The following is a 144179-nucleotide window of genomic DNA, read 5'->3' on the forward strand; positions in this document are numbered from 1 at the left end:
TCAAATCAGCCTGTAACTTCTTTGACAGAGATCTGTGTAGCCAAACTAATGCTACAACAGTTCTAGGCCTAGTTCCTGAGAAAAGGCTAAAAGCTTTCTCTTATGTCTTTGGGAGTCTCAAGAAGTCGTGTAAAACTCTAGCTGTTGGAGATCTACCTTATAGAGGGCCCTGAGACTACCTGGAAAGGTATGGGGAAGAGCTGAGCTCAGCATTTAGGCTGTTCACTGAGACATCAGTTATGTGAGTGATGTCTCTTGACCCTCCAGACCAGACCAGCTGCAACCTGACTACCACTGAATCACCACAGTCATTGCCATGTGAAATAGGAAAATTGCCCAAAAGAGCCCTGCCTAAATCCTTGACCCCTGAAATTGTGTACTACAATAACAAAAGGAGTTGTTGTTTTAAACCATTAAGGTTTGGGGTTTATTAAATAATTATAGATGACTAGAACAGGGAATAAGCTTCATCTTCCACAAGGTTGTGCCCAAGACCCTTCTTTGCCCCACATCTTGCTGGAGCTTTTCTGTGTATGCTTTTTGTGTAGATTCCTCTGAGAAGATAAAGGCTTTATTTCCTGGAGAGTGCTATAGGTATGTCACCAGGAAGCACGAGAACAGTTTCATGAGTGGTAGAGAACTCACCCTGTTCATACAGGATGTTATTATCTTGATTTCTCATTGAGTGGCCCCTCAGTACCTGTATCAGAGGACTTGCCTTAGCTAGAGAAGGTGATTCTATCAGATGGCACTGAACAGCTGAATCTGAAAACCACAAAACTTTCAGATTATTTTCTGTGCTTATGCCACTTTCTGTTCTGTTGAAAATAGCTAACATTTTTGTAGGTCATTTTCTTAGTTGTAAAACAAGAATAATAACATCTACCTTTCAAATACCTCAGGATTATTGTGGAAGTCAAGGGAGATGAGGTGGGTGGAAGCCCTTTGTAAACTATAAAATGTTATGCACTTGTAATTTGTTATCACTATTATCATTACTATTAAGAAATTAGCAAATTCTTAATAGTAGATAGTGTTGGAACACGTGGGCTTAGCATTATGTAATCTTAGGCAATTCAGTTAACATCTCAGTAATTTTCTCATCCCTAAAATAAAAGTGTTTACTAAATAAATATTTATATGGTTCCATCCAGCTCTCAAATAATATGGCTGTGATTTTTGAGAATCTATTTTAGGATAGCAAGGTATTGCATGCAGGGTGTTCAAAGATAAATGTGTCTTCATCCCTGATGACTTGGCATTTATAATGTAGTTGTTAATATAACTCACACATTAAAAACCAGATAATTATAATCAATCTTTTAAACACAGATTCCCTGGGAGGAAATTTTCCAGATATAGAAGCATAATATGCTGGATGTCTTCTGTTTGCCCCTGCAGACCCACTCTGTAGCCACTCTCAGCCCTGGCAGGCTGACACATGTGAACTGCATTACTGTGCTCTCTGGCCTCATAGCATCTGACTGGGTTCTGCCAGCTGAAAGACACAGCAAGAGATTAAGGGAGAGAGAAGAAGGTCAGGGTATTTATTCTCCTTTCTCCTTCTCTAAGAGGTCATCTGGGAATAGCTGTTCCCTTGACCCAAGGATGACTCTCAAGACTGTCCTCTTCACATGACTTTAATCATCCAGGCTCTGGAAACTTCTCACACCCCTTCTGCCTTTTGATCTATGGATGAAAAAAACTCAGCAGCAACTAATCCTAGAATACCTCACCACCCCTTTGGGGGTAGGCAGCCTCTGTAATGGACTGAATGTTTGTGTCCTCTCAAATTTTATATGTTGAAATCCTAACCATCAATATGATAGCATTAGGAGGTAAAGCTTTAAAAGGTGATTAGGTCAAGACAGTGGAGTGCATAAAGGAATTGGTGGCCTTATACAAGAAAACCCCTTCTCCTTTTCTACCATGTGAGGACACAGAGAGAAGATGGTCATCTATGAACCAAAAAGTGAGGACTTGCCACATCCCAAATCTTCTGGAGGCTTGATTTTGGACTTCTCAGCCTCCAGAACTGTAAGAAATAAGTGTCTGTTGCTGTGTAAGCCCCCAGTCTATGAGAGTTTTGTTATAGCAGCCTGGACAACTAAGACAGCCTCCAAGATGGTCCCAAGGCTCCTGCTTCCCAGTAGTCACACTCGTGTGATTCTCTCCTCTTGAATGTGAGTGGAATTTATTAACTCAGCTTCTAACAAATGAATAAAGAACATGAGCTAGGATGTCACTTCTGAGATAAAGTTATAAAAAGACTTGGACTTCTGCCCTGGCCACTCTCTCTTGGATCACTTGCCTTGGAGGAAGCCAACTGCTGTGACCCAGGCCAGCCCTGTTGGAGAAACCGTCGCAGCATGGGATCAAGACTTATTCACACCAAAGTGCATGAGCTTGGAAGCAGCGTCTTCATCCCTACTCAGGTGTTTCAGTGAGACTGCAGCCCTGGCTGATAGCTTGACTTCAATCTTGCATAAGACTTTGAGCCAGAGACAACTAGCTAAGCTGTGGCAGAATACCTGCCTGAAACAAACCATGAGGTAATACATGTTTGTTGTTTTAAGCTGCTAAGTTTTAGGGTAATTTGTTATACAGCAATAAATAATATACTCTGTGATTTTTTGACATACTTGATATACTTTGTAAATCATCCTTTTATAAAGTATTCTTCAAATTATAGTTGTTTGACTAGCCCAGCTATCTCCTGCTGGGATTATGCATAAAACAATATTTCTGGGCATATAAGAGAAATGAAATACTCTTCTCAGGTTCCTTTCCTTCAAATACATAAAAAGAACAGATACATTTCCTTCAAATACATAAAAAGAATATATAAATTTCCCTGAGTCTTTGAAGACCCTAAGTTTCTTGAAATAATTTAGATTTATTTTCTAAGGATGGTAGGTGGGAAGGATTTAAAAGATCTTTTTAAGGAATTAAAAATCATTTTAAGGATTTAAAAGAAATAGCTCCTTAGCCACAAGATAAAAACTGAAGGTTGCAGAGTTCTTTTCAAGAACATCCTGAAGCACTTGAGTATAGCACATCTAGGGTGACGGGCTTTAAACTACAGTGACCATGGAGTAAATGATTGATGGGATTCTTCAAGGACTGGGCACTTAGAGTGCCAGGTTTGAGAATCTCTTTCACGTAACTTCACCCTCCTTTATGGGATCCCATGAGCCTTGGTAGTTGACATATCACTAGGGCTGAAGTAGCTGAGGGACAGTGAAAAGTCGAAGGGGACCTATGATTTATATTGTGGTGACAGCAGCAGCAGACAATGACCCCTACTTCTTGTTTCCGTAAGTTAGACTATCAACCCTCTATCCTGATCCCCCAACCCTTCCACATATACTTTAACCTTCAAAAGGGTTTTGTTTGTTTTTGTGACAATCCAGGGAATGTAGAGGTGGGGATCATGGCAATTCTTACTTATATCTGAGAAACTGTTTTTAAAAGGTGATATTCAACATAAGTGACTTCATTCACCCAAACTCAACAAAGTCAGCGGGGATCACTGATAAGGCCCCTCTTGGTCCAAATCCTCCCAGGTTTGGTTGATGATTCAGGCTGTATTTGAGCCACACGCATTTCTAGCTTGATGGGATTGGTATTAAAGCTCCACTGTGAGGTAGAAATTTCATTTGTTATTCTCTAGAGATTTTGCTAATTGCACAATTGTGATTTTCACTTTTCTGTGAGGATCAGATTTTGTTTGGAATGACTTGTCAGAGTTTTCACAACCTTTTCTCTCATTAAAAATTTTGGTTATAGAGAAAAAGGTTGTCTCTGAAAAGAGGATATGAATCTTAGTGACTTAAACACCATATATATGTATAAAGCTGGTATGTGGCCTCATGCTCCTCTCTGGTGTTTGTGACCTACCATGGTGGATATTTCCTCTCCAAGGACAAGATTGGATAGAATATTATGAATGTTTTGGTTTTTCTACAATAGCCATCAGTGCTTAGTACTTATATGACTAAAGATGATGTACATTATTGACTTATTCATAATACTTCACAAAACAATATGAGATGAGCTTTTGGTGAAAAAAAAAAAAAAAAAAAAAAACTAGTTTGTTAGCCTTTTTGCTCATGTTAGCACAACTAAGAGATAGTACAACTCAATTCTCGGATAGTAAAACAAATCTGGGATGGTTTAATATGGCTTTTCCTCTCTTTTGGTCACTTAGCTCACACCTTTATATTGGGAACAAAAAATATCACACCAAATATACATGGTCCATAACTCATAGAACAGTGTATCCCACAACATTATATGACAAAGTACTGGTTGGCATGCCACTGAATGGGTACCATGACAATTTATTAGCTGTAAATGAAACATCTTGGCAGTGCCCCACCAATCTAGGGGCATAGCTACCCCCATGATGGTTAGGATGGTGTCTTTGGGACTATTCCTGGATACCAAGCTAAGTTCATACCCTTTCAAAACCTGCAAATCTTCCTCATTTACAATCTTGTTGGAATTTGTCTGTATTCCATTGGTTTGATCATTTAGCTTCCATCTTTCTGCTGCAACTGATTATTGAGTATTTCATTTAGTATGTAGAGGCCCTAATTAAGTATATAAAAAAGGCCCTAAGTAATAGTCTGATGGGTATCTTGTTATTAAACAATGAAGAAAGGCTCTAATACAGAACAGTGTAGCTTTAGACATACTCACTGCAGCCCAAGAGGGAACACGCACAATGATTAAAAACTGTGTGTTGTGTCTGTATCCCAGATGAATCAGATATATCACTAAATTAATGGCTGATATAAAACCCAAATAACTAAACTTTCAGATACAACCCTCACTCCAAATGATTGGGTAAGCAGCTGGTTTTGATACTGTGAAAATTAGTGGCAAAAGCTCTTACTTATTCTAGGAATTATAATCATCTGTTGTGTTTTGTCCTATTTTTGTCTTCACTGCTGCTATAGCGTTTGTGCACAATGAAGTCAATATGCAACTAAACAAACTGAAATAATGATTACTCAAATAAATTGCATTAATTAAGGATGCAGCCTGGCAGCCTGATTCAGGTCACAAAGTCCTCATGTTGCTTTAAATTTTTCCTATACCCTATCAGCTTTATAGGTGTGTGACAAATTCCTCATGCCATAAGACATGACACTCGGAATGAGCCTCAATGTAGGACTAAGTTCCTGAACATAAAAGGAGCCGGTAGAAGAGAAAATAAATTTTTCCTTTTTTCTGTCTGAAGGTTCATTGAAAAAATCAACTCATAAAAGGCAGATTAATTAGAGAAAAGGCATACAAATTTATTATTAATGTTCACATCGGGAAGAATTACAGAGTTATTACCCAATCTCCATGGAATACAGGAACTTCTATATCATGATTGAGGTTAGAGAAGGGGCTCAGAGCATGGCCTAAAATGGGTTATGGTGGTAAATCAGGTTATAGTGGCAAGATAGGTTATGGAGGTGAGAGAAGAGGAAGCTTGGCTAGCAAAGGTGGTCTTGGGATATAAATGAAATCTCACAGGTAACAGATCTCAGGAAGAATAGATGGCAGATGTTTCTTTCAGCACTTTATGTGTGTCAGGCTTTCAGTTCATCTTTCCTAGATCAGACAAGGGAAGGCCTTCAGAGAAAGCTTGACTGCGTCAATGCAGATTTTGTCTACAAATGAAAATCTCCCCCACAAAAGACAGAATTAGAGAACTGCTTCTGTCTGCAGGCCCTCTGGACAGCCATCTCAAAATATGTCAAAGGAATATATTTTGGGGTAAAATATTTTTTTATTTCCTTCAAGCCAAAACCGTTTGAGTGCCTCCACGATGCTTTCTTTGAAAGATCGCAATGAAAAGAGGGAAATGTGAAATTAGGTAATTCAAACTTAAAGTAAATTAAATCTAAAGCTGCTAGAACATTAAATATTCTGAGCCTTGTGGCACGCAACTGCAAACTTCTACACTTTTTTCTCCTTTTCCTAGAAATAATTAATACCCAAGATGCCAGAGATAAGACCCTCTCAGATCACTGCCTCTCCTCATGAAATAATAAAGTAATATTCTTTGGAATATATCAATCTATGGTCATTCAGGTTGCTGTGGTGTGTATAGCTGGTTTAGTATAGAAATGTTCAATACTGCTGGAACTTCTCTGTTTCTGCCTATGTGATTGAAACTTTAACCTCTTCACTTTGGACACACTGACCCTATTCATTTAGAGTCAGTGCTTTACTAGGTGGTTTTTCCTGAAGCTTCATGCTTGAATAAGCTCTATACTTAATTATATCCTTAATCTTATTAAAATTGATATCTGATATCTTGAATTGTGTAGAATAGCTGATACTTGTTATAATTAAAATAAGTGTGATTGATGTAAAAAGTTAAGTAGAATAAGGAAACTCCCAGGTACCTTGTACCCAGTTAGGTGTATCACTTTGGCTAAATAAATGACTATTAGTTGATTGACCTGTTATTCTATTTTGACCTTGTATTTTAAACCTTTAATATTTGGTCAACATTCCAAAATCAAAATTTCAAATTCTTATTTTGTTTGTGCATTTTACTCAAAAGGTAAACAAAACTCTTTTACTGTCTCTTGTTAATACAACACAAAAATGTAGTTCAAAAGAGAAAACTGAATTTTACCTTTACATGAGTATATTGTTAATACTAAAGCGAATTTAAATAAAACTTTATAAACAAATCTATCCCATCCCAATCAGTTTTGACCAGAAGGTAAGATTTCCATAAACCTTTTATGATGTTTTACAATTCTCCCCATTCTCTTTCTTTACCAACTTTCTATATCCATTTAGTTCTAGCTAGTATCTTAAAACATTTTTCATTTAAATCATGAAATTTGCATCTATAGAAAATCTGCATTAATGCAGCCAGGCCTTCCTTTGTCTGGATCTACGAAAGATGAACTGAGAGTATGACACCTTTAAAGATCTTCAGAGAAACATTTACCATATATTCTCTCTGAGGTTTCATCTACCTAAGAAGACAACTTTTGCTAGCCAGGTCTCCTCTTCTGTCTCTCCTGTCTTGTTACTAAAACCTGATTTACCACCACAACCTGTGTTTGGCTATAATCGGATCCCACATTCTTTCTGTAACCTCAGGATGGTAAATAAACCTCTGCAACCCTTTAGAGGAGTGGGTCTTCATCCTGAAGGCTTCAGTGCCACATAAAGCTATGATCAAATAAATGCGTACACCTTTTCTCTCATTAATCTGCCTTTTGTGACTTAATTTTTCAGTGAAACTTCAGAGGGCCAAGAGTAACTTCCCCCTTGGTGCGGTCTGGCATGGTGAGTAGGATAATCAAAGCCCCACTCTTCTGGAAGCCACGTTGAAGGAAAACCAGCACCTGGTCAGCCACGGTAAGGGCAACAACTTCTTATCAGCCAGGCTCCCACCTTCTCTCTGTGTGCAATCTGGTTGGGTAGATAGTAAAATTCATTGTTTCCTCTACAAAATTTTTATTATGAAGAAAATGATTTGTGTGCTACTGGTGTGCTAGTAGTCTTGATGTATCAACTCTGGTGTACTTTTTGGTAATTTGTAGTAAGAATATTCACGTTGTTTGAATCCAATGTGAATATTCTTACTACAAATTCTGTTTGTTAGCCCCCTGATTGCTATATCAAAATAAGTCAAAAAAATATATTTGAAGATAAAATATCTTGATTTCTTAAATATCACAGCAGCAGGAATTCTTAACATTATTTGAAATATTCTCTTTGGCAGATATTTGATATATGTCAAAATTAACAAGCATCCAGTGGTATGGGAGAGTATGGACTAGAATAAGGCTGTTTGGATGAGTAAACTGTTGAATGTTCTCAGCTGAGATAGCCCAACATTTTTTTTAGTGGTGGCAGCCTTGGCAATGAATTCCAAATACAGCAAAACCTCCCTCTTACTGGACATGCTTCACTGTGTATGTCTCACGTGTAGTTCCTGCTTCTCCCTCTTTTTCTTCACTTGCATGGTTGGGTTCTCTCCTTTCTGATTGATAATTTTTTTGCTTAGAAATATTCAAGCTTATAACTTATTTTTCACAATTTAGACGTTCTCAAAGCTCTAAAAACTCAAAGTAGTGCAAACTAAAAATAAAATTCTGCCACTTGGCTGATGAACCCCTCCGCTCAGCAAGGGCATTCTAAATAAACCTTAAAAAAATAATTCTGGCCATGATGAGAGGTGAATGTCAAACATGTCTCATTTTACTTTCCTCCTTGTATTAGTCTGTTCTCATGCTGCTAATAAAGACATACCTGAGACTGGATAACTTATAAAGGAAAGAGGCTTAATTGACTCACAGTTCAGCATGGCTGGGGAGGTTGCAGGGAACTTACAATCATCGTGGAAGGGCAAGCAAATACTTCCTTCTTCACATGGTTGCAGGAAGGAAAAGTGCTGAGCAAAAGGGGGAAATCTCTTTATAAAACTATCAGATCTCATGAGAACTCACTAACTATCACTCTTATCACTCTTAACAGTAGCATGGGGGTAACCACCCCAATGATTCAATTACCTCTCACCAGGTCCCTCCTACAACACTTGGGGATTATGGAAACTACAATTCAAGATGAGATGTGGGTAGGGACACAGCCAAATCATATCACTCCCTTTGGAATTCAGGCACAGCTGACCACCATTAACATTAAAACAGGTATCTTAAAAGTGACAAAACATGCTCTTTTGGCAGTAAGACACCAACATAACAGATAGCAGGCCCTGAAAGAAATCAAACAATTGTATACCAAAATACATTTCTTTGACATATTTTCAAATGGCCCTGCAAAGCTGTCTCTCCTTAGGAAAATCTCCACTTTGTAGCAAATTCTTCTCCCTTTCAAAGTCTTTTCCCTGATCCAGGAGAGTATTAATTAAGAGTCTGTCACCTTTTTAAGTCTGATAAGAAACATTTACAATCTATTCTGTTAATATCTGAAGCCTGCTACATAGAGGCTTCAGCTGCATAAGAACCTTGGTTTCCACAATCCCATATCTTAACCCAGATAGTCCCTTCTACTGATTCTAAGTCAATAGATAATAACTCTTTTAACCAATTGCCAACCAGAAAATCCTTGAATCTACCTATGACCTGAAAATTCCCACTTCAAGTTGTCCAACCTTTCTGTACCAAACCAATGTATTTCATACATGTTTTGATTGATGTCTTATGTCTCCCTAAAAATGTATAAAACTGAGCCGTAGCCTAACTACCTTGGATGCACGTTCTTAGGACCTCTTGAGACTCTGCCTTGGGCCATGGTCACTGATATTTGGCTCAGGATAAATCTCTTCAAAGATTACACAGAGTTTGACTCTTTTAGTCAACAGTTTTAGTAAATTGAGAGCAACTCTGACATGAAAGAATGTGAAGCTATACCACTTATTTATCCTGCTTAGTGAGGGATTTACACTTTCATTGCACAAACATTGATGATTTTCATAAAATTATGCTGAGGGTGTTACATAACATATGGCATATTCGTTGCGTTAAAAATAAAAAGCAACTATCTAAATTCCAAAGCAAATCTGGCCACAGGGGCTTCAGATTTGTTAAAAATCAGTCTTTCTTGAGCTTGGAAACTATCCTATCTTTATAAAATGTCTTTGCACTTCTCTGCCTGGATTCTTTATGTGTCAGTGTTAAGAGTTAATTTCCAGAGAATCATTTTGCTTCCCTTATTTGCAAATTAGAGGGCACTCCTCTTTGTAACCCTGTAAATGGTAAATTACAGGCACATTGTAGATTTGTGTAAAAGAGGAAGTGGGATATTAGTAAGGAGGAGAACAAAGAAAAGAAAGAAAGTCTTCATGCGGTAGTTGTTATTTCAAGGATGAAAAAAGTTCTTCCTTGAACTAGGTAACACTAGGGTTCTGGACAGAGATAATTCCAAACAGACGTAAAACAATCTGGTATCTGCCAGGCTCATTGTGTTCATTTCTCTCGGTTCTTGAGTCATCTGCGTTTGTTTGAGCAAATTTTGGGGTTTGGAAGTCATGGCAAAAACTTAATTTGGTCTAGGATAAAATTAGATGTAATGATTGTTTGGATAAGATCCAGTTAGAGGGCTCAGATGTCTGACTGGGTCAGACAGAAATTCGTAGTAAATGGCACTTTCTGCAGTAATGAGAATTTCCAAAATTCTCAGGGATTGTGTGTTTTATCCCCTTTGTTTCTTTTTCTTGTGTACTCTGGTAGGGAAATGTGACATGGTAAAAGCCCCATAAAACTGCATGCTTTAACTATACCTCGGCTTTCTGTTGAAACTGCTCTCTGTAACCCCTAATGTGACAGGCAGGCAGTTTAAACTCACGCCATCTTGGCCCCTGTGACTTGTAATAAGTAATTAAGGTCTGTGATTTCTACCTTACCCAGACAATGTGTAAACAAATGCTTATCTTGACTTTTGTGAACCACTTAAGTAACAATCAGAATGTCAAAAGTCCCCTGGCCCTGGAAATATCCAGAGCCCCTCGCCCTCATCTTCATCCAGTAATCCACTGGAATGTCCGGAGCCCCTCACCCTCATCTCCACCCAGGAGGTGATTTACAGAATCCACTAGCCCTTGGAATTTCTGAAGCCCCTCGCCCCCATCCCCGCCCCTCACCCTCATCCCCGAGGTGGTTTGACAGGTATAAAATGTCTTAACACCCTCCTTTCAGGGCCACGGATTAGAGTGACGAAAGTCCTCCGTGGCCGCCAGCAATAAAAACCCCGCAATTTGGCATACTTTTGTCTTGGTGTTAAGTTACTATCCTTGCTCCAGTACAACAGGAATATTATTGGTTACATTGATTAAACGTATCTAAGAACAAAAGCCAAGACTCAATTACAAATTGGATCCTTAATTCCTGAAGATCTTGGTGCTCTTTCTCTGGCCACATCTACCTTTGCATGTGAAAGTAGGAAAGACCACAAACAAACCTCTGGAACACCGAACTGGGAAGGAAGTGGTGATTTATTCAGTTGGGAGCTACCGGCCGAGCTCCCCAACTGGAAAATCCTCTCCCCTTTTAAAGGCTCACAGTCTTAGAAATAACGTGTGAAAAGGTCTTTATCCATGAAGTAGGTGTGGGGTACATGACTTAGGTGGGGGTCTGATTGTGTTTAAGCAAAAAACGATGCCTTCTGGAAAGATTCCTCCATACCATGCCTGCTATCTATGGGATGTGATTAAGGGTGGTGCCCGGTCTGCTAGGTTTTACCTTTCCTATTGAAATGCAATGCAGAAGGCTAGGGGAAGTCACTTTAGAAGCTTCAGAGGATTAAGGGTGATTAAGGGTTTCCTTCCTCACTCCCCACTTTGAGAATCTCACCTATAACATTAGTGAGAGTTCTCACTCTCGTTATTATTTTCCCCTCTTTTAGCTATTATTTTAGTAGGGCTGTTCCGTTGTCCTGGATTACACAGCTTATACTGAGTACCATTATATAAATAGGTTCCCTTCTATGTCCCTGCACATTCATAATAACTGTAGAACAAAAGAATGGCAGTAACTTTTTGTCATACCTCAGTAACCTGGTGCACACACTGAGAGCATTTTTCAAAATTAGTTAATGTCTCTACTATATAAGTCCAAATTCTAAGAATAAGCCCCACGATGACTTTCCTCATACTTTAAGCATGTGTGGACCAGCCAGCTTCCAGGATTTGGCTGGAGCAAGGTTTTTTGTCCTTCTTAAGGTAATTCTGCAGTTGTTGTCTGGGTCTGGTCTAGCTTCCCAAGTTGCTGCAGGTTTTGCACAGCTGTGGTGGATCCAGGCTGAGATTCCCTCCACCTTTACGGCTGTGGGAGTGGTCAGGATCACAGTCTGGGGTCCTTTCCACTGTGGCTTCAGAAGGATTACATTCCAGTTCTTTATCCACACACCATCACCTGGTGAGAAAGTGTGAACTGGGGAGAATAAGCTTACAGGGCCTCTTTCGTTTACACAGGTTGAAATATCCTGAGTGATTTTTCCTAGAGCTTGTAGCTGTCATCCTAGCTCAATTTCTCCCCACTCCCAAGCAGTTTCTGGGAGTGCCTGCAGTATGGGAGGGGGCCTATGATATAAGACTTCATGGGGGAATATCGAGAATACATCTAATTTTGAATAACACCAAGGGAAGTGCCTGCAACCACTTTAATCCTGTTTCCTGACACATTTTCCCAAACTATTCTTAATAGTCCAGTTTGTCCACTCCACCTTTCTAGAACTCTGTGGTCAGTAGTGCTACTCTTCCATCTGGTAGCCGGATCCATTCCTCTTTAATTATTTGCCCCAATTCTGCTTGGAGAAAGTCCTTTGGTTTTCATTAGAGTGACTACTGCGTGGGGTGCTTTGGTATTTAAGTTTTGCTCCAGAGTTAGCATATTATCCTCTTGTATTAGCAGAACAGTTGCTGCCAGGGCCCTTAAACATGGAGGCCATCTCTTGGAAACTCCATCCAGCTGCTTGGAGAGAGAAACTGCAAGCCTGGGACAAGGTCCCACTGTTTCCGTTAGAACTCCCATTGCCATTTTCCCCCCTCTCTTTCTGACTCATGCAACATGAAGTCCTTTGTTAAATCAGATAACCCCAGAGCTGACATAAGTTTCTCTTTCATTTCCTGAAAGGCTTGCCGCTACTGAGATCCCCATTCAAAGGGTTCTTTGTCTCCCCTCTTAGTGACTTCATAAAGGGGTTTGGCGAGTACTGCAAAGTTTGGAATCCACTGTCTACAGAAACCCATGGCTCCCAGGAACTCTCTCACCTGCCTTCCAGTCTCAGGTTCTGGCAGGTTGCAAATGGCTTGTTTCCTCTCTGCTCCTAGGCTGTGCTATCCCTACCGGATGGTGAATCCCAACTATCTCACTTGCTGTCAGCAATTCTGAGCTTTCTTTTTAGACACTTTATACCCACAGTCCTCCAGGTGCTGAAGTAAGGCATCTGTTCCTTTAGCAGAACTGACTGCTGTGGGGTGTCCCAATAAAAGGCTGTAAGCGTATTGGAACAACACTCAGCCTAAGTCATACCAAGTAAATGACTTTGTAACTACTTTATTCTCTTCATTTACATGAGGGCGTACACCAAGTAACCAATTGAAAACCTCTAGAGGGTGTTGAAACCCCAGCAAATTCTGTAACTGAGGCCCTTGAGCTCCTTGCTCAGCCCACTCCCATCCCGTGGAGTGTGCTTTCATTTTCAATAAATCTCTGCTTTGTTGCTTCATTCTTTCCTTGCTTTATTTGTGCATTTTGTACAATTCTTTGTTCAAAATGCCAAAAACCTGGACATCCTCAACTGGTGATGCCACCCAAAAGTTTAAAAAAAAAATAGCTGGAAAAAGTGTTTATAAGTGTATGCCCTCAGGTAAAGTAAGCTGGCTTCTTTTTCAGAGCATATATGCTTGTCGAGGCATAGAGAATGCTTTCTTTGCTCCGTTTATTAGCTCCACACTGAACTTAGTAATTTTAGCCAAGAAACAGAAGCTAAGTTAAAAAGACCACCTATTGAACTAATGCACCTCAAAATATACCTTTTTGGTATTTAGCTGGCTATTTTGAAACACTTCTGTAAGTGTTTATACTTCTATCTATATAGGAGGCAAGGTATAAAGAGCGAAATCTCTATTTGTAAGGGTGTCTGCCTCTCTGCATCTCTCTGTACTCTCTGGAACAGAGAAAGGATTATGTCACTAGAAACTTTTACAATGAAGAAAGCCTTCGTTTAAATCCACATAGCCAGTCTTACCTCTGTTTATGGTGATTTCCTGGCCATCTTTTTATTTTTTTTTGAGGCGGAGTTTCGCTCTTGTTACCCAGGCTGGAGTGCAATGGCGCCATCTCGGCTCACCGCAACCTCCGCCCCCTGGGTTCAGGCAATTCTCCTACCTCAGCCTCCTGAGTAGCTGGGATTACAGGCACGCACCACCATGCCCAGCTAATTTTTTGTATTTTTAGTAGAGACGGGGTTTCACCATGTTGACCAGAATAGTCTCAATCTCTTGACCTCGTGACCCACCTGCCTCGGCCTCCCAAAGTGCAGGGATTACAGGCGTGAGCCACCGCACCCGGCTTCTGGCCATCTTAATAGCATTTAAATGTACCCTCCTTCTTAAGTTTAGACAAATGATGGTATATAGACCTGAAGTCTCAGCTCTGTGCTTTTGAAATGTACATTTTCTACCTTGTTTTAACTAAGCCATTCTTTTGGAAATGAAAATTTAGGGTAAAAATTTTAGATGGTTCTTAAAATAAGTAAAGCAAACAGTGATGAGGTTAAAACGAGCCTGAATCTACCAGTGTTTGGATGAATCAAAGTGATCTGTGCTGGTCCCCCAATACTGCAGAGCCCCCATTCAGTCTGCATTATTTACCCCAGTTTGAAGACATTTGATAATTCAAAAAGTATGGGATTACAAAGAGCAACATAGCTAACAGTCATGTAGGTCAATAACTAGATGAGTCAATCAAGAAAAGAGTGAACCCCTTGACTCCACCCCCTACTGTCATGGGTAAAATGGAGAGGTGGTATAAGAAACTTACGAGTAAATGTCTTTTGGGAAAGATGAATGGGCTGTCATAAGAATGAGTGATGGTTTGTGACAAGATCTGTCTGGGTGTGATGAAGTCTCTTCTCCTGTAATAAGAGTAAAATTTTCCTGATTGCTGAAACTTACTCAGGAGCAGACTGATGACAACTGAGTTCCTTTGAAAAACCTGTCTTGGAACAGATAAGAGGAATTTAAAAACCACTGCTCCTGCCGGGCGCGGTGGCTCAAGCCTGTAATCCCAGTACTTTGGGAGGCCGAGGCGGGTGGATCACGAGGTCGAGAGATCCAGACCATCCTGGTCAACATAGTGAAACCCGTCTCTACTAAAAATACAAAAAACTAGCTGGGCGTGGTGGTGCGTGCCTGTAATCCCAGCTACTCAGGAGGCTGAGGCAGGAGAATTGCTTGAACCCAGGAGGCGGAGGTTGCGGTGAGCCGAGATCACGCCATTGCACTCCAGCCTGGGTAACAAGAGCGAAACTCCGTCTAAAAAAAAAAAAAAAAAAAAAAAACCACTGCTCCTCTTACCTATTGGTAGCAATAATCTACCAAAGCAACCTAATTTGGAGTGATATTTCCTAAACTCCTTCAATGGCTAACTTTGTTTAATTAATGTATTAGTCCGTTTTAATGTTGCTGATAAAGACATATCTGAGACTGGGCAATTTACAAAAGAAAGTTTAAAGAACTCACACTTCCACGTGGCTTGGGAGGCCTCACAATCATGGTGGAAGGTGAAAGGCATGTCACAAGGCAGCAGACAAGAGCAGAATGAGAGCCAAGTGAAAGGGGTTTCTCCTTATAAAAACATCAGATCTCATGAGACTTATTCACTACCATGAGAACAGTATGGGGGAAACCACCCCTGTGATTCAATTATCTCCTGTCCCTCCCCCAACACATGGGAATTATGGGAGCTACAACTTAAAATGAGACTTGAGTGGAAACACAGCTGAACCATATCACTCTGCTTCTGGTCCCTCCCAAATCTCATGTCTCTTTCACATTTCAAACAGGATCACGCCTTCCCAAAAGTCTCCAAAAGTTGTAACTCATTTCAGCATTAACTCAAAAGTTCACAGTCCAAATCTCATCTGAGACAAGGAAAGTCCCTTCTGCCTATAATCCTGTAAAATCAAAAGCAAGTTAATTACTTCCTAAATTCAATGACGATACAGGCATTGGTTAAATACAGCTGTTCCAAATGGGACCTTTAGCCCCTTAAACAAAGGGGCGACACGTCTCATGCAAATCCCAAATCAGTAGGGCAGTCAAATCTTAAAGATACAAAATGATTTCCTTTGACTCCATGTCGTATATCCAGGTCTCACTGATGCAGGTGGTGGGTTCCCACCATTGGGTGGCTTCGCTCCTGTGGATTTTCAGATGATAGCCTCCATCCTGGCTGCTTTCATGAGTGGGCATTGAGTGTCTGTAGCTTTTACAGGTATACTGTACAAGCTGTTGGTGGATCTACCATTCTGGGATCTGGAGGATGGTGGCCCTCTTTCACAGCTCCACTAGTCAGTGCCCCAGGGGGGACTCTGTGTGGGGGCTTCAATCCCACATTTCCCTTCTGCATTGCCCTAGCAGAGGTTTCCCATGAGGGCCCTGCCCCTGCAGCAAACTTCTTCCTGGACATCCAGGCATTTCCGTACATCCTCTGAAATTTGGGCAGAGGTTCTCAAACCTCAATTCTTGATTTCTGTGCAACTGCATGCTCAACACCCTGTGGAAGCTGCCGAGGCTGGGGGCTTGCACCCTCTTAAGCCACGGCCTTAGGTGTACCTCAGCCCCTTTTAACTACAGCTAGAGCGACTGGGACTCAGAGCACCAAGTTACTAGGCTGTACACAGCAGAGGGGCCCTGGACCCGGCCCACAAAACCGTCTTTTACTTCTAGGCCTCTGGGCTTGTGATGGGAGGGGCTGCTGCAGAGGTCTAAGCCAAAATGTAACAAGAGTCACCTTTGCTTCTGTTCCCAAAAGTTCCTCATCTTCATCTGAGACCACCTCAGCCTGGATTTCATTTGTCCATATTATTATCAGCATTTTGGTCAAAGCTATTCCAAACCTTCCCAAATTTTTTTATCTTCTTCTGAGCCTTCCAAACTGTTCCAGCATCTGCTTGTTACCCAGTTCCAAAGTTGCTTTCACACTTTCAGGTACCTTTTCAGCAGTACTCCACTTCCAGTACCAATTTACTGTATAAGTCTGTTTCACACTGCTAGTAAAGACACACCGGAGACTGGACAATTTACAAAAGAAAGATTTAATGGACTCACAGTTCTACCTGGCTGGGAAGGCCTCACAGTCATGGTGAAAGGTGAAAGACACATCTCACACGGTGGCATACAAGAGCAGAATGAGAGCCAGGCAAAAGGGGGTTCCCCTTATAAAACCATCAGATTTCTTAAGACCTATTCATTACCACAAGAACAGTGTGGGGGAAACCACTCCCATGATTCAATTGTCTCCCACTGGGTCCCTCCCACAATGTGGGTAGTATAGGAGTTACAATTCAAGATGAGATTATGGTGGGGACACAGCCAAACCATATCAATGAACAATTCAAATATCATTGTTAATAATGAGTAAATTAGGTGAACGTAAATGACATAAAAATGTATAAATGGATTTGCTATCATTTAAAAAATCTTTTTCATAAATTTGAAAATCTTAAAATCATGTTAATTTAATAGATACTCATTAAATGTCTGAGTCCTTTTTACCTTAAAATACGGAGACATTAATTTTTTTTTTTTTTTTTTTGAGACCGAGTTTCATTGCGCAGGCTGGAGCAAGATCTCGGCTCACCTCCACCCCCCAATTTCAAGTAATTCTCCTGCATCAGTTTCCTGACTGTCTGGGATTACAGGCATATGCCATCATGCCCGGCTAACTTGTATTTTAAGTAGAGACAGGGTTTCTCCATGTTGGTCAGGCTGGTCTTGAACTCCCAATGTCAGGTGATATGCCCACCTCAGCCTCCCATAGTACTGGGATTACAGATGTGAACCACCACTCCCAGGAGAGATATTAATTATTAATCATGTTCAACTTTATATGCTTTGACTTCTTTTTAGATAATATAGACAAGCTAAATAAATATATCTGGGTCTACTAAAAACTATAAAAATTGTGTTAAGAGAAAATATGTCTCTAAAAATCATAAAATACTTTTTATCTACAAAATGGTGATATAAAACAGTTCAAAATTGCTTACATCTTAGGTTTTCACTAGGAATTAATGTTGCTTGAGTTTTAAAAAATTAATATGTTAATTAAAACTTCTTCTGCAAAGAAAGTAAGATGTGTTTTTGGTAAATGACACTTACATAAAAGATGTGTTTTTGTTATGGAAAAAGAATAACAGGTAATCCTTGTCTTAAAGTAGAATGATTGGTTGTTCCAAAACAAGAAACAGAGAAGGCTGTAGAGGTTTGAAGATCAGTCCTGAAAAAGGAATTTTATTTGTGATGAAGCCGGCTAAAATTAGAGGAGATTATTTGTAAGTTTTTCTAAAAATTGAGCATTAGTATCAAAAGTACACTGAGGTAAGGCTAGAGTTTGGGCATCTGTGTTGGAAAAGTGAGGTTTTCTGAGAGCATTGATCTGTTCTTAGTAGAAAATTATGAGAAACTTTTCTTTATGTTTTAGGTAACTGGCCTAAGAAGCCAATTCCATGTTTCATCAAGACAATTTCTTGTGCTTTGTGCCTTTAACATTTTTTGTCACTTGGTTTCATTTCACAATGACCTGTCGTTCTACTTTGATCAAGTGTTTTCACCTTTGACATATTTGACTGACTTTCCAAAATAGAACTTCAATATCAAAATCAAGTCTTTTTATCTCGAACTAACTTGGGATGTTACTAAGGACCCTTGAAGCATCCAAAAGAGAGATAATAAACAGCCTTCACTGATACACTAAATTATATGGGAAGCATTGTCAAATAATACACAATGTTTAACCGTATTTTGAGTTATATTTACATGAATGTTACTAATATGTATTTCAAAATTGTATAAAATTCCTTAAATTCTTATATATCTTGTATGTATCAGTCATAATTATGGCTATTATGTTAAATTGTTGTAGGCCACAGAAATAAGCATTTTTTGGTCAATTGTATCTTTATCTATGACCATTTTAAATCTTGCTGTCCACAGTTGTTTAATTCTGGTGATTTTTCTGAAAGCTCCTTAGAAAAAAATATAATCCTAAAGTGTTGTGTCTTCAAGAAGGTTTATGGAAAAGGTAGAAAGGACACTGTTAGGCCCTCCTGAATACAGTTTTCTGATAACTTCGGGATTATATTATTTGGACTGGGTAATAATTCCCAGAACTCTACTGAAGGACTGACTGGTTTATAAAATTGCTAACCCAAGCGGGACAAGATCTAATTAAATACTAAGAAAATACTTTGGCAGATTTTCATGCTAAGTCAGCCAGTACTGAAGTTGTTAAGATACGCATCTTGAATAAACTTCATGATCCAAGTTAAATGACCTATAAAAACTCATTTAATAAATAGTTCCATGCACCTGAATTGGAGAAACAAAATTTGTATTTAAGAACAAATACATCCAATATTAAGCATGGATTCATGGAGAGTCTGGATGGCTACGTGGTCCTTTCTGAGTCCTTAAAGCTTTCATTATCAAAAGCTCTGCACTCCATGACTCATGATGGAAGAGACAAAATGACACAAATATATATATATATATATATATATATATATATATATATATATATATTTTTTAAATTAGTGTAGTGACTATTCTAAATTGCTATTATGGTATATGATCAATGTTTGGTTTGTCAAACCCATAATCTGGGGAAGACAATAAAAACTTTAGGTATATTGCTGCTACCTAATGGGCCATTTGAACATTTCTAGAGGGATTTCTTTTAATTGCCATTTTAAGTGAATGTTTTACGGTTATATAGCATTCCCCTGCAGGAGGGCCAATGTCATAACAGTAACTAAAATATTTACAGAAAATGTGTTTCCTTCATGGGGCATTCCTGAAGGAATAACTTGCAATAGAGCTATTTGTTTCACTGGAAAAGTTTCAAAAAAAAGTTAAATAAAGCATTATAAATATAATGGTATTAGGCAAAGCTAACCGAATCAACTAGATTGTCTTGGTCAAAGGTATTATAGATTGATGACAATTATGCTTCCAGTGGAAAACGTAAGTTGTTCCCTTATGAAATGGTCACTGTCAAGACCATATCCCTACATGACTAAATGCTGAAGTGCTTTAATGAATTATGCCAAAGTGTATTTTCACGAGGTAAAGGAAGGCTTTCATGATCTACCCACTGAGGACATTCAAACCCCTCATAATCTAGAACTCAGAGATTCGGTGTTCTGGGAATTATATCAGAGATAGACTACCCTTGCCTCACATATTGCAACAGCACTTCAGAACTTCTAACTTGGGGTCCATAATCTCACAAATCAGAGGGTTTCTTCAAACTCTTGGAACTGTATACCCATTGGAGAACTTAGGTAAAGCTCATCAGGGAAGTTTCTCTCCAGAAGTACACAGCATCCTAGACACAGACAGCTTTCCTAAGATCATGTATCAAGACTTTTCTGCCATTATAAAACTATTACCTCCTTATTTTTTTCTTGTTTATGCGTCTATGAACAATATAACTGGTAAAGAATGGGTTTTGGGTTCACCCACATGATCTACTTTTATTAGTAGAGGATTTCACAACTAACCTAATACATGGTAAACCTTATGCTTGATGGATGGAAGATGAAGGGTCAACATAGGCTAGGCATTTTAATGAGACATTTGTTGCTCCAAAATCAGTCATAAGCAAAACATTGGTCCACTCCTCTTTACTTATGTCAAAGGTTAAAGAGACTATTGGCAGGAGGCCTTCAACTTTCCAGGTGGGCATTGTTTGTTAGGTCCTTTTAATCATGGCTTAGAGTAAATATAAATGAGGCAATGATTAAAAATGTGTTTTTCATAGTAGTCTCCACAGAAAATTGTACTGCAAAGGCTATGGTTGCACAAAAGATTTCTTTACATTCTCTTGATAAACTTTAACTAGATAATAGAATTCTTTTAGATTACATGGGAGCTGAATGGGAAGAAATCTATGCAGTTGCTGACACTTCTTGTTATACATGGATGACTACATTGGGTATTATAGAGGCTCAGTTTCAGAGTATTCATCAATAGGCTACTTGGTTAAAATGGGTAGACTCCTATGTGGCTTATTCTTTGATTTGTTCAATTTTGAATTATTTTATTCATGGGGACCCTAGCTAAGAAGCATACAACAAATGCTTGGCCTTGATAGTCATAATAGTAGTCTCCTTGGTATGCTGTATTCTCTCAAAGGTTTTAAATGTTTGCATGCAGCCATCTGTAGAATGTCAACTGGTCTCTCTTCAGCTGGAATGACAAAAGCCCAAAGAGATGTATAATTACGAGAACAGAGTAATCTGTGAATGATGAGTTGAGACCAGAACCCTAGAATGATGGTAACTGAGAGTAGTGCTTAACTGAGAGTAGTGCTAAAGCCCTAAATTTTTGTCACACTCTTACCTAGGCAAAGACATGGCCAAAAGGGGAGAATATTAAACAAAATTATTGGAGGCCATTGTTTGACTGAGCTCCTTCACTATGTTCCAGTAGACCAGACCAAACTGAAATGGAGCTACCTGTGCTCAGTGCCACGTACTCAAATTGAAACTTTAAGGACATAGATAGACCCCAAAATAGATGGGAGTTGAGACAAACATGACTTGTGAATTCCATAACGAGACTAAGTCCGTTTCTGATAGTGACAGAGAATGATATCAATGCCTAAAGTTTTGGCCAATCCTTCAAAATTGGAAAGTTGACCAAAAGGGAGAAATAGTTCAATGTAGTCTGGCCTGAAGCTGCTTCCATATGTATTTTAAGTTTGGCCTAAAGGTTTACCAAACATGATGTGTAAACAGACTGCAACCTACTCTTGTAAAAAATAGTCAAGTTTCAGCCAACTAAAGGCAGGTGATCAAAGCAGGTTCAAATAAGACAAGTGCCTTGATAGCTGATTGTTTAATTTTAAATCACAACCATCTAATCTTACCAGGGTGAAGACCCTAGCCAACTACAATGGTTGTTAGCCATATGGGCAGTGCATGGAATCTGGGGTTGGCTGACCTCAATTCCTTATAACCTTGATCAAAACTAAACCTTAGTTTATTTCCCTGAAGAATCTATAGCGTGCCAGAATTTGTGCAGGATGCATACAGCAAGTAAAAGAGGTTATGTAGGTAAAATTTGCTGCCACTTACAAAATGGGAAAATAAATGTTAGTTACTTCTGAATAAGGATTATTTGGCTCAGAGAGGTTAAGTGTCTTTTCAAAGTTACATTGCAGTGACAGATCTAGGACTCTGATGCAGGATCTCTGCTCTGTCCCCAAGTATCTCTGGAAAGAAATGACCATGTGGACTTAGGCTGACATTATATAACATGGGACAGAGATAATATGAAGTTCCTCATCCACATCATTGCATTTTTTCCCTCACATCACGACTATTAATAGAAGATCAGCCCTTTGCCTTGTATTATTTATGGTCAAATTAAATCATAAGCATACAATCTACCACCAGCCTTTAAAGAAAAAGGAGGTTAGAAAGAAAGATGCATCAAAATTAGAAGTATACTTGACAGGATTTGCCAGGTGCAGTGGCTCACGCCTGTAATCCCAGCACTTTGGGAGGCAGAGGTGGGTGGATCACAAGGTCAAGAGATTGAGACCATCCTGGTCAACATGCTGAAACCCCATCTCTACTAAAAATACAAAAAAATAGCTGGGCATGGTGGTGCGTACCTGTAATCCCAGCTACTCAGGAGGCTGAGGCAGGAGAATTGCCTGAACCCAGGAGGCGGAGGTTGCAGTGAGCCAAGATTGCACCATTGCACTCCAGCCTGGGTAACAATAGTGAAACTCCATCTCAAAAAAATAAAAAAGAAGAAGAAGTATACTTGACAGGATAAACAGATATAATTCTCTTGAGAGTGCTGTGTCTCATTTGCCTTAGGTAGTTAATTTGCTACAGACACTGAGAGCCAGTTATTTGATTCAATAAGTGATTCCCATTCCAACTTATGGATAGCTATATATAAGATTTGTTTATTTTTAGGTTTTCCCCAAAAATCTTTCTTTATATGTTTCTAATTGGTACCAGCTGTTGCATCTTCCCTGTCAAACTCATAGCTCTGAGCTATCAAGAGCATTTCAGTCACTGCCAGTTTTCAAATATGGCTGATACTGAGTCACTGCAAATGACTTCACATTGAAATTAACTCACTAGGTGTGATAGGTTAACTGTATATTTAACAAGCTGGTGTTCAATTTTTCATAACCATGGGAATCTTTTTTAAAGGATTGTTTCGAACACTTTGCATTTCCCTCTTTGTATACTCTGGGCCCTACCTCTCATTGCAGCTACTTCTACAGGGACAGGTTCAGTACAGGCTTCTACAAGTTTCTTGCAGGTACAGCCTAGTATTTTCTTGTTTGTGGCCCCCGTCACTTTCTATCCTTGGGCACCTCTGGAACAACTGGTACTCACAAGTGAAATTTGGGGAAGAAGACACCCTGTGTAGCAATCCTGACCAGTGACGGCTGGCAGCGGACAGACAAATGCTTCCCTTTTTATTACCCAGTCTGATGAGTCTCCGATGCATTTCATGTTTCCCAAAAGTTCTGGATGTGATGTGACCAGTCACTCATTAGGTGATCAACTCATGGTGCAGGCGTGTGTTGGATTTCCCTCCTTACATTTCATTCCCCCGATCCTTGCCTCTCCTCTCTGCAGTCACATTCTCAAATAAGCTCTTCATAAACCTTTATCTCAGATTCTGCTTTGAAGGACACTAGGCTAAAACAGGTACTACTTAACGTATTTTTTATTCATTTATTTATTTAATGGGTAAAATATAGCAAAAATAAGAACTTCATATAAGGTTATAGGTCTCATTGCCTGTCAAGGGTCATCATTGCAGTTTATAGCTTTTAAAAATATAGTAACTTCCTCCGGTAACAGGTTTGCAGGCTGGAAAACATTTATTGCAAGCCAGCAATGGTCTGGTGATCAGACTCGGTGAAAGTGATTTATGTCAATATGTCTGGAAAACAAATTGAAGTCATTCTCCAAGCCAGATCCCAGTTTCAAGAAAAATTATGTGGTATCATATACAAGTCCTTGGGGACATTATGACTTTTAAAGGGCATGTATTTTATTAAATGTATAACATAGCTATGCAAAATATTAATGGAGGTGATACTGACTCATACAATATGTAAAAATAAAGATGAGGGAGATGATGAATGACCGTAGAGTGATATATTGTGATTCCACTGTCAAGTGACAGCTTCTTTTGCTGAATCAAGTTCAAAATCAGGATTCTTCTCTGCCTACCAAGCAAACTTTGCCATTTCTAAGAGGCTATTAATAATCTGGGGAGTGAGGAAGGAAGAGAGAGGTCAAAATGTCATCATGAGACATCTTGGTTATCAATTGCTTAAGATTCTCTAGGGCAGAGTTGATATTCAGCACAACTGAAATTCTCAGCTGGATAATTCTTGGTTGTGAGGAGCTATCTTGTACATTGCAGGATGTTTGATGGTATCCCTGATGTAGGCCTATTAATTGTTGATAGTATCACCCCCACCCAAATCATGACAAACAAAAATGTTTTTGGAATTGCTAAATATCTCCTGTGGGGCAAAATTACGCACCCCCACCCCCTCAACCTCCCACCTCCCATTGAGAATCACTGCCCTAGGTCAATGCAGATATGAGTGATTGGTGTGACGGGATGCCATACACACAGAACAGGGAGGAGAGGACATGGGACCTGACCTTGGGCAATTCACTTAAACGCTATTGGTTTCAGTTTCAAGTAGAATGTAGTAGATACACAGAAAAATGAGCAATAAAGGGGAAAAGTTGCCAGGAAAGAAATAGATAAAGAGGCCACTAGGACAACAAGAGCTCAAGAACGTTTTGTGTTGTTGGTGATGCTGTGTGGAGTTTCCCAGTAGTTCTGGACTTCATATCTTACTTATCTCTAATCTGGTATTTGGCACATAGTGGGTACATAGTTCCAGATATTTCAGTCATGGTGTCTGTACTCAAGAGAGCTTTCTAACTAAAAGAGTTCACCCATGGCCCCTGCTGAATGCACAGCCCCTCTGAATGTGACGGTGTCTCCCCATCTGCCACGGCTGACTGGACTAAAGGTGGTGCCTGTGGTGAGGGCAGCCACTCTACTGATTGGCAGCAACTGTGAGAATAGGTGAGTGGGGCCGATCAGGATATCTCCTTCAGGGGATGAACTTAAAAAACACAACCCAGCCAGAGCCAGCAGTAGTAGGAGCTGGACCTAAGCACACATAAGAACACTGAGAGCATCCAGACAACATGTAAGAAAAAGATATGAGGAAGCAGAAACGATGAGTACTCGGAAACTTCCACATGTGTTTATTCACATATGGAAATGGAGATACAGAGTTGTCGATGCACTTGCCATATCCTTACATGGGAAGTTCTTTCTTGCTTTTCATATCCTGGCTCAAATGTGGTCCCAGGGAGGCAGTTTGGTTGGGCTATCTGACCAAAGGTAGCCCAGCTCCCACTAATCATGCTCCGTCACGGTGTTTGTTTTATTTTCTTAAGGAGACGCCACCACCATAACTATCTTAGTTAGGCATTTGTGTGTTTGCTTGTTTTTTTGTTTTTTAATTCCCTCTCCTAACCTACTAAATGCAAAGGTGTTAAATGAGATCCTGGCTCAACAAAAACAGGATCTCATCCGCTTTGTTCACTACCTCTGTAGTTCCAGACCTAGAATCATCTCTGTTACTGCAACATTCAAAATATGTTTTTGGAATGAATTAATAATAACTCAGTGAAATGAAGAGGAAGATGGCATGAATCACAAAAATTGTTCGGAAATTGTGTCAGCATTAAATTGTATTATTTTTATATGTGTTATATATCAGTCATATATACCTCTTATTATACATTCATTTGTGTTGTTTCTCCCATGTTTCATTAAGCGTTGGGGACTGCGAGAATGAAAATATTATCAGAAGGCAGGATGAAAAAAAAGAAAAATACAAATTGAAATTGTGTTACCATTACAAATTGGCTAAATCAGGCCAGCTTCAGGTTTCACTTCCCTGTGCCCATCCATGTGGCACTGTGGAGACTGAGTCCAGGAACAGGCAAGGAATGAGTTCCCATATCATGTACCCATGTATAGACCAGTGAGGTGGTGTATGGGTTTACAGGTGTTCCTATCTATACTAATCTCATTTCTGTTAATAGAATCCCTATATATGACCATATGGATGGGCAAGTAATCCCACCTGTCCCAATCATACTATCCAATTTCCTGTTGCCCCATTAATTGGAGCATAGAGTGGGCTCGTGTAATCATTAGTTTTATGTAGCAACTGTGCTAGACAATAATACCAGGTTATTTAATCAACCAATCATGTAGATGTTGCTGTGAAGCTATGTTATAGATGTGATCAACATCTAAAATCAGTTGACATTAAGTGAGGAGATTATCCTCAATCATGTGTGTGGACCTCATCAACCAGTTGAAGACCTTAAGAGCAAAATTGAGATTTTCCAGAGAAGAAATCCTATCACAAAACTGCAGCATTAACTTCTGCCTGAGTTTTCAGTCTGCTGGCCTGCCCTACAAGTTTCAGACTTGCCAGTCCCCATAATTGCATAAGCCAATTCCTCAAAATAAATCTCTTTACACACAAAGATGCATGCACACACACACACAGACACACACATGTATCCTTCTGATTCTATTTTTTTCTGAAGCACTCTAATACAGTATGTGACCAAGCTAAGTGAATCAGAGTTCTTCCCCAGGATTTTTGAAAGCCTCCTTCATCTCTGATTGTGAATCTATAAGGCTGTGGCCTGAAGAAAGTGCTCCATGCAGGATAAGCCAGTTTGAGAGCAATGAGACCAACACACAGTCATGCAGAAGCCAGATATGGAGGCCAGGAGTTTTGGCAACAGAGGGCACCCCAGTCCCGATTCTTCCATTCCTGAGGCCAGCTGTAACCTCATTCTTCCTGCTTTATGTGGGCATCATCAAATCCTCTCTTGGCTTATGCTTGTTTAAAATGCACTTCCTCCACTTTCAAGCAAGTTACTGGGATTGCTAGGAGGTCAGTCCTGAATCCTAGTTTGTTTGTTTTTCTTGTAGGAAATTGATTACTTGTAGGAAAACCTTAAGTCTTTGAAGTTCATCAAGAATGGTAACTGATGGCATATGTTCTCATTTCCCATGCTAAACATAAAAAAGAAAAGAAAAACTATATAGGCCCAAGCAAACATTGTTTTCAAGCCTATGGATAACGAATGCTAAGGATAAATTTCAGCCACTCCCTGCTGTAAGGCACTTTGCCATCTGTAGCCCCTCTCCCTAAATAGGTCATGTTTGTATTATACGATCTCCCTTTTGTCAGAGCTGATTAGAGCAAGGCAGTATTTTACCCAAAGAGAGGCATGTGGAGGCTGGCCTGTGACCAATGACTTGTGAGATCTGGCTCAGAAAGATGGGCTGTGATACTCGGGTTTTATTCTTGGGATTTTGCATATAGGTAATTAGAACCCTAGGTTAGAAGTAGGAGTAGATGGTAAAGGAAACTCATGATAGTGAGGCAAAAACATGAATATTTAAAATGTATGTGTATAATATGAAGGAAAAAGAGCAGGAGGAGATGATGCCAGTTGGTAGAGAGAGGAGCATTTAGCAGATGTGCCGTGAGAAGCAGGTGCCATGAGAGGAGGCTGTGAAGTTGAGTGAGTTCCAGTCCCTGTTCCCATGAGGTGCAGTGGTGCAGGGCTCCTGCCAAGGTAAATATAACTTCCTTCACCTGAGGAATTCTAACTTAGCCTCTCTCCCTTACAACCAAACAAGGCCTCCTGGAACATGTTCAATGTGACTGGAAAGTGCCTAACTCAAAAAGACCCTCAGAAAGCAACAAGTTAACTGATAACAGAACAAGACATATCTTTCAAATGGCAAAGCTACTTAGTTAGAAATATCAACTGGCAGAATGTAAATTTCAAATCATCTGTTAATGTTTACAAAGAGAAAACACTCTCAGAGACCCTTATTCCTTAATTAAATGATGTTTTCCTTCTGTGAAGACAGAACCTGTACAGTATTTTAAGTAAGCGTAACATTGATGTATATTAGATAGTTCATAAATCTCATTTTTGTTCTTGCAGATTTTTTTTTAAACGCAAAAACCCACAAAACATTCCATTTTAAAATGACATTAAAATTTAGGGCACAAGATAATTGATACCTAACTCTAAACAAATTTTTGAGGAAGAAAGGGGGGGGGAAAATCCAATTTGATCAAGTAAAAGCAAAAGAGAAAGAAATTTCCCCAGTCTTAGATAAAAGCGAGAAGGTCGTAGAAACAAACTTGGAAAGTTAAAAAGATATATGCAAATCCTTCAACAAGATATGTCATTATTCTCCTAAACAAGGAATGCAAATTATAATGTAAATCTAGAGACATAATCTGAAAGTAATCAGAGATCACCACGAACATGCACAGGTTGGGAATGACTTTCTCCACAGGCACTTAGTGTCTGACGTCCATTTTTGCAAGATGAATGCATTTAGGTGCCATAATAAGGCCATGCCATCTGGTTACAATAATGGCCCATGATGACCAAAGTGATTCATAAATTATAATTGAACTACAATTGAGTGCAGTCAGCATGTGACAAGACTCATTCCATTCACCTCATTCTAAATTCAACCCCAGAATTCTGAATGCAGAAGCCAAAAGGGTCAGGTGAGAGTTCTACCAGGAACCTTGTTTCTACCTTCAGCTTTTTTTGTAATTTTTAATCACAGGTGTCCAGGACCAGCTCTTTATAAAATTGCCACCGGACAGTACTATCCCCAGTGGACAGATTTTCCTAGCATTTTAACAGTAAGGATCAAGTGGTGGTAGCCAACAAAAATTATCTATTCATTCATTTAATAAGCATTACCTCATTGGTTGACTGCATATTGGGAATTGTTACGGAGGGGCTCACAGTCTCACAAAGGAGAGAGTTGCTTGTAGATTATCTAAGACAATGCACTCCCATAGAATTAAGCTCCCAGGGTTCTGTGGAAATTCCTGGGGGTATGTCTAAAACAACCCAGAAGGGTCAGGGAAGGCTTCTTAATTTTGGTGAGTGATAGGTCAGCCAGGTTTTAAATGATGAAAAGATGATATATAATAGTGGCTTCAGGCATGCCCAGAGCTTGCTCCTGCATGATGGCTCTCATGCCAGACTTCATGGGCTTAGGGGTTGGGAACACTAGTAGGATTTCTGTCCTGGCTGGGACTGGTTTTTTGGATACATGGACCTATTCCTCCATGACTTTGTGTGTTCCTTTTGTCAGGAATGGTTATGCTACCTTTTTTTCTTTTTCAAGAGTCAACCCAACATTCTCGCTCTCTGAAAAGAGCCTTACCGACACTTACAGATGGAACTTCACACATATATTTATGTTAGAGCTCATGTGTTAGCCTCCTAATGGCAGAGCAAGCATCTTCAGAACAAGCATAAGAGTTAGCACTTGATAATGCTGGGTGAATGAATGAATCAATGAAGGAATCAGTGAATGTTTATCATCACATCAAAGTGCATCTGTGGCCTATAATACTCAACTGCCTTCTAAGACTTCGAGATGGCTCCTGATGGACATTATAAACTGAATTCCCTTCTACAAATAGCTGACAGAAGTAGGTCATATACAATAGGACATGGCTCCTTGCAGAGGGGCAGGGAGTAGAGCTGTGAGACCAAAGCAATGTGAAGAAATTCATAACTGTTGGGTAGATTTCAATCACTACCCAATTAAAAACAAATTATTTTTGAGTTGGTTATCATTCTCCCAACTACATGCTTCATTTAGTAAATTCATGAGAGGATCACGATATATCTGTAGCTTACTAAGGGCTGTTCTTAGGAATTTTTTTTACTCAAAATGTATGATAATGTAGGTGGAAACTTGACAGCCACTTCCCTTTAAATTCTCTCAGTGCAAAAGCCTTGCTCAGCAAATGGTTGACATAAATGAAGTTTCAGGGAAATGAGAAAGGCTTGGAGCGAAGAAGGCTTTTGAAGTGAATTGACTCTGGCTGGGCCTAAAATCTGAGGACCAAGAAGTGCCCAGTGACCCAGACCACAGCAAGCTGGTTCTCCACAGAGGCACCATTGTGGTAGTTTCTACTTGCCTGCTATTCCATTTGGGATTTTGGCTCCTGATCCAACAGTGCCTGTGAAGCCGCGGTGCAGACAATTACCCTAACACAGGGAAAGCCACTCTGAACTCCTTGGCAAGGTCCTTAACCTCCTTATGCCTCAGTTTCCCCCCCCTTTTAAAAGGCAGATAATAATAAATCACTTTCTGAAAAACTCTTTGGGGTTCGTTATTTACTTAAACGAGCTCACTGCGCTCAGCTGGGTTCCCTTTCCCATTCTTGGGTGAGTGACGGACCAGGGGCCTGGAAGAACACATGCTATCGGGGAGTAACCTGAGCCCATTGTCCACAATTCGATCACAGGATAGAGTAAAGGATACAGAGAGGAAGGGAGCAAGGGAATGAAGAGTAAGGGATAGAGGAAAGGAGGGAAGGAGAGAATGGAGAGGGCTGCAGAGAAACAGCTGGTTCCCTAAGGTCTGTATCCTAGAAACAACAATCCCAGGCTCTGAGCTCACCTGACCTGTCACTCTTGCACTGCCCTGATATCACAGGGACCAAATATACTAAGTCAAAGGAGAAAGCCACAGAGACTGGATGAGATGATGCAACTGGAGATTCATTGCGCCCTCAGGATGCAGAGTCCTAATTGACAGCAGCAAGCACTGCATGAAGGAGAACAAAATGGAGCATCTTGCAGCAGAGCTCTCAGTCCCGGTACAACTCATGCAGCTCCTGTAGGGGCTTCCTCTTCAGCTGTGCAGAGGCAGCTTCAGGAATTCCTAGAACAGCCTCAAAACAGACAACAAAGATCAACAGCTAATCTGGAAAATATTTATTATCCATATGTAGTAGGTAGGAATGCCAGCTCACAAATTAAGGTGTGCAAAAAAAAAAAAAAATTAGATCTCTTTATTTTATAGAGTTCAGCCCACTTTTTATTCTGGCATCTCCCTCATCCTGAGCCTCTTGTGAAACTGGACCTCAGTAATCCACAGGGTTAAGCCATGATTCCTGGAGTCAGGTGGATTGGTCGGGTGGCAGGTAGAGACATCTGGTATCTGGTCCTGGGCACATCTGTGAAGATGCATTGTCCTTGTTTGTCTGGAGACTTGGGTAACTGGCCTAGGACACCTGTGGTCCTACCTGCAGAGACAATCCATCTGGCATATGGCATTCTTCTCTGAAGTTGTGGCTCCTCACTGGGATACAGCTAGGAAGCCAGGCTGATCTCCAGGTTCTAGGAGGCCTCTATTGCCTGCCTCTCTCCTGCTGCAGCCCTGGTTTTGTGGACTGAGCAGGAAGACACAAATAAGTCCCATGATCTTTTCTGCCTTTTCTGGTCGCTCTGCCTCTGCCACTATTCATATCTTTACTTCTTAAAAAATTCCTCAAACTCTCTATGAAGGCTTATAAAGAAAATGCCAGCTATTCTTGTCTGTGACTTCTGATTTCTGTCCTGTCACTTACCTTATCTGTGCCACTAAAGCCCAGAACTAACAGCCTACATGCATGAGGAAAAGAGAACAAGGAAAATCAGAGGCAGTGAAGCTAAACAAATAAATTAATGCCTCAAAATGTTGTCTAGCCATTCGAGGTCCCCAAGGCATGAGATCCACAGATTCTTACACCCCACAGAGAAGAAGGGTGGGAAGGATGGTGATCTCCCAAGACCTCACGTATAATCTTCATCAATTCAGTCCAGAAATGTGGGTTCCAGTGGCTGGCCCCTCTGTATGTGAAAGCCATGTGCGGCTTGCTATCTCTCAGCTGGTGTTAACATTCCAGAGCTTGACCAAATGAAAGGGCAAAAGAGAGTACAAACAGCCAAATTAGCTCAGTACCTCACATGCCTTTTTCTTGCAGGCAGCTGCCATTTAGGGACCCCTTGCTGGGAAAATCCATCCCTTCCTACCAGCTGCATCCCTGTATTTATGAGTGAGTCAACCTTTTACCAGCATCACTTGGAAGATGTACACAGTGTTCTCAATTTTAAAAATATAGTTATTTGGCATATACTCTTTACCCAGAGCTGATTGAGAGATGTGTTTTCTTATCACATCAACGTGTTCTACTGCTCTTGGTGTGAAGATGACAGATGCTGATGCTGTTGCCGTCTGAGTTAGTGAGCCCGTCTGCAAAGCCTGAGAATGTTTGCTGGAAAGGGGCAAGTGTATGTGTGTGCACGCAAACAGATGCACACACCCAAACACATGCGTGCAGACACACATGAGCATGTGCAGCTCTATGGATGGTCCTGGTCCCATGTACTCCTGAATATGGAGTAGGTCTAGGCCAGGATAGACCTTACAAAATCTTGTTCAAATATCTAAAAGTGCATTTTTTTTCCTGGCTTATTTCTCCATAAAACAGTCCCTACATTCAAGGATTGTTTCCTCTTTTGCCTTATGTTACTGGCTTTCAGAAGGAAGCATCCCAAATAAAAAGTAATGCTACATTATCATCATAATTGATTCTACCTATATGTTTGTCAGCTTTGTTAAAAAAAACTTATGTATCTTTTAATCCCAGTGTCTACACCAGAGCCTGGCCCTAGTCAGTAACTAAAACCAGAGGGTATCCCTACAAACATCAATTTTTTTTTTTTTTTGCATTAGAACTTTCTGTCTTGCAGATTTCTCGTATTGTTCTATTATTACTACTTATCTCATATATTAAACCTCTGTTTGTTGCATGCCTGTGCTGAGATATTTCTCTATGTATCTTTCATTCCTCAACATGAAATGGCAAAATTGAAGTTGTTTTTCTCAGGGAGATTAAATAACTCGCTCAGTTTATGCAGCTTATGAGTAGCAGAGTCAGGATTCAAATATAGATCTTCTTAATTCCAGAGACAGCAGTGCACCACGATCACCTTAATAAACTAAATGGTTGGATTGATATTCATGAATCCAAGCATTTAGTTTATTAAGGTGATGGTGGTGAAAGCTTGAAGGGGCCTAGAAAAGATTCAACTTCTTTTACTTTCAGATAAGAGTGCTGAGGGCAAAAAATGTTAAGTGATCTACTCCATGAGGTCCCACAGATACTTTTGGGGCAAGCCTGGGTCCCACTCCTGTACTTAACAAATTGTTACTGATTCCTTTGCAAGGAGCTCTGCCAGGTACTGTGGCACACATGATTGTCTAAGTTGGAGCCCCTGCTCTCAGGCATTCGTTTCCTGCAGAAAAATAACGCCAATGAAATGCTATCCCCAGTCAGAATGCCTCAGGAATGGGAGAAAGGAGGAAGAAGTTATGAAAAGTCTTCCTGTGACATGTTTATTTTCAGCTAAGTCTGACCCACAGGAGAAAGCAGATTATCTAGGACTTTGCGTGAGCTATGATTCAGAAATCATTGCTGCCTCCTGTAAAAGGGAGAAGGGAGTTAGGAGGACTGCATGATAAGCGGATACTTTGGAAGTTCTCTCTTGAAAGGAGGTGGTTTCATCTGATCAAATTTAATTCTGGAAGTAGCTCAAGTAAGAGCGTTATGCAAAAAAAAAAAAAAAAATTCTTTGGATTAAGTCAAATTTTTGTAAATAGGAATATGCCTGATATCTTGATTTAAGCTACAGATAAATTTCTGGTACAGATTGTGATTGAATGACTGTCCAGATAATGAACAGGTTGCTTACTTGTATGGGGGATCATATTCCAGATAGGATGTGGTGTGTTACCATTTTACTTAAATTTTCAGACAGTTCCCATTGTCCCTAGAATAATGTTCAACCCCTTTGTGAAGACGGATGAGTCTGTGAACAAATTTTCCCGACTCCTCAGGCCCCTACCCAGGATCTGTCCTACTGGTTTTTGACGAATGTCAAATAATATATAAAACGATAAGTCAGGAGGGGAGCATTGGAGACAGTTTTTAAAATATTGCTTTGCTACTTTCAATATATAATTTACACTGTATGATTGATGAGCTTTTTCATTTTTTTAAGAAGATGTTTATAACTTTAGAGCAAGTCAGTGTTGCTGGAGAAAACACAAATCTGAAAGATTTTTGAATATTCATTTGTATAAACACACGAAAAATCCTGAGCGTTCTGTTCTAGTTGCTAGCCAGTGTGTGCTACCCAATGATCCTGTTCTGTGCAGACACTGGGCAACCATCCCTGAACCAAAGACTACCTAGATGCTCACCAACCCTACTTCCTCTATCTGGGCATGTGAAAGACTGTATTTCCCATCAGTCCACAGTTAAGTTGTATCTATGTAAATGGATCTCATTAGTGGAAAGTAGGAGGAAGCCAGGAACACAACCTGCAAACAGCACCCTAAAGCCTTTATTGCAATCCTCTCTTCTCCCTCTCTGCCTTTTACTACAATTTTGGAAAACTGAAGGAGACTGAACTCCTAAGTTACCACAAGTAGCTACTAAATCCTCCAAAAGGAGTGACAGGCACAAAAGGAAATCTTTATGGTGTCTGGGGAGTATTGTTACGGGAGTATAGCACACCCTAATGAATGTATCATCCTCCCTTGCCCCGCCTGACATGACAGAGCAATGCTGGACTGTGGCTTCTGTGGTGCATGCAATAGTGCCATGCCCAGCTCTCCTCCTGCAGGACATAGCTCATTCCCCCAGAACTCAGGAGTGTTGCCTGCCAAGGGCTTATTGTTGGGTTCCTCCCCTGGGATTGCCCTCAGCCAAAGGAAACTTCCTGTTCCAAGGTTATGACCCCTCTCCAAGAGCAGCTTCATTTTATCATTGACCTTTTAGGGCCTGCAAAAGCCTGGATTCCTTGCCTCCATTTGAGGTTCTTTTGCAGGGCTTTCCCTGTTCCAGAGCTGCCATGGGGTCTGCTGAGGCCTCTTTGGCAACTGCCTTGCAGTTTCACTTTTAATTCTGTCTGATTGTGCTTCCGTGTTGTGGTCTCTCACGGGTAATTCCTGTATTGACTATACCCCAACAAGCTTCCTGCATGAAAATCTGTGTCGGCATCTACTTCCCAGGGAACGTGAACAGTGACACCTTTTATTCCCACAAGATATTAGGCTCTCTCTTATTTGAGAATAACCTATGTAAGACTTTCTGCTTTGGACAATTTTGCACTACCATGCCTGCAGATCCCACCTGCATTGATCCTTGACATTATACATAGACCAAATATTATCTCTTCCATCTCTGCTGCTCTTTGACAGGCTTTCTGGTCCAGGAGGTTCTTTACCCTCCCCATACCTCCTCCATTGTAGCATTTCTCCATGCTATTGCAGTCGTGGGCATGCTTGCTGCCTGGTTGACAGTGAGCTCAAGAAGCAGGACTGAGTCCTCTGTGTCCACAGGGGTTATCCTAGTGCCTTCCTTCCAGGCCTGCTCCTCAGAGCTGGAGGAAACCGTCATTCTCGGGTTCACCGTGAGTGGAGGGCTTTGGGGACAGCCACCATGGCACCAAAACTTCTTTACCTATCAGTTTGGATTTGTTCTTTCTGTCTTGAGAGATTTGGAAAAGATGAAAAGGGTCTTGTCTTGTTTTCTATAGTATTTTTACTTTCACCAGCCTCTAGCCAATTTAGCAGGACTCTACACCTGAGTTTCTGGAGGGCAGCGTTTCTTCCCAGTCTTTAAGAAAACCTAAACTCACGGAGGCTATACCATGAAGAAGGAGGAGAGAGAGGTGAGTGCCTTGGGGAGAGTCCCAGTACATAGAAGAGAATGGAAGCCAGGGGTTTCCCCAAATGCAGGGCCTGTGTTCCCTCCCTGGCAGCCTGATGAGGAGGGGGCTGGCTGTGATCCCTACAGAGCACTAAAGCCCAGACGGTGTACTCTTGAGAGTGGGGAGAATGTGTAGCAATACAGGTTGATGTTTTATGTCCTGTTAGCCCAGCATCTTAGAAGCTCAAAGTCAGATTGTATTTATTTTGAAGAGAATCTTATGACATTTCTTGTACAAGAGGGTTTGCAGTTAGAATTCACCCTGAATACACAGATAGTCAAACTGGTCTAGGGCGAATTTCTCTGAGAGTAAGAATGTTATTTTAACACCTGACTTCCTCTCTCTCTCTCTTTGTATCCTAGCTAGAGGCCTCTGAGATGAGTAACACTTTTTCAGAGGCTTAACAATCCTCCTCCACTCCCTTTGTTCTCCTAACAAAACATTTTTCTAATATAAAATACCCTTCCCACATCCGGCATATGATACTGACCTCAGGAGCATACATCTGAATGCATTTCTCTAAGTTTATTTACAGCCTGACTTGTAAATAAAGCTGGGTGGCTCTTTCTCCCCTAGAGGCATGGAAAAAATGTAGGGAATTTAAGAGTGTTGATGTGTAAATGCTGTTTTTAAATAAAGGAGACAAATAGATTTGCAAAGTCTTAACAAGAGCCACCTGTCTTGGGAAGCATGCATGGTGTCTGGTACTAATACCACCAATGTAGTGATGCTGTGAGTATGCAGGTCACCAATACTGAAGAAAATAATAATGGCCATGACTGTTTATGGGATAGGGATGCCGGATGAAAGAGATTAAATTAGCTAGAGATTGGAGCTAATTCTGTATTATAACAAGCCTGTTTAATTGGGAAGCAGTTTGCCCCTTGGATCTCTATTGAGGTGTCCATAAATTCACTGTGACAATGCCATGATAACTGAAGGTATCATGAGGTGAATGAATTAGACTTCCCAAGATTCCATCAGAAAAACTAGTTTAGGCTTTCCCCTTTCCAGATTGGGGTGGGTTTGCTCTGTTCTTCCCTCCAGAGTCATTCTTCAGCCTTCTCTGCCCTGCCTGCTCTGTGCTCCAAGAGGCTGAGCTATAAGGACCACATTCTGGGTCTCCCTGTCCTCTAGACTTCTGTACAGTAGGAGACACCAAAAGGAAATAGGGAGGCAAGAAGGACTGAGGGATTTATTTCCTTGGCTCTCTCATGGGTCACAGGTTGACAGTGGTATAGAGCTCTCCAGAAGGCTGCAGCTCCTGTCTGGGGATTGTCCTCCTTCCTCACCTACAGCCACAGGTCTTTCTAACCACTCCACCCTCTTGCTGGGACAGCTCTCGGGGTAGCAAAGGCTCCCCAGTGTTAACAGCTCCAGGGCCTCGCCATGCGTTATTGGTATTCTCTAACCCTACCCATACGTTTATGCATAGCTTCATCCTCAAACCATCCTCTATTACCCCTGTCTTGCTGTGCAAGTATCATGATATAACATATTACCCTTAGCTCCCCATGCCTACAAGGTAGGGGGCAGCAATATGGTAGGTGTAGCAATCTTCCTTAGAAAACCTTGGCTTTATATCACAGCATCACGTCACACCATATATTACATTACAATATTTTATTTATATTTCTTATATTAACCAACCTCAATCTTCTAACCACATTTGTCTGCCTTTATTTTTCAAGGACTTGCATCTGCTCGCAAACTCAGTTTTGACTATCACATACAAGTGTTTCTTTGAAAATTAATGGGTCCAAGAATACTGCCTTGTTATGACAATATTCCAGACCGATATTCCTCACCCAGTATTAGCTGATGCTGATGCTCCCCATGCTTGTGTGGCTGCCATGTAATTCTCCTACTCAAGTGTTTTTTCTGCTCATCTCTACATCTTCTTGGTTTACTCTTTCTTGCACAGTTAATATCTCTTCTATTTATTCATCTGTCTAGCGTATTTTGAGTGCCTGCTAAACTTTAAGTGTCTGCTATGATAAGCCCCCAATAAAAGAGGCATACAAAAGACTTTCCTACGATTTCATTCTTCTCTTCTATGTTCCCAAATCCCCATGCTTGTCCTGCAATGACCACATTCTACTTTGCTCTCTGAGAGCTGTGTCCATTCCTGTCTTTGCCACCAGATTGTGTGATTTCTGAGGATGGAAAATACAGCTTCATCTTTACCATCCCCTCTTAAGAACCACATACATTTAAGCACATCGAATGCACTCAGTTCATGAACCTCCTCCCAGCCAGCAAATGCCCTGAGCATCTGATATGATGTGGAAGACTGCTTTGACAGGCTGAGATCTTTTGTCAGCTATTTCAGCGTTGACAACACATGGGTTGACCAAATTGAGCAATTTAGGCATAAAACAATATTATGGACTCCAGAAAGGAGATTTCAGAGGGCGCTGGAACAGAGAAGTTGCCCAATGAGAGCTGTCCCGGTGACAAAATAAGTTCAGCTGCCCGACCTTTTCAGCCCTGCTTCTACCCAAAGCCTCAAATAACTAGCCAGGATAGCTTTCGTCAGTCTGAAAAATTTACATAACTTCTGATAAAGTCTAGCCCAAACACTCCTCTCACACTCTGCTGACTCATAGGCCCAAAATATGTCTGACCAGTGAGGCAGAAATAAATGATTCTTATTGGCTTTTAACTGTCATTCTCTCCAGCCCTGTTTTCCTTACTCCTAGGGGCAGATTCTAATTTGGTACAGGCAAAAAAAAAAAAAAAAAGTATGCCTGCCAATTCCCATCGTGGAATGACTGAAGAAAAGAAAATGCATGTGATTATTTTAAAAGTACATGTATTTATTTTAAAGTGCCCTTCACAACCTCCACCTCCGCCTCACACCCACCATCACCCTCATCGCCACAGAATTTTTTCAACCTAATTGCATCTTGGAGTTATGCCAGTGCCCCCATGTAAATAAAAGCAATGAGATTAAACGCCCTGCAAGAATGAGATTAAGAATAACACCCTTTTTTCAGAGACTTTCAGGAGAAAGTTCTTTGTGCTTTTCTATCAGGAATAGGTGTGAATTGACAAAACAACTGATTTGATTTAACTTATGTTAGAAATATTGCAAAAGGTGTAATTTATCCAGTTTTCATTTCTAAACTGTATTTGAGAAAGGTTACAGCCAATGTTTACACCATATTTGCAAGAGCATAGGTGTCTGAGAGACGCAGGAATTTTGTTTAACCCTCATTTCTGGCTCCATTTCATGTTCATGCAGCTCCTGGCCTTCTCTTTTTCTTCTGCTTTTACCTTATCTTGGCATATTTCCTGTATCTTTGAAGACTTCCTAAATACTTTACAGAAAAAGGAAGGGCATAGCAAAATTTTAATAATTTCTCCTTTTGAACCCTTATGTGTCTACCTCACAACAGATAAGTTGAATCATTCAAAGTTAACAGTAATTACCCTCAAAGTGAGGGCCAAGATACAGGAGTGCATATTCTGCATTCTCATATGCAGAGACCAGATGGAGAAGGGGAGAATCCATCTGCAAACATTCGTCACACTGCCTCACCGCCCACTTCAACCCTCCGAAATGATATTGCCTCTATTTTCTCCAAAGCCTGACTGGTGGCCAGAGAGAATTGATGTTCTTGACCTAATCTTTATAGGAATTAAGGGTGAAAACACAGGTGCACACATTAATCTGTATATTAAGGGATATCTGGAAGGCTCTTAGATACTGACATTGATTCGTGCTTTTGCAGTAATTCATAATTAAAAAATGGAATACATTGATTCTTTCTTGACACCTTACCATTTAAACTGTGCTGTACTTCTTCTTTGTATCCTGTGAGAATATTTGGAAAATGTAACATAGAATGCTGAAGATGGAAATTGCCTTTATAGTCATCTACTCTAAGTACAAACATGTGTATGTGCATGTGTTTCTTAAATTTGGTTGCAAAATTAGCTTATACTTGGTATAAGAATATCAAATTGCCCTGGGGTGTAAGAAGTAGAATGTGAGTCCTCTCACTCTCAGTCATATTTCCCCGAATAAGCACTATTAATAGGAGCTTGTATTCATTCATTCATTCATGCTTTATTCAAAAAAATGTCTATTGAGTGCAAATTATATGTTAGGCTCTGAATTAAGACAGGAAGAAAAAAAATAAATACATTGATATAAGAGATAATATTAGTTGATGAGAGAGTGACGAGCTAAGTCATTTTAGACAGTGTGTGACTGCACGGGAAAGCGAGGAGCAAATGAAGAGCCCATCAGGCAGGAGTGCGCTGGGTATGTTCTAGCAATGTGGAAGAGGCCGCTGTATCTATGACACTGTGAGGAAAAGGGGGAGTGCACAACACGAGATTACAAATGTCAACAGTAAGCAGATTTTATAGGTCATTGAAGTATTGTAAGGAGCTTTGCTTTCTAAGCGCAAGGAGAACAAATGGGTGGTTTTAAATGGGAATGTGGCAACTTTAATAGCAAAAGGCTTTTATGTGGAAAGACATGATCTAGGAAGATGCCTGAAGATTATAAGGAGGCAGCATTCAAAGGGCAGAATTACTGTGTATAAACATAGATGATCGTTTTGTAGTATTTATGCTTATAGCTGTTTTCTGTTGCATTAAATCCTATAATAGTCTTAATAGCAACAAGAAATAACAAAGCTGGACTAGCAGACTCAGCAAGATCTATCTGACATTTTGCCAAAACCTGAGTTCACAGGCAGAGCCTCCAAATGAGGCAAAGGGATGCACCTGCTTGTACCACTAGAACAGCCTATGCCTCTTCTTTATGCAATTACTAGTATCTCTGTATGTTTTTTATAACATTTTTATTTTGAAATAGTTTAGGATTCACTAGAAGTTTCAAAAATAGTACAGAATTTCCATGTATCCTTCAACCAGCTTCCCTCAATGACAATATCTTACATAACCATAGTACATGTCAAAACCAGGACATTAGCATTAATATAATGCTATTAACTTAGGTACAGACATTATTTGTATTTCATCAGGTTTTACATGTTTTCTTTTTACATTATTTGTCTGCCGGGCGTGGTGGCTCATGCCTGTAATCCCAGCACTTTGGAAGGCCAAGGCATGTGGATCACCTGAGGTCAGGAGTTTGAGACCAGCCTGGCCAACATGGTGAAACCCGCTCTCTACAAAAACACAAAAATTAACCAGGTGTGGTGGTGTTTGTCTGTAATTCCAGCTACTCTGGAGGCTGAGGCAGGAGAATCGCTTGAACCTGGGAGGCAGAGGTTGCAGTGAGCAGAGATCTTGCCACTGCACTCCAGGCTGGGCAACAGAGTGAGACTCAGTCTCAAAAAATAAAAAATAAAAAATAAATTGAAATTATTTGTTTATTTATGTTTGGAGAGTGTATAATAATATGACATTTCCTCCTACATATAGATGCAAGTAACCGCCACCATAACTAGGATAAAAAACTGTCTCATCACCACAAAGAGACTCCCTCAAAATATCTCTTAACTGTACTTTGTTGGGTCATAAGTAAGCTTTTATTTTATGAATACACCAAGACTGGACATGAAACATACTTTTATTTGTGCTTCTTTATTTAACATTTGGTTTATTGAAATCTGTAAATCTACTTAACACAATGTTTCTAAACATTCAAACATCACAAATATTTATTTTTACATTTCATTAATTATCTTAAATATTTAAAAATTGATTTAAATGTAATTAACCAAATTATCTAAACCATCTCAATACAATCAAGAGTCTAATTTACCACTTCTTTTAATTATTCAATCACCTTGGAAATAGAGTATCAGCATTTAAAAAAAATTGTTTCTATACTTTTTACTTTAATTTATAAGTAATAAACTGTGCTTTTGATTCATTTCTTCACCTTTTTTATGGCTATTTTATACTTCTGCAGAATTACAATGATCTTGCCAGACTCAGAAAATATTAACTCATACAATCTGCTAAAATGATGGGTTTTAACTTAATTAACTGATCCCAGGTCATGGTATGAGACTTGGTTGTATCGTCTGGGGTCTCTCAAATCTAGATGGATCCTCAAAGTACCCTTTTTTTTCCAATAAAACGCCTCTTATAAATGGAGTTGTTTTTTTTTTTTTTTTTTTTTTTTTTGAGACGGAGTTTCGCTCTTGTTGCCCAGGCTGGAGTGCAATGGCGCGATCTCGGCTCACCGCAACCTCCGCCTCCTGGGTTCAGGCAATTCTCCTGCCTCAGCCTCCTGTAAATGGAGTTTTTAAACTCATGGTCTTCAAAGAAAACAAAGACAACATTTTAGATTTTTTTTTCCTCCCTGGCCTGCCTTGCAAAACTCATTTTCCTCTCAAATGTATTCATAATTTTGATATAGTTTGTTAGCATTTTAAGAAACATGGGTATGCTTTAATCACATATTATTAGAAGGCTTATCCAAGGTTTTTAAATTCAGGAGATGAGAATCTAGTCTGAGGAGTCTGCTTCCTCCTTGGGTCCTTCTGCTTGTCTGTCATGTTGATACACTCTCTGGAACTACCTGGTTATTCCCCTGTCCTTCTGATTCTTTATAAAATCTCTTCTTTCCCCAGAAATATCTTGTTTGCTCAAAATTCCTTAATCTACTCATTCTTGCCTACATAGATAAAGAAAAATTCAATATATACGTCATAGGAACAACACATACTATATCAGCTATCCCATAGGCATTGTAATTAACAAAAACAATCACATATCATTATATTTTTATTTTTGTTTTATAGCCATCTTCCAATGCATTTTATTAAATGTCATTTGTTTCTAGGATTTTGATGAAATTGCTAAAACTTGATGCATGCCTGCTCCTAAAGAAATACTCAGGGATTTTCTCATAGAATCCTCATGTTCTGGCAAAAGCAAGATGCTCTACCCCCAGGATGACTTTCTCAAGCCCCCAGATACTGAGTCAGCCATTCCCCAAGGATTTCTATTTCCTCTTAATGAAAAATAACATTTAGCACCAAATATAAGCCTCTGGAGGTCCCTCATGTGTGCTGGGGACAAGATGAAACATGTTTCCCGGCTACTTTAGCAGCAGAACTAAAAAAGGTCTTTCTTTCCAGATACATGATTTCTCATTGACAGGGTTGCACAGCCCTCATTATTGTTTGTGTAAATGACACTCTTGGACCTGAACAATACATATCAAGACAATTGTGTGCAACAGTTCTGCAACGGATATTTCTAATTAAAAAAGAAAAATTATTGCATTTTGTGTTTAATAAAAAAATTTTAACTTATTTCTCATTAACAGATATGTAGATTTTAAACTCTCATTCAGACAGATACTGTAACGTGTTTGCTTATTATTTGCTTTTGTGGGTCAATTAAAACCTTCCAATTTGCTGTTAGCATTTGTTGTACCTATTTCCAGACTTCTTATATACATATACAAATTTGGACACATGCAGAGAGTGTTATGGTTTTGATACTTGTTTTGTGTGTGTGTGTGTGTGTGTGTGTGTGTGTGTGTGTGTGTGTGGAGACAGTCTCGCTCTGTCACCCAGACTGGAGTGCAGTGGCATGATCTTGGCTCACTGCCACCTCCGCCTCCTGGGTTCAAGCAATTCTTGTACGTCAGCCTCCCAGGTAGCTAGGATTATAGGAACCCACCACCATGCCTGGCTAATTTTTTGTATTTTAGTAGAGATGGGGTTTCACCGTGTTGCCCAAGCTGGTCTTGAACTCCTGAACTCAGGCAGTCCACCTGCTTTGGCCTCCCAAAGTTCTAGGATTACAGGTGTGAGCCACCGTGCCCAGCAATACTTGTTTCATTTAAAAAAAAAAAAAAAAGAAGAATTCTACTGTACAAATTGTTCTGCAAATTATTATATCTGACCATTATAATTTTCTGCATTGATGAAAATGTTCTGTGCCTGTGACTATGGAGCCCTTAAACACATGGCTAATATGAACAAGGAACTGAACTTTTCATTTTATTTTATTTTATTTCAATTAACCTAACTTTAAGTCATTAGTAGAAGTTACATGTGGCTAGTTGCTATTGTATTGGAGAGCACAGTTCTGAAGGATAATGTAGATTACCTTCATGACCTGAGACAGGAAAAGAATTCATAAGCAAGATACAGAAAGCATAATGCAAATGAGAAGATACTTGTATTTTATTAAAGCTAAGACGAGACAAGATGGCTCACATCTTTACTTTCAGCACTTTTGGAGACCAAGGCAGGAGGACTGTTTGAGCCCAGGAGTTCAAGACCAACCTGGGCAACATAGCAAGACCCTATCTCTTCAAAAAATTTAAAAAATTAGCCAAGCATGGTGGCACATGCCTTTAGTCCCACCTACTAGGGAAGCTGAGGCAGGAGGATCACTTGAGCCTAGGAGATTGAGGCTGAAGTAAGCCAAGATCACACCACGGCACTACAGCCAGAGTGACAGAGTGAGAGCCTCAAAGAAAAAGAAATACATTTTATGTAGAGATACCATTAGAAGCATTAAAAGAGTAGAAAAGGAACCACAGAATGGGAGAAGATATTTGCAACACCGTTAAGACAAAGGGCTTGTGTACAGAATATATGATGAGCTCCTAAACTCAGTAAGAAAAACACAGACAATCCAAAATGGGCAAGGTATCATAAGCCCTCACTTAATATCTTTGATAGGTTCATGGAAGCTGTGACTTTAAGCAAAAAATAAAAAATAACAAAACCAATTTTACCATAGATGAATTGATATAAATAAGAGTTAAGTTCCTGGCATATTACTGGTCACAAAAAATCACCAAACTTCTTTTAAAAAGACCAAAATACATCTAATAGTAAACATTTAAATAAATGTGAGCTATACATACATTTAAGAAAGATTAATAAAAACAAGGATAACTTTATCCACTTATTCCAGTTCGGAGTTTCGGGTGCTGTAGCCTCTCCAGGGCCTCAGGGCGCAAGATGTGAATGCATCCTGGACAGGACACCATCCTGTCGCAGGGCACACTCACACCCACAGCCACACTCACTTGGACTGGGACACTAGATTGCCAGTTCAACAAATGTGCACATCTTTGAGATGTGGGTGGAAACGGGAGCACCTGGAGAATGTGCACGCAGACATGGGGAGGATGTGTCAACTCCACAGAGACGGTGGCCCCAGCTAAAAATCATTTTTTTTCTCTTAAGATTATTATAAAACAACATTATTTGAAGATTTGCTGTATTTGTACAGGCCCTTGGCTATAAAACCGATTCAGATGGCTAATACACATTTGAAAAGGTGCTGAATTTCATGAGTCATAAGGAAAATGAAAACCGAAGCTCTACACATTCCAAAATGGCTAAAGTTAAGAAAAGCAGTATTATCGACTGTTGATAATACTGTGAAGCACCTTGAATGTTTATGCATTGCTGGTAGGAATCTAAATCAGTACAACAACTTCGGGAAACAGTCTGGCATTATCTAATAAAGTTGAACATAGTCATTCCCTATGAGTAAGCACTTCCAGTCCTAGGTATAAACGGGACAGAATTGCTTTCCACATAGACACAAAGACATACAAGAATGTCCACAGCATCCTTACACATAATGGCCAAAAACTAAAAACACCTCAAATGTTAGGACTAGAAGGTAAATTGCGTGTATTCATAGAGTGATATTTTATTCAACAATAAACACATTAGAATTGCAATTACATGTGATAGCAAAAGTCAGTCTCACAAACATAATATTGAGCAAAACAAGGCAGATATAAAAGAATAAGTCTACTCATATGAAACTCAAAGACGGATAAAACTAAACTATGGTATTAGAAATTAGAATACTGGTTACCTTGGGAAGTGCTAGAAGATAGGCTTTTATGATGCTGGCTGTTTTATTTCCTGGCTTTCTGGTAGTTACACAAATGCTTGCTTGATGATACTTTATGAAGAAGGACATTTCAGTTTTAAATACTATTCATTATGTGCATTATCCTTCAATAAAAAGTATTTTTAGAAAGATATATTAAAATTTGAACCCCAGAGAAGAATTCCTGAGTGACAATTTCCTAAAGTGAATGCTCTTACTCTTCAAAATGGTTAACATTGGCATAAACGAATAAAGAGTACAATCTCATTATAGTTTGTATTTTAAGTTATTAAGAATTTTACTAGATATTTGTGTGTTGCATCTCTGCAATGCTTATTCATAGCCTTTTCTCATTTTCCTATGAAATATTCATTTGCACAATGATTTATGAGAATAAAATTGTGTATTTTGTTCAACTGTAAAATGGTTGTAGAGTAAGAATTTTGCCCATTTATCTGTCAAACAGATTGCAAATATCTTCCCCAGTCTGGCATTTAATTTTGTTTGTAGTGTGATTTCGCCATGCAAAATTTTTGTTTTTATTTTTTCTTTAGTCAATTTCATTATATAATTTAGTTTATGGTTTCTTCAGTTTTAATTCCTTATAATAGCATCTGAAGGTTATAGGAAATATTTGCCTGTTTTCCTCTAGTATTTAAATAGTGTGATTTTTAAAAATAGAAACATTTGATTCATCAGAAGTTTATTTTTATTATGGGATAATAACTCTACATTTTTCCTTTTGTCCATCTGCATGTCAATTGTCCAAGCAACATTTGTTGTATCCATGACTCATTTGTCTCCAGCAATTTGATTCTCATTTAGATATATGTGTATATTTACATATGTAAATACATACATATATATGCATAGATATATATTAGATTCCCTTTGGTACTTGAGTTTGCATCAGGATTCTCTGTTATGTTACCTAATTTATTTACCTAATCTTATACCTATGTCATGATGATTTAATTACTGTGGCCAATCAGGCTATAGCTCAGGCACTGGAATGTAAATAGCAGGTTTTACTTAATGTTTTGGCCTCATTATCACATGTCTGGCGTATAAGTGCTATTCCATGTGCTTCCGTCTCCCTGTGGCTTCTTACCCTGTAGGGTCTCTACCTGTGGACTCTCTCTTCAGAGTAGTCAGATGTCTTAATGTCTTATGTATGGCTTCTAAGCACAGACAAGTGTGTGGTGTTAGGTCTTTTTAAGGCAAAACCTTGAGATTGCCACCACAGTACTTCTGCTAACAAATCTTCTGCTTTGTTAAAGAAGTCACAGGTTAGTCAAATTCAATATGGAAATGACTACACATGGGCATTATACCAGGAGGCGTGTCCATCTGTCCATCCAGTGCTATCTTTGCACACTGGCTACCACAGTGCATATCTTTGTCTATAGCAGAAATGTCTTAAGTCCTTCATTATTATTTGTTACTGATTTCTAGATTTTATCAAGATAAAAAGGGATCTACAATGCACAGAGGTTTGTTTTCTTTTATTGGAATGGTTGCTAAATAGTATCAAATACAGTCTGAAGCTTATAAAGACAAACATTTTGTTTTCCCCTTCAAAATATTTATGCAATGAACTCTATTAACAGAATTCCTAAACTTGAATCCTTCTCTGCTTGAAATAAACTCCCCACAGTCAAGATGCATTATTCCTTAATACACCTTTAGATCCTATTTGTTAGTTTTTACTGAAGAATTTTCACTTCATAATTGTACATGAGACTGACTATAATTTACTTTTGTGGCACATTTCCTAAGTCCTTCACTCTGTAAATAAGGCATATGAGATCAGAGAGATGGAATGAGTGTCTCAGGTTAGCAACAGAACTTATACAGACAGCCCCTGACTTAAGATGGTTCTACTTATGATGTTTTTGACTATATCATGGTGCAAAAGTAATATACATTCAGTAGAAAATGCACTTCAAATTTTGAATTTTGATCTTTTCCTGGGCTAGCAATGCAGCTGTCTTGAGCCATAGCTCCCAGTCAGCCACACAATCATAAGGGCAAATGACAGATATTCTACAATGTATAGAATGAGTTTTTGACTTACCGTATTTTCAACTTATGATACCTTTATTAGGGCATAACCCCATTGTAATTCAAGAAGCATCTGTACTAAAAATAATGCCTTCTGTAGATTGAAGTTAGTAATAATTTATTATATATTTCAAAATAGCAAAAAAAGAAGATATGAAATGGTACCAACACTAAAAATGATAAATGTTTGAGTTTATGGGTATCCTGCATACCCTGACTTGACTGTTAGAAATTGTATGCATGTATCAAAATATCACATGTACTCCATAAATATGTACAATTATTATGAATGAAAAATACATAAATAACACCCTCTGAGTTCAGTTCAATGAGTTTCATACAACATGATGTTGCTAGTTTCTCAAAATTTTTAAGGTTACCTATTTGTTTGTTTTGATATTAGGATAATTTCCAAATCTTTTAGAATTACAGAACTCAAGAAAATGCTCAGTGTAGTTCAATTAGTATTTACTAACTGTAAGTTATTCAAATGGTGTTTAAGTCTAGCCCATCTTCTGCCAGATCTGTGTATCAACACATATTATTAGTAGCAATAGCTTCTTTTCCCTGGTTATTAATCCACAGGGATTCTCAAGACTTTGAGCCCTGTAGACCACATGCAGTCTCACCTGAGTTTTCTTGGGGTGCACTCTGCTATCATACAGCATATATAATAATTTTCCCCCATCTGCCCACATGCACATGTGCAAGGCCACCTAGAGATGTAACTTCATATATGCCTCACAGCAATGCTTACTTACATCTGTGCCTGGAATCACTCCAAAGCAAGTTCAAGTTCCAAAGCCATTCTGTCACTTTGGCAGTATTGCTGGGGACCCCGTATCACATGACATAAACGTTTTGAAAACTTTTATCCTTACTCTTCAAAGGTGGAGAAAGACAGCAGGCTATCTGTCTGTACCATCCCTCAGGGTATGTTACCAACTCCTCCCCATTCACATATCACCAGTGGTCCTTGTGTCAGGCAACTCCTAAGGACCCACCCCATTAGCTTATCAGGTATTTGGAGGCCATACATGATTCCTACTTTTGGCTCAGAATGGGGTCTCTACTATGTATGTTGTTTTGTGTGTGTGTGTATATTTTCTTCAATGTTTTAGGAGCAAGGAGAGAAAAACAATCTGTGTGACTAAATCTATACAAACTCGACACAGAGCATAAAATCAAGGGCTTAACCATCTTTAAATACTCATAAGAATAACTCCATATGTAAAGTAGATAAGTAGGCAATTATCTGGTGATTTTGCTCAATAGATCAAATTACAGTTTGTAAGATTTAGAATAAACCTCATGCTTTAAAAAACAACTCAGATATTTTGAAATCAGTTAAGATACCATGAAGTAATGTGCATTTAGGCTTGTGTGAAGAAACTAACCTAAACTAAAAACACTAGCAATAACAGCAACAAAACATTTTCAAGCAATCAATAGGATTTGGCTTTAAGCCTTTTGCTTAGGATTTTCATTTAAGGCCAAAGGCCTCTGCAATGAATGCAATAAAACCAATGATTACTTGGGCTAATTTAAATGCAATTTTGTTTCCAAGGGTTTCAAAATATCAAAAATATTTTTGCTATCTTAAAATATCAAAAGAGAACTAGGTTCCTTTAAGACACTATTAGAATTAGTACAGTTTAGAGAAGAATTGCTTGGCAAAAAAGCTGTGAAGGGAGATTAGCTTATTCAGTACTTGAAAAGATTAAAAAGCAGCACTGCTTTGAGAAGTGTGGTTCTGGCCCGCAAATAAAATTATAAATCCCTGGAATTGTATGGAGAGACTTTATGTAGACCAAACAACACAATTAACTTAATATATGATAAACGAAGCTTTACAACATAGTCTATACTTGAAAAGAGAGGATTATTTAATGAGTAATTTTAGAACAATTCAATGACAGTTTTGAGAAAAAAAAAAACGCTTACACCTTTTCCAACAGTCATAAATAAAGCCTGCGCATTAGCACAAGCTGCTCCATCCACTAAGGGGGCCTCCTCTTGCCTGTCTACCTCCCACACATCGTCCACCAACTCACAACACTTTCTATGTGGTTCCTTCCTAATTTCCTTTCAAAAACATAAATGCATCTTATTCTCTACCCCCACCTCATGTAGCTAACTGTCCTATTGCAAATAAAGTATTGCATTGGAAACCTTTGCAGCCTCCTAAATACAGGTCTTATTTCAGTTTTTTTAACTTTTGCAAATCAAGTACCTAAATCAGCATTGGCCACAAAATAGGCATTGGAAGAGTCTTTGATGAATAAATGGCACCACAATATACAGGATAATATGCACCAATTAAAATTCTGAGCATGATTTAACAAAAGGTTTATAAGGAATAAATTCATAAAAGTAGATTGCAAAAGCACATGTATAATCAGATTACATCTATAAAAGAAGTCTAGTTTCATAGACTCAAAATTAAAACCATGAAAGTATATGTTTGTATTAGGGCAATTAAAATATTCTTCATTGTTTCACTTATTATCTTTTCAAATATGTTTTTCTAACCACAAATGTTAGCCATGGCCTCAACAAAACTATAACAGGATGTTGAAAAGAGACTCTTTCTATGACTGGTTTCAATGGAAGTACCAGTACAACATGTATCAGATGGCAAAAATGAGGGAGATAAACCTGTTCACCACTTCTCAAAGCAGAATTGATAGAGTTAATGAAAATCCCTCAATTTTTGGAGACTTCAGTAAGATCAAAGGTACAAAAAAAAAATCAGAGGAAGCTTTGAGGAAGAGTTTTAGTAAAAGACATATACATATGTGTATATATAATTTTATTTTGAGAAACCTGTTATCTTGCTGTTTTACTATCTTCCTCTTTGAGAGAATATCTAGGGCTGTCAGACGGTAAAAGTGGGCCACCTGCCCGAAGCCTTCCAAGGCAGTGGGTAGCTTCCAAAGTGTCCACTTGGAAAGAGTGGACATGCTGTTCTGTGGCATTGGGAGACACGGGAGACTGGGGCCTGACTCACAAGAAAGAAAAGGAAAACCAACCATGGGCTGTAGTCTCAGCCTGCTCCAGAAACGTTAAGAAAAAGATTAGGCTTAAAAAATTATGTGTTGAGATTAGGCTGGTCTCCTAGAGTTTGCATGGGGCAACAGAGGAGCTTTCCCATGGTGAGGAGGTTGTGGCAGGAAGCTGTGGTGGGGCTGTGCAGAGTTTTGCGCAATCTGGCCAGGTGAAGGAGTAAGAAGACCCCCATCGGGAAAAGATGTTAGGAAGTGCACAACATCAGGTGACCAAGGGCTGAGACAGGAGTTTCCTTGGGCACTCAGATTAAATGTTTCCCCTTGAGTCAAAGAAACTGTAAGAGGGAAGGTTCCAGCAGGAAGTCTTCAAGAGGTCCTCCTAAGGACTTTATGGAAGAAGCAGTCCACTTTACCAACTGCGGGGGCCCACAACGCACAAAACTCCCTTAGTCTTATTTTTCTCCCATCTGCCTTCCCCACTGGGACCTTGCTTGGAGTAATCAACCAGTGATAGAGAAGGTCAACAGGACCCTTCTCCCTATTCTAAGAAGTGGATCCTAATTGGCAGAGGGAAAAAGGTGTTATCCTAAAGTTAATTGTGTCATTTTGATGATTACAAGGTGTTGGACTTCATAAACTCTGAATTGAGAGCATTTGCTTCTTAAGGAAATGTTGCACAATTTTCTAAGAGTGAGGGGGAAATCATGAATTTGCAGAAAGAAAGATTCCCTTAGGCATAAGATGACCATCTCTGAATAAAGATAAAAATAAAACTGTGTTTTGATTTCAGTCCACACATTGATGTTGTTCAGTATGTCAGCTGCATAAGGAAAACTTCTCATCTTCCTTAGTGCCCAATAAGTCATAAAAGGAAGCTATCCAGATATGAAAGTCTGTTAAACTTTAAGTTTTGTTTTAAATGTATTTAAGCCTTCAGGTACCACCCAACATTCTGCGATATTTTATTTGCCTTTGGATGAGAAAGCTCAAATCACTGAATGTAAGGTAGAGAAGCAAATTCATAGGTCATGTGTCTCCCCCTCATTTTACAAATAAGGAAATTCATGACAAAGACAGTTGAAAAGACACGTCCCCAACACCTTTGCTGGTTAATAGCAAAATGACTTCTGACACTGTCTTCACACTTCCTTTTCTGATCAGCTCCAGCATTTCCACAGCCTGCTGGAGCTACACCCCCAGTCTGAAAGAATCCTGAAAATAGAAAAGAAGTGGGCAGTTTTCCTAACAATGCTAATCAGAAGTTTCAGTTTTCTATAAATGAGTGTCAGAGAGGTTCTCACAAAGCAAGCTTCTAGGGAGTGTAGGAAGTTAATTACCTTCCTCTATAATTCATTAGTCATCGTCCTTGTAACCTGAGGCTGTTTGAAATACAACTTGTATTTAGTAGCACAGATTCAGAAGACTTGAGGCGTTAATATGCCCAAGAGAGTCTCTTTCATCTAGTTTATTATCTTTTCCTTTGACAGGCTTAAAGAACTTCTAAAATCTATCCTGTGTTTAGTTAAAAAACAACAACAACAAAACAGCTAGATTGTGGAGAAAAAATGTTTTGATTAGAATGAATAATTACCTAATATGTCTCCTTCAACTGAACATGAAAATGGAGTTTTCATATTAAGTAGGATAAAATTGAGTAGGCTTTCAAAAACAGGTTGAAAAAAGGATTGTCTGTCTCAAAATAACTCCCTCAGTGACTGTGGCAACACCATTAAATGAAATGCTTTGGGGTAAAGCATCAAGACCCCCAAAGCATTCCGGGAAAATACAAATCTATTACCTAGAAGAGTGACATCACCATTTCCCAGTATCTTTCAAGCAGAGCAAAGGCACCCAAGAGAGAGACTTTTGACTAGTGTTGGGTGGGTGGGGAAGAAAAAATTTCTGGGTACAGCAAATTGCCTCAGAAGGACAGACCCAGAGAAGCAGAAGGGAAAAGGGAAGGCCGAAAGTTGAGGGCGAGAAAGAGAATGTCAACCATTTGACATTTCCTCAGGCCCATGAAAAGCAAATGTTTTTGGTCTTTCCTTCTCTAAGCTTCCTCTAAGCCCTCACTGAATTCTAAGGAAAAATTCATATTCAAAAGATACATACATGACCGTACATGTAGTTTTTACTGAGCCAGTCATTTGGTCAACAAATATTTACTGTTTACTACACACCAGGCAGTACTGACTGTTGAGACATAATAGAAATAAGGTTCCTGTCCTTAAGAAACTTACAGCCTTTAGGGGAGAGACAGTGGTGGGTAGGGAGGTTGGGGAGGGATAACGTGGGGAGAAATGCCAGATATAGGTTTCATATATATTTATGAAACTTGTAGCCTAAGGAAGGCATGAAAAAGTAAGCAGGCATTGACACTACCCAGGACTCTCCTTGACCCCAACAGTGTGAGATTTTGCAGGATGTACTATAATCAATGTCTGTCTGCCTGCCTACCTGCCTGACAGCTTAAGAATATGAAATAAGGGGTCATTTTCTTTTTTTTAATTCCAAATGATATAAAATTGGTCTTATGTACATTAGTCTGCAATGTGGTTCAATCTTCCATTTTGAAATAGATTACAGACTAAACAGAAACTAAATAAAGTATTAACCTCACAGAACTCTGAGTCTCACTTTTAATATGAGATTATAGAAATAACAACAATAAATCATTTCTGAGGTTATAGAAAAAAAAACAAAAAACAGACAAAATAAACAAATGAAAAACTCTGAGCCATATATTAGAGAAAAACGTGTTGACAAGTGGGGATCTACATTCACAAGGGCAATGTAACAATATGGTAGCAGAAGTCTCTGTGGGGGCGTTACCTGCACAGCCACTGTGGAAGCACTGGCTGAGATGTGGGCCATGTGGGGGCCTCTCTGAAAATGGCCCCACCTGCTTCCTGCAGAAAATAGTGAAGAGACACATTAAAGTGGTGAGCAGTCCTGGGAAAAGCTACTGCTGCCACCAACTCTGCCACCTCAGAGGTCTGGTCAAGCCACTGTGGAAACCCAGATATGAAACACTAATTGTCCAGCGAGCCAAGGAAATGACGCAGAAAGGGGTATCCCTGAGAAGGATCATGTTTGTATTTTAAGATGGCTTTCCAGAAGCAATGCCCAAAGACTATTGTCCCACTGAGGAATTGCTTTAAAGGTTAACACCGGGTATGGGAAAGAGTCGTCTACTTAGTATCTAGTGAGACCCTAATCATTTACACTTGAGGGCAGTAGAAAAACCAAGTGGTAGAGAAGGCTGTTTTCTGGGAATTAAATGCAATGAGAGAAGGCAGGAGGAGAAATTTGGGTACCCACAAGGGGCAGGATATACTATAATCAGAAGAACTAGCCCTCATATTATTGCAGAACTGGGCAGAGGGCAGGAACCAGACCATGCATTATGGATCAAGGAGTCAAAAGGCATCAGTCGTGTGATCAGGCAGTGAACTGCCTCCAACAGGGTGTTTACTGTGGTTCAGGTCTTTTTAAAACTGGAGCTTCTGTCCTTGATCCTTTTGACCTTACACTTAATGCTGAAACTTAGTCTTCTCACCAAAAGGAGGGAGTGCAAAATGCAAGTAATCACTGTAGGAGGGCAGAAGCCAGTGATTACAGACTGAGAACATGAAAGACAGTAAGCCACAGAGTATTTCTGGGCTGCTGTACTCAGTCAACAAATAGGAATCTCTGCCTCTTGAATACCAGGCTGATAGTGCCATAAACCATACTCACAAGGTGCCTCCCTCAAGGAGCTTACACTCAGTGAAGGCGTTTATTAGCTATCTTAGTCTTCTTGGGCTGCCATAACAAAATACCATAGAATGGGTGACTCAAACAACACACATTTGTTTCTCAAAATTCTAGAAGCTGGAAGTCTGAGATCAGGATACCAAGTGGGTTCTGGTGAGGGCCCCTTCCTTTCTTGTAGACACCTGCCCCACTCTGCATGCTCCTATGGCCTTTTCTCAGTGCATCTGGGAGGGGCCATGGTGGAATGATATGGGTTGGCTGGGTCCCCACCAAAATCTATGTTAAATTGTAATCCCCACTGTTTTGGGGAGAAACCTGGAGGGAGGTAACTGAATCACTGGAGTAGATTTCCCCTTTGCTGTTCTCATGATAGTGAATGAATTCTCTTGAGATCTGGTTAAACGTATCTACTCCTCCTCCACTGTCTCTCCTGACACCATGTAAAGATACGCTTGCTTCCCTTTAGCCTTCCACCATGATGATAAATTTCCCAAGGCCTCCTTAGCCTCCTGTTCAGCCTACAAAACTGTGAGTCAATTTAATATCTTTTCTTTATAAATTACCTAGTCTCAGATAGTTCTTTAGAGCAGGGTAAGAACAGACTAATACAGAACTCTTTTAAATGACCAGCTTCCAATAAAGAATTATGAGACACTCAATGAAACAGGAAATTACACAGCAAAAAAGCAGTCAATAAAAACTGCCCCTGAAAAAAATCCAGGCTTTCAACTTACTAGGTAAAGATTTTAAATTAGCTATGTCCCAGGAACCAAAGTAAATCATTTCTAAAGAACAATAACAACAACAACAACAAAAATGAGAAGGTGTCACCAAATAAAGATTCTCAATAAAGAGAAAAAAATTATTTAAAAATAGAAATAGACAGGTTTTTTAAAAATCCCAATCATGGTAGTGGTTACTTGCATCTTCATGTAGGAGGCAATTTCATATTATTATATACTCCTCAAATAGAAATTTCAGAAATGAAAATTACAATCACAGAAATGAAAAATGTACTAGAAGGGATCAACAGTAGATTTGAGCTGGCAGAAGATACAGTAAACTTCAAGATAGTTCAATGAGTATGTCCAATCTTGAAAACAACAACAAAAGAATGATCCTCACAGACCTGTGAGGCATCATGAAGTATAGCAACAAACGTATAATGAGAGTCTCAGAAGGAGAGGAGAAAAAGGAGCAAAAAAAAATTCCGAAGAAATAATAGCCTTACACTTCCCAACTTACATAAAAAGCAATAATATACATATCCAAGAAATATAAACAAAGCACAAAAAATCCAGGAAAGATAAACTAAAGGAAATCCACACCTAGGTGCATCATTATCATCTACCAAAAGACGGAGAGAATTCTGAAAGCAGCAAGAGAGAAGTGACTCATCATGTAGAAGAGATTCTGAATAACACTAACCAGGGATTTCTCATCAGAAGCCCTGAAAGACAGAGAGAGTAAGATAACATATTAAGTTCAATGTAATATATCATATTGAAGTCTAAAGGACAAAAAACCCGTAATCATCTCACTAGAAGCAGAAAAAGCATTTGACAAAATCCAACATCCTTTTATGATTAAAATACCCAAAACATTTGAAATAGAATAGACTTTCTCTGTTTAAGGGCATCTACTAAAAACCCAAATATAGCAACATGCTAATGGTAAATAAAAACTTTCCTCTTAAATTCTAGTCATAAACATACTAGAATGTCTGCTCTCACCACTTATATTCAAGATTATACTGGGCCAGGCACAGTGGCCTGAGCCCATAATCTTAACACTTTGGGAGGTGAAACAGGAGAATTATGTGAGTTTAGGAGTTTGAGACCAGCTTATGCAACATGGCAAGCCCTTGTCTTTACAAAAGATTAAAAAAAAAAAAAATAGCCAGGCATGATGACACACACCTGTGGTCTCAGCTACTCAGGAGAATCGAGTAAGAGGTTCACTTAGCCCAGGAGATCAAGGCTGTAGTCAGTGGTGTTTACGTCAACTGCTCTCCAGGCTGAGTGACAACAAGAACCTGTCTTAAAAAATACTGGAAGTTCTAGCTAGAAAATTCAGGTATTAAAAAACAAAACCATATAGTCATCTAGATTGGAAAAAAGCAAGTAAAACTACTTCTTGTCACAGATGACATTGATCTTGGATCTAGAAAATCCCAAGGAATTCACACAGACATACACAAACACAAACTACCAGAGTTAATAAACATGGTCAGCAAGGGAGAAGGACACAAGATTACAAGATCAGCACATGAAAATCAATTGTATTTGTACTCACTAGCCGTGAAGAAGCTAACCATTAAATTAAGAAAATTCTATTTACAATTATATAGAAAATAATTCAGAACTTAGGAAAAAATTTCACTAAAGAAGGACACCAAATGCTATGAAACATTGTTTAAAAAAATAAAGTAAGGCCTTAATAAATGGAAAGACAGTGAATCTTCATGGTTTGAAACAGTTGATATTGTTAAGATGGCAAGACTCCCCAAATTTAGTTGCAGATTTAATGTAAACTTTACTAAGATCACAGCTGCTTTTTTTTTCCTTCTGTTGTAAGCCTTGAAGTCCTCAGTTTTTCTTTGTTGGGAGGTTTTTAATTCAATGTCTCTTATTACAGATCTGTCGAGATTTTCTATTTCTTCCTGAGTCACTTTAGACAGTTTGTTGTTTCTAGGATTTTGTCCATTTCATTCGTTCTAAATAGTTGGCATGCAATTGATAAGCTAACTAAAATGCAAGTGATACAAAATAGTCAAGATAATTTTGAAAAAGAAGAAATTTGGAAGATTTACTAAAAAGCTGCAGCAAAAAAAGATACTGTGGTAGTGGCATAAGGATAGACATACACATTATGGATTAGAAAAAAGAGCTCAGAAATAAATCTTTACATTCCCTGTCAATTGATTTTCAGGAATTTTCAGCAAGGATTACAAAACAATGCCACGAGGAAAGAAAAGACTTTCCAACTCATGCTGCTGGAATAACTTGATAGTCACATGCAAAAAAGTAAAGTCAACCCCTCACTTCATTGCCTGTATAAATATTAATTCAAAATGGTCAAAGACCTAAAGTTAAGAATAAAAATATAAAACTCTTAGAAGAAAAGCAGGTATAAATCTTTGTGACCTTGGATTAAGCAGTGGTTTTTTTAGGTATGACACAAGCACAAGCAACACATGTAAAAATATATAAATAGGACTTCATCAGAATAAAATCATCTGTGTTTCAAAGGACACCATCAGGAAAGTGAAAAAATAACCCCCAAAATGGTATAAAATAATTGCAAATTATGGCTGATGAGTCTAGTACTCAGAACATATAAAGAACTTGTACAACTAAAAAATTAAAAGACAAATACTTTAAAAATGTGCAAAAAACTTGAATATACCGATGGCCAATAAGAACATTAAAATGTGCCAACATCATTAGTCATTAAGGAAATGCAAATCAAAATCATAATGAGATATCACCTTACACTCACTGGAATATTTATAACTAAAAAAATTGGACAATAACAGGTGTTGGTGAGGATGTGGATAGAATAGAACCCTCCCACACTACTGGTGGGAATGTAAACTCATGCAGTTGCATCAGAAAATATTTCAGAAGTTCTACAAGAAGTTAAACGTGGATTAGGGCCAGCAATTCTATTCCTAGTTACATACCCAAGATAGTTTAAAGCTTGTATCTACACAAAAATGTGTATGTAAACATTCATATTAGTACTATTTATAAGCCAAAAAGTGGAAACAACCTGAATGTTCAATTGATGAATAGATAAAAATAGTATATCTATACAGTGGGATTCATCTATAAAAAAGGATGAAGTACTAATACATGCTACAACATGAATGAATCCTGATAAGTAAAAGAAACCAGTCACAACAGGCCACATATTATAAGATTTTATTTATATGAAATGCCCAGAATAAAAAAAAAATCATAAAACAGAAAGTAAGGTTAGTAGTTTCCAGGGGCTAGGGGAGAGAGGAATGGAGTGATGGGCAAAGGGTTTCTTAGGGGATGAAGAAAATATTTTGAGGTTACATGGCGGTAATGTTTGCACAACTTTGTGAATATGCTAAAAGTAAATGAATTATAAACTGTTTTATAGCATGTGAATTATATCTTTAAAAAAAATACAGTGAGATGATGTAGGGCAGAGAGGGGATGACTCCAGAGGCAACTTTCATGTGTAGCTGAGAGAAAATGAATCCCCAAAGCAGGAGATTTCTTTAGAGTTCATCATTCTAACAGGAAACAGGTAATGTAGAGTTTCAAAAGCAGGGGATGTAGAAGTCCCCTGAACTCTATTTTGAATTACTCTATTTTGTCATCAGAATAAAGTTAAAGTTATCCTCTAAGAGTGAAGCAGAAGAAATGTGGGGACGTTTGAGAAGAGAAAGTGTGCCTACATAGTATGTTTGGGAAGGGGAGAGCATGATTTGACAGGAGCCTACCTGAGCTTTGTGATTATAAATTTAAAGTAAGATGAGGCATATTGATTTTTTTCTTTCTCTCTAGTCACTGAAGCAAGCACCACGTAGGTAGAGATATAACCGGGGCTGGCAGTTTCCTAGTGAGTGTAATGCACCCTTGAGAGTGGATATGAGCCATATATGACGAATCATGGCATCCTAGTGGGATAACTATGAGGGCAGGGATGAGAGCAGGTTAATGGACAGAGAAAATGTATTAAAGTTAATGGACTGAGTGTTACTGGGGGTTTTAAAAATTATTTGAGTAAGAGTAAGAGTAATAGAGGGAGTTTGCTAGAAATGTGGGAAGTAGAGATGGTCAGAAATTGTGACAATGGAAATTGAGATTCTGCAATTATCATTACAATGTCTAATGTTTCTTTCTGCATATGAGTGGCTGATATAGGGTGGAGAACAAGATCATTAAACCAGGAAAGAGTAAATATTGCTGAGCCATTAACTGCTTAAACTTAGACGATGTGTGCTTGGAGTGGCAAGGCATGTATGTTTTCAAGTCTTTCTCTAATAATGGAGAAAGATGTCTATTGAAGGGTACATATGTGGAGATTAGCACGCAGGTGGCTGAAGACTGGAGAACAAGGGATTTTAGGATAGTAGTAAAGACAATGATTATGGGGTCTAGACCAGACCAGGCTTCAGCTACAGGAAGAAGTGCTTATGGACCGAGCAAAAGGGTGGTCATACAGGGCTGAGAAGTCACAGATAAACCTGAGTCCCTGTTCTTTCTAGAAAGCAGGATCCAACTATGCTGTTCTTCCTCCCACCCAGATACCATATTTCAGCAAGGTAAGGGGTAGGAAATGACTTAAAGTCAGTTTGTGCTGACTTAGCACATGTGTCAATTATTTCTTTAGCATCCATTTCTTTGAATAATTTATTCTCAGAGTTGGAGTTTACACACTGATCTCACTGAAGTGTTTTGAGCTTTAAATAATTAAATTGGAGAAATTAGACAATGAAATTGTCAAAGTAAGGCTGAACTTGTAAACTCGTTCAGCCTTAATATCCCACAGTTAATTCAGTTGTGAGGACTCCAGCTACAAGTTCAGAAACAATAGGGAAATCAAGAGATTGACTCTATTTCAGCAAATACTATGAAATATTTTTGTAACATTAAAAATCTGATAGATTGAAACTAAGAATAAGGTAGAAGTGACAGGGAATTTTTAAAAAAGCATTCCAAAGCCTTCTAAAATGCCCAGTAATCGTAAAGCAGTCAATCACAACTTGGTTTGAATCGAGTTTTCCCATACTTGACTGTGTGACCTTGGGCCGTTTTCCTTACCACTCTGGGTTTCAGTTTTCTTTTAACACTTACCTCAATAACATTTTGTCATATGGGTTCATGAAACAATGCACTACTGGCCATATATTTATAGGTTTTGTTATATACAACTCCATACTTTAGGCAGAAAAAGAAGAGTGTTAAATTATTTTGAAGGACAAATGATATACACTGTTTCTTTGCAGATTGAGTAATCGCGCTACAAAATAGAATTAAATTCCCCAAATCTAGATGCTGGCTTGTTAGAGCTTTATCTTGTTAGCCATTTGATGTTATCTCCTACACCGGTAAATTTTGGGCTCTTTTAGCCTAGACTCAAACAGGCTGTAGGAGTAGGTAGGGATGACTCAGGAGACAAAAGGGTGGTTTTTGTGCCTCAATAGACTTCTTTTGTCTGAAGATTTGGGGTAATCATTGGTAAGACTGTGGTATGTTCAAGCAGCATAGAGGCAGGGAGTAAAACTAGAGAATATTTCATGGTTCTTTTTTGATCTTTGGATAATGAGCAATAATTTTCATTATTACACATTAATTCTGGAAGATGTCTTTTCTAATGGTATTTGGCATCTCCTTAGAACCTTGATGTTGATCCATTGTACACATGCCACAGTGACACTCCACTTGCCGTTTCTATGAACTCATAAGGCCGATGTCTGAAATTAGGACTTTACTGCTGAAGTTCCTAGTGCAGGAAGGTGGGGGAGGGTGTGGAGCTGTGTGCTCAGCTAAATGAACCAATGTCTAGTCACGTAGGACTGACTCCAACAATTAATCCCAGCAATGGTCATTTCGTTGGCCTGCTGAATACAGCCACCAACACTCAACAAAACATTTTTTTTTCATTGCTCCACAGCCATTCTTAAAAATGTTAGCAACTAAGTATTCATTTATATGTTCCATTAATAGATATTGATCCACCAAGTAATGCCTACCAGCCCAGTGCTTTCTCAAAGCGAGAGAAGGTAGTGTCTGCATTAGCAAGTGGGTCTATTCCTAGATCTATTCAGTGTTTGGTATTTAAACTGTATTTTCTTTGAAGTACTGAAATTTTCACATATTCCTCATTCATTCCTAAAGCTGAGTTTTCCAAGTTCTTGAATTAGTTAATCCCTTTATAAGTTAATTGATCCAACAAGACCACCAAGGATCCCATGTAAATGAGCAAAAGTAATCATCATGGGGTACAATTTATTAAAATAGTTTTAGTTGTCTTCTCTTTATCTGCCCTGCTCCTAATTTGTTTTGCAGGGAGTCTAGGTCCTTTAGGGCTTCCTACATTAAGAATTTTGGTAGAGATGAGAGCAAAAAGACTCACAAGTAATAGCTTTTATTCTGAATTTATAAAAGCCAAAATTCTTTGAGAAGATAACATTAAGTGTCCCAGAACATGATCATAGTGATTTAAGTTTTTCAAGAACAAGAAAAGAGAGGGAACATTGTCCAAAGCTGGAGAGGAGACAAGGTCCCTAGTCCTTCCTTCTTGCAGCATCTCCTCAGCAAAGATGGTTACGGAGTTCATCTGAGGAGATGGAACCTTGCTCAAGCCTGCAAGAATGCTGGGCCTCAAAGAGTCAAATGGTGTCTCCATAGTAACCAGTGGGGGTGAGGTGTCAAAGCAATGTTGCAGTATTATGGAAAACCCCAGGCCTCTTAACTAACTGTTAGAGTGGGAGGAGATGGTATTGAAAAGTATCTGAAGTTGAATTTGCAAACCTTTCAGAGGTGGATGGGTACTCAGATTCAGAATTAAAACGATGTTTAAAAAATTATAAAGCAATTTTTCTTACACATCTATGTTTGTGGACCAGGATTTATTTCTACTGCATTCACATTGCATATGGCTTTGCAATTTTCAAAATTATGTTCTTACCTTAGTTAATTTATGCCTTAAAATAAATATATGAGTGTATATTATTATCAGCTTTGCTTTGTAGAGCAGGGAATTAAGATTCAGAGAAACTGAACAACTTGCCTAAGAATACAGAGCCAAGTGATGGCAGAGTCAGAACTCAAAGTCAGATCCACATGCCCCTGTAGTCTGCATTCTTTTCAATATGGCATGTTGCCTTTCTAATAGGGAAACTTTCTAATAGGGAAATTAAGTGCTATTGAGGAGAAAGCTGGAGTTACTTACATAGAACTAAGTTGCTCTTTTAAGCCGTAATTAGCAATAACAAATTGAGACCTCAAACACAGGTTCTCAGGGTCCCTGTGGAATCAGCTGCCTCAGGTGTTTCTACCCAGCTGCTCTCAGACCCAAGCTCCTTTCCAGGCTGTGAGCATTCCTCTTCTCTTCAGATAAGCTGCCTCCTTCTGTTCTATGCATTAGGGTTGCAACACTGCTCTGCAGTGAGACAGATTCCCCAGTTTTTCCTTCCCTGCTGCCCCAAATACAAACAAAGGGCTTTGATTCTTCTCTAAGCATTTGATTAACTACAAGGAAATGGTGTGCTCATGCCAGCATACAACAGGAAATTGTTATAAAGTTCTTACAGCGGTGATCCTTGCACTCTTAGCATGGCAATATGTCCTCTTAGCCAGAAACCTTCCGCTTTAATTTTGCTTCCCAGGGTGAAGATATTATCAAGGTAGACCATTAAGTGTCATCACTTTCTCACTATTCATCTATGCTCCCCTTGGGTTTGCTTCCCACATTGTTCAACTTGGAATCCAAGGCACTTCATTTTAACATTCTTATCCCCTTCCTTCACTCTCCTTTCTTCTTAAAAAACACTAGCCCTGCATGATCCTTGCTATTCTCCTTTCTTTAGCCTACACCAGAGCAGCTGAACCTAACTGCACAAACTCTCGCAACCCAGATGATGGTCCCACTGAAAATTCATATTTCACATGAGTCCTCATTAGTACCAATCAATCCTGTTACATTTCTCCAGCCTTTCAATTTCTCACTCCAAAAAATGACTTTGTACCTTCTTCTCTCTCCTGTAGCCCTCCAGGTTCCTTATCTCTGGGATCATAGCCAAGCCTCTTACTTCACTTTCCCAAGTTCACACCCAAAGCACCTGCATCCACCTTCTCCTTCCCTCCATCCCTCTCCCTACCCAAGACCCTTGTTCCAAGTGGATTCCGTCTGCCTCCTCCAGGGCATCATCATTTTGCTCTCCTGGGCCATCATCTCTCTATTAGGAATCTCTCTTTTCACATACAATTACTATTACATTATAATTAAATAATGTAATTGAACCTCCCAACTCTTTCTGCTCCCAAAGAACTCTCCATTTCTCTTCTCAGCACCACAGCAAAACCTCCAAATGAGTTGCTCATGTACATCATATTTCCCCTTTCTTACCTTCCATTGTCTCTGAAATGCTACCCACTGCCCTTCCAGCAAATTTTGTCAAGGTCAACAATAACTCATGTTGCCAAAATCAGAAAGCAGTAGCTCTTCTTCACTCTTGGCAGTTTCAACCGCACAGACGACTGTGCCACTCTGGAAGCACTACTCTCTTGACTTCCTTTTCAACACATTCTCCTGCTGTTCCCATTGATAGCTCACTGGCCTTAGTATTCTTGGGCTTCTCTTCTTTTCCTGAATAAAGTGTATAATTTCCTCAAAGTTCTCTCTGGGACTCTTTCTCCTCTCTGACACTTTCTTCTAAGGTGATCTCAACAATTCCCAAAACTTTAACTGTAATAAACCATGTATTTCAATTCCAGAGTAGTAGTTCATCCTTACAGCTTCAGACATTGATAGGGCACCAGTCTTTCCCATGTAATTAAATGTCAAAACACTTTTTCAGATTGTTCGAGCCACACATCTAAAAATCATTCTATTTCTTCCCTCTCCTTGCCTTTCGACACACAATCCATTAGTAGGGAGGCAAAATCTCTCCACCATCTTATTTCTGTTTCTCTTCTTATTTCTCCTATCACTGTCATCTCTCACCTGGACTTTTGTAACCACATCCTAACTGCTCTCACTTTCCCAATCCTGTCGCACTAGAATAAATCATCCCATAATGGCAAAAATAATCCTCTTAAAATAGAAATTAGAGCATCTAACCCCTGTGTTTTGAACCCTCCCGTGGCTTACCCTTTCACTAAAGGAAATTCAAACTCGTTATCCTGGCCACAAGCTGCTGCTGGTCTGACACACTTTCTGACTCTGTCCCATGCCCCTCTTACATTTTCTCAGCTTGCTCCAGTTTCACTGAACTTTGAGATTTTTAAACATGGCGTGTTTTCCCATCAGGGCCTCTGAGCATGCTGTTCCGTCTTCCAGTAACTTTCTCCCTCCAAACTCATCTTCTAGCTGTCATTTCTCAAAAATCTCAGAGAGGACTTCCTTGCCACCCATCAAAAATCTAAACATCAACTTACTTCCTTCATTCTTTCGACTTATCAAGGTTTGTAATTGCTTTGGTTCTTTGTTCAATGACTTGATGTTGCCTGTTTCTACCACACAATTTATGCTCAGTCAATGCAGAGACCATGGCAGTTGTGTTTATTCTTGTATCTCTGAGCACTATGAGGAATACCTAGAAACATCTGGATGAATATGTGCTGACTACAGCAGACAAACAGCAGACAAACGGTGGAAACCAGGAGGCCAACTTTCGGCATTGAACTTATAGAACAATCAGGTCTTTCTTCAAATTCTATGATATGTCTAAAAATATGGCCTTCTTCTACATTGTAGACAGGGAAGAGCTTCATCATCACAGCCCAAGGGTCTGCTAAGTACAAAGGCACTGGCCCAGCTGGACTGGACTAGACAATGGACTTCCCTTGACTTCTTGAGCACAGATCCCAGGGAGTTCCATTATGTCAGGTAGTGTGCATGAAAGTCCCTCTTCCATGTTAGCAGACTGACTGACACCTATGCTATAACCTATAGGTCTGTCATGGCTGACCATCTGTCATATCTAAGTAACAGTGTTATGACTTTTAGCATCTTCATGACCAGGTCAGGAATCCAGCCCTTCCCTGATCCCTGATTTCATGGCTCATCCTTAAAACCTTATGACACTTAGTGTCAACTGAGTCAGTCCTGAAATATTTGGCTGTGCTACGGTGCCAATAATATTATAATGACTGATCCTTTAGAATCCACCTTGGCCTTGACTGTATGTGGCCAATAAAATCATTTTTTTCCAAGACCAAATATCTATCTCAGTATTGGGCAGACAGAGTGTGTTTTATAGCTGATTTCTGATTGGGTTACATCTAGAAAAATGTTCTAGACTTTTATATTTCAATGTATATGCCTATAAAATTTAAAATTTCTGAAATATACTTGATTTAGAGAAATACAGGATAAATACCTCTCCCAGTAACAAAATGGATTCAGAACTATGGTACTTCCATACAAATAAATGTTACTCGGCAATCTGTTGATACATGCAGCAACATAGATGAATCTTGAATGTATCATACTAAGCAAAAGGGGTCAGATTCAAGATGTGATTCATCCCTTTGTCCAGTATATTAAATGTTATCATAGATAAAAAACATAGTATATATACAAGGTTTGGTCCTATCCCTGGTTTTGGGTATCCACTGGGGATCTTGGAACATATCCCTAGAGGATAAGAGGGGACCACTGTATTGGTGACACAACTGGTATGCCTGTTATTATTAGTTTTATGTGTCAACTTGACTAGGCTATAATCTCCAGTTACGTTATCAAAGAGTAATCTAAGTATTGTTGGGGAAGTGTTTTGTGGATGTGGTTAACGCCCACAATCTGTTGACTTTAAGTAAATGAGATTTTACTTGATAATGTGAGTAGACCTCATCCAATCAATTGAAACGGACATCGAGCAAAATTGAGATTTCCTATAGGAAGAAAAATTCTGGTCCAGACCACAGCACCAAAGCATCAGCTGCTTCCTGAGAGATTCCAGCCTACTCTATGAGGTTTGGAGTTGCCATTCCTCATGATCACATCAGATAATTCCATAGAATACATATATATGTGTGTATACACACACACACACACACACACACACACACACATTCACACACACATATTTATACTCTGCTGGTTCTATTTCTCTGGGAAACCCTAGCTAACACAATGTGCTTATTAAAATTCATAGAAATATACCCCTAAAATTGCAAATTTTCCTATATGTAAATTATACCACAATCAACCTGATATAAAAAACTGATCAGGATTCTGTTTGGGGATAAAAACAGAAAGAATGTGTGTGTATTTATGCATGTGTGTAAAAAGGAACGTGTGTGAGACAGCATGCATGTGAATATATGCAGTGTGTGCCTTTGTAGATACCTGTATTTCTGGAAAAGATGTGAGGGAGGTATTTGAATTAAAAAAAAAACAAAACTTTAATCCTGAAAATGGAGTGATAAAAACAGCCTATCTGTTTGCAGTCTGCACTGATTAACTGATTATTCCACAGCTAATGAAGGGGGCTTCCAAGCAACAGGAACTCAGTTCATTTTTGTCAGTGTACTAATGAGTACAGTGGGGTAGGAAAATTAAATTTGAATTAATCTGTTCTTTGTTGAATACTTCCCCCACACAAGATTCTGTGTCAAGTAGTTCAAGGTAAGTAAAGGTGAATAAGATGTGGTTACTGCCCTCAATGTGCTCGCAGTCTAGTAGAGAACACTTTGACAACTCCACAAATAACCATAACTCTTGACACAGCATAAGAAACATCCTCCAGATAGAGAAAATTCTATGGAATGCAGAAGACAGGATATCATATTTAGACAGGAAGGTCAAAAAGCTTTCATAAACAAAGTTGAATTTAAGGTGGACATGAAGGAGAAATATGATTTTGAGAAGTGGAAAAACAGATGGGGCAGAGAGTATTTCAGAAGAAAGAAAAGTACTTAAAAAAACCTTTTTTTTTAAATGTGCAGATCCAGGAAAACATGGTCTGCAGGAACTGAGAGCTCCAGCAAGCCAAAGAGACCTCAAGTCTCTCATAAATAAGTCCAATTTATTTATTAATTAAACAAGCATTTGTTCAGGGCTGCCTATGTGCCAATTTGACTAGAACATAAAGTATTAACATATGTTAAAAAGTAAAAGATAAGACTAAGAAAGAGAAGGCTAAGGTGAAATAGACAGATTTTTAATTAGAAACAGCTTTAAAATGTTCTGTTTCCACTTAAGAAATGAATGAACCCAGATGTAAAATGGGTCACCCTGCCCTATAAGATCTGGTAAGATTTGCTCAAACCATAATTCCAGTCCCTGTTAAATGTCCAATGACCTCTTCAAGAGCTTTGTGAATTCTTGGGGTACGTTGTCTTGTTATTTCTGGCTTGAATTGTCTACTACCCTTGAATTCTTGTTTTCACATTGTGCTCTGCAGCTATTGCCTTGTGTGTCTCCCACACCCCTCCAGCCATCCCTTCTTATCTCGGGAACTAGGCTCCTGCCATTGCCCACTCATTCTTGCATCATCAGTTTCTCCAACCCTGCTGTATTACTCCAACAATGCTATGGTATCTCCAAACTTAAAACCCTTAACCTTATGTTCTGCTCCAACTATTACCTTAATTCTCTGCTCCTGTCTATGGAAAAACATTTAAAATTTGTCTGTTCTCAGTGTCTCCACTTCCTCCCATCCCATTCTTGCAATTTAAAAATAAATATATATTTAAATATTTATCAAAATAAATAGATTATATTTACATATATTTGAGATATTAAATCACTGGTTTTTTCACTAGGGTGCTCTCAGATGTGAATAACTGGGGTTAGTGTGGCTGCTCAGACTTGGAGGGAAGATGACTGTAACTCTAGGTCAGAGGCAGGGCAGTGGGATCAGGCTTGTCTGCCTGCCAGCGATCTGGAAATAGGCTAAGGAAGTCAGACTAAAGCACTCGTGCCCTGTGTAGCTTGGCACCAAACCCTCTACTTTGCCGAGTGTCCCTTATTTTAGCATCTCTCTGGATCTCCCCTTCTACCAGGGAGTGTGCTTAAGGAGGCTAGAGTTGTCATCTGACTGTGTGGAAAGAAGAAAGAAACCTGAGCAAAAGGGTTCAGCTGCACTGAGTACAGAACTGCAAACAAGCCTCACACGTCTGGGTGGAGGAATCCAGAGAATAAAAAGAGAAAGCTGCTATCACTTACAGTAGGGATGAAAAAGCAGAGGTGAAAGGCCCCTGCTGCTGCTTGCAGCTGTGAGCAGGAACCCAGGACCGCTGTCTGTGGAAGTTGCTGCGGGCAAAGTCCCCACCAAACACAAGAGAAAACATGGCTTCTTCCTTCTCACTTCCTTCTGATCACCCAATTGCATCCTATTGGCAAAATCTCCCCTTTTGCTCCTCCAGTACCCTGCTAATTTTGTAATAAATGCTCTGAATTAAAGGTCTTTTTTTAAAAAAATCATGAAGTGATTTTGTGCATTTATCCAAAATAATTAAAAGGATCTGGAAGAGATATTTGCACACCAATGTTCATAGCTAAAATGTGAAAGCAAATCCAGTGACCACTGAAGGATGATTGGATATGCAAAATATGGCATGCACATATAGTGGAATACTCTTCAGTCTTCGAAAGAAAAGAAATTCTGACACATTCTTCAACATCGATGAACCTCGAGGATATTATACTAAGTAAAATAAGTCAATCACAAAAAGGTAGAGACAAATACTGTATGATCCCACTTATATGAGGTATCTAAAGTAGACAAAATCAGAGACAGAAAGTAGAATGGTGGTTGCCAGGTGATGGGGAGTAGGGGAAATAGGGAGTGGTCGTGTAATGAGTATAAAGTTTCAGTTTTACAAGATGAAAGGATTATGCAGATGGATGGTGGTGATGACTGTACAACTTTATGAGTATATTTAATGCCATTTAACAGTTTAAAATGAAGATGCTAAATTTATGTTATATGTATTTTACCACAACTTTAAAAATGGAAAAATAATCCTGGAGTGGTTTTCCTTTCTTGGTTGGATATTGACATACCCTCCCACCCATAACCCAGTTACTCTGCAACACCTACCATTTTGTTCGTCTTCATGGAACTTGGTGCTCTCTGAAATTGTCTCATTTACTTTTGTGTATTTATCATCTGTTTTCCCCACTCAAAGGTAAGGATTAAGAAAGCAGGAATCTTATTTTCTTGTTCACCTCTGTATCACCAGCACTTAGAATCAAACTTGCTTCACAGCAGATTTTAATAAATATTTCCTGAAATAGTGCACACACACAAAAGGAGTCTTACACATTTTTCTTGATGTCCATCAAAAATAAGAAGAATCAGAATTATTCCTTTGGGCTGTACAGACTTCACTGATGACTTGGGAAATGGAGGAAATTTACATCTTAAATGTCAATTTTTGCTTTAAATGTCTCAAACACACCACTCTTCATCCTCCATTCTCTGGTCTTCTGATGCCCTACACCCACCTTCCCTCAGGGAACATCTATCTAAATTCATCCGGTGGATGAACAGTTCCCTTTTCTCCAGCCCTGACTCCCAAATTCAGCTCAGGACTTAACCACTGTAACTCCAAACATTCATCAGTGTCCCCTACAGACTGTCTCCTCTGGGTGCCCCCTTCCCACCTCTCTGCAATGGAAAGGTGGCATCAGAGGGTTTCATTTTCTCACTGATAGGAAATATACTTCTTCTCTTAAAAGGCAAAATACCTAAAATTTGTTTTGGTTTCAAACGACTTTTTTATATTACAAGTTTGTTGCTTTGAAGTACATACTAAATTAGAAATGTGTCCTCAGATATGGAGGATAGTGACATGTAAGGACAATCCTACCTCTTCTGTATCAAATAATACATTTTAAGGGAAATACAAGAAAATAGAAATATGTAGCTCAGCTCCCTGGCTCTTCTCTAAATGCATATACCCGTTACAAATTTAAATTAAAGTTAGAACAGCAATGGGGGCCATGTCTGTGATACACCTTCCATCTTCTGCTTTCACGAAGAACACTCAATTCAAATTATTTCTAAAGTCAGAAAAATGAAACTCAAAGAAATGCCGTGCATATATGTGTATTACACTTCTTAATGGAAGAGACACAATTCCAAACATAATTTGAGTGCGCGTTCCTCAGGAAATTCACAAGCTTTGGGGAGCAACCTTCAGGCAAGGTTGTAGACAGAAGTTTCTTTATCGCTAAGAACCAATCGCTGGGCCGGCCACTGCCAAGGGCCACTCAGAGGGAACGCAAGGGGGCAGGGACGGAAGGCTGGCAGAGGAGAGAAAAAATAGAAAAGAAAATAGATTGTTTGAATACCACCAGCAATCGCCTCGGGCACATTTTCCTGCCTTAGCTGTGTGAGTCAGCCTGGCCGAACAATCTAAAAACGGCAGGTCCGGCGGGCTGCAGGGTGCGGTGCCTACTTGGGTCCACCGTGGCCCACGTGGAGCCTGCGACGCTGCCTTCCCAGGGGCTGGGGCTGCGGGCGCCTCCCAGGCGGGTTCAAGCCACGCATCTCAGAGGGGACTGGGAGAAAGTCACTACCTTATTTGCACACTAGTCATTACTGCATCCTCATCATCTCTTGGAATGAGAGTTGAAAATTTAAGCAGAGGATTTCTTTAATCAAACTCAAATGCTTTGCATAGCAAAGGAAATAAGGTCAAGGAGCTGCCGCTGCAATCAAGTTCCAATTCTTAGAGCCAGGGGATAAATGTGAGCAAGTCTCCCTCTAGTGGACAGAGCGAGTCACCTTTCACTTGCAAGGACGGCCGCATCTGGGTCAGGCAGAAATTCAGAACAGCCAGGTGAGAAGGTGAGCTGGGAGATGAGGAGGTACGCTTGTAATTGAGACCCACAGTCCCACCTTGCCGTCTCAGGTTTTCTTTTCACTGGAAAAGCAAACTGCATTGAAGTTTTTATGCATCATTTGAGAATGCTTACTCTTAAAATGTTTGTTCTTAATTCATTGAATATAACTGTACGTCTCACTATGATGGAGGGTAGCAGATCTAATGCCATTTTCTTGACTGGTTTTGAAAGGCTTAGGTCACCTCTGAGGGGGCACTATATTTGGGGACAAGCTAAGAAGGACTGTATCAAAGAAAGAGTGACTAGAGAAAGATGATCCTATTTCCATGGGCAAAATCAGTCCCAATGTCCTTGTCCCATGATCAGTAGCATGTCGGTGACCTCACCAGGCTGGCAGGATCCCTGGGGTAGGTTGTCCTTGCATCAGAGTTCTCTGGCCGACCCCACCCGCTTGGCAATCAACAGTCATGCTTTCTACCCTTTGCAAAGATAAACTGGGTGAGCTGTCTCTGTCCCAGACTAATCCTGACCATTCTTTCTAGTCTTTCCATTCTTCTCCAGCTATTTCTGGCCTTTAGTAGGGAAACTTAGACTGAAGTCCATAGCACAGACTTCAAAAGAGTTTCTAGGATCCTAAAATGGATGGAAAACATACATGTACGAGCACATGTTTAAGTGTATATATGAGTGTGTGTGCACATGTGCATTTGTGCAAGCTTTCTATATGCAAGCTCACAGACTGGTAATTCATTCAATTTTCAAAATGTCTATGACCCAAGAAACATTGTAAGTCACTGACAAAAAGTCTCACCCCGGTAGTAAAACAAACCGCAGCAGTGATTGAAGTACCTGGACTGTGGAATTTGAGTGCCCAAGTTCAAATCAGACTGAGATTCCCTGAGAAAGTAACCTAATATCTGCAATCTTTAGTTTCCTAATCTGTAAAATGAGAATAATAATATAGTAAGTAATAATAACAGCACTTTATCCATTGAATTAATGCAAAGATTAAATGATATAATGCATGCAATGCACTTAGCAATTTAATTGACACATTCATTTCTCAGTAAAGTTTGTCCTTCATTATTTACAACGAACCCCTTAAATTAGAAGCTGTAAAATATTAGGATCTTTAAAATTTCAGGGTGGGCAGCATGCATTTTTCAATAATTTTTAGGATGACATACAAGAATTATTTTTCTTTTGATAAGAACATTTTCAATCTCTTTGTAACAATAAGTATGGCTGTATCCAGGGTGATAAACTAAATGATAGAATTACAGAATTTTAAAGCAAGTAGAGACCTGAGTTATTGCTAGTCATATTGCCTTCAATTCTGCTTTATAGGTGAGGGAATCCAGATGTATCATGAAAATGACCTGCTCAGGATATGCTGATGTTGTAGCTACAATTTAGGACCTTGATTTTTAATTATGAACTGGCTTTACCACAGCTCTCAGAGGCCTTCTTCAATCTTCATCGCATTCTCAAAGGTTTATTAAATGAAAGATCAAGAATGGTTGTCCTGTGGGAAATACACCGTCATTCAGGTCTCTGCTCAAACCCCTGGCTTCCTGTTCCCTTTGGCTCAAAGCCAGTTTTCTTCCTCTGAGAACTCAATATATCACCATCTCATTACCATTTATCTCAGTCTTAAGATGTACATCACATTCCATTTTTCTCTTTGTTCCTTAGATTTCAAACATCTTGAAGACAGGAACAAAATATTTCAAAAAGGAAAAGATAGAAAGTATAATACAAAGGGATTAGAAAGTCATTTATGTCACTAATGAACTTGAGCCTGAAAAACTCCAGAGGAACTAGGAAAAGTCCATTTCCCATCGTTGACTCGTTCTCCTCTCCTGGAGTCAGCTGGAAGCAATATGAACTGGACAGACTGTGAGCAGAGCCAACAGCACAAAAAGACTCAAAGCGGTCTATAAGAAAATATACATTTGTATCTTGGGGCCAGGACTCTAAAATTTCAAAGAGGCAAAAGATAGATGATTCATGTCTGCAAATAGAATATATATGGCAGGAGCTTGTTCACAGGAGCATGACCAAAGCTTGGTTTTTAGTCCTGGTTCTGAATCTGGATCCCACGTGAAAGAGCAAGACCAGGTGCCTGGCTTGGTTACACATCAGAAATTGGACAGGAAGTAAAGGAGGTAGTGAAATCCCTAACTCTGAAGGTTAGAGGCCTTAAGGGCAGAAGTCAGGAAGGACATTATAGGGTCTCTTTCTAGTCTCCCCCGTCTTGGCTTCTACTCCCATTTCCTTTGCTTCCTTTCTGCACCTCAAATTGGGCCATGATAGGAAAGAGATGGCCACATTTTCTGCTAATGCAAGAATTGTCTAGATGAGGCAAGAGTTCTTACTCTGAGCTTAAACAGTTCTTTGATATGCTTGGAAGAATACAGACACAAAATGAGCCCCAAGAACATTTGCATATTTGTCTGGGTGAAGGATTTATAAATTTCATAGGATTCTCTAGGAGGTCTGTGACCCAAAGGAGTTGAACCATGGCTGCTTTAGGGTCTCTCAAGTCTTCACAGCTCTCCAAACTCTCCCAGAGAAATTCTATTTCTTTTAGAGTTTTCTCTCAGAAGGAATATTCTTTTGAATCTACGGGGATGTTCACAAAGGAGACTTCCCTTGTGTCATAGATCAGGGACCGTAGATACCAGTGTCCTAGGGAGGATTCTCTGAAGTTGCTGCAAATTCTAAGCTACTGGCAGAGAATGCAGGATGTCTGGGGAAACAGACTGCCTGAGATCCTAAAGGAGCCTAAATAATTGACTAAACCAAGGAAAACTCCTGAAGCACACAGCAAACTTAGTGACCCCAGAGTATTCTTTTGACATAACAGACACAGTAGCTTAAGGAAAGTGTAGGGTAATGCGTTGACTGATAATCATTTAAAAAGAATGATAATTTATGTCTTTTCAAATCAGGGTTTCATCTTGACAGAGGGCAGAAAAAACACTTGCCTTAATTTATCTGTAAATTATCTGAAAACCTGCTTTGAAATAGCTGGAGAATATGAGTGATGAGTTTGTCTCTTTGACCAAAGGAACTCACATCCCAGAACAAAAGAATATCACCAAGATTCTGCTTTCAAAGACAGAGAATTTACAGAGTGTTGTTAGAGGTTTTGAGGTTAAATACTAAAAGTTATCTGAGAGTAGCAAGCAATTTATTTTCCATGGGATTTAGCTCTATTCCAGCTTATAGTAAACTGCTTATGTTGCCGGAGTACCCAGGGACCCAACAGTAACAATAGCAGAGTATGGCCTAAACACTAGAGAGACTTTACTTACTCAAATAAGAGCCTTCGAAACATGGGCATTTTTGTCTTCTCTTATATTAGACGCCCAAATCAGCAATACTATATCTTCCTTCCATTCACCCAGTCTTCTGCACAAAATCCATTATCTTCTTGGACCATTGCATCTCAGTGGAGAAGAAAAGTAAATGTCAGTGAAAATAGAGACCGGGGATTTGAGAAACTGTATCTCAAAAGATGATGTTGCAGACTGAATGTAACACCTGTGAAAGACACTGCTTGTTTCCTGCCTAATACCCACTATCTCTTCTTTGCAATCAGATAACCATTTTGTTTTGAAACCGTTTTTTAAAATTACATTTTCCAACTTTTCTCCAACTAGATATGATCATCTGATACCACTCAGGCCATTGAGATGTAAACATAATTTGGGAAAAAATTTCCCAAAAGGTGTTGACTCAGCTACCCATGTACCCCTGTGCCTTGCGGCGGGTGGGGTGGGGCCGGCAGTGGTGGGGGGGTTCTTTGTACTTTCTCTTCTTTCTTCCTGGAATGGAAACAAGATGCCAGAGGTGGAGCAGCCACCTAGTGACATGAGACACGTGTGGGGATGAAGTTAAGATGCCAGTGATGGCTGAGCAGAAGCATAGAAAGTGCTTAGGTTCTTAATAGCATCGGAGAGCCATCATATCAGACCAGGACCCTCTGACTCTAGTCCTTTTATTATATAAAAAAAATTATATCCCATTAATCACTGATTAATTGGGGTTTCTCTTACTTGCAGCCCAATGCAAATCCAATGGATGTAAATGTCTTATTCTCGGGATGCTTTGGGGCTCCATAAGCCTCTTGAAATGTAGAGGCATATCTAGCGAGAGGCAAAATACGGTAAAACTATGATTTTCCTCTCTTGGCTATGAAATTGAATAAGACTAAATTTCTAGCCCCAGGTGACAGGGATTCAGGTGACAGGGATTCAAGAGAAAAGTTAACTTTCATTTTAGAAAAAAAAAATGAAAAATTTTTTGCACATTTGACTTTACAGTTTCTGAAATTCCTACACGCTGCAAACACACAGTATTAGAAACAACTTATATGCAATACCATACAGTGATACAGTTTCAGTTCATCAGCTTTCACAGTTAGAAACAGACTCTCACTGGCAGCACCCTCTTCCCTACGTCCCAGTCTTTACTGTTTGAGGTCCCACGTTTGCTCTCTCTGCTAAGATATTTCTCCTGTCTTCTGTTTTCTCCATGTCCTAGGGTCCCAAATCCCTGTCATATCAGCTGACCAAAAGTCTGGAATTCTTGTTAATTTATTAGGGATGGTCACTTACACTCCTGTGTTTCATCCTCTTCCATCTCTTCTGTTTCATAGTAAAAGAATTGTCACTATGTTTTCTTGCATCGTGTGAATAGCCTCTTGGTTCTTCACTTTAGTTTTCCTTTAGAAACTTCTTAAATCTCTAATCAAATGTTTAGGATGGGATCAGTTCAAAATAGATGGGCTTCCCTCCTCCCAATCATGACTGTAGGCAGTAGACCTAAGGCAGTAAAGACAGGCAGGGGTCCACACTGGAATCTTTATTCTCTTCCATGCCATAGTAAGCCCTGGGGAGGATAGGGGTTTTCATCTTTTAATAGAGATATTTACATAGATCCTGTTCAGCAAAAGAAGCTCAAAGATCAAGGATGGAGAAGCACCGTTTAAATGGTAATAACAAGACAAAACCAGTGATTGAAGCTCCCCCTCTAACCAACTTTGTGTCAGAAACCAAAATTTCCCCAAGTCCCTTCTCTCCAGCAGCTTTCTGAGGCCTATGGCTCTTGCCTGACCTCAATTTTTCACACTGTCCATGGCTCCCTGCTCAGGTATGGGCTGGCACCTTCTCTATATGAGTGACACTCCAATTTCTCCTGTCTTCATGGCCAGAGTTTCCCTCCCTGTTGAAGGGGCCAATTACCTGATAGCCATTGTCAGTGGGTACAGCTGAGTCCCAAACTTTCTTACTTTCTTCTCACTGGCCACAGTCGATGTGTCCTGGGCCATGTCTTCAGGAAGTAGTTGTTTTCTTTGAAAAGGTTTCAGGGCAGAACTGCAACAGGGACTCTCCTTTTCACCCTGTCCTCTTCCAAATGCACGCGCGCGCGCGCGCACACACACACACACACACACACACACACTCCAACAATGATGCAGCAAGGTGAGGTGTCCCGCTGCAGGTTGTTCCCTGGATTGGGTTATCTCCCTTCCCTAGCCTTCCCAGGAAATATTGCCAAGCCTCTGCTATTACCATCTCCACTGGGAGTCAGTGTAAAAAAATGGCTAAGACTATGGGCTTAGAAGCTCATAAAGTTACATTTAAGTCCCAACTTGCTGCTTTTTTTAAACTAAGAGACTGACAGTTCCTTAACTTTTCTGAACCTCAGTGAATTCATCTTCAAAATGGGATTAATGATGATCCATGCTTTTTTAAGGTTGAAATAAGGTCATATATGTTAAGTACTTCGTACTAAGGCTGACATGTCCTAAGTGTTGAGTAAATTGGTGCTTCCAATGATGGATTTCTTCCTTTTCCAGTTACTCAGAGGCTAGGAATTCAGCAAAGTTCTTTCTTCATGTATTTCTAGCTAGTGTCCTCTCTGCTGTGTTTTCCCTGTTTCATCTGCCAGGATAAAAGTCAAAAAATAAAATAAAATAGAATAAAATGATAAAGTAGCTCTCTAGTCTTACCTCCCAGGTTCTTGTCTCTCCCCCGGTGGGTGGATTCTGAAACTTCTTCTGTCCCTCTCCTTGGACATTCCTTTTCCTGTTCCTTTTCAACACTCCTTGTAATGCTTAAACATAAAAAGAAATGAACCTGGAATATGGAGGCTTTGTTTCCCCATCAGTTAGGCTGGTTATGTTGTTGGGGTGGCTTAGGGCTCTTACCATAGTTGTGGAGGAGTAGGTAAGGCAAGTGGAGAAGCCACTGGCACCTGGAAGATACGGCAAGTCCCATAAAAAATACAAAGAGAAGGCATGGAACTCAGGTCAGAAAAGACAGTCATGTAAGTGTCACTTGAGAAGGTTTTAAACACTCAAGTAGGATTTAAACCCACAAATAACGGATGGAGAAGGCCATCTAGGGAGAAGGTGAATTGACAGTAAAATCCAGAAGCTGGGAGGTGTGGAGCTTATCTAGTTTGGCTGGATCAAAGGTTCCATTTCTGGGTGATGCAAATAAAGGTTAGCCTCAGACATTACTATCTGAGGAAGATCAGACATTCATATCTGAGGCTAATCTTTATTTGCATCACCCAGACATTAATATCTGGCTGAGCATTTTTTCTTCATGTGTCTTATTCACTACAATTGGAAGCTAGAAGAAAACTCTTCTAAGAAAATATAGGAAAGTTGGGAAGAGGATGAAAAATCAGACTGGTGACCTAGAATCATGGAAACTGGCTGGATTTGCTTCAGGAGAGTGTATTGGTAAATGGGAAGTTGCTATAATGTTTTTCATAGTGCTATTTTGATATACATATACACATACACTTACACACATCAAGCCTATATATATGTGTGTGTGTATATCTATATATGTGTGTGTGTGTATCTATTCAAACATGCATACCATATATATATACATTACTTGTCTATATATGCACATATCTATTCAAACATGCATACCATACATACATACCTTACATGCATGTAAGATATATATACACACACACATATACATGCATATAAGTTATCATGTTTGAATAGATACATGTGTGTATATAGACATGTAGACACAGACACAAATATGTAACTCAATTACACATATGCCTGTGTGTTTCACTCCCTTCTTCATATAGTGGCAGGAAGGAGAAGAATGAGTGCCTCGCAAAGTGGGGTAGCCCCTTATAAACCCAACAGCTCCTGTGAGAACTCACTCACTATCACAAGAACTTGGTCCCTCCTATGACACATGGGGATTATGGGAACTACAATTCAAGATGAGATTTGAGTGGGAACACAGCCAAGCCATATTAACCTGAATGGAGATAAGGGTGGTATTGGTATAGTCTATGTTTTTCTTTTAATGAATATAAAAAAGGCGAAAATCCATTCTCTCATATGTTTTCCTTATTGAATTCTGTGATTTTGTTGAAAAATAAATATTGACATTTAATAACTTTTATTTCTTTACACGCTAGTGAATCTTGGGTTTTGGGTCCCTACTTTAGCCCTGGGTAAAGAGGTGAGGTCAGATCTCAGCTGTTGACACTTTATACCAAATGACTGTATTCTCCAACAACATCATTTAAACAACATTACTGTCAAGCCACATCATGGGAAAATGCATTGTACTGAAATTTTGTGATCTATTCTGTCCCAAGGGGAATGTAATAAAGTCCTAGAAGGATGGCACCTTTTGGCAAAAGGAGAGAAAAGGAATATTCATTAAGCTGCTTCTAGGTACCAGATCCTCTATCTGTGCTGCAAATGTTTTACTGCAGTTGATTTTCATAGCAATTTTCTGAGATAGATACAGATATCTCCCATTTTTCCTGACCAAAAAATTGGGGCCCTGAGAAATTAAATAGCAGGTTCAAGGCCCCAGGGTTAGAAGTAAATTTATGTCATTTATGTCTGCATGACTTGAAAGCCTATGAATTTTCTACTACCCACCAACATTGTGAATTGCAGGATCTGGGTAAATACTCCCCCTTCACTCAGGGAGGAAGAGAGAGGGGCAGGAAAGAGTAATTCATGAAATCCTGAGCCTCATACCTCAAACCTAGAAGGAGTTCAACAGGCCATTTAGCCCAACACTGCTCATGTACAGGTGACAATATAGAGGCCCAGGGACTTAGGCTGAGTTCTCTAGAGGAAGAGCCTGAAATGGAGGTTAGTTTAAAGGGATGAAGAAACAGGATAGAACAGGAGAAGAAAGTAACCATACATGTGGTTTGGGACTCTCTGGCTCATCTCTAGCTCCCAAAAATGTGAGGCCATTTTGGATGCTCCAACCCCACTTGAGCCTCCTCAGTTGACACCATGAAGAGCAGAAATGAGCTGTCCCCACTGAGCCCTGCCTGTATTCCTCACTTGAAGAATCATAAATAATGGCATAGTTTTTGTCTCCAACCGCTAATGATATAGACAGGAGACAGGGAAATACTGGGTAGAAGAGGGTGGTTCCCTGGCAAAGGCTCCACCCTCAAGACTAGATTTCCAAGGCCCTCAATGAGAACAGGCATTCCTGTTTTTCCTTTTGGCCTGCCACACCCGCTATTTTGTGTCCATGTAAACCCCGAACCTCAGGCTCTAGAGCTGACCAGCGGGTGGGAGAGGAGGAGGCAGGCAGACGAACTGGGCGGCCGAAGGTCGCTGCAGAGAAAGAGAGAAGAGGAGGGACATCTGAACACATGGAAGAGCTCCCCTGGGGACGACAATGGGGGACAGCTCCAAGGGGAGATCATCTTCCCACTCCATCCCCCACTTCCAGCTTCCCATCCATCCCGCTGAGAGCCACCTCCACCACTCAATAAAAGTCCCGCATTCATCTTTCCAGTCCATGTGTGACCCGATTTTTCTGGGACGCTGAACAAGAGCTCAGGAAACAGAAAGCTGTCACATTGGCCCTCTGCCCTTGCAGAAACACATAGGGTCCACTGAGCTGGTTAACACTCAAGCAGTTTGCGAAGGGCAAGGCTAGAAGGGCACACTGTAACACATGCCCATTTGGGCTCTTTCACCTGTCCATCTGCATTCTCCTCCTCCAGCAAGGGGCTTGAGCATGGGGGTGACCGAATAGGTAAGCCACACCCATTCCCCACACAACCTCCCCACCCCCGCTGCACGTCTTGTGAGGGGGATCAGGGAACTCTTCTGTTTCACTAAGTTTAGGGTTGCTTTTTTGTAGTAATAGGTAACTAAAACATCCCCAAAGCCTTTATCTGATGAAAGAAGGAGAATTCCCAAAAGCAAAATCTGATTACAGTTTCTAGTGAAAGTGTATGTATCCTGGGCGAGGAAAAAAAATGTTAGAGTCACTATGAGCTAAGACTTTGGACTTGGTGTTTAAGCTCTACAGACTTGACTTTCCTGGAAATATGTATCATTACCTTCCTATTCTCCCAGCTCTTTTTCCTGAAATTCAACTTCTAAGGAGAAAGCACTGATAGTCCTAGCCTGAGTTAGATGCTCATCCCTTATCCAGGGATTGAGTGCCCTCCAATCAGATACTCGGTTCCAGGAAGTTGCACCTGAAGTTGTGTGACAAAGGAGCTACATGCATCCCCATGGAAGTATCCAATGAAGAAAGGAGCTGTTGTCCCCTGCTCTTCTGAATCTCAGATCTTCTGGGGTCTTCTCTTCTGAAGCCTGGTAATGTGACTTCTTTCTAGATTCCAATACTGTCTTTCAATAAATTCCTTTGCTACTTGAAATCTAAGAATCTTACCTAATACATAAATCTTGACAGAAAGTAGCCTTGTAATATAGTTCTAATTTAGCACATGAGGCAATTGTGGCCTCAAGAAGTTTAATTGTTTAAGATACACAACCAGAATCAAAGCCCAGGCATTCTGACTTTCACCAATGCCTTTTCTCAATTCCCAAAGAGAAGCAGGTATTGGGATACAGTTTTTCAAATGGGAATAATGGAGTCTAAGACTGCAGATGGGGCATGTAATATCTTCAGGTATAACCCAAAGCCCAATTCTGAAGGAATGAAAACCTTAGTACTGATGCTGTTTAATATTCAGTCTTCTCTCAGGAGATGCCTAATTAACTATCACATCTAAACTGTTTTTTGAGTTAAGTAGTCACCTTATCTTTTGAATCAATAGTAAGGAAATGCATTTGCTTCCTTTACCAATTCACTTATAAGAATTGATGAGAATCTAGTTTTAGTAAAAGAGTTCATTGGGAAAGTTATTCTCCCTACCTAGCAGGTTTAAGCAGTGAGACAAAGGCCTCAAGGCACATTGGTGAGATGCTTTTAAAATCCACACAATAAAATGATTTACATTTTTAAAAAACATTAAATACTGTGAATCTGTTATTTATGAGTGTACTTAATTTCTGCTTTCTTTCTCTCTTCAATGTTTTCATTCAATTTTCTTTGTTGAAAGTAGTGTTACTCTTTATTACTCATTTTATCTGTCAAGAAGGCATACTTTAAACTCCAGACGTATTTCCTATTTTCCACAACATATACTGGTGTTTACTCTATCCACACTCCTCGTATTTTTATAGGCACTGGTTCTATTAGTTTTGATATTTCTGAACTTTTATAGCACTTTTATTCTGGCAATTAAATATGGTTTCTTACATTGTTACTTCCACTTCAAGTGGAAGTTACTTCCACTTCAAGTAACAATGTAATCAGCTTCAAGATTATATTTTCACTAATAGCAGTAAATCTTTTTTCCTTCTTTTTCCTGGCTTTCAATTTACAACATAGGAGTAAAACAAGGGACTTTTTTTCATTCATCCATTTCTTCAACAATATTTATAAAGAGTCTTCTATATATACGAGGAATGGTGCTTGGGCCAGGTCACCAAAATGAGCATAGTGTCATTTGTGGCTCAGATGAATGAATGACTATACCTCTCAGCCTTGTCCATTCAAGTGTCCAAACCCTGAAAAGCAGAATTAAAACAGTTAAGGCATTGTGAGTCTGAGGCACATCCAAATGGCACATTCTAAAATAAAAACTCACAGACCTTAGACAAAAACACATGAAAATACTCAGTGTATTGGTGGGCATCAGAGAGGGCACAGATCTGGACTGGGAATCTGAAGGCCTGAGCTTTGGCTCCAATTCTGCTAAGACACATTTAGTGGCAATGACAATCCACTCAGCTACTCCGAGCTTTAGTGTCTAAAAAGTCAGGATGATGGAGAAGACATTCTCTAAGTTTCTTTCCAGTTCTAAAATTCTATGAATAAACAGCAAGGTAAAATTCCTCCAATTTCTAGCCAGAAATAACAGAATGAAACTAGAAAAGTTAAAATTGAGGGTACTTGATATAATTCCCCTCAGTAAAAGCTTAATGGAATATGGAATTATTCTCAAAGTGGTGAGTTTAAAGCTTCCCTGGTTCAAGATATTTAAAATAAATCCTGCTAATTTTCATGGCATTTATTATCAGCACCTTAACAAAGCTTTTGAAAACATGTGAGAAAGTAAAGGAAGGAAACTGATAAATGAACATTTTTCTTTCTAAAATATCATTGTATAAAAGAATTTCACGAGTCCCCAGAAATATACAATTCTTTGCTTCTTAAACAGAATCAAAAGAAATGAAGTAATGGTAGAATAGACTTGTAAAGCACTCATTTAGAGCGACAAATTTAGGAATTAACTTTTTTTCTCCCACACAGAACTGCAGCTTCACAACATCAAATGTGTCTGCTGTTGTGTACAACACATGAGAATGTTAAGGAGACATAGGAGTGAACAATATGTCAACCTAACAATAAGCCTGAGTGACAAAGTAGTTGACTAGGAGGAAATTTTTTTTGGAGCAAAGTGGTAACAGCTGCAATAAGGCATGAGATAAATATGTGAGATCCATTTAACTCAGGAGACCCAAGTGGAAAAAAAGAAGCAGCAGCAGCAGCATGAGTTGAACATGAGCTTACATTGTGTCGAAGTCCAAGGACTGGGGAAAACTCCCTGGGCAGCAGAGGAAAATGCTCAAGAACCAAACCGAATGCAGGAGAACAGAGCCTGTTTGAAGGCACGCAGAGGATTTGGATCCTCGAGGCAACACACAGAGAGAATTAATGAGACAGAGCAGAGTTGGAACATAAGATTTCCATAATGTTATTTTACTGTCTTTTCGAAATTCAGTGTTCTTTTTTGGAAATTTGTACCATGCCCCCCAAGTGAGCTTCCATATAGCTTTACAGGAGAAACACGAATTGGTTCCAAAGAAGCAGAAGGCAAGAAAATTAAAAGTAGATGTCCAAAAATGTGGCTTCAAGTGTAGACAGCTGTGAAATAAAGCAGAGGTCCGAAAGCCTCCGACTGTAAGAAAATATATTCTCAAATGTATAAAACTCTGTTAACATATAAGTGAGACAACGGTACTGTTACACCCTAATGGAATCGAATTCAAGTTTAAACAAACATCAAGGTGGTTAGGCTTTTTAAGTCAAGTCAAAAACTTCAAACAGATGACTCCCCTGGTAACAATATCTCAAACACCTTATTCATGCATTGTATTTCATACCCGCTATATTAACTTTTAGGATTTTCTATTTGTAAAATGGCCAGCATAGAATTGGGATGAGACTTCACTAAACTGAAATATATGAAGCACATTGGAATTGGTAGAGAATTGAAACAAATGTTCAAAAAAAAATCTTACAGAAAGACAGAACTTTCTCCCTGTGCTCTGCTCAGATGAGGCTGTTTTAAAGTAGCATGAAGTGAAACCAAAACATTCTTGAACAAGAGCAAAGATAGATGAAGTGATTCCATGGATGGATGCCAGCCCAAAGCACCTATCTTGCCTTACAAAGTCAGTAGGTCTTGGGGAAGACACATGGGGCACAAGGCAGTTTGCCAGGATTAACACATATAGTGATAAGAATAAGCAAAGATATCCTGGAAGCATACTGAAATACCTTATATTTGTGCCAGGTTTTTTTTTTTTTTAATTCACAAAGTTCTTTCGTAGGAACTATAACTGACATTTTCCATCTGAGTAAACTGAGGTTTCGAGAGATTTCTAATTTAACCTACAGTGCACAGACTGGAAAAGAGATCTGTACCCAGTACTTGACACCAAGCTGAATGCTCTTTCCATTCTGTTACCTTCTTTCTTTCTTAATCCAGTAGAGGTCTGTGGTGGAGGGGAACTGAGGCATTATTTAAGGTGTTTGTACTAACACAGCCAAATATACTTGCTATGGAGTTTACGTAATTGTTAAGTCAGGAAGTCCCGATCCGTACATCCAGAAATGTACTGAGGCAGGCAGGGCATGAGAAAGAATCATCTGTGTGTTCTACCCAGAGGACAGCATGTGGGTAGGAAAGGGAAAGGAAGGAATTGCACATTTATTGAGCACCAACATCTACCAGACACTGAGCTAGGTATTTTACATGTTATTTATTTTATTCCTACCCTAAGTTGTAGGACTTATAGGTCCCATTTTATAGTGGAGGAAACTGGAGATCAGAGAGGTTGGAAAACATTCCCAACATTACCAAGCTGTAAAATGGCCAGCATAGAATTGGGATGAGACTTCTAAACTCTGCTGATTTCTAAACCTCTACTTTCCTTCATACCACATTGCCTCACAACGTGCATGCATATTTAAGCTTTACAGATTGCAAAGTGCTTTCACACACCAAATTTCTCCTGACCTGCAGCACAGGGCTCACAGTTGGACCCAGTCTTGATAGAAGGTGTGGGAGCCGTCACCTTAGTCTCCCTCTTTTAACAGGAAGAGATAACAGGAAATAACAGGAAATAAAAGGGTAACAGGAAAATCTGGTAGGGAAGGGAGAAGGCACCAGACCCTTCTGAAACCAGAATCTGAGTTTACTTTGTGGAAAGAAGAAGCAAACTGCATCATTTTAACAGGCTTCGTCTTCTCTGTGATCCTTCATGACATGCTCTCTATGTAAGCAGTACCTGTCAAGCACAGATTTCAGAGTTTATTACAAACAGTGGGCTGGATCTTGCGATAAAGACAGAGCATCTCTCATTAAAGTAGGGTGCTTCATTTTCTCTTCAGACCAGGAGGACTGAACCGAGCCCAATTACAAAATAGTATCCCTGAAAGCAAAATGCCAGTGAGTATACAATTGGAGATTGCTTTCTTCTGGGCAGGGTCAGGGAAAATAATCACGTTGACTTTTATGGCCCAGCATGGAAATGTTAATTTACTAAATGCCCATGACTAGGCAAAGAGAGAAATTCTTGTCTTCTGGCTCCAAATCCCCCTTCCACACTTTCCCCTCATCTCTTACTCACATGCTATATTGTGCTTATTAAGAAAACAAAACAGAGAAATGAATCAGTTGTCTTCACAGATTAGATAACCAAATAGATGTTTTCCTAAAGTATTGGGCTTATACTAGCTGCTGTTGCAATCTCAAACTATCAATGGCCTAACACAATCAAAAATTTATTTATCACTTACATCAAATGTGGATCAGATAAAGCGTTTTAGTTGGTGTTTTCTCCACATAGTGACTCAGGCATCCAGGTTTCTTCCACTTTGTGGCTCCTTTTGGATTCCAATTTGCCCTGAACTTTATCCCTTGGGCTTTGTGGGAAGAAGGTGGGAGTTTCCGTGGGGGGAAAACACACTGGTATGTAACTACCTTAACTCAGCAGTAAACAAGTCACTTCTGCTTACATTTTACTGGCTGGAACTCATCACATGGCAAGCCTAACTGCCAAAAGTTTGGAAAATGTAGAGAGGCATTATGTAAAAAGTGTTCACTTCCTCTCCCAAAGATATGGTACAGAAACCCACCAGTCCCTGCATGCAACTCAAGTCCAGGATTTGTGGCATTGTCTGGTTCATTTTTGCAGGCCCAGATGTGACTCCTCATGGTCTGGCAAACTTTGAACAAAAATGACAAATTATTGGCCCCTCTCTACTCCCAACATACAGTGCTGGGGCAGGTAAAGATAACTGCATCATAACTTTCATTCAAAAAAAGGAAGTCAATGATGCCACATTCCTTAACATCACAGTTAAGAAATTACTCTGGGCAGACATGAGAAGGGTTTTTCTTGGGAAGAAGGAGCAGCCTTGATTATGTTCTGATTCTATTCTCTGCCGGAAGTCCATTGTCCACCAACCTCAGGGGTACTTGGTTCCTTCTAAGACGAGCCTTCTTGTCCATTATTCTTCTTCTCCATGTCTAAAATGGGGGCTGGGGAACAGTCCCTCATTTGGGGGCCATAAAGCTTTTGAAGCCTGCTTCCTGCTTATGGAGGTTTGGAGGTCAAAGATGGATGTAAGTCTTCAGCAATCAGAGGCTGCTCAGCCTTGCGGTTTCTCTAGCAATATGGTTTCCTCAAAAACTTAGTAGACAGTGCTTGCTTTGGCAACATATAAACTAAAACTGGAACCATACAGAGAAGATTAACATGGCTCTTGAGCAAGGATGACATGCAAATTAATCAAAGGTTTTATATTTTTTTAATAATTAAAAAAAAACTTAGTAGACTTATAAATTGATTTGCTTCCAGTGATTCCCCTCCCACTTCATTACTGTGCCCTATATCAGTAGGCATACCTCAAATGCCTTCCTAGACATGGGCTTTTTACAGGTGAACACGATTCCTGATTTAACCAGGTATAAGGGGTTCCCGAGAGCTTGGGACTTTCAGTTTGTTGGTCAGCCTAGTTTTTCATGTCCACATATTTCTGTTTTTCCCCGGTCTCACACTTCTCCCTCTCTCAATCTCATGGTTGCTACCTTGAGGCTATGTGGAGTAATCAGTGGGAAGATCATACCTTGTAAAATACTAATAGGTTTCCTATTATTATTAAACCAGTTATTTATTAATAGTTTGAGAGATAACATCACTAAAGCATTTCTAATCTTTGTCTTTTATTATTCATCTTTTCCAATGCTGGCAAATTCCTAAACCTTCTCTATTACTATTCTCTTTCATTTCTGCTTGTTCATCAACCAGTTCTTCCTGGAGCTCATCCTTTTAGAACCTTACTTTGTTAACTGCAGCCAATAATAGCTATTGCAGATTACCGCTATGAATAGCTAAAACACTTTCTAATCACATGCAGAGTCAGAAAACATGTGACTCATCCCTTCAGTTATTATAGACAACAATTTTGTCAAATGTTTTGCCTCTCTGTGTGGCAGGATCATGGTCTTTCTGGCCTCTGGTTCAGTTTTCTTACTGGTGGCCATTTAACTATTCAGCGGATGCCTCCTATTTTAGGGATTTTTGTGGCAGCATTCCACTTAAATACATCAATTTCAATTCCTTTTCCAGATAAAGCAAATAGCCATATTGTACACCCCCCAAATCTCAGTTACTTAATAATTTTCTTCCTCACTCATGTCATGGACCGACGCTGGTCAATGACTGTTCCCTAAGTGCTGGCTCAGAGATTCAGATTTCTTCCACTACGTCATTTCACCACCTTGGATTCAAAGAGTCGGAGTACAGTGGGAAACAGGATGCAGGAGGCACAGCAGGTAATTAACTGCATCCACTTTAAAGGAACACATATTCCTTCAGCTCAGATTCCATTGGCCAGACAACAGCAAGAGAGGCCAGAATGTAGTGGAGACATGAATATCAAAAAGCATAAATCAGGTCTCCTCTCCTACAGCACAGTGAAATGGACCTTGGCTCTGTCTACTCCTGAGGTTCAGACCTCTACTCTTTCCCTACCTTCCATGATGAGGAATTCCTTTTTCTCATTGTAATTACTACCATTATCCCCATCCCTCAGGGATCCTCTTGGCCAATTACAACATTGTCTCCTTAGGTCTTCCTTCCTTAGATACATGAATACTGATATAATAAGGCCTTTCTATTTTAGAGGATCTCTACTAATCACTAAAAATCACAGAAGAAATCACAGAAGCAGCCATGTGCAGACAAAGTTCTGGGAGCCTTAAAAGTGTCTACCGGCTTGATCCTGGCCCATAGCTCTTAACGTTGAAGCTAACCATTGGGAAGACCTCTGGGTGTTTACTCCGAACTATTGTTCATGAAGGAAGATGCTATCAGATTTCTTCCTTTTCCATATTAAAGGTGTATAAAAGTAGAGCTTTAAGTGACTGCCAGAGAACTCTCTTGAGCAGCTTTTTCATGAGTATGTAACACAATGCTGCTTTAACAAATGGATTCCAATCTGCTGCCCATAGTGATAATAGCTCACTTATACTGAGCTGAGATTTTTCTATCCACCAGGCATCCTTCTAAGTGTTTTACATTTTTAAACCTATTTAATATTCATAGAACTGTCTATGTTATGAACTATTATTATCCCACTTCACAGATTTTTTAAAAATGAGGCAGAGAAATGATAAGCAGCTTGCCCAAGTTCATATAGCTAGTAAGTTAGTAGAAGTAGAAGTGATATCTTACTGCAGAGACCATACTCATAACCATGTAACAAGCTGCCATAATATCAGTGCAAAACTTTTAAGAATAGGAGGATTAATTTCCCTTCATACTTCTTTTCTTGGCCAGGTTTGAAGAAAAGGGTATTATCCATCATGCTTGGGTCTGCTGCTTTCTCCAAAATAACTTTAATAGTCTTTCCTCTGGGCTCACCTCTCGACTCTCAAAGCACCTATACTTCCTTTAGCTCTTATTAAATTTCAAATTAAATAACTTTTATGTGAATATTTATTTTATGCCTGCTTCCACATTAGACCAACACGTTCCAGTACTGGCCAAAGTGTAATCCTCAAGCTAGGTACAAAAACCTCATTTGGATGCTCTTTAAAATGCCGATCCTTTGATCCCACTCAGACTTACTGAATCAGGATCTCCAGAAACTGGGTTCAGGAAACTATTATTTAAGCCATGCCATAGGTGACTCTTAGGCACACCAAAATGTGATTATTAATGCTTTAGACAAGTGTTTCTGAAATGTCCACAAACCAGCAGCAAGAGCATCATCTGGAAACTTGTTAAAAATGCAAACTTTTTGACCCCACCCAAAACTACTTAATCAGTCATTCAAGGGATAGGGCCCAGCATTCTGTGTTTGACCAAGCTTCCACTTGATTCTGAGAGGCTAAAGTATGAGAACGACTGCTGTACACCACAATGACCTCCAAAAAGGTTTGTTTCTTTCTGTATCACCAGCACCTGGCTAGCGCAATGTCCAACATTCAGTATAATCTAAATATGTGCTAAAGAACATGTGGATGATGGGTAATTATTTAAAATGGAATGCTGAGGAAATAATTTCACAACAGGAAAGAAATCCTAGCACTGTGATTCATCATGTATTTGTTGTGAAGTCATCTAAAGCTGACTGCCTACTTGGATCATACAGTGGAAAGATGCTTGCTTCTTACTATCTCTCTCTCTCTTTCCCATTCTCTCTTTGCTCTTTGTAATAGCAGGTTAATGGATTTATTTGAACCATCAGTCATAAGCTAGTGTCTTTTCTGCAATTTAGATAATAGCTTCTTGCATTTTTTTTTAATTCGATGGACTGTGAGGAATATGGAAAGTTAATAGGAAATTAATTTTATAAGTCATTCATAATTTGAAAAGTCTGGGGTCACTGCATGTGCAAAAATCCCTGTACCATAATATGATATCTAATTTAGAAACAGATTAGATTCTTACATAGTGTTAGGCAGTAGTGGGAAAAAAATGACATGGGTTTAAAATACTAGTTCAAGTCAGACCAAAATATTGAAAATATTTTGGAATATTTTAAATATTTTGATATATGATATATAATATATATATATGCACACATTTGGTATATATACATATTATATATATAATATTTTGGCATATTTTCTATGGTAAATGCATATATGTGTGTGTGTGTGTATATATATATATATATAACCACAAAAATATGGCAAAATGTGATGTTTATATATGATGTGTGTGTGTATATACATATAAACACAAGGCACTAAATATTTTATATATGCAATATGTGTACATGTAGCTAGATAGATATACGAAAATGTTTTGTGAAAATAAATGAGCACTTCTAGTTCAGGTACACTATGGAGTCGATCCAGTTCAACCTATTCTTCCCACTAATTACAGTAAAATCCCCTGGACACTGTATGTAAAACAAACATAAAAAGACTGCTAAGTAGAGAGAAAATGGAAGACCACATGAGGGCTTTCACAAGTGTGGAAATACATGGTACCAGAAATCCCATCACCAATCGAGAGTAACCAGGAACTTTCCTTGCTCCTGGGGTGGTAATGGAGGCCCAGAGGAGAGCCTGAGCTTCCACCACAGCCGGCAGGAGCAAAGGAAGACAGACCTCTTTCACCACCTGTCTAGTGTTGGAGGAAGACTTCTGAAACAGAATATTTAAATAAGATCAACAATCTTGTAACGTAATGCCCAGGATGTCCAGGATACAATAGAAAATCACTTGTCACACTAAGAACAAGAAAAATTCCAACTTGAATGACAACAGACAATTAGCAGATGACAACACCAAGATTACACAGATGTTAACATTATCTCACATGGATTTTAAAGCAGCCATCATAAAAAATGCTTAGTGAGTAATTACAAACACACTTGAAACAATTGCAAAAGAATAAGATCTCAACAAATAAAGGGAAGATATAAAAAAGAATCAAATGAACAATTCTGGATTAAATAATACTATAAATTAACTGTAGTGAATATTTGTTGTTTGGGACACCCACCATTACTGCTTCAGAGTGTTACCCAATTGTGCAAGTCTTATGAAGAGGCAGAACTCTGCCTCTGACTCTTTAGCAAGGAGGGTGGGCCCATGACTTAGGGGCTACAGACAGATGCAGTCTGCCTGGGAATATGACTCTCTAAGGAGTGGCATAAAGGTAGAAAAATGATCAACTTTTTCATAATGGTAGAAGAATCTTCAGTATTACAAGAGCAGCAGCAGCAGCAATCAGAGAGTCATGTGGTAATAAGTGCTAAACATTCCATTCTTGCGCAATGGTCTTGACTATATTTTAGGTTATATCTGTCTGTCTTTCTTTTTTCTTTTTCTTTGCTATTAGTTATAATCGCTTGAACCTTACATGTTTTAGAAGCCTTATTTTCCCGTCTTTTTTCTTGGTTCTTTGAGTTTCCAAATATTCATCTGAAACATTCATTTTTATACTTAAGCGAGTCTAAATAAGTTTCTATTATTCACAACCAAGAATCCTTATAGAAAAAAAAAATTAAAAAAAAAAAAAGGATACTGGCAGTGGAATCCAAACAAAATGCTTTCAGGGGAAAGGAAGAACTTGCAGTTGATTAAGCGAATTAATTACTACTGTACCTAAAGTAAACTCTTAGTATGCACACATTTTAATCTTGCAATCCATGGCATTCTGTAGTAAACTATGCATCGAATTTTAAATATTTTTAAAATGCAGTTAAATGTAATGCATTGTGTGATGTCACTGCTCCTACGATAGAAAGTGAGCTCCAGCATGGGGCACACATGGACTCACAGTGGGGGAGTCCACTAAGACTGTCCAAGGAGTTCAGTTGCCTATAGTCCCTGACTTTTGTAAGTACTTTTTCCTAAAATGATTTGCCTGAAATGGAACTGGTGGCCAAGGCATCATTTCTTATATTCTCTTTTTAAAATGTCTTTCCTCCACCTTACAAAATAAAGGCTGACCTCTCATATCCCATCCCCAAACTACTTACTACGGTACATTGCACCAGATAATTGTAACAGTAATAATAATAGCAGTAATATTTTATAATATTAAGGAACAAATAGAATAATTTTTAGAATCTAATCTGCCTTTAATTAAGCCACCGTAAATCTGCAGAAAGCCTATTTGAATTTTTTTTTTCCTGCCTCTTAGTTCAAAGTGTGGTGTTAGAGACTGGATACTTTGGCTTATCTTTGAATGTTAATTGACCTGCTTCTTCGATTCTTTGATGAAAGTGAAGAATGCTTCTGCCCTGTGGAAAAATTTGTGACTAAAAGTCAAAAAGTGCATCAGATAGAAATACTTTAGCCAGGTGACAAATTCTGGAAAGCTTGTCTGCCTAATACCTCGATCTTCAAGTAAATTCAGAGGTATAGATGATTTTTCATAAGGTCATACATTAACACACTAAGTTGAATTGAAAAATTAAATTATATTTTCTTTCTGACACAAAACAATTCTGATTTGGCTGAGTAGTTCACAACAAGGATTGGCTTTACCAGAGTAGTTATATGACAGAAACATCCCACTAACTGAATGAGCTGCATATATAATTCTAAAGTTTGGTTTAAAAACATGTTTAGCCGGGCGCGGTGGCTCAAGCCTGTAATCCCAGCACTTTGGGAGGCCGAGGTGGGTGGATCACGAGGTCGAGAGATCGAGACCATCCTGGTCAACATGGTGAAACCCCGTCTCTACTAAAAATACAAAAAATTAGCTGGGCATGGTGGCACATGCCTGTAATCCCAGCTACTCAGGAGGCTGAGGCAGGAGAATTGCCTGAACCGGGGAGGCGGAGGTTGCGGTGAGCCGAGATCGCGCCATTGCACTCCAGCCTGGGTAACAAGAGCGAAACTCCGTCTCAAAAACAAAAAACAAACAAACCAAAAAAACATGTTTAAAAGGTTTGTGATAAGATAAAATATTGCATTGTCAACAGTACTAAAATGATTTTATTTTCCAAACTGTTCCAGATTCCTTTGGGTTAAACCAAGTGCCTCTGGGTGAAAAAGTAATTGGAATATTCACCAGTCATTTTTAAGCCAGCATAAAATCTTGAGAAAGTAAATGAATGTAATGATTGGATAGCAAATTCTTTTGTTACAGTCAAATATTTTGACTGCAAAAAAATTGAAAGAACATCTAAACAAGTTGTCAACTGCTTGATCATTAAAATAATTTTTATAACAATTCAATCATTGCATATGACATATAACTTGGAAAATATTCAAATAATTGTGTGTGTTTACATATACATACATACACACGCAACTACAACTGCAGCAATAATAAACCAAAAAACTGGATATAAACCCTAAACCATTCTGGCAGCAGTCAGGATGATACTAGTCAATATGTGACAGTAGAGCCAAACTGATGATTAAATCATTTCCATGCTGGTTACTTAGTAGTCAGTGCCTTGCTGCCTAGCTGCTGTTGCCTCTCTTCCAGGCTGATTCAGAGTTATAGCCAGTCAGTGAAGCGGTGTTGCTGTGTGATGTAAATACCCCACGTTTGTCGTGTTGTGCCAAGAAGACTTAGGGCATGGACACACACGACGAGTGGGTTTAACAGCAGAGGTTTAATAGATGAAAGAGAAAGAACAGCTCTCTCCTTTGTAAGAGAGGGGGCTTCTGAAAGAAAAATCCAGTCGGTGGTGGGGTGCCCCCGATTTTATAGGCAGGCTTGAGGAGACAATGTCTGATTTTCACAGGGCCCACAGATTGGTTCCATCAGATGTGATGTTTGCATAGCACACAAGGAAGGCTAAACATCCCACCCTAATCTTATTATGCAAACGGGCTTTCCACTTGGCCAGCACCATCTTGTCTGCTCTTTACTGTACACATGACTGACAAAGAGAAGGGAAGATGAACCTGCCATTTTTAACATGCCCAGTCCCAGGTGGCCTTTTGCTATTGGCACAGTGCTGGCATTCACCTGTGCAAGCATCTGGTTTGCTTGTCTATGCCTGCAGCTCGATTTTACAGGCTTCTCTTTGTTAGAAAAGAAAATGGAGGCCGGGCGCGGTGGCTCAAGCCTGTAATCCCAGCACTTTGGGAGACCGAGGCGGGTGGATCACAAGGTCGAGAGATCGAGACCATCCTGGTCAACCTGGTGAAACCCCGTCTCTACTAAAAATACAAAAAATTAGCTGGGCATGGTGGCGCGTGCCTGTAATCCCAGCTACTCAGGAAGCTGAGGCAGGAGAATTGCCTGAACCCAGGAGGCGGAGGTTGCAGTGAGCCGAGATCGTGCCATTGCACTCCAGCCTGGGTAACAAGAGCGAAACTCCATCTCAAAAAAAAAAAAAAAAAAAGAAAAGAAAAGAAAGAAAATGATATGGGGGCTGCTTTTTATTAAAAGGAAAACCTTATCGAGGAATCCCATACTCTTACTATCTGCTTAAGCAATTTCTTCTTAACTCCTATATCATAGAAAGGTAAAGTAGGAGCCCTGAAGCTCCCTCTTCCTTAAATCAAAAACAATACTGCATCACTGTGTGAATTGGAGTTTTGTGTCACTTTTAGTCTTGAAACCTTCAGGGCTGGCAGTTCTCCCCATATCTCTGATTATCTAAAGTCAAGTGTGTAAAAGTTGTATTACAACTTGATCACATGGAATGATTTAATTACAGCTAGGAACTGGAACAAAGGATGTAATCTTAATACATGGTATGCAATTATTAAAGTGACAAATATTTTCTTTACTGCTTCCCACAAAAGATGAATAACCAGAAGCATTATACTTTCACCTGACAGGACAGCACTGCATTTTACGCCAGGATTTTATCTCCTCTGCAGATATGTATCACAATTTATTTAAGGAGAACTTCACCATGCTAACACAATTATTACCCTGGTCTATTACATCGATAAAGTCATTAAGAGTAATGCTTCTTTTTTTTTTAATTCTTTTTAAGATGAAGTCTTGCTCTGTCAGTCAGGTTGGAGTCAGTGGTGAAATCTCAACTCACTGCAACCTCCACCTCTTGGGTTCAAGCAATTCTCCTGTCTCAGCCTCCCAACTAGCCGGGATTATAGGTGCCTGACACCATGCCAAGCTAATTTTTGTATGTTTTGTAGAGACAGGGTTTCACCATGTTGGCCAGGTTGGTCTTGAATTCCTGGCCTCAAGTGAACTGCTCACCTCAGCCTCTCAAGGTTCTGGGATTATAGGCATGAGCCATCACACCTAGCCAGTAATGCTTCTATTAAAAGACTCAGTAATGATTTATTGAGTTGGAAGATTCAGCAATTCCACTGAATTTGGTGTACTTCATGCCTTTAAGTAAACAGACATTAAAAAGCTTACAGTATTACCTGCAATTATTGACCATAATTATCTAGAAAATATAGAGATGCTTTTTGCACACTATGGCTAGAGAGAAATATGGATGAAAATCAGTTAATGCTCTCATATTAATAAACCTATTAGTAAAGTTAGCAGAAAAACCACTAAAGTGCTATACAGAAAGGACTACTAGGGCCCCAGTTCGCTCCGAAATGAAGGCTTAGGTCATCCTGTTGGCTAAAGAGCACCTACCAGCTGATGTATAGAAAGTAAAGAAGAATTGAAAGTAAAAAGAAAATAAACTGAGTAGAGTTGCAGGAACATGCAAATACCAGGCAACCACAGCCTCATGATCACCTGCCTAAAAGCATGGCCTGCCTGGATCTTTATGTCTCAAGTATATATATTTTACCTATATTCCACATATTTCCCCATGAAAGGGTTCTTAATGTTGAACATCTCAATTAAGTTTGTACTTGTGGAACATCAAGAATGACTATGAAAATTAAAAATAGAGGAGAAGTGAACACAACCAAGATCCTAGACCTGGAGTAAGATGCAACACTTGATGTAACTTTAAATGTTTTCTTTTTAGGAAGCAGTGAGTTAGATGACAGCGTTGTCTTTGCAAAGGGAAAGGATGCACATAGTTTGGAAGCTGATAAAGGGACTAAGGGGCAGAGGTTCATCTCTCAATAAATATAAAAGACATACCTTTTATATTTGTCTCTTTCCATACCCCTCGCAGCTAGAGAGGAGCTTAACTCAACTGATGCTCTCAATGGAAAGACGCTGAAACAGTGAGAATTATTCATGGAAGTGATGATGTTGAGAGTTCAGCTATTTAGTAATTTCACCTGTCCAGGTGTGAGAGCACAAATGACAGCATTTTGAGACTCTTCTTCTGATGTGAACTTGGCCATATTTCCTGCAGCCTGGCTTCCCTTAATTGCTATCTATGCCCTAAGGATTATTCTGTAAGGCTTCCCAAGAGACTCTGAGCTATCTGATATAATTACGATAAATTCATTTTCTTAAATTATCGCAGCATCAGTGTCCATTGTTTAAAGCCAAAAACCATGACTCAGGAAGAAATGCATCTAATACATTCCATTCAAAAGAATTATTCAACAATTAAACTACAATATCCTCACAGGTTTTTATCCATAAAGGATGGAAATACGTATTACAGACAGGATATTAAATCTTCTGCTTCACCTAAGGGGAGGACTGCCTCATAACTGCTCAACCAAAATTTGTAAGTCAAAGAGATAAGAAATGGAATTGTTATTTTGATGTATATTTTTAATTATGAAAGAATTTACACATTTTCATATATTTATTAGCCCAATATATTTTTTTCAGAGAGTGCTTATTCATATTTACTATGTATTTTTGGTATTAGATTATTTGTCTTTTATTACCAGCCTCTCTTACAGTCATGTACACATATAACTGAATTCTACCCTATGACATGTGAGCAGAGAAGTAATATGGGCTACCTTCTACCCTATCCCCAAGAAACCACCCATGCATCATCTTTTATGCCTTTCCCTGTTTGTCAGTTTCTTGTAGGTTGCACTGAATTTCAAAGCAGCAAGAGTGAGCCTAGTTTGCTGAATGCTGCTTGCCAATTACAAACACTCATTTTGAACTCTGTGTGAACAAGGAATAAACTTCCATCATTTTACATTGAGCCATTTTGTATTTTCCCAATTATTACCACAGCTGGACTTACTCTAGCTAAAAAATCTCTTCAGAATTAAATACAGAAGAATAAATCTAAAATATCATAAACCTATGGATAATAACTCCACCAAAGAGAATTATGTCTTTTATCAATATCTGGGTGTAATCAGGGTGCTAGATTTAGGCAGGTTTTAGTCTCAGTTTTCTTCTATTTGGGTGTGTGTGTATGTGTGTGTGTGTGTGTGTGTGTGTGTGTATGCAGGAGTAGTCTCAGTAATTGGCAGGACATTTGCCTGAAGTGGCATCTTTATGTCCACTCTGGGTTTTCCTTTAGGGAGACAAACCCTGCAGAGAATCACACTAGTCACAGACATAATGATACAAGACAGTGAGTGCAACATTCATTGCCATATTCCCTCATGGGAATGTTTCTCAGTACAGGTCACACATGTTGATCTAGCAGAAAATCCAATCTACTTCTTCTCTAAGATAGAGTAAAAGTCAAAAGAGGCAACATTTTTTTTTAACAAAGCAGATACACATCAGTGTGTGTAAAGAGTAGCCTAGTTCAGTGCCTAGCATGCACTAAAGACTCAAAAGTTGGAAACATCAATGCCTGCTTGAGTTAAATAATTTAGAAGTAGAAACAATTTATTATTATGCACTCAGAAAAAAATATATAGTGAATGAGTAAATGCATGATTTATCACATCAAATGTTTCCATATGGGTGGTAAATATGTTCAGGAGAGTCACAGAGTTGGAGAAATTTTGTACCTGAAGCATCTCAACATTTCTCCTTGAGCTCTGAACTGACTGGCTGACTTGAATTTAGTTCATAGTCATTTACCAATAGCATAAGGAAAAACGTCCAGACAAGGAAACTTAGAAGTATTTATAAGAATGGGGAAGAAGAAGTAGAAATTTACACCATCTCAAAAGCTGCTTAGAGGGATGTCATGACCATGGGTACATAAAGGCAGAGGCTAGTTCACTGTTCTGTGCTTCTGCAGTTAGAGAATCTACACAGATTGTGAGTAAATGCCACACACACATAAAAGGCTCAAATAATGGGTCAGTACCTCAGGAAAGGGCAGTGACAGATTTCCCAAAATATTGTCCTAAAATGAGCAAAGAAGACTGACTGCTCAGGATATGGCTGAAGATCGCACTAAGTGAATTTCTATCTACTCTAAAAAGAATAGCCTTGGCAATGTCCTGAATGTCTGATAACCCATCCTTCTTTGAAAGTCAGATACTTAGACAAATGGCTCATCACGTCTTCGAGAGTTACTTTTCTTCAATATGGTCTCTGTTTAAGATCTGCAGTAGATATTCTGAGGTCAGTTGAACTCTCAACTTAGGAGGGAACCCAGACCTACACCCCAGTCACCTTTTAGTGAGTATCAGAAAAGATCCTAAAGATTCCACAAATCAAGTAGATGAAGACATATTAGCTGAGTTGCATATTTATTTTAAGTCCCTGGCCCTAACCCCCTTTCTGTTCACTGCCCAAGTAGGAAATGCACTTCTGGCCTTGTGGATGGGACTTAGTTATAGTTAATGATGCTCTATAGAGAGTAATATATGGAATCACAGCACTCTAAAGTGATGTAGTTGCTCAAGCACACACAGAGAGCAGGGTGTGGTGGCTCGTGCCTATAATTCCAGCATTTTGGAAGACCAAGACAGGCAGATCCCTTGAGCCCAGGAGTTTGTGAACAGTCTGGACAACATGAAGAAACTCCATCTCTATAAAAAAAAATGCAAAAAAAAAAAAAGGCTGGATGTGGTGGCAGGCACCTGTGGTCCCAACTATTTGGGAGGCTGAGGCAGGAGGATTGAGGATCAATTGAGCCTGGGAGGTTGAGGCTGCAATGAGCCATGATGGTGCCACTTCACTCCAGCCTGGATAACAGAGAAAATTCCTGTCTCAAAATAACAACGAATAAAAACCAAAACAACAACAGAGTATATGAAACAGCCCTTTGCCTCATGCTCATGTCACAGTCTGTGATCCATATAGAATCCAGAGAACTGAGTATTTGGGAATGGGATCATCTCCTCTATTCTGATCATTTTGTCACTATTTTATAATGGGGACAGGTTCTTTGCTCTTGAGTCATGTGGCTGTTCCATGACTCCATGTGGCCACCTTTCTCATAGTCAGTGACAAAAATCTCTCCCCTTAAGACCTTGCCTCCCTTTCCTCCTCGAGCCTTTAAGCTACTTGCTTCCCTTCTTCAGGGTTCTGTCTTCTCAGGTCATCTGGTTCTTTTCTTGATGTGTTAGGAAAACAAGAAGGTATGAATCTCAAACCTTGCTACTGTCATGACTGACTTCTTCACGATGGTTACTGTATTTATGACTAAAATGTTGCTGTCTCTTTCTCTATTTGCATATTTTATGGCTCAAAAATCAGTATGTCTGAAATGTGGAGATAGTTTAAAAAAAAATAGCAGGTAGAACTACTTTTCCCCAAACATGTAGTCATGAGTAACTGTAAGTTTAAGAAATCAGTAGAGGCAACGAGGAAGCCAATAGATTGTGAATAAATGAGTAGACTTCCTTTTAATGGAAGTTAGGAGACAGTTGGGACAAGATGCTGGCAACTGATCATATGTCGTCATAAGAAGTTGAGGTCCTTGTGTCTGTCAGAGCCATCCCTGGACCTTCTGTAAGCCTCCTTCTGCTCAGGTTTGGACCTCCAAGTTTTTATTCTGAAAAATCCTTGTGCATGAGTTCAGCCCATGGGATTAAAAAAAAGATTAATTGGTAAATTTGGTCATTAATATTAATTTGGTCAAATTAATATTAATTCAATTAACATAAAGGAAAGAGAAAAAAGATTTTGAGAAAGAAACAGCATCAAATATCCCCAGAGAAATTAAGCAGGATGAAGATGGAAGTCTACCATAAAGAAGCCAATTGTTTCTGATATGCCATCCTGCCTTGGACTAATCAGTCATTCAAGAGGGTGATGGTAATCATAAGTGAGTCTAACTTTGTGCTTTGAGTAAAGCAAGATTTGAAATATCTTCCTGCGAAGAAAGGAAATGGCAAATGCTATCAATATATGTGCCAGAGGTCACAAATGTAAATTAATTCAGATACTGAGCAGCAGAAATAAATGTGTGGAGTGGTCGGGCCAGGTATAGTAGTGTTAGGACCTATTGTGAACAGGAGAATGCATGCCCCGTCTAAAGGCTAAAATTTACAGTCTACCATTTTTAATTTTAAAATAGTTAATTTTTTTAATTAACAAAAGTTGCTCCTGCTACGCTGCTGATAAAATAGAAGAAGTTAGTGGGTCATGTCCAGCCTACTGGTTGATGGAATGTGATCTCTGAAATTAGACTATCAGTCTGGATAACTGGAGCTTCCCAGATTTCTTTTACTCTATAAATCTTCTTATCCCTATTTCAGGAGCCAGGCATCTGATTGTTGAAAAACAAAACTTAACCTAAAGATAGATAAGATTTACTCTGTGAAAAATGAAGGGAAGTACTATGAACAAGTATTATGAACATTATGAATTCTTTTTTCCATTGTTTCAGCTGATTCCCTGGTTGGGACCATTTCTCACCAGCCCACAGATTTTGGGGCTCCCCATCCTCCCACCTTGTCATATCTTAGTGCCAGGATGATTTACCCAAAGCATCAGCTGGGTAAATTATCTGATTCAAAACCACATTGTGCTTTTCAGTTGGCTACAAATTCAAGTACAGACTCTAAGCACAATATATTTTCAAGGCCTTTTGCTGCCATCAAATTTTTTGTTTTTTTTTTTTTTTGCATTTAACATCTCTGAAATCGGTTTGTCTTAAAATCGCTGGCCACGTGATGGTCATGATGTGGTCATGATGCAGTTGCCACTGCCTGAGGACACACATTAGAATTTGTAAAACTGTCATGAGGAGCTTGGAAAAAACACCAGAGACAACAGTGGAGCACTCCTTTAAGAAATGCCACATCACTGTGTTTTTGGTGGCACACACAGGTACTGTACGAAAATGCAGGACTTAAATGTCTCAGGATGCTGAATAGAAAGGTATTTTAGTCATTCTTAAACCAATTTATTTTGCTTTTATTTTCTTTCCTATTTATGCATGAGAATACTGCAGGATGTCTGATTCTAAAAGAACTCTTTGATGAAATAAAGACTTCAAGGGTCATAATTTAGTTGACTGTGTTCTTTCTTTCTGAATGCTGTGTAAAATAATGGTGCATCTTTATAGTGGGTTATATTTTCAGATTCGATTGAAATAAAATATCCCAATCTAACTATCCAATTAATTCCTTGTCTCTCCTTCTGTAAACCTTTTATGCCAAGTCAACCCTCAGCACTAGTGGCTCCTAATCAGAGCTAGGTATGCGGTTGCCTTTGTTCATTCCATTTATTGGAATTCTGTTAGCACTCATCGCCACCTATTGAAATTCAACTCATTCTTTAACAGGTAGCTTAAATGTAACATACTCCATGAAATATTTCCCATGTAACCCACTTATTATAGCCTCCTTCAGGCTCTGTAGGTACATCTATTTAACTTCAGATATGGTAAAGTCTTTGGAAGTCCTCCTATGGCCTGGGCACAATGGCAGACACTTTAGCACGTGCTGTCTCAGATCATCATCACAATAACTTTTTGAGGTAGGAGTTAGCCCCCATTCTTTCCATCAGTTCAGCTTGAATTTAGAGAGAACAGTTGTCTTATTCAATTTCATAGGCTTAGTAGGTGGTAAACACAAACACAGGCCTTTGGGCTCCAATTCTTGTGTATCATTGAATGTCAGTTTCTTTTACTCTTCTGCCTCCCTTGTCCATTTGCATATTAAATGAACTTCATTGAATTTAATTGAATGTGAAATGCAAAATGTCATTCAAAACTAATTTTTTATAATAAAATTACAAATTTATGTGAAAAACTAGATAAAGTATTTCAAATTACACTTTTTCATTATTAGGCTAATATTCTTTGTTAAACCTCATTTGCTTAACAAAAATTAGAATTATGTTTAAGTGTATGAAAAGAACAAGAGAAGCTTAGGCTTATAATATATAAATAACATAATTATTTTTCTTGCTTCTTCTGTTATTTTTAAAAATAATAATACAGAACTGTGGAAAATTTAACCACAACAACCAGTTTACATTCAAAATGTTAAAAAATAAGAAATAGAATGCTGCCTGATGCTTGTGGGCAAAGTCAGTAATGGAAAACATAAAAAGCCTTTCTTGCGAGGAGGAAGAGAGAGGAATTTCTTTTCCCAAATACAAGGAGAAATAGCAGCCAGTGTACTCTTAAAAAAAAATCAAAGACCTGAATCATAATTCTTCCTAATTTTGTGACCTTAGGCAAATTACTTAACCTTCTGAAACATCAGTGTCCTCATTCACAGAATGAGATTCAATGAAACCACTGTTTTAGCATTGCTTGAGGGTGAATTGATAATGGTACATAAATTCAAGGTTTTGTTGTCATTATAGAGGCCAATTATCCATAGAACATTTGGCATATCCAGAAAGGGGGCTGTGATAGAATTTGATTGCTATTTAAAACAAGCAAACAAAAACTCTTGCTATTGTGTAGAGAATAACTTAGAAAAGGTCAAGAGTTGGATACAGAAAAAATGACTATGATCTTCCAAATAAGTGATTATGGTGGCCTTAACCTGGGTCATAGCAGTGAAGACATCTCAAGTGTTTATAATTCACATGATTTTAGAAGACAGAGTCCATACAATTTGATATTAGATTGCTTGTGAGAGGATCTGGAGGAGTATAAAATCAAAAATTGCCTCCAAGTCTGTGGCTTGAGCAACTGGGTAGATGGTAGTACAAGTAACTGAGTTAGAGAAGACAGAAAAATGGGGAGTAAGTCAGGTTGAGGGGTAGGAGATGAATTAAAAAAATTAGTTATAGAACAAAATTCCACTTTTAGAAACTTCCATATAGTTTTCAAACTGAAATTCATTTTTATTTTCATTTTGATAATTTTTTTTACCTCTGTCTACATCTGTAATGCTGATCTAAATAGAGAGCATTTTCTCCTCCCTTTCCCTTGGGTGATAGGCAATCTATCAAAGATTCTCTTCTTAGCCGATTTGTTTCCAGAGATCATTTGGTTTTCTCCCGCTTGCAGACATTGACTAATCGTGAGTTGAATCAGCCACCTTGACTAACTCTTAAAATTCTCTTAGCAATTTTCCCTGCAGGAGCAATAATTCTGATTCAGGAATTTAGGGTCTTTAAAGTCAGCTGGCTCCTTCGTAGGACTTGGAGACAGGGCTTGGAAAATTTGATTGTATCCCTTGTCATGCTAAAGCACTTCCTGACCTCATACCTTCCTCACTCCCTTTCCAAATCACTTTCTCAACAAAACCCACGTTGTTCTGTTTGACAAACTCTTTCCTGATTGATTTATGAACATAAATTCAATTGTTACCTTATGGTCACCATAATTGCAGTTGCAATTTCTGTTCTACCTTGGATTTATAATAATCACCATTACAACCTGCATCTAAGAATCCTAAGCTTTCCCTCCCGTGATTTGTCCAGGCAGAGTCAGTCTGCATGACCATGACTGATGTGCAGTGGAATGGGATGAACTCTTAATAGATCACCTCCTCTCAAATTCTGTGGATTATACATTTCATATTTTGCAGAAAACCAAAAGTGCTTGCTGTTTATGTGACTATTCTCACTTACTGAAGTTTTATAGCAATACCCACATTTTACTTGACCTTACTCAGCTGAGAAGCTAAATAAGCAGAAATGGTCTCAGATTTATTGGGGAAAAAGCTACAGCTGCTAGCTTTCAGTCAAAAAGAGTGCCCTGTGCAAGGGCATCTAACATATTATCACATGTCAGCCGTTTTAAATGGACCTCTGTTCAGGAAGTAGAGCACTGGGGTAGAAAAGGCTACAGCCTTGGGTGATTCCCTTCATTCTGGCACTAACTAGTGGAGTGAATTTGGACAGAACGCCTCACTTCTTTGAGTCTCAAATTCTTTGTATGTAAAATAAAAATGTTTAACTAGATCAGGGTTTCTCAACCTTTGCATTATTGCCATTTGGGCCTGGATAATTCTTTGTTGTTGGGGACTGTCCCAATAACATTGGGGGATGTTTAGCAGTGTCCCTGGCCTCTACTCACTGGATGCTATTGGTACCCTCTCTCCCCAGATTCTGAAAATCAAAAATGTTTCCTGACATAGACAAGCATTCTCTGGGGGCAAATTACCTGATTAAGAACCTCTGTACTAGGTGACTATAAAGGACAATATGTTAAAAGTGTTATAAACCAGCCAGCCCCCAATTCCATTGGGGTTTACTATAAAAGTTTTTCCTGACTTAAAGATAACCACAAGTGGAACTTTTAAATGGATGTATATCTTTTAAGTTAATGTTTAAAAGTAAACAAACTATTATTTATTGAAAATAAGTAGCAAACATCAACAGCAAAAATAGGTTATGTAACATCATGTAGCCATTAATAAAGAATGTTATAAAACACGCTTTCTCTTTCTCTCTCTCTATATATATATGTATACGTGTGTGTATATATATATCTCAGAGCACAAGACATCAGATTTAACACACCAGTTAAAACTGAAACCTAAATAACTGCATACATTTATCAAAAGGCGAAGACACTGAGATTGTTTGAACTATACAGTGTAAACTAAAAGTTCTAAATACAAAATAACGAAGTTAGAAAAGGATCAACAATAATTTATCTGGCAAAATAACAAAAAGGACAAAAATAGCAAAAGTAATTTTAACAAATATACAAGTCAAAGAAAAATGATTACAACAAAGATAATTTCATATTAATAAAAAGTATAGGAAGAAAATATGCAATTAGGATGAAAGGCATAAACCTTCATCAGTCAATAATATAACATCAAAATATATTAAGCAAAAACTATAAAACAAAAAATGAAAATAAATTTATAAGATCAAAGAATGATGAGAAACATTTATACAATATTATTTGTTTGAGGTAATCATCTAAACCAAAATCAATCAAGGACATAGAAAATTGGAGCAATATAATTGAATGGTTAAAAAAATTAACATTAAATTTTACAAAGGTTATATAATCATTTCATGGAAGTATGAAGTAACTATCTTAAAAGTGATTGTCTATTAAGCCAAAAATGAGCCTCTGCTCATTTCAAAAAGCTGTAAATGTATAGGCCATATAATTTTATGGCAAATACTAAAACCATAAAACATAAAAAATAAAAAAAGTAAAAAAACAAAAAACCCTAACAAATACTGTCATCAAATAAACAATTAAAAGTAGAATTGGCTGAGCATGGTGGCTCAGGCCTGTAATCTCAGCAATTTGGGAGGCTGAGGTGGGAGGTCGCTTGAGGCCAGGAGTTTAAGGCTGGGAGTTTAAGTTTAGGGCCCAATGATTATGCCTGTGAATACCCACTGCATTCCAGCCTGAGCCACAAAGCAAGACTATGTATTCTACAAAGAATACATGCGCATACATACATACGTATATACATATATACATACGTAAAAGTAGAAGTACAATGTTTGGAAAATTATGAAAAAGAGAAAACTACACTCTTTTTTTGAGTCTGAGTCTCACTCTGCTGCCAGGCTGGAGTACAGTGGTGAGGTCTTGGCTCACTGCAACCGCCACCTCCCAGGTTCAAGTGATTTTTCTGCCTCAGCCTCCTGAGTAGCTGGGACTACAAATATACGCCACCACACCCAGCTAATTTTTGTATTTTTAGTGGAGACAAGGTTTCACCAAGTTGGTGAGGATGGTCTCCATCTCTCGACCTTATGATTTGTCCGCCTCAGCCTCCCAAAGTGCTGGGATTACAGGCGTGAGCCACCACGCCTGGCTGAGAACATCACACTTTAAAATGTATGTGATAACAGACTTCTGCTGGTGTTGTGGTGAACAACTATGAAGCCGGATAAAGTGTGTGTTGCCACTCTTTCAGGTGCTGGGGAGCAGCCTGCATACTACTGTGATTCCTGCTAGGAGAGAAGTATGAGGTTAGTGCCCATTCATCCTGGGATCCTGCTGGGCATTTTCTAAATGGAAGTGGAGACTCAGTGTAGAGCCAGATGCGGCTGGAGGAAGGAAACAGACATTGGACCACTACAGTGTCTGAAACTGTGGATCAGAGATTGTGTCTGAGAGAAGGGGGCTTCTAAGAAAAATCCCTAGAAGGCTTAGGGAGGGGGTTCCCTATCCTAGGCAAAATCCTATACAGCATAGGTACTGAGCAAAACTTGAGTGGCCTAGCAGAGTGCAGCTACTGGTAGGAAAAGCTAATAGGGATTTCTGAGGTTGCACACAGTTGGCGAGATGCTGGAGTTCTGATTGGCCAGAGGGGAAAGACACTGGTCAACACCTTGGGTTTTCAGTTGACATTCAGAAAGTTCAGAAAACTTGAAGATGGGCCAGATTATTCAAACTTATGTGGGAAGGAAAAAGAAAACAAATAGAACAGAGCACCTGAGACCCGTGGGACTGTAGTAGATTATATCACATATGTAAATGGAGATAAATACATATTTGAAGGGATACTGGCTGAAGATGTTCTAAAACATAAGAGATATATCTAAGCTATACTCACAGGAAAATCTGTCTATTTATGGACTTTAACTATATTAGAAGAAAAAACCTAGAAGATAGTAGCAGAAGAGATGGTACAAATTGAATTTTCCAAGTTATCCTCTGTATTTGGCACCTTACCTCATGGTCATGTTGGCGCCTTAAAACTACTTCTGGCCAGTGAACTGTGAGCAGATGAAATTCCTATCCTGGACTGAGGCAGTTAAGAGACAGTGTCTCCTCCATCTCTCTTCTTACTCCCAAAAACCATGACGGCCAGTGTTTCAGATGATGCAATTTCATCTGATGTGAAGGAGGGCTGGCCAACCTCAGTGGACTTTCCATGTGTGGCAAATAAATCTTTGTCAGGTTCAGCCACTGGAATGTTTGTTATGGCAGTATTAATTACCCAACTGTTAAAGATTTAGGAGAATAAAGTCAGAAAGGAGCTTAGAATAATAAGAAGAAAATAATTCAAAATACAAGCATAAATCACTGTATTCAAAGGAAGTGAAAATGAACATTTTTCTTTTAAATCCTTAATCAAATAAGCAAAGCTAATCAAGAATGGATGTCAGACATAAATCAACATTAGTATTAGTTTCTCTAGGGCTGCCATAACAAATTATCACAAACTGGGTGGCTTAAAATGTGAATGTCTTTTCTCAGAGTCCTAATTAATTATATCTGCAAAGACTCTATTTCCAAATAAGGTCATGTTCACAGTTACCTAGTATATTATCCTGTTCTCATCCTGCTATGAAGAAATACCCGAGACTGGGTAATTTATAAAGGAAAGAGGTTTCATTGACTCATGTTTCTGCATGACTAGGGAGGCCTCAGGAAACTTACAATCATGGTGGAAGGGGAAGCAAACACATCTTTCTTCACATGGTGGCACAAGAAGAAGTGCAATAAAAAGGGGGAAAGTCCCTTATGAAACTGTTAGATCTTGTGAGAACTCACTATTATGAGAAGAGGAAGGGGAAACTGCCCCCATGATTCAATTATCTCCACCTGGTCCCTCCCATGAGACATGGGGATTATGGGAGCTACAATTCAAGATGAGATTTGGTTGGGGACACAGCCAAACCATATCATCTAGGGTTAGGACTTTAATATATATTTTTTGTGGGACACAATTCAACCCACAACAGAAGGGACATGGTGATATGGAGTAGATTTGAAAAATGGGGAGACTATGGCAATACACAGAGAAAGTGCTATGAAATATGTGACTTTCTGGAAGCCTATTAGTTACCATAATTAGCCCAAGAAGTAGTAAAACTGCATTGACCAATGTTATCAAGAACTTGGGGTACATTAGTGAGGCCTCATCACATTCCTTGGGAAAATAGAATGCAGAATGACTTCTAGAAGTTACAAGTTAAAATTAAAGCAGACATTTATGCAAATTCTCCTTGAATAGCTTTAAGATTTACAATAATTGACTAGAATCTGACACAACAAGATAATGTGACAGGCAGAAAATAGTTATTTTAAAAGAAAACTATAATTAAGCAGTTGACAAGGAAACTCAGGATGATTTTTCATAGGGAGAGATTTGCTTTTTTTTAAAAAAAAAAAAAAGAAAATAGCTTGATTGATCTTTTTGGGTAGAGTAAACCCTCCTTTTTCTTAAGCTAGACAATAACGAAAAAGCGTTAGCAAAGAAAATTAAATTGCTCTACATAAAAAACCAATATAACAGGCATTTTGGAATTGCCCATTGATATATCAAGATAAGACTTAGGACTCTGTAATAAGGGACCATAGGTATAAGAAAAATGGTCCAGGATGAACATATCCCTGCAACATGACAGTAATTAGGGCCTATGTAGGAACATAGCCCATGAGGAATGTCTTGTATTAGGAAATTGCCAATGAACTCATCAGAACAATAGGGGATTCTTAATATGAAGGCATTTCTTAAGCTTCATTGTAATAATACCCATTCATATGAACTCCCATTACCCTCAAATCTTCAGTAAAAATATCACACAAAGATTATACTCTAGAGGTTCTTTGAGAAGATAAAGAAAAAGAGACGTCTTATTTACAGTTAGACAGCATAGAGATGGAGGGCTGATCATGAGATCCTGGAATATCATTCATGGAGTGACACAGAATTTGAATGCTCACAAGACTTCATAGCAAGATATGGCAGGACAAGTTCCCCACCAATCTAAACACAAAAGTACACTTGAATATCTCCAATGTGTTACCACATTTTTTTCTCATGAAGGTTCAAGATCTTTTATTGGGATATTAAATGAAAGGGTGACTACAGAAGCCCAAATATTTGAACACATTGGGGTATAACAAAGTGGTCCATGAGAAGTGTGGTTGGCACATGGTGGAGACATGCTGGCAGTGTCATCTGCCCGAGTACTGCCTGTTCAGAGGAAAGGATTCATAGACCCAGGAACATGCTCAGTTTCAAAGGTAGGCATCCTCTCATCACAAGACTGGATGCCCCAGACTTCCTCTCTGTGATGCTTGTCAAATATTCACATTTTATAATTAATTCTATCTTGGATTCTAAGTCCCTTTTTCTCTGCTGTCTCACGTTGTTGGCCTTTCATGAAAGGGTGCTCATATCTCTTGCTTTAGACAAGTACCTTTCCTTCATTCCACAAATATTTATAAGTACCTACTCTGTGCCGTGAGCTTGCCAAAGGGTTGGGGATCGGGAGGAAGGAAAACATAATCCCTACCTTCAAGAAGTTTGCATCTAAGAAAGAGAGAGACAACAAATAAATAAATAAATATTTAGTATAAATTCAGGTAGAGGCAAGTGCTATGAAGAAAGATAAAGCTGGAGAAAAAATCAGAAGTGCTGCCAGAGAGTCAAGCTTCCATGAGAAGGTGAACTCAAATACTAAATTAAGTGAGAAAATGAGCAAACCAATGAAAAATGTTTTAAGGATGCATGAGCCACTGCAATTATAAAAGAGAAAGCAAACAAATGCAGAAAAAATTAGCAAGAGGATTAAGAAAAACAAGGATAATTTTAGCATTAAAGACCACTTTACTATAAAGATCTAGGAGGTGTAATATTTTTGCCCTCAATAACAAACACCACATTAACCCTTGAGTCAAGAGGGTTGGTACTTTGAAACACAGTATTAGTCAGTCATTGACTGCATTCCAGGAGAAGTACATAGTGGCCCTCAAGGGGCATGACTCACATCCAAGACACTTTCTAGGATAAGGGTGTATCTGTGAGCTTTTTGTTGCTAATGCTCACCACACCAAGGAATGTGTGCACCAGCCAAATAAATAGAGTCTGGGCAGGACACCAACAGCTTTAACAGAATCTACAATATTAAGAACTAGCATTTTTTTTTTTGGTGTTGGAGAAAGGAGGTACAGATTTAAACCCAATAAACATATGAAGACTCTGTAGTCCTACACATAAGTCAAAAACATTGGCCTGAACTCATAATCTGTTATTTTCTATTTATGTCCACCAAAAAGGAATAGGAATAATTAGCAACGTGATAGTAACGAGCACCCCTATTGCCCAGCCTGTGTTTCCTCATTACTGTTTCGCACTAAAGGAAATAAGGGCTTCTTTGGGAAATAATTGATTCCAGCTCTGGAACAAGAAATGTACAACATAATCCTGGAATGCCTTATCATTCTCAAAAGCAAGGAAGCTCTTAGAGACCACTTAGATCATCTCTAAAGAACTAAGGAGTCAATTTAAAGGGGCCCTCACTGAAGAAATGTGTTACAACTTGAGCATTAATATTGAAATACAAATATTTTGTTAAATTCATAAATTTATCATTACAAACACTCCCCTACACACACACACACACACACACACACACACACACACACACACACACACAGGTGGGGGACTCCCTCATTGGTCAGCTTTGGAGGATGCTAAAAATCTTTGTATTTTTGCTGTTAACTCATCACATGACCACACTCACTTCTAAAGCATCCTCCAAACATCCATTCTATATTAATTTTTTAGGGCTGACATAAAATACCACAAACTCGGTGGTTCAAACAACAGAAATTTACTTTCTCACAGTTCTGGAGGCCAAAAACCCCACGACAAAGGTGCCAGCGGGTTGGGTTTCTCCAAGGCCCCTCTCTTTGGCTTGTAGGTAGCTACCTTCCCACTGTATCCCACACGGTCTCTTCTCTAGCCTCTCACACCTTTGGTGTCTCAATCTTTTCTTTAGGGACACTAGTCTATTGAATCAGGACCTCCCCATACGACCTCACTTAGCCTTAGTTGCCTCATTAAAGGCCTTGTCTCCAAGTACACTCATTCTGAAGTAACAGTGGGTAGAGTTTCAACATACAATTTTCAGGGGACACAATTCAATCACTAATATTTTCCTAGGTTAAAATACTATTTCTGTGCCAAAGGAATAAACTTGTAAAAGGTTTGAAAGGAGTATATGAAGCAAAGCCATATTCTTGGAAGTAAAAAACATCCACTATAGTGGTGGCTTCCCAGACTTCTCCATGCTCCCCCACTTTGTGGTCATGCCAGGTAGCTCAAAGTCATCATGGCTAGGCTCAGTGACTTCTTGGACTTTGCTGCAAGCACCTGTCTACCCACCCAATGCACAGTTCAGAGTAATTTGCAAATGTTTTTCTGATTTTCTGACTGACATTTTTCTGACTTCCAGACCTCCCTCCAGTCCCATCCACAAAGATGTAAACCCAAATTCCTATTTTAACCCCCTATTCTCATACTGTATATGGTGGTGGCTGTTTGTTTATGAAAGTAAGAAATATATATCTGGTCTTTGTCCTAGTTCCAAACACAGAGCTTTTTAAACTACTGGATTTCCTAAGTGGTGGAAATAATTGGAGCATCTTTGTTGTTCATAACAAGTCCCTTTCAACCATACCTGATTTATGCTAAAGAAGTGGCCTTAGATGGCCTCTAGAGAGCCTCCAAATGATGACTGGTTGCCAGAAGAAACAACCACATGTTGAGAGGGTTGAAATTTTCTGCCCCACTTTGAGACTTCCAGGGACAGGAAAGGCTGGATAATGAGTTCCGTCACCAATGGCCGATGATGCACGCAAGCATGCCTATGTAATGCAACCTCCACAAAAACCCTTAAACAATGGGGTTTGAAAGCTTTCGAGTTGGTGAACAGGTGGATGTGCTGGAAGAGCAGCATGGACAAAGAGGGCATGGAAGCTCTATACCACCTCCATGCCTTGGCCTGTGCAGCTCTTCCAAATGGCTGTTCATGTATTATATCTTTTATAATAAGCTGATACTAGGAAGTCAAATGTTTTCCTGAATTTTGTGAGCCATTCTACCAAATTATCAAACATAAGAGGGAGTCGTAGGAAGCCCTGATTTATAGACAGTTGGTTAGAAGTGCAGCTGGTAACCTAGGTCTTGTGACTGGCACCTGAAGTGAGGGCACTCTTGTATGACTCAGCCTTTGACCTGTGGGATGTAAGCTCACTCTGGGTAGTTAGTATCAGAATTGAATTGAATTGGAGAACACCCAGTTGGTGTCCAGATAATTGGAAAGCTGGTTGTTGGTATGGATAAAACTCACACATTTGGTATCAAGAGTGTTCTAAGTGAACTAGTTCAGTTTTCTTGATGAAGCCCAGTCTGACAAAAGAATAGCCATTATTTTCAAAACTGGCAAAGAAAAAAGAGAAAGAATCAGCCCTTTATCTTGTTGTTGTTGTTTTCTATATGAAGTGTATCTTGGTGAAATCAAATTATTAACAGGGAAGTTTCTTTTTGTAAGAAGTTATTTCAGGTAATAAATGAAAAAGGAATAATAGAATTAGAATATCATTTTTAATTCCTGATAAATGAATAAATGAGGAAAATGATCAAGTGGCTAACATCTCAAAAAGAGAGCCAGCTAGACATTATGTATGTTTTGACAGATATATATAACACCAACTAATCAATGATCTTACCCAAACCTTCAAAAAAGTTTAAATAAATTTGAACAAACCTCTAGCTTTAACAGTCAATACACAGAAAATATAGAGGACAGAAAAATATTTCAAATGCAACCACAGGGATAATATTGGCAAAACCCAGACTGGGAAAAATGTAGTTCCCCCCTCTATAACAAAGATTTCATAAACTAAAGAGATGAAGAGATAAATCATAGCTTAAAAATAATTTAAGAATCATTTGACTAATTGTAATGCATGGGCCTTATCTGGAACCCAATAAAATCAACAATTAGTTTGTTTACTCAAATTAAAACAAAAAATATAACTAGCAAAAGTGTTTTCTATGAAAATTAGGTAATATGAACTTGGGATATTTGATTATATTAAAATTATTGTTAATTACTTCTGATATGATAATGTTCTTGTAATACTTTTTAAATCTTCATCTTTTAGCATAATGTACTGAAATATTTACAGGTGAATTAATGTTACATTTAGGTTTTGATTCAACATGACCAGGAGGTGGGAGGAAAAGTGGGTGAGGGTACAGATAAGAATAAGTTTGCTTTTGAGCTGTTACTTGTCGAAACAGCTCAATGGGTGATGGGTGATGGGTGATGGGCATATTTAAGTTCATTATGCTCTCTCTCATTTTGCCTATGTTTGAAGTTTTCTAAAACTTTTTATAACTAAAATAGTTTTTTTTAAGGCAGGTTATGTCAGATAAGCTAGCAAAATTCCTGAGAACATTACATAAGGGTACAAAAATGTATTAACAGATGAGCGCTCATCTGTCTCTGCTAAAGAGCATGTTATATTTGTACACATAGATGCCCTATTTTAAAAGAAAAAAAAAGATTCTTTTGAGTTGAAAAGGAGAGAATTCAAGCAATGAAGTCAGCTGATATGGAGACGGGGAGAGAGAGGCCACAGTGGGTGGGACTCCAAAACCCATGGAACCTAAAGCCTTGGCATGGGAGGGTCTCTGCAGCAGCTTCTCGGGGAAGAAAGCCAGGGGATTGAGCACAGCTTCTAGGGATTATATGTGGGAAATGCTTTAACGTTCTTCAAGAACTTTCAGTGAAAAATGGAACCCTCTGTTAATTTTAAAAAAAATCCATCTGGCTGCTTTCTGAATGTGGATACACCACATGGAAGACAGGAGGAAAAAGAGGAATCAAGGATGAACCCTGCATTGAGGCGTGAGTGCCTCTTAAGTAAAAATAACATTTTCATTGCTGGGGAAGCCAGGCATTGGGGGATGCACTGAGATATCACTGAGGGATTGGTTATAAGAACACAAGCTTCCCTATGTACCCAGGTGTAGGGGCATCCTGTGGGAATCCAGACCTTACTCAACTGTTGGAAGAGCCAGAGAAGAGGGAACTGTGGAGCAGATCCTGAAGAGCTCAGTCTAACACCCAGAAGTCAGGGGGTTCCAAAAGCTCACTGCAAAGTGCTGCAATTCTCAAAAATCACTAAAAAATTTCAAGCAATTATCTGAGGCTCTAGGAGTGAAGTGGGTGGTTCTCAAATGCTCCCCAGAAAAATGCTGTGAATCTTCCACCTGCCCCCTGTCAGTCTGCAACTGCCTGCAGGGGATAATGGCTTCATCTTTTTTCCTGCCTTCTTAATCTGTGTGATTCTCTCATTAGAAAATTCTAAACTGGGATCATTCAAGCAAGGATATTGCAAAGGTTTAGTGCCCATCTTCTCCTCAGTAATGCAGAGGATGTATTACAAGGAGATGGTGGTGACGCCTGTTTGGTCACATATAATTCAGCAAAAATACGTATTGGCGAGTGGAGAGAGACAAAATTTCTGCTTTATTCATACTAATGTAGATGCATAAGACTGGAGGTTAAGAGTGAAGCTGAGCTAAATATACACGTTTAAGTCATCAGCACATAGGTGGTGTTCACGTTGGTCTGCTTTTGCCGTGTAACAAATTATTTCAACTGAACTGTGAACTGGTTCTTAGAAGAATGACACAGAGTGGCTGGGTTCTCTGCTTGGAGTTTCATAGGCTAAAATCAAGTTGTCACCTGAGCTTTGTTCTTGTCTGGGGGCTTTGGGGAAAAGTCTGCTTACAAACTCATTCTTGTTGTTGACAAAATTCAGTTGTAAGACTGAGGTCACTATTTCCATACATCTGTCAGCTAAAGGCTACTCTCTCCTCCTGGAGGATGCCTGCAGTCCTGCCGTATGGCCCCTTCAATCTTCAAGCTAGTGACTGTGCATCAAATCCCTCTCATCTCTGTCTTCCTTTTCTGAAGCCAGCTAGAGAAAACGATCTGCTTCTAACAAGCTCATGCAATTGAGTCAGGCCTACCTGCAAAATCTTTTTATCCTAAGGTCAGCTGGGTTGGGATGTCAGTTATATCAGCAATTTTTGTTTGAATTTCTGAAGAAGGCATGTGTATACTAAAGGCTAGTAGTATTAAAGTGCATCTTAGAATTCTCCCTACAACTGCTAAGGGGGTAAATATATGTTAGTCTCCCAGGGCTTCCCTAAGGAATTACTGTAAACTTGGTGACTTGAAAAAAAGAAATTTATGGCCACAATTCAGGAGGCTGGAAGGCTGAAATGAGGGTGTCAGCAGGGCCATGCTCCCTCTGAGAGTCTGAGAAGAATCCTTCGTTTCCTCTTCCTTGCCCCTGGTGGTGGCCATCAATTCTTGGTGTTCCTTGGCTCGAAGAGGCTGCATCCCCCAGTCTCCGCCTCCTTCATCGTGTGGCATTCTACTTGTGTGCTCTGCCCAAATATCCTTTTCATAATGACATCAGGCATGTTACTTCAGGGCCCACCCTAATAACTTCATCAACTTAATTACATCTGCAAGGACCTCATTTCTAAATAAGGTCACACTCACAGGTGTTCACAGTTATTGAGAGTAATGGCTTCAACATATCTTTTAAGGAAAATAATTCAACTCATAACAGAGGGTAACCTAGAGAGTGAGGAATATGAATGAGTCCTTGGGTATTTCAGTATAATGAGGATGGAAAGGAGATGGTGCTCTGACAGAAGGTAGGAGGCAAACCTGAACAGTACCATGTCCTGGAAGACAATCGAAGATGTGTGTTTCAGATCAACTTTATCAAATGCAACTAATCATTTGAGTAAGATAAGGACTGAGAAACTGATTTAGCATAGTGGAAGTTTTGAAAAGTAATTATGACTTTTGAAAAATAATTTGCAGTGAAGATACTGATGCCAAAGCCCAATTAGAGGGGGCTTTTTTTCTCGCTGTCATTTAATTGAGTTTATTTGTGGCATCTTTGTTCTAACAGAGTGAGCTTTGAGAATTGGGGATGAGAACACACAAACATAAGATGAACAACATTCTTCTTATTATTGTAGGACATATTCACAATGCTTTGTATCAAAAAATGAAAAAACTGCCTTCTGATTTTAGGCATCCATCACACTTATTTGATAATATGATAACACTCTAAAAAATAGAACCTCTTCTGCCAACCTGACCTAGAATTTCCAGCCAATATGTCAAAACAGAAAGCATGTAACAGAACTGTGTCTAGTACTGAAGGAAAAAAACATTGTTTCTACAGTAATAAGATTAGATACTTAGAAATGGAATTTGTCAAAAAATATCTTGGAACTTATGAGATAACAACAAAGAGTCCCAAATACCAGATAACTACTCACAGATGAATAGTTGTTATATATGCATGCAATTATAGGTTAGAAAATATAGAGAAAAATTCTATTTGCAATAGCAGTGGTATGTGTAAGTATACATAAATGTGTATAAATATATCCATGTATGTGTAAAACATATATATTTAGAAATATACAAGGTATTAATGAAACATTATAAAAATGTATCTATTTTCTGAAGAAAATGTGAAAGCTTGAAGATGAATAATAGCATTCCAGAGCTGGTAGAAGGGGATGATAGAAATGGCATGGTGGGATGGATTATCTTTGGATCAGAAGGTTATTATTTTATATTAGAAAATATGAGAGAGGCAGTAAGGATTGCACATGGCATTAAATCATCCAACTCTGTATTAAAAACATCTCAAATATTCAGTCAACCTTATATGGCTTGTTTATATCAGCAGTTTTCTAATCTGACTGCATTAGAGGATCATTTATGGGTGCTTTTAAAGAACATCAATTTCCATATCAATAGATTCTCATTTAATTAGTGTGAGGTGGGGCCTGGACACTAATATTTTCCAGCCCCACCTCCCAAACTATCTTTCGCTTCCATTTATGAAGGAGTAGTTTTTGTGGACAAATCCTCTCACTGAGAACAACTATTTAAGCTGAATGAAACACAGAAATAACCCTTTGCGTTTGAAGTCATTGATGAACAATTCAAGCAGCTAAGACTTAAAAAAAAGAGCCTAGAAAGGTGGGAAGCAGCTGTCTTTGTTTTGTTGTTATATTGTTAGCCAGCTAGTTGGTTAGTTGGTTAGTTAGTTAGTTTTTGGTATGTGCTTTTTATTTTTTGTTTTATTTTACTACCCTTTGGGGCACTTGCCAATTCATGTCATGAGGCATAGAGGCCAAACCAACATCAGTTTCCTAAACCCTATGGCCATGCTGAAGGGGGACAAATGTGGCAGGGACCTGGAGGGCCACGATCCTGGAGAAATGAAACCCATGCATAACTGAGGCCCAAATGTATGCTGTTACCTCTTAAGGCATTTGTTAATTCTTCAGTGGTACATGTACCAGGTAGAGTTGGGGAGGGGCTGGAGGCAGAGCTAGGAAACAGTAAAAAGTATCATCTGAGAGGCTAAAAAGCTAAACAGAAATTCAGACTGCCTCATAAAACTAGAGAGATGAAAATGAGCTGATCCGGCTAGGGAGGTCAGGCCACTGTAATGTCCCAGGCTTTTATTGCAATCACTCCAAGTAGCTATACCTTAGTGGTAAGAACAAACAGAAAATATATGAGCCCTCAAAAAGAAAAATCTCAATCCTGGCAATGGATGCTTAGATTAAAGTGATCCTCCTACATTCTACCTGCCTGCCAGAAAAAAATTAAATCCACTCCAGAGGAAGATAAAATCTTCCAGAGCCCCATACTATTTTTCATGAATAACATCTGGCATTCAAATTAATAGCATGCTGGGAAGCTAGACCAGATGACTAAAAGGCAAGAGAAAAAGATATAAGTAAAATAGAAACAGACCATAGGTGATCATGATATTGGAGTTATCAGACATGGATTTTAAAATAACTATGCTTAATACATTCAAGAAAAAGATGATTGGTTCCTGTGAACTAAAATATGTGGAAGAAAATCAAATGACAATTCTAGAACCAAAAGTAATGCAAGACTAAAATGAAGAAATCAAAGATGAGTGTAACAGCAGGTTAGACAAACCAGAAGAAATTAAAAAATTGGAAGGTACAATTACTAACATATTTGGATTTAAATATTCCATTTTACTATTAGTTTTCTATTTGTCTCATCTTATTCTTGTTACTTTTTTCTTCTTGCCGTCTTTTGGATCAATAAAACATCTAAAATATTCCGATTTCTGTCTTGATTAGCTTGTTAGTTACATATTCTTTTCTTCTTCTCTTAGTAGCTATCCTAGAATGTATCACTGTCTTAAGAGAATCCATCTTAAATCAGTGCCTTTACCATTTTCCAGATGATGCAAGGACCTCACAACTCTATGATCCTTTCCAACATTTTTCGCTATCATTGCCATGTCTTTTAATTCTACATTTATTTAAGCCCTCATAAGATACTATTATTGTCACTGAAAATATGTTTATTCGGTTTACCCACATTCCATCCTGCCTTAGCTTGCTGCCATCTGGGATCATTTCTCTTCCTCCTGATAAGCTTCTTTTCATTTTGGTAGAATTCTGCTGCAATGAAAAAGTTTTATATCTTGATGCAGGTGATATATGGGCAAAGTCACTTTTTAAATATCCATTGAGATATACACTTGAGATTTCTGTACTTTACTGGGTATACATTCTGTTTCTATTTTTAAAATTTAAAGAGAAAAATAAAGAAAAACAATGTCCTCAAAAATCCTGATGGTTCCAATATTGAAACCCACAGAGCTCTGTGACACCTGACTGTTTGCTGGCATTTGTGCTTGCTTGAACCAAGCGCTGGGCATGAGACCCCATCTCCCAACTGTGCTAACTGCCGCCTTGGTGATTCAGAGTATTGTGGGCATCCCAAGTGCACTGCTTATCACAATACTGATGGAGACCCCCTCACCCAAATATGGGTCTGGAATCCCACTGCTTCTTGTACCCATGAAGTTTTATAGCTTCCCCTCCACTCATGAAAGTCTTCCTTTAGAAAATGCTAGAATATACCAAATGTATATCCCATTACATCAGTTCCCCTTAAATAAGTCTCAGCTGTTTCCTCCCATGAAAGGAAAATATCCTAGAGTTCTAAGACCTGTTATGTACTAAACCTCAGCAACCGTTATCTTGCTCAAAGATTTACAACTAAAAATATTACTTTCTTCTCTTCAGTCTACTTTGACTCTTTTTCTGGTTCCTGATCAAAGACCCCATTCCCAATCACCAAGATCGCTTTGTATATGGACAGACACAGCCTGGTTTGGTTCAGCCTGGTAGTAAAAGTCTCTGCTTCTGACCAGAGATATTATTGGATTCATCTGGGAGGAGAGGAGTTGGGTGATTATATTGCAGAAATCCAGGAAATGCCTCTTTGAACAATTTAATAGCCCAAATACTTAGTTTACAAATATAGCAAGGATTATAAACCTTAAGTGCCATGGACTGGTGCAGTGACTGGACAGATCTGGCCAGTATTCAAAGATGTGTTTTCTTTTTCAATCATAAGCAAAGGATTCCAACAGAGCTGTTACAACCTCTTACAGGGATCTGCCTAATGTGTGTATTGTTGCATACATTGGCTCAAGGTGCCACTGGGTTTTCTCTCCCTGCCCTTGCGAATAGGAAATGCTCCTGGAGAAAAATGTGCTTTGTGTTTCTGCCCAGATTTATTTATTTATTGATAAATTACACTGTGTTTTGGGAAATTGAAATGGTGCATGTTAAAATAAAAGGAAAACATAGTGGTGGGACCCAATATGGGAAGCAGCTGGAGTATCTTAATATAAAAGGGGGAAATAGAAATGACAGAGAGTTTTTAAAAGAATGAATTTCATCTTCATCATCTAAACAAATGAAAATGTATCTTTTAGAATCCATTGGGAGAGATGGATTTTGACAACACTCATGTTCAAAGCAGCTTGGTATGATGGATAGGCATCTAGGCTCTGCTATCAAGCAGCATGGTGGTCCTGAGTTATTATTTTCACTTGCTATGCTTCAGCTTCCAAATTCCAAAACAGCACAGAAATAGTCCACATACATGGCTTCTACATGCCAATGTTCCAAGCATTTTACATATATTCCCTTATTTAATTATCACGATGAGGTGAATGATATTGTCATTTCTACAGATGAGGAAACTGAGGCACAGGAGGGTAAGCTGGCATGCCCATAACCACACAGCTAGTAAGGGGAAGAGAAGGGATTTAAACATCGACTCTTTGGCTCAGGACCTGTGCACTTGTATGCTTCAAGTTCTCCACTTCACTTAACGCTCTTCACAGAGTTCTTCCCTGGGCCCCTGGTTGCCACCAGGATAAAGTCTCAAGTCCACGGAATAGAATAGATAACCTTTCACAGTGGAGCTTAATCACCTCATCCTATGCCCACACAAGCATTCTCATCGTGCCCTCCCTGAGCATCACCCGTGCCCTTTCTTGCCTGGGCTCTGCTCTCGCTCCTCCCTTTGCTGCAATGCTTGCCCTGCCCCCACTGACCACCCACCCCTTCTGATGTGTCTTATGGACTCCTACACTTTCTACAAGTCCCTGGAAAACCATATTTCCTCTCAGCAGTTTCCTTGACTTTCCTGGCTTAAAGTTAGTTCACCCCTTCTGTGAGATCTCATACAACTTACCGTGTATCTATGGTGTAGTGTTTGTCACTCAGTGTTGCATTATTTAATATATGTATCTGTCTCTCCTGTCAGACCATGGATCAGAGATGTTGGGTTTCTTCTCTACCAGAAAGGAATTCGTGGTACTGTCCTAAGCACTGTGTTGAGAAGGTTTCTGAGGCCTATTTGAGCTCAGTGGGAAAATGTTAAATGCAGACTTCATAAGGGTAAGGACCTTATCTAACTTTTCCACCATGGTATCTTCAATGTCTGGCTCAATCGGAGCACATAATAGATATTCAATTAATATTTGTATGAATGAATGATAGATTAATAATGTCTGCTTAAGGGAGGTGAAATTGATAACATTCATGTCAGATATTTTACTCTTCTTTAGTAGTCTCTCAACATTTCAAGGGCAGAGGCCATGTCTTATATATCTTAGCATCTTTGGTTTCTCATTGTGTACATTGAGCACAATATTATTGTTCTGTAAATAGGTGGTTGAGGAGAGTGCTTAAAGCTTGAAGAGTCTATGCTAATGCATGACATGGAAGAAAACTCAGCCGTGTGACTCACTCCCTCCTCTGTCCTGTAATAAGACAATGGAACACCAAAGAAAGTGAAGTTTTCTGTGGTTGAAGATGTGTTTACCAGTGTGTGACTCTCTTGCCCCTGCATTGTGAAATGGTGGCAGGTCTGCCTGAGGTTTAGAATGAAGAGGAAGGTAGCAGCTACTGAGGGGGCTGGGAGGTTGGAAACCCCACACTTTGCTTTCATGGTTTTCTCCTCCAGACCTAAGGAATATCTTCAGCCCCTCACCTGCTTACAGATTCATCTCCTCTCCTGGTTCTGTGTTAGTCATCCTGCGGTGGAGTGGTGGGCGGGGGGATCTGTGGAGGGTGCAGGATTTGTCCCAGAAAAAAGCAAAGCTCTCCAAGGCCCTCTCCAGGTCCTTTGAATATGAGATGTGTGTTTAGTTGTGTTCTGAATCTTCTTTCTCAAAATTGCTATGTGATAAGGAAAGGAAGTTTAGTCCTTAAAAAGACAGATGGCTGAAAACACATTTCTGTCTTTTTGACAATGAACCAAGGTCAGGTGAAGAGCTTCCTCTCAAGATGCCACCTTTATACCCCCGTGTCTCCTGGGTTCTGAAATGCTTTTCCCCCCACCGACTGTGGATCTCATTTCTCAAAAGGCAACAGAAAGTTGCAAGGGAAAAGGCAGAAGATTCCAAAGGAGAGATTCCAAAGGGTCTCTGGACGGTACAGCAACACCTGAGCGACACCAAGGGGCAAAGTGCACAGTGCTGTCCCCAAGGTGTGCATGAGCTCCTGGAACACGTTCTATTTTTAGACATGTTCAAAAAAGCACTTCAGAAAAGATGTGAACAATAAAAGTTTTGTTCTTCACAAGGAAAAAAGAAGAATGTGACATCTTTTTTGTTTTAATTGGCCTGAATTGGAATGTATTAACTTAAAAATAATTTGTGACATTCTTTGAGATGTTCTGGAAATGTTTGAAGTGTCATGATACCAAAGATAGTTTGGGGAGGGCAAGTGTTTCCTCTTTTCTCATCTCACTCTGAGACTTACAATGAACTCACTGTAGAATCTAGAGCACAGCCTGCCCAATATAAATTTCACAATGAAGAAAATGTTCTATATTTTCACTATTCAATACAACAGCCACTGGCCACATGTGGCTACCGAGCATTTGCTATGTAGTTAGTATGACCTTATCTTAGTCTTCTCTTCAAAATGAGTTTTAATAATCCAGCCAAACAAAATTTCTTCTTTCCTCTCAGTACATACACTTATCTATAGGCCATTGTAGCTGAGCCTTATAGATAAATTCCTAGGATCTCAGGACTTTAGTGTCAGGTGCTGTACCTGAACAAGAGAAGTTACACAGCCCCGCCCACTTTTAACTGTTTGTCAGGAATATCCTGAACCCCTGGTACCTGCTATCTGCCTCTTCAAGGCCAGCTGCTCTCCGAAGAGCTGCCCTGACTGCCGCCATTGACACTGCTCATGCTTGCTCAGCCCTTTATGGTGCTGTGATCACCATCCCTCCTCCATGCTGGGATCCATGATCTCCACCTTCCCTACGTTGGTTCCCTGTAAATAGCCCTGAAAATAATCTCACTCATGTTCCTAATTTTATAGGAGACACTAAAACACAGAAAGAGGGACTTGTGTTAGTCCTCCTAGAGTTCACGTCGCCCTTCCCGAGTTAACTCTCCCTGTCAAAAGCATGCCCTTCATTTAGGGTTCATATCTACGGCCCCTTTCCTACAAGACCATCTCTGACTGTTTGGTACCCACCGATAACCCTTTCTGTGCATTCCTCTAGCATACATCCAGTAGCATCTATTTTGGCCGAGAGTCATTCATTGTTACATCAGTCTTTTCTTAACCAGAATGTAGAAATCTAGAAAGTAGTAACCATTCCTTTAACTGTCTTCCCATGCAGTGTCAGATAAAAATGACAGCTCTTGCCCCGACTCCTAAAAGAATGTCATATACCCTAAAGGGAAAAAGAGTTCTCCTCCTTTGGTATATACTATATAAGAGAAATATTTGCTTAAATTTCCTTTGTGTCTAAATAATGCTTTCGATACACCATGTCCAAGCATAGATTTAAAAATTAAAATACTTCTGTCTGTTTTTCTAGCATGAGTCAGTAAATCTTATCCAGCAAGAATTTATTAAATTCAAAGACTTTATACTATAGTTTAAAGGGCAATACTTTCACATGTGAAGGAGATTGAGATTAATATGATAGAATGTAATTTAATTCAAGTGTTTATTGCATACCAACTGTCAGCCAAAAAAAAATGTGTAGCTCAGAGCTATTCAAGGTTGGTAGCAGCTAAAGTTTCTAATGATCACTTCATCAACATGGCAAGGATTAAAATAAACTTTGTAAGTCTAGATGGTAAAAATTAGCAAGGCTGATAGGAGGGAGAAGAGGAGGAGATGCCAGGTTGTTCATGTGGAAATGCATTGGATCTGCATAGGCTTTGGGCAAAGTTGAGGTTATTTACTAAGAAGTGGGAATTTCATTATTTGGGAGTGAAGACCAGCAAGCCTGACCAGAGGGATGAAACCAGACTGGCCTAGCCAGACAGTGGCTAAATTTATGTACAATAGAGGGACGTGCAGAGCTATCAGTGACACATAAAGGTAGGGGAAGAATCACTCTGGCCCAGGAGCGAGTTGATGTATGCTTTGATTATGGTGGTGCAATGGCAATACAGAACAAGGGAGTCATCAGTTTTAAGAATAATTGTCAGAATAATTTAAATACATATTGTCTCATGGAAGAGTTTTAGGGGCGGAATGAAAGATGTTTCCAAGTTTGTAGGTGGGGAGAATAGAAAGATGCTCCACTGAAAAAATAAGAACTAAGAAAGGAAGTGAGGAGTTAACATGTGAAGAATAGGACATATTGAGTGTGTGAAGATAACGGACTTTCAGAAGGAGATGATAAATGAATTTCAAAATAAGAAACTGGAACTCGAATTAGAGGTCAGGATGAGGACAGTGGCTTCCATATCAAGTGAGCCTACCTTCCTCTCCTCCCAAACAGACTTTCTTCTTAGGCTGTGTGATAGGGAAGTCCAGGGCAGATCAGCTGTTAGACTCTGTTTATGTTGAGGTCATATATTCAGGGGTCTCCCAGGTGCCTTGCCCAATTCTTTACAGGTTGTTCAGAATCAGACTAGGTGTTACTTTATGAGTTGCCTGTGAGCAAAGGGTCTCAATTTGAGCTGAGAACTGGACCTCAGAAGAGAGCAAGAGGTTTATCTCATGTACATATCCAAGGGAAGACCAAGTGCTGGGGACCGAGACTGGGGAAGGAGAGCATTCACTCTGCTCACTCCATGGCTTTCATGTATGAATCGTATGAATCTAATAAGGTAACCCATGTTCCCCAGATCTTACATATCTGAGACCTAAGCAGTTAGATTACCAACAATAGCCTCACCTTCACCTTCAGAATTCCTGGAGTTCCACACTCTAATCCATTCCCCCACTACCTACACCCACCCACTCTTCCACCTACAGGCAGACTTTTTTTTTTTTTTTTTTTTGAGACGGAGTTTTGCTCTTGTTACCCAGGCTGGAGTGCAATGGCGCGATCTCAGCTCACCGCAACCTCCACCTCCTGGGTTCAGGCAATTCTCCTGCCTCAGCCTCCTGAGTAGCTGGGATTACAGGCACGTGCCACCATGCCCAGCTAATGTTTTGTATTTTCAGTAGAGACGGGGTTTCACCATGTTGACCAGGATGGTCTCAATCTCTCGACCTTGTGATCCACTTGCCTTGGCCTCCCAAAGTGCTGGGATTACAGGCTTGAGCCACCGCACCCAGCCCAGGCTGACTTTTAAGGTGGCCTGCCCCTTTCTGCATAGCTGCCATGGAGCTTCTTTTCTAGCACACAAGGGATATATCTATGCCACTGCCTTATACCGTCTCTTCCATTGTAATGTTGTCTCTTCAGACCCAAAGCACATGCCTGTGATGGTTTCTGTACTGGTACCATTCCAGTTCTTTCCTGGTCTGTGGTGTTCCTTGCCTGCAGACCATTTGGATCGCCCAGCTCTGCCATTGCTCCAGGCAATGAGAGCTGACTTCGTGGGAAACCCTTGCTCTGGCTGACACCTCCCTAGTGTCAATTCCAATTCTTCATACTCCTTTCCGCCATTTCTGTCCACATTGCTCTAGCTGAGACCGAAGAAGACCCTGCCAGCTTGCAGTGTTGCAATTCATCACAGACCTCCAAGTGCAGGCCATGCTACCTTAGCTCTAAGTATTGTGTGTCTAATCCTTTATGTGAGTCACCGTCTCAGATTCTTACAAGAAACCTGAGGCAAAATCTCTGAGTAAAACAATAAGTGAGGTATAATTCTATGCCATAACCAGGATCTTTCCTCTCCTACTATGTCCTCTAGCACCTGGTTCTCTCCAAATTCAGGGCAATTTCACTGCTTAGGAAGGGCCTACTATGTGCAAGGTTAAGGATACGTCTCTTGTCACAATTTTCATGTGCAAGACATACTGTCAGCTTGGATGTATGTGGTCGTTTTCTCTGTCTAAAGACTCATGAATTTTATCTATGAATAAACTCATAAGAAGGTCATCTTCACCTGTATGTCATGCCAAGGCTTTGTGGATCACACTCAGCATAGGCACACACATACACTCACACACACACATTCACACACTCTCCATAGCCTTGACGACAATCATAGTAATAAGATTAACAACAATCAGAGACTCTACTGAAGGCAAATGTTTCCTTTCAGTAACAAGGAACATGTGTTTCGTGAAGTGTAACCAGCTTTATACAGGATTATTTGACTGAAGTCAGTTGCCCAATCTTATGTAAAACATATGCTATTTTCTCTGAAATCCTTGATATGAAGTGGAAATTAGTTTAAGATAATCAGTTTCAAAATAAAGATTAAATCATAATTCATTGCCCTAGTTGAGCCCAAAAATTCCTTGGTCAGTACTTTCAATCATTTCCAGTGATTTATAAAAGACAAAACACTGCTACTTTGATAACTCTACTGATCGCTTCAAGCTGGCCTTTATGAGAGTGAAAATGATGCTAGTTCCAAAATATTATCTGATAGCTCAATGGATCCATTTTTTTTTCTACCAGTAAAATAATAACTTGGAAGAGAGCAAAGGGAGAATAAATCCAAACTGTAAGTTATGATAATAAGTTGGACCACATCACCTCCCTGAAAGTATGACTTATTTGGCTGATAATCTTTCAGGAAGCATCACAGTATGATGTAAAAGATAGAAAAGCACTGAGAGACAAAAAGTATAATTCACGTATTGTCATTTGATGCCAACTGGAGATAGCTAAATTGTTCCAGCAATTTTTCATACCCTGCAGCATATCTAGGTAAAAACAGCTGGCTCATGCTCAGAATTTAAATTGTGGCAAAACTTTTGAATGCTTATTCCATTTAAAGGGTCACAGCTTCAAAATATTGTTCAGAGAACTTGCAGTTGAAAGTAACAAGAAAAGGAGAGCAGGGATAGAAAAAGGAGTCCAGTGGGCAAAAGATGCCAGCTGTTCCCAAGAGAGTCCAATGTGACCATTACAACAGGTCCTGGTGGAATTCACATGGCTATCTGTGGAGCAGTCATATTGTGAAAAGTAAATGCAGACATTTTTGCTATTGTTGATGAGAGATGGAGTAGAAAGTATTATATTCATAGCTGCTTTGAATCGGTGACATTTATATTCCTGTAGAGTCATATCCATCCCTAAAAATCTCTGGAAATTCATTATAACCTTCACAAATTTTATCAGGAAATATATTCGATTCCAAGCCTGTTGCCCTTATACAATGTATTTTCTGACGTGCAGGATCAAGTCAAACTCCACCCCCCTCCCTGAACAGCTTAGTTCACTCACCATCTGCTACTATTTTTCTAGTCTTATCTTCTTTGGTTCCTCCCTAGTCCCATCATAAAAACCTCCACATCAACTATGAATGTGTTTGTAGTTCTCTGATCAGGCAATACTGTTTCCCATGTGGATGTATTCTCAGATGCAGTTCCCTCTCCACCATACAGTCAGGGTTCCAGTGTGAAACTCCATCCTCCTACATCTAGCGGGTGTCTTCTAATAGAACTTGTCAAGATTCCCTCTGCACAGTTCAGCCAAGTGGAGCTGTCTCCTCTGCTGCACCAATCCCGATATCGCACATACAAGTGATGCTCTTACCAGTCAATTCTAGGATCCCCAATTTGGGGGCACTGGATGTTGGCTGGACTCTAGTATCTTTGAGGAGTTTACATGCACCTATAGTGCACAGAACTGAGAGAGGCTGCATCTTAGGTTGAAGCAAAATGAAGTGGTAAGGCACACACCATCAACAAGGTGTAGCAAGCTTACCGCACAGGAAGGGAAAAGATCCAGGTTTAATCCAATAAGATGGAAGTCAGAGAAACAAAATCATCCCAGAGGCTAAAAGCACAGTCAAAAGGAACACGTCAAGAACAACTCTGGAACTATGACATAGGTGAGATCTAAGAGCTTCAGGAAATAGAAACTATCTGCCTTCAAGTAGCCTGGATTTAAGAGATGCAAGTCAGAATACTCATTAAACTGCTGTAATTTTAGTTCAAACTTAGTGACTCAACACGCACAGTGATAATCTTCTATGTTTAGTGCATTCCCTAGTACATGGATTTCCCAGTGATTACAATGCCTCTTTTGAAATTTTTCTGGTTGGAATCCCGAAGAAAGGTCCTAATGTGTTACCTCTTTCAAAATGGGTTTTAACATTATATTACTGTAATACATAACCTCCTTGTTTTCTTAAATATTGTGGAATAGACACCTCTTTTATCCTGGGCTATAAAGAAAAATACTTTTGGAGTTACAATAGGCTGGCCAACCCTCACGTTAAGGCTTAAAGACAATGTAAGTTTAAAGGAACGTAAGCGTTAAGAAAATGTAAGCCAAGTCCCTCAGCTCATGCCACAGAAGCGTTTTCCCTCTGGTGCTATTTTAGCTCCTTGAAAAGCTAAACGTGCTTTGTTTCAATATTGTGATATAACCTCGTCATCAGTAAAAGCAAGCTTTGATGTCAGCTCGGCGTTCCACATATCTCATGGTGCTGAAAATGTCCTTGGCGAGCAGCTTCCCAGGCCTCTGTGTGGAGTCTCTGAGTGGGGGAGTGACTGCCATGCCTAATTCAGATCTGCTGAATGGCCACATTTCTGATGCATGTGGGAAATGTGGCTACACGTGAGCACTAGTCCTTCTGAGGACTGATATCTTGAACTGGTGGAAGGTGGGAATCTTCCCCTCAATGTAATCTTGGCATATCTGTCCTGGAATTTATCTATTCTCTTAATTGGAACAGGGTTTATTTTGGGGACTAAAGATTAGAACAGAAGGGGAAATGTTCCAGTTTTACTGCTTGTGTTTTATTATCACTCCAGTTATTGGTTTGAAAAGTAAATCAGTAAATCAAATAATCCCAGGCCAGCTTGAGGATGTGATATATAAAACAATTTAGAAATCAGCAAAGTCCACCTAGAATTATATTAAATTTAAATTTTACTATAAAACTATTATCATGTCTAAACACTCACTTACAATGAATACTTATGGGAGAACCTGCATCTACTGGTCACTGAGAATGAAGGCAGATTAGGGGAACTAGTCATAAATCTGGTAAATAAAATCATGGAAGCCCAGACCACCTCTGATAATCTAGAAGACCCATTCTTCTTAACTTCATAATTCAAGAAAAGCTTAGGCATTTTATAGGCTCGAGACCCTTATCTTGGTTTTTTGTTTGTTTTTTGTTTTTTTTTAGATAACACTTGTGATTAAGAAGTTCAAATTTTAACACATCTGGTAAAGATTTTCTGACACCAAAATGTTGGCACTGTGTTGAGTCCTTCTCTTCACTAACTCATTAGACCTAACTCAGCAGGCCTAAAATGATTCTTCCTTTTTTAGAGAACATACCACATCTTCCCTGGCCTAACAAATCTACCGGGACACGAAGTATGTGCAGAATTCAAGTTCTATTTTTTACCATTTTCTTCTTTGACCTTCTGTGCAAACCAATCACCAGTGCAAATTGGTATGAGAAAGCAGATTGTAGTCAAATCCAAACAATTTCCACTCCATATAGATCTGTGTTGCATTAAAGGAAAAGAAAATCTATATCAATTTGAAACTGAAAATGATGCCATCAAAATACCACAAATATAACATAAGATACAGTGGAAAAAAGATTATTTTGTGTCAGGGACTGTAGAATTCAGGATTCACCTTTCACAAAGGGAAGCATATGGGGAAAGGAAATAAGCAGGACTTTCTACAGGACTCCCAAACCCCCCCAGCTAGAGAGAGCAGGAGCTGGAAATGAAGGCACTTTATTGCACGGTTGCTGAGAAATAAAAGTTACAGCATCTCTGGAGACGTGTAGCAAGACTAGCATGGGAAGCAGCTAACTGCAGCACTCATTCCCAGCTTCTCCTGTAACAGACAGCTAAGTGCTTTACTTAGTAAAACACTGCAATGCCTACTGCAGTCATGACAGGTCAAAGAGAGAGCATTGTCCTAGCTGACTTTGGTTTGAAAAACGAATTCTTCAGTATAGCAAAATCTCGCTGTGCTGAAGCTCTTAATCTAGCTCTCTTCCTACCTTCAATAGACAAAGCTATCTAAAAAGACAATGTCTACAAACAGAGTCTATCTAAAGTTTCCCTTGTTTCTTTGTCTGGACCTGAATTATTTGACAATAATGAAATCACTGCAATCTCTGTGTGAAACCACTTCATTTTCCAGACCAGAACAAAGTGACATGTCACTTCACCTGGTAAGGTTGAGCAAATGAAGAGAAATCATCCAGCAAGGTAGGACTTACTAGATCAAAGGAAACATGCAGGTTAAGATTAAGCAACACCCTGTGGTGGCCATGAAAATGTGCCACTCAGATCTGTTGTGTGATGGTCCCACCTGCTGCCCCCAGGCTATTCCAGCCAGTGACTCTGCAGTAATGCAGCCCCATTCATGCAAGACAAGGGACTCTTAATAGGTGACTTTGGCTAACAGACTCACTAGCAGCCTTGCCAAAACCTTCTTGGACTTTTGCTTGCTGTAGTCTGAGGGTCTCCCACTGGCTTCTCCTTTCTTCTCTACTGAATAGGTGTCAGATCTTGTGGTTGATAAGGCACTTCCCACTTTCTCCTGTTTCATCTCCTTTATTCTTCACAGGCATTTCCCTAAAAATCCTTGTGCATGTCTGTTCCTAGCTTGGAGTATGCTGAGCAGAGGATCTGAACTAACAAACATGTGAAACAAAAATATTAGAAAAGGCATCAGGTTTTGAAGGAAATGGCATCATTTTACAGGGGCTAACCCAAGACCAGGCATAATTACATTCAGATGATATATACAATTGCTTAAAAATTTTCAAATTTTCCAGAGAGGTATGCTGAACAATAGAAGCTACCAATCCACTTAATCTAAAGGCTGCCTTGTTCTTGCAGAATTTGGGGAGACAGAGTAGATTTAAAAGACTTAGAGAACAGAACGTGAGAGAGCCATTTCATGTATTATAAGTAAACTCAAGAGAAATAAGACAGAAGATGCAAAGGAGAATTAATCATTAAAAATATAAAAAGATAGTTTTTCTGATTCCTTGAGACTAAAGAAGTGACTGTCATGCTCAAAATTCTAGCAACACAAGAAACAATAGGAGTGAAAAGCCGTTTTCAATTGCCAGAGGACTCCCAAAGTGATGTGGTCCTGGAAGACTACAGTGAACTCCAGCCTCTGCCAATCATGCTCCCTGCTGGCTTAAGAGCAGGAACAACTCTAAGAGCTGGTGAGTCATTCTAAGAGACTTAATACCAGCTGTAATATTGCTAGGAAACAAACCTACCTCTGAAATCATCTATTAAGTGACATAGCAGGATCATCAGTTATAGGCTGTCAGATCACAATAAATCACAGGATCTCAATTTGATGTCTTATTAATCTAGGTCAGTCTGAATTTTATAGTTGTGATTTTATAATTTCTTTTAAAAACTAGGTTACTGTGTTCTTTAAAAATTAATATTGCTCTCAAAAAATATCTTCGTAACAACCCCTCTGATAAGACTTTGCTGATGAGACTAGAATATATGACTGGCTGCTTAGGGATAAGGCAACATATTTGGTAGTGAAAATGTCACCACCATAATTCACTCAGCTCTGCCCAGCCACATATACAGCCCAAATATAGCTATTGGTGTCTTCAGGGTTACATTCAGGCCTGAACTAAAGTAGAATCCTACTATCATATTTCTTTTTGAGGACAATTAGGATATGATATATTCAGCATTCTATTTTTCTAGAAAGAAGAGATCTAGTTGTTAATTAGTAGCATCTTCGGTGCTCATGTCTAAAACCCAAGTGAAAATACATGCTTTGGGTGGACAGGACAATCAGGAGTTAGCAAACGATCTCAGTTTCAGACTCTCATGGTTTAGTCACTACTGATAGCTATTCATGCATAAATTATATTAAAATGCATTTGTGTCATTTCACACACAACAGTAACCATGATAATTATATTAAAGGCTCTTGATTCTGATTTTAATAAACTAATTTAACTGCTCTCTATCGTTTTATAGACAACATTAAAATCCCATACTATATGAATTAAGATATACACATTTTTTTCTGGTGTGTCAAATATTTCTAATTAATAAATAGCTATTACCATATAAATACACTATACAGGAATTAAAAATTTCAGAGAATTTGATTTTCAAAGAATTTCCAAAGAATTGGAACAAGATCAATTTAACACTAAAATAAACCTGAAAAAAGTCAATACTTCATATTCACATTTTCTAGTACAAAGTTTTTAAGACCTGACATTTCATTTTAACAAATCTTTTAACACAATTTTTAAACATTTGATCAAGATTTTATTAAATTTGACTAAGAAGGAAAGGGAGGAAGAGAACTGAAGGAAGTATTTGATGATTTATTAAAAAGTAGCTAGTATTTAAATACTAGCTACTCCTTTTCCCTGTATAGAACAACTGGGAGGTAAAAAAGAGTAATAAATTTAGGGTGTAAGGTAAGTCTCAGTGAGACATATCCCTTTGACTGTCAGCCAGCTGCAGGATTTCAGACAGGCAACAATGGCCCGTTGAGGTTAAACAAATAAAAAATCAAGCTCGGAGGTACCATTATTGTTATAGGAGTGATCAGAAGGAATTTTGATTTTTGATGAGCTCCTCTCAATGAATAATAACGTGCTGCAGCTATCATTTCTTCCAGTTGATCAGTGCCTGGACTGTGCCAGTTGTGAAAGCTGGCCTATCACCTCTGTGTTTGAAGAGGGTTGAGACCGTCAGCAAAACTAGGCCAGTGCAGCTTATTCACTGCATCAAAGCTGTCAGTTAAACGCTTAAAGCTGCAAATAGCAGCCACCTTGAGCTAGCTGAAGGAAAGAAGTGAAACAGCTTACCTAAGTGTAATCTAGAGATGGGCAGGCTTCATGCCATTTGCCTGTTATTCCCTTTCCTTCATCCTCATCCTGTGCCAGCAAGATGGCTGCAGCAATATTTGCTCTGATGAGTCCACAGCCTCATCTAGAGGGAGAGAAACTATTCCTAAGGTTCTGTTTAAATGTTACAAAGCTTTCCTCAGAAAACCCAAATAACCTTCCACTTGTGTCTCTTTGGTCTATATTGGGATCTCATACATATTCATGAACAAATCCTATTGCCATTCATTGGCTTAGGCCTGAGTTTCCTAATTCTCCCTAGGGTAACGGTCGATTAGTGCAATAAAACCAAATGGCCAATGGTATTTGACTATTGATTCTCCAGATGTGTGTGCACCTTAGGATCTCCTGGAGAAATTGACCCCCAAAATTTCTGATTCAGTAGGTCTGGGATGAGAACAGAGAATTGGAACTTCCAAACATTTTCCTGGTAATGCTGATGCTTCTGGCCCAAGAACTATCTTTGGAGAAGCACTGGATCTGCCCAATCAAGGTTTAACCCAGAAGTTGGAGTTATTTCCCTTAATGCCTCTGTTGCTACACAGCAGATAAGGAATAGCAAGGATGTGAAGGGTCAATCATCACATCCTCTACACTGGCTGTAAGGGGTCCACATGGTTCTCAACATGAGTTTTTGTTCACTGTGACTGACACTACCTGGGCTAAGCAGGATATGTCATTCTAGGTTCATGGTGCTCCTCTCTGTGTACAGCAAGATATATACCTCATTTCCTACCTCCTCCCCTGGTCCTTTCTTCCCCTATAAACAGCATGTACCAGGCAGCATGCTGAGTGTTTAACTTCTATAGGTGGCTTATATACAGCTTCATATATGTGTGCATGGGGGTTTGGTTGCCTAGAACATTACTCTCTTCATACTTTAATGGGAATCACCTGGGGATCTTGCATCAATGCAGATTCTGGCTTAGGAAGTCTGAGGTGGGGCCTGGGATCCTGAATTCCTAACAAACTCCCAGATGATGCTGATGCTGCTGGTCCACAGGCCACTCATTGACAAGTCCAGCCCAGGGGGCCTCCTCACACTCTATCCTTCCTGGTCATGTTTATTTCCCTTTCCAGAACATACTCTTCCCACCTCCAACTCTGTGCCTAGAATCTCTTTGTATACTTTCTTCTCCTAAAAAAAGTAAAGATGGTTTGGTGTACCTAGAAGCACCCAACAACAGAGGCTCGAGACCCATTCTTGGTAGGTACTCTGGGGTGAGCTCTGAAGTTGAGGTGTAAGGAAGACCAAGACGCATTAACACGGGACTAGGGTGCAGGCATCTCAGACCGGGTCAGTGTCGTCCTGGCTGTATGCTTGATGTCAGGTTGATTAGTGTGACTTTCTGTAAAAAGGTCAGTATAGTCTTAAGTGAATTGAGGGAGAACTTTTTCATTTAGCAGCATCATTCTTAATACATTCTTCAATCACACTATAGTGAACACTGCAATTTATTACAAAAATATTATGATATGAGTGATCTGTTTTCTCCTAATGCATGGGTCCTGGTCTGGGAGGAGAACATGTTAGTTGGGAGGGAAACAGGGATTCATCACTGTCCTCAGCCTTCCTTTTTGTCTAGTCTCTGCTTAAAACGTTTTATTTATAAGCCACAGGAGACAGTGGAAATGAATCTCCTCCAAGCCCTCAATGACAGCAATGGATTATGTTCATGAGAAATGATCACACCTAAGGTAGGCAGGAGGGCCAGTACAGGTAATCATGGTGCAATTACAGCACTGGGTGAACAGCACTGGGCCAGGCCAGATGATGGATGAGTTTACTGAAGGAGAACAGACCGAGAGTACTTGGCAGCAATGACTAAGGCTTCCACCTGAACATCAAATATCAAATTGGATTTTCTCAAGAATGAGGTGAAGCACATCTATGAGGCTACATAAACCACCAAGTGTCCTAGAGCAATCACTAAATGGTGCAGGTCAAAGAAGAGAAAAACAAACCTACAGAAGCCTGGTGGTACTGCACTTTTTGGATTGCATCCAGTAGTTCTTGAAATCCCGTGAGCAAGAGGAAAGGGAAATGAAAGAAGTGGATGTCGGCTGATAACATGTGTTGAGGAGAATGGCATTAAATATCTTGGCCCAGCACCTGCTATTCAAGAGTAAGGAGAAAGGTCAGATTCCTGGGTCTACTGATTTCGCAGCAAAGTGGGAAAGGCTGCAAAGTTGACTGTATCAGTGGAACAAAGGAGACAGAAAGGTGAAGGGAGGGGATGGGAGAGGAGCACGGGTGGATGTTGATAGCAAGATGCCAACTCCAAGAGCTGCACTGCTCCATATTTGATGGGGGAAGAGATGCAATTTATATATTTAGTGACTGTCACTGATTCTGCACTGAGAGAGTTTAATGTCCACACACAAAAAATGACTCTCTTATAAATGACCGTTTTGAATATAAAACACAAGGCTGTGGCCTAGTCTGCGAGGAGACGGTTAAGGCAAAGCAAAGACAAATTGTTCTGCTTACTAGTGAAACAGAAGTCTTGCATGTTTATCAGAAAGTGAGAGCCCAGAAATTGAGAGGAGAGAAAAGTAGAAAGAGAGGTGAGTTGGTAATATGGTAGGAGGCCAGGTCTCAGAAGGAGGGACATGCTGGCAACGTTTTATGTGGTTTGTTTTTCGTTTTTGTTTTTGTTTTTGAGATGGAGTTTCGCTCTTGTTACCCAGGCTAGAGTGCAATGGCGCAACCTCGGCTCACCACAACCTCCGCCTCCTGGATTCGGGCAATTCTCCTGCCTCAGCCTCCTGAGTGGCTGGGATTACAGGCACACGCCACCATGCCCAGCTAATTTTTTTTTTTTTTTTGTATTTTTAGTAGAGATGGGGTTTCACCATGTTGACCAGGATGGTCTCGATCTCTTGACCGTGTGATTCACCCGCCTCGGCCTCCCAAAGTGCTGGGATTACAGGCGTGAGCCACTGCGCCCGAGTTTTATGTGGTTTAAAGGATAGTGGATAAAGTATGAGGAATAGAAACTCCTGACACTCAACTAGAATTTGCTTCCTGTAAATCCTCTGATATCCCTCAAATACTTTCAGTAGAACTCTGTTAGACACACCTTGCCTCATATTTGTGACAGCTTGGGGGAATAACGTGTAAGTGAAGTCAGTATATCTCGTACCCAGCTGAAATCCCATGAGCTAACAGATTACCAAGGGAAAACAGAAAATCTCAGATAAAATGTGGTGCCTTGATAAACATTTTCAACATATTAACTATACATAGCTCACTAGATGCTTTAAAAGGTCTTTTTGGATTTTGTTGTTATTGTTGTAAATATGTAAACAATATTGGTCGGACTCCTGGATGTATAAATAGCGCTTGTAATTTCTAGAGTTACATGGTTAAGAAGCCAGGGAGGCTGTTTCAATGAAGTGACATACTATGTTCATACCATTAAATAAATGACAAGGGAGAAATAATTTTCAACCAGGTCCTAGTCTGGAAATACTTCTGCTAAAGCTTATAAAGCTGCCACAGCACGAGCAGAAAGTGAGGCAGTAGTGTTAAAACACTGGGTGGCAGGCAGTGTCCTCACAGGGACAGAGGGCTTCAGGACCATGAAGTAATCGTTTCCAATAACCAGGACAATCATTCTTCAAAGAGTATTAAAAGAAGCTAGCGTCCTTAACTGCTCCAGTTCAGGAATGAATGGATAAGGAGTAATGTGACGACCGTGGAGATGAAAGCATGCTGTGACTAGGAAAAGGGGCCCTGATAAAAGAAAGAGACCAACTTGGTGACAGAAGAAGTAGAAACAGAAGAGCTCTGAGGAGGCAGAGGAATTCCAGAAGGACAAGGCACACCAGACCAGACTGGAGATTTTTGCAATTCTTGGTGGAGACAGATATTTATATCAGAAGCTACTACGTGTCGTTTATACTTTGTGGTGTAATTTTGCTTAAAGTGCCTTTACAATGAGTTATGTATATAGTTCTCATTCCAAAACCAAAATATAGGCTCTGTCATTTTCAACAAACTGCTTGTGCTGTTATCATAGAGGCTTGGGTTGCAGAAGCCCTCCAGCTGTCAATATAAACTGACATCTGCTGGACACGATGTCTTATTCCCAACTCCCCCTACACATTCATAGGTAGACACATTATGATAGAAGACTCTGGGGTTCAAAAGGAGCATAATAGGTAGGTAGCCAATTTATTCGGGGACCCAAACTGAAAGCACAGGTCATCCAGAGAGAGAGAGAGAGAGAGAGAGAGAGTTAGTTCATGTTTTAAAACTGAGGAATAAAATGCTAGCAAAAATATTAAATATGCAAATATGCTTTGTGGAAATTATATCGCCAGTTCTTTTTGCTTTTAAAAGTTATTGCTTACTTTTCTTCAATGAGGGGAGACTGCATAAGGGAAATGAAATTTTAAGGAAATCTGAACCTCCATGTCCTAAAATAAGGTAGACAAAGTATTACTGAATATACTTTCTCAGGAAAGATTATGGAAAAATATTCTAGCAAAAAAAAAAAATGAACAAAGGACATAGATAAGCAAGTTATAATGGACAAAATACAAATGGCTAAGAAACACATGAAAAACAACATTTAGGTTCACCACTGAGCAAGAAATGTAAATGAATACAAAATACTGATTTATGCACCACAAGTTGGCAAAGTTTTGAGAGAATGAAAACGCCTATTACTGGCAGGGATATGGAGAATCCGGCTTTTTCAAGCACTATCGTGTAAGTAGCAATGAACAGCCTCCTAGAAGGAGGGTTGACCTCTGTATCAAGAACCATAAAATTCATAAACCCTTTGGCCTCATAATTCTACTTCCAGAAATGTTTCAGAAGAAAACAACCAGATGAACCAGGAAAGATATTCATTGCATCATTGTATAGAATGGTTAGTATTTTAAATTCCGACAGTAAAAATTTATCTGAAATTGTGGTATGTTGATATAATGGAATATTAATTCAGCCACTTCAAAAAAATGTGAGTAAATAGATTTTACTGAAACTAAGAGATGTTCACAGTACATCATCATGTCAATGAGCAAGTTACAAAAGAGTATAGTATTTTTTTCTAGTTTTACACACGCAAACACACATGGACACACACATGCACGTGTGTATACATATAGGAGAGGGAGACAACAAAAGAATTTATGAAAATGTTATCAATAGTTTACTGTATCTGGGAGATGAGATTGTGGGTGACTTTTTCCTTATGATTTATCTGTACTGTAAATATGTTGATAATAAACATGAATTACTTTTATAATATTCATAATAAAAAAGAAAAACAGTATTTTTTTCCACTTCCATCAAAGGAAGTTCTTTTTGTAGCTAAATTAGTGTTTTTATTATTTGCAATTTTCTTAATAACAACAAAATTAATACTAATGCCTTTTTATAGCCATATGTGATCTGTATCCGAATGGGCCTATTAAAGGCTAAATCCCTTTCACATTTATCTTCATAATGAAAGATAAAGACTAATGTGTTGTGAATGGAGAGAATAAGGCACAGATAATCAGGGAAATTCTCTCTTAAGTTCAGAGAAAAATTGGAAGTAGCTCTGAGAAAAAACTGCAAGACCCCAGACTGTTTTGAATAAAAATTGAGCTCTCCACAGATCTCACTGGTGATTTTATTGTTGGTGCAGTATTGGCACCATGTTCCCTTGGCTAAAAATAAAAGTTCTTTCCTTCTCATTGTAAAAGTCTCTTCCTTGAGCCAGCAGTGAGTATGTGTGTGCATGGCACTAATGTGTGTGTTGTGTCTCTGATACGGTTTGGCTCTGTGACTTCACCCAAATCTCATGTCAAATTGTAACCCTCATAATCCCCAAGTGTCAAGGGAAGGATCTGGTGGAAGGTGATTGGATCATGGAAGTGATTTCCCCCATGCTGTTCTCATGATAATGAGTGAATTCTCACAAGATCTGATGGTTTTATTAAGTGTTCGACAGTTCCTCTTTCACCAGGTCTCTTTTTATGTCTTTCTCTTCCTCTCTTTCTCTCTTTCTCTCTCTCTCTCTCTCTCTGTGTGTGTGTGTGTGTCTCTCTCTCTCTGTCTCTCTCTCCCTCTCCCCCCCAACCACTATTCCATGCCACCATGCAAGATGTGCCTGCTTCCCTTTTCACCATGATTGTGAGTTTCCTGAGGCTTCCTCAGCCATGTGGAACTGTGAGCTAATTAAACCTTTTTTCTTCAAAATTACCCAGTCTTGGGTGTTTTCTTTATAGCAGTGTGAAAATGGACTAACACAGTCCAACTCTTATATTCAGTAGATATTCTGGGTTGCCCTCTTAACCCAGTTTGTCTTCAAGAAGAGGTCATTGTCCTACCCCCAGGATGAAAACTTCCCCGGTAGAAAGGCTTTTGCAGCACCAAGTGAGAAGAACACAGAATCAGACATTCAGGTGTGAATCTTAGCATCTCCAAGTCTACTTCCTCCATGATGAAGTGGAACTAACCGATCGTAATGTTAATTTTATGTGTCAACTTGGCTGGATCATGGGATGCCCAGATCCCATGATCTTACTTATTACTTCTGGGTGTGTCTGTGAAGGTGTTTCTGGAAGAAATTAGCATTTGAATCACTAGATTGAGTAAAGAAGATCAGCTTAACCAATGTGGACAGGCATTGTCCAATCCACTGAGGGCCCAGAGAGAACAAAAAGATGGATAAGGGGCAAGTTTTCTCTCTTTTCTGAGCTGGGACATCATCTTCTCCTGTCCTGGAGCATTGGAGCTCTTTGTTCTGGGGATGTCAGACTTAGGGCATACACCAGCAGCTCCCCAACTGCATCCTTGGCCTTGAGCCTCAGATTGAGAGTTTCATCATCAGCTCCCCTGGCTCTCCAGCTTGCAGGTGGCTCACTGTGGGGCTGCTTTTCCTCTATAATCATGTAAACCCATTCCCAAAATAATTCTCCTCATAAATATCTCACTGGTTCTGCTTCTCTGGAGAAGCCTGGCTAATACTCTGAGGAAGAGGAGGTAAATGCATAGAATGTGTCAAGCACGTGGAAGAAATGTCACCAGAGTTAGTGTTCTCTCCCCAGACTCTGTGACTTGTTCATTGAACTCCCTGAAGGAGGGTCTGGCCCTCCTAATTTCTGATCATGCCCACAGTTCTAAGCCCAGATGGCAGCTCAGTGCAGGAAGATGTAGCATAAAGTTATGAGGTTTAGGCTTCAGGACTCCTCCTTGCAGGCCCATTAGAGGGCTGAGGGTTTTGCTGAGAATTGTAGAATGTTCTACATGAAGATGGGAGGACAGATTCCAAGGAGAAAGCATTTCTGGTAAATGCATTCCTGGTAAATTGCCTAAAAAGAGCTCAGAGGAAAGAATCACGAATCTCTAAGGCCCTAGGAATCTACTGTGACTTATTTTCTCATTATAAATAAATATTCACTGGCATATCTAATTGGGTTTCTGGATTCTTGTAATTGCAGCAGCATCCCAAAATTGTATCAACTCTTGGCCCACAAAACCTAGATCATCTCTAAGACCTTAGTTCACCTCCATGGCTTAGGAATCCTTTCTTTTACTATTTCCACCCTGGTCTCTGCTCAGACATTGAGCAACGGTGTGAGATTTCTACCTTCTGAGGTAGTTCATTCCAATTAGAAACATTTTTACCCTGTTTACTGAAAAATGCCAATGGTGACTCTGTGTCCCTAAACTATCTGGATCACAGGTCACATTTCTGTTCCTTGGACCACACAGAATACACACCGTCTCCAAAGCTGTTTCCCAGGCCACGCGCCCCGGCATTTAGCCCTCTCATCTGCCCACTGCAGTTCCTTTTCTGACTGGTGCTTAGAGCTGAGCCGAGTCCTTCAAGTGTGATCAGACTGACCACAGCATGACAGGTGCGTTACCACACTCCAGTAACGCCGGGCACAGTTTCCCCTTGAGAAAGAGTGCCCACCCTAAAAGATCCCAAGTCAAAAGCCGGTTTCCCCTAATAAATAGTGGTAATGAACTTCAATGTGACACTTCCAGGGCCAAGACTGTTGCAGCCAATTCACTGCCCATCCATTGCTGACTGAGGAAGCTGAGCCTTAAATAGGACCACAAGGCACTGCAAGGAAACTAGCTCCATCCTGCATTCGCTTGATGCTGCCTTTTACATGGAAGGTCACAGCTGATATGGAGACACATCATCAGGTTCCAGTATGGGACATGGGTTTCAGTCTGCAGGCAGGGCCTGTGCCCTCAGAGAGAACAGAGGAGAAAAATAGTGCCGTCTTGTGACTCCGCTCTTTGCCTGCCTCACAGTCTCACAGGCTGGCTTCCACACTGCCTTCTCTAGCAGTTTCTTTTTTGAGATGGGATCTCACTCTGTCGCCCAGGCTGGAGTATAGTGGCACAATCTTGGCTCACTGCAACCTCTACCTCCTGGGTTCAAGCGATTCTCCCACCTCCACCTCCTGAATAGCTGGGATTACAGGCGGGTGCCACCACGCCTAGCTAATTTTCATATTTTTAGTAGAGACAAGTTTTCACTATGTTGGCCAGGCTGGTCTTGAATTCCTGGCCTCATTTGATCCACCCACCTTAGCCTCCCAAAGTGCTGGGATTACTAGCGTGAGCCACTGCATCCGGCCCTCTAACAGTTTCTTTGAATCATAATCTTGGCACAGTCATGGCAGTGCATTAGCTCATATGGTTGAAAGGGCTCGGGGGGATAAGTTGTTTCCTCTCTTCTAGCCTATGCACAACCCCCTCCATTTCCCAATTAAAGAAGGAATAAAGCCACACTGCCCCCCTAAAAGCAGTTCTGAAACTAGAAAGGACTTTCTTAATGTCTTGGCCCCAGGATTTCAGGATAAACAAAGGCCCTCTCCTGATATGCAAGGTATGTTACTGAAAGCCAATTTAGCAGTAGGGATGGCGGCAGAATAAGCACAGCACCAGAGATGGCTGGAACATCCTCAGGGTGCCGATGCTTCCAGGCACTGCTAATTGGCTCTCTGACTCGAATGTACACACAGACACACAGACACACACACACACACACACATACACACACACACACACACACCCATACTGAAGTGGCAGCCATTGGTGGGCTTTCTTTCATGGTGCAGTTTATTCTTGTTGTAAACTGAGGCACAGCCGTGGAGCTAGCAGAGGCCTAAATAAAAAGCGTGTGGTAACTCAAACAAGTAAATGCAGGCAGCTCAAGCAGTTTCTATGCGTACATTTTATATGCTGCAATTATCAAGTAAGGAAATCTTAAACAAGTGGAGCTATTTTGGGCATTTTCCCACCCTGCTTGCTCTCCCTGGCGAATATGACTTGATTTTGTCTTATGTCAGCAGCCTGAGGTTAAAGAGCATCCCAAGTCAAGTGCCGCCATAGACACAGCTCTCAGTTACTCACAGCTTGTAAATGGTAGTGCAGTGGAATTACTGTTTGTGATCTAGCATGACCTGTGAAAATTTAGGTTTAACTGGAAGAGGGCTAATAGCTAACAACAGTAAAAGGCTAAATTTCACTTTTCGGAAACAAGCCAGAATCAATCAAATGGGCAGATTGGTTTTGACAGCTCGTTCCTCGAGTGTCACAAAATAAACAACACTGGCTAATGTGTTCTGTCATGGAAGACCAAGCAGATGATATTTTATGCTTTTTAGAATTGACTGAGAAGATACAAAACAGCACACTAAAACAACTATTAAAATATCCCCCTTGCTCCTCCAACCCCAAACCTAACAAAGTCTTGTTGAACCAAACTTGCTCTTCACTTTTTCCATTCATCCATCCACCCACCCATTCAGTCATCCCCTGACCGGTCCACCCTACCAACAAATATTTGCATGAACTTTTCATGTGTCAGAAACAGATAGGATAAGTCACATAGATGGAAATTTGCTCTCTACAGCATCTCTTCTCTCTTCTTTCTTGTTTTGGTCAATGTAAGGACCTAGGCTCATGTTGTCACTGGTGACCTCAAGACTGCCAGAGAGATGGGCACCAGGCGCTGACCAATCAGACTCAGTTTCTCAGAACTATTTCTGAGACAAGTGCCAGGATCAGAAAGTAGGGCTAGATAATTGGCTGAGATGGCTGTGGACAACCCAGAAGTCACCAGGATATCACATCAGAAGCTGAACTGGGCCAAGAAAAAGGTCACACACTGTGGGGAGGAGTCAGTGTCTAGAGGAAACAAACTAATCACAGAAATTTGTTTTTTTTCTATTGCAAATAATGTTTTTAAGCCACACTGTGCTTATCTTAATTACTCTCTGTCAATTCAAGGTTTTTTTTAAAAAAAATTGGGGTCATGAGAGGAAAAGGAGGCCAGAAAAAATAAAAGCAGACATTAATACAATGGCTTGAAATCAAGGTAAACTTGGTCAACCATGCAAAACTTTTATATGTAGTTTAAAAAACAATATGAAAAAAGTGCATGCCACAGAAGTTCAGTAACAATTTTTAAGCATCGTTTTCATTTGTTCCCTTCATTATGAAGCCAGAGATCATTACTATTTTCTGATTTGATATAGGCTCCTCAGACTCTTTAATAGCATGGACAGGAGCCAGGTACATTCTATAGTCAGCCTTCTAGGACTTGACACTAATTATCCATGCTGAAGCAAAAATTAAGACAGTCAGGGCACTCGGAGTAATTCTTTAAAGTGTGCATGTGGACGTGTGGAGGACATTCTGTTTGGATTTCTCAAACTGCTATACCCACGGAATGAGGCAGGTCAGGACTTCAGTCCCAGCTCTGTATTTTATCTAGTTTGAATCTCTGTCACCTCATCTGTCAAATGAGCATAATACCTCACTTACGGTGTTGGCCTGGTTTTGCCAACGCATGTCTATCATGTCTCCATAAAGGGTCTTAGGGAACAACGTAGGCTCAAGGGGAGACTGAGGAAGTTCCATTGAAGCTGCATTAGAATCATAGGCTTTCACTTCGATTTCATGTTCATTTGGAAGAATTATGAACTTATTGTGAAGACTATAGCCCTTTTTGGTCACTTCTTATCTACCTTAGAAATCAGAAAACTTTTAATTTTTTATTTATTTTTATTTTTTTGAGACAGAGTCTCACTCTGTCACCCAGCCTGGCGTGCAGTGACATGCTCTCGGCTCACTGCAACCTCCGCCTCCAGGTTCAAGCAATTCTGCCTCGGCCTCCCAAGTAGCTGGGATTATAGGTGTGTACCACCATGCCCGGCTAATTTTTGTAATTTTAAGTAGAGACCGGGTTTCACCATAGTTGGTCAGGCTGGTCTCAAACCCCTGACCTTGTGATCTATCCGCCTTAGCCTCCAAAAGTGCTGGGATTACAGGCATGAGCCACCGCGCCTGGCTAGAAATCAGCAAACTTTTAATGTAAATGATCAGAAAGTAAATATCGGGCCATATAGTCCCTCTAGCAACCACTCCCCTATGCGTTGTGGTATAGAAGCAGCCATGGACAATATTTAAACAACTGAGGATGGCCATGTTCCAAAGAATATTTATTTACAACACCACATAGCAGACCAGATTTGATTCATGGACCATAGTTTGCAGACCCCAAATAAGACAGGACATATATCTATAAGATCTATAGATAGTATACATCTGTGAGTAGGTTTTTTTTTTTTTTTTTTTTTTTTTTTTTACAATGTCTGACACATAAGATGTGCTCAATAAATACCTCTCTGGCTCTTTTGTCTTGACAGTATCCATGATTCAAAATCATAGTTATTCATTCAACAAATTTTGCTTTAGTGCCGTCTGCATGCCAGGATCTATTCTTGTCACCAAGATACAATAATGAACAAGACAAAGTGCTTGCTTTTATAGAGGTTATATTGAGGAGGTGAGGAAGGAAGAAAGCATGGGAGGAAGGAAGGAAGCCATCAGCTCCTGATAAGTGTTATGTACACAAAAAATAGGATGCTATGGAAAGAAAAATGATAGCATAGCCATTTTTATGGGACAGACATCTCAGAGCAGGTGACATTGAGCTGAACTCTGAAAGAAGAGAAGGAGCTATCAGGCTGAGATGAGGAGAAGCCTTCCAGACAGAGTAAACAATGAGAAGGAATACCATAGGGTGGGAATGAACACTGCCTGACCTGGAAAAGGAAGAGGGCAGGGTGACTGAGCTCAGAGGGCAGGCAAGGGGAGGGCAGAAGGCAAGTCAGAGTCAGGAAGCCGTCAGATCACTTAGACTGGTGCTGTCCGGTGGAAACATAATGTGAGCTACATGAGTAACTTAAAATTCTCTAGTGTGTGTATATAGATAGAGTCTATCTGTCTATCTATCTATCTATTTATCTATCTATCATATTATCTATCTGTCGGTCTATCTATTTATCTATCTACCATCTATCTGTCTGTCTATTAGATGTAGATATGCATACACAC

The 144179-nt window shown here is 39.4% G+C and overlaps 1 non-coding gene across 1 annotated transcript; it reads left to right on the plus strand.

Annotated features, from left to right (window-relative positions):
• The first annotated feature begins 85991 nt into the window (after positions 1 to 85991).
• Positions 85992 to 86098, plus strand: LOC120360925 (U6 spliceosomal RNA). Its single transcript, XR_005577307.1, has one exon. It is a non-coding gene; the product is annotated as a U6 spliceosomal RNA (small nuclear RNA).
• Positions 86099 to 144179: the final 58081 nt, after the last annotated feature.

The sequence above is a fragment of the Saimiri boliviensis genome, chromosome 10 (genome assembly GCF_048565385.1).
Source record: "Saimiri boliviensis isolate mSaiBol1 chromosome 10, mSaiBol1.pri, whole genome shotgun sequence".
NCBI lineage: Eukaryota > Metazoa > Chordata > Mammalia > Primates > Cebidae > Saimiri > Saimiri boliviensis.